At 43.7% G+C, this 123023-nt stretch overlaps 3 protein-coding genes across 40 annotated transcripts; 2 read left to right on the top strand and 1 right to left on the bottom strand.

Annotated features, from left to right (window-relative positions):
• Positions 1-36125: 36125 nt before the first annotated feature.
• Positions 36126-38850, bottom strand: LOC103567053 (transmembrane emp24 domain-containing protein 9-like). Its single transcript, XM_008543641.2, has 5 exons — positions 38411-38850; positions 37906-38006; positions 37483-37608; positions 36796-36942; positions 36126-36667 (listed from the first exon to the last, which is right to left on the bottom strand). Exons 2-5 carry the CDS (start codon positions 37972-37974, stop codon positions 36518-36520), a joined length of 492 nt encoding a protein of 163 aa, XP_008541863.2. The 5' UTR covers positions 37975-38006; positions 38411-38850; the 3' UTR covers positions 36126-36517.
• Positions 38851-63870: 25020 nt separating this feature from the next.
• Positions 63871-67475, top strand: TMED9 (transmembrane p24 trafficking protein 9). Its single transcript, XM_070570200.1, has 5 exons — positions 63871-64148; positions 64318-64418; positions 65021-65146; positions 65508-65654; positions 66608-67475. The coding sequence occupies exons 1-5, from the start codon at positions 63965-63967 to the stop codon at positions 66755-66757; spliced, it is 708 nt and encodes a 235-aa protein (XP_070426301.1). The 5' UTR covers positions 63871-63964; the 3' UTR covers positions 66758-67475.
• A 2860-nt stretch (positions 67476-70335) lies between these two features.
• B4GALT7 (beta-1,4-galactosyltransferase 7) lies at positions 70336-98994 on the top strand. 38 transcript variants are annotated; one of them, XR_011525411.1, is made up of 11 exons: positions 70343-70505; positions 71512-71680; positions 72237-72398; positions 74077-74439; positions 75769-75858; positions 77177-77402; positions 78515-78598; positions 78864-78968; positions 79492-79993; positions 92477-93811; positions 94237-94582. XR_011525411.1 is itself a non-coding variant. In XM_070570193.1 (9 exons), the coding sequence occupies exons 1-9, from the start codon at positions 70433-70435 to the stop codon at positions 79645-79647; spliced, it is 1428 nt and encodes a 475-aa protein (XP_070426294.1). In that variant the 5' UTR covers positions 70366-70432; the 3' UTR covers positions 79648-80262. The 38 variants fall into 38 exon arrangements, 13 of the variants coding, with proteins under 13 accessions (XP_008506820.1, XP_070426297.1, XP_070426298.1 ...); XR_011525413.1 differs by lacking the exon at positions 75769-75858 and adding an exon at positions 93943-94072 and having other exon boundaries at positions 70345-70505; XR_011525416.1 differs by lacking the exons at positions 71512-71680; positions 75769-75858 and adding an exon at positions 93943-94072 and having other exon boundaries at positions 70347-70505; positions 92477-92546; positions 93175-93811.
• Positions 98995-123023: the final 24029 nt, after the last annotated feature.

Raw genomic sequence — 123023 nt, 5'->3', positions numbered from 1 at the left:
TTCACTCTGCTGTGTATTGTAGTGGAAAAGTTTGGTAGTCAGACAGACTTAGGTTTCAATTTAAGCTCTGCCACTTACTAGCTGCATGAACTTAGGAAAGTCCTTGATTTCTCTGGGTCTTAGTCTCATTACCTAGAGAATGGGGATAAAAGCAGTGTTTTGTGGGACTATGAGATGTAAACAGAGACCTTAGCACTGTGGGGAGGCAAAACTTCACCTCTGTCCTCTTAGGGTCTCCAGCTTGGCCTGAGAACTAAATTGACCTGGGACAGATTACTAGGAGAAAAACATATGGATTTTTAGATGTACATGGGAACCCCCACAGGAAAATGAAGACCCAAAGAAGTGTCCAGGCCTAAGTATTTATATACTAGGTTGAACAAAGAGAGGCAATTGTGGGAAAGTAACTAAAATATATGCGTAGACTAAAGATAAGAGCTATTTGAACAGGGTCTGTTTGTGCAGATCTCTTGGCCTCAACTCCCTGCAGGTCTCTGGTGATGATAATCTTTCCTCCTGCTATGGAGACAGCATCTTTCACATGGGAGTGTTATCTCCTGCTTTCAGGAGGAAAAGGGGAGGTCAGAGTGCCCTTCTTGTACTAGCTGTTTTTCAAGTGTCTTTGGCTCAATAATTCTTTTGCAGAAGTGACATATTTTGGGGAGGCATATTCTGCCACCCTTCACAGTAGGGAGTTTGTAAACTAGAGCTCCCTAACAAGGCCCTGGCCAAGGGAGGGTTAAAGGCCAGGGCATATTGAAATACTCTGATCACTAGTGTAGCCTGCCCTATCAGAAGTCAGCTAATAAAATGATTTATCATGGAAACAACAATGAGGTCATCACAACAACCAGGTCATTGCCCCTCCATTGACCAGTAATAGCTCCACTGGGGCCTGCCTGGTGGTGTAGTAGCTAGGTTAACATGCTCCACTTCAGAGGCCCGGGGTTTGTGGGTTCACATCCAAGGTGCCGACCTACATACCACTCATCAAGCCATCTCTGGCAGCATCCCACATACAAAATAGAGGAAGATTGGCACAGATGTTAGCTCAGTGACAATCTTCCTCAAGCAAAAAGAGGAAAATTGGCAACAGATGTTAGCTCAGGGCCAATCTTCCTCACCATAAATGAGCGAATGAATGAATGAATGGATGGATGGATGGATGATAGCTCCGTCACAGGGCACTCTGACTCCAGGTTTGTCCCCTCTGGCCTCCTGTCACTACTGCCCTAGACAGCTTTTCTAATAGGTATGATAATATTGTAACCCAGGGATTTAGTAATTTTGCATCCCAAAATGGCATTCCATGTCTGTGCCTTTGACTTACACCCTTTCCCAGTTTCCCACTGAAATAGTCAAACTGAAGTAATAGGAAAAATTCTCCTACATCACTGGAAATTAGGAAGCATCTCACCTGTACTCCTGAGAGTACAGGTATAGTACAGGTATAGAATGTATAGTTGTGGCAGGAAACGGTTCAGATTAGGGCAGAGTATGGATGCGGAGTCAGCTGGTGACAATGGCTGCCACACTTCCTAGTCCCACTGATGTCTCTTGGTTTAAAGTGGGGCCAGGAGATGAGAGCTGTAGTAGTTTGCAAGAGATGTGGACTCCTGTGAGCTTGGAGCCCACACCCAGGACCCGTCTGTGGGGGGTGGGGATCCTGCACTGCTCCCATCCAGAAGGCCATGAGAGGGACGTCTGGAAGAAGCTGAGGAGGTGGCTTCTTGAAGAGTAGTTCATTGCAGAGAAGTAGTTTAGTAACAAATTACACCAAAACCTAATGGCTTAAAATAAAAATAGACATTTATTATCTCACTTACTTTCTGTGGGTCAGGAATTTGGGAGCAGCTTAGGTGGGTGGTTCTGGATCAGGGTCCCTCATGAAATGTAGTCAAGATGTCACTCGGGGCTGCATCATCTGAAGGCTTGAGGGGCCTGGAGAATCGGCTCCCAGGATGGCTCACTCACACTGCTATTGGCAGGAGGTCTCAGTTCCTCACTACGTGGGCTTCTCTACAGGGCTGCTGGAGTGTCCTCGTGGCTTGGTGGCTGGCTTCCCTCAAGTGAGTGAACCAAGAGAGCAAGGTGTAAGTACACTCCCTTTTGTGACCCAGTGTTGAAAGTCACATGTTCTCATTTCTGCAGTACAATTGGTTACACAGGTCTATACTGTTCAGTGTGAGAATGGACCACATGGGACCATGGTATCAGTAAAGAAGAATCTTAGGGGCCATCTTGGAGACTGGCTACCTCAGGGATGCTGTCTCAAACATCCTGGGTTGCCAAAACAGAGGAGAAAAAGAGAGGTCCTCCTACTCTAAGCATAAAATATTATATAAAATTTAGGTACATTGTTTAGGTTGAAAAGAAGAAAGGGGTATCTTCTGGACTGGGAGAAAGAGGCACATCGCAACAAGTGAGCCTTAAAGGCCTGTCGCCAACAGTGAGTGAATGAACTTTAGGGATTGGGGTTCACACTTGACCTCATGCTGCCGTAGGACGTATTCATTCTTTGGCTCTGGGCAACAAGTTAGTGCACAGCGACTTTGACCTAGAGGACATCACACTGGTCTACTACACAGATGACATCATGCTGACAGGAACAGCTTGGATTCCACCCCCCCAATCAAAAAAAATGTTACATGTCTTTTAATGTTCCTATTAATTGGCTTAGGGTCCTACTCACCATCCCAAAAATATCCTCCTTCCTATGATAGGTTTGCTACTCAGTCACACTGGCCAGTCTTGGGTGCAGGAGTTTGCAGGACAGGACCTTGGAAAGCTTGGGGAATCTCTCTGGCTGCTATTGCTGCGAGAGCCTCACTTGTGGCCAGAGGTCCAGCAGGGTTGAGGGAGCCTGTTCTGGTGCAGCTGGAGTGCTCTTGGGAAGCGGGGGCTCTGCCCCATCGCTCTGGCCGTTACCACTTCTGCTGCCATTAGTGGCTCCGGGAGAGAGAGTGCAATGGGAGGATCCAGAATCTGGCTCAGTCTGGCCATCTCCTTGAAGAGAGAAGTTCTTCCCCATTAGAGCCTCCAGAGGCTCTGTGATGCTGGGCTGGACCACTCTGGCAACCTTGAATTTGAGAGAAGACTTCCTTTCCTCTATTCCAAAGCCCATCCTCATTTCCTATCTCAGAAGAGGGACATTCCTTGGGGAGATGGAAGGAAACCTGGCTACATTCTCCTCTGCATATAAGTCTTTGCAGTTAATTACAGGTGTGACAATCTCCCCAAAAAAAGGATTTTTGGAGGGCACCTTGTGATAGAGATGCCCCACACTTCTAGCCTGGTCCTCTAGGGCTGAGGACTTTCACATATGAGATAGCCCTTCACAGAGCCTGGATCGTGGAGGGGACATTTTCTCATTGCCTAGTCTGACAACCGCGGCCTATTCTTGGGGCCTCCCTTATAGTGATGCCTTTATCTCCCATGGGTGAGTCCTCTGGTTCCCCCAGCTCCTCAGTACATCCAGGACATGTTAGTCCTCAGCTAGACCTTCTGCACATCACCCAGAGTGAAAGCTGAAGTCCTCAGCATGGTCTACAAGGCCTTACCCGAGCCCCTCCTACTTCTGAGCTCCTCTTCTCCTCCGTGCTCACTCTACCCCAGCCACCTGGCCCCTGCCTCTCCAGGCTGTCAGCTCAGGGGCTTTGCACTTGCTGTTCACTCTGCAAGGAATGTGGCCACTGACCAAGGATGGGTGATGGAAGCCCAGGATGAAGACAATAAAGGGTATGTCTGCAGAGAATTTAAAAACAATACCACCAACTAAAGGTTGGTCTGCATTTTATCATCACCTGTGCTGGCAATTCTAAACAATGTCACTGTCAAAATACTACGCCCTGAAAAAAAATCTTTCATTGATCAAAGTTCTAAACAATTGCTGTGGTTATTGATGAGATTTAATGATATACATGTGTGCTTCAAATCAGCAAGTTTTTATTACTTAGGTCCTTCAATAAACATAAACATTGTGTTCTACCTGGAAGTTAATTGAGAGAACTCCCAGCTATGTGGTCACAACCATAGCTGTCCCACCCTCCCCTCTAAACATAAGTCACAAACATTCACTTCAAGAGTAAGATTCTAACAGTTTGGAATTGTGCAAGCTGCATTCAGGGCAGTTTTTGTCTTTAACCCCTGTGATAGTGCTTATTCTTGAGTTTAAACAAGATTTGAAATAAACAATGGTAGCCTAATGATTGTAGAGACAAGGAAACAGAATTTGAGTTGCTTCATTTGTCATTTTATATGTGACCCCATTTATTTCTGTTTAACATGTAAAACAGTGAGAGAAAGTGCAAAGTGTGAAGTGTGATACTCTTGCTTGGTTTTGGTTCACATGTGAAGTATTTTATTGAATTTAACTAATATATTTAAAATTGACATTTATTTTTAATTAATTAAATTTTTTTTGGTGAGGAAGACTGGCCCTGAGCTAACATCTGTTGCCAATCTTCCTCTTTTTTGCTTGAGAAAGATTGTTGCTGAGCTAACTTCTGTGGCAACCTTCCTCTATTTTTTGTGTGGGGAATGCTGCCACAGCATGGCTCAGATCCACACCCAGGATCTGAACCCACGAACCCTGGCCCACCGAAGCAGAGCGCAGGAACTTAACCACTATGCCACCGGGCTGGCCCCTATTTTTTTTTTTTTTAAAGCTAAATTTCTTGTTTTAAAACTAAAAACTGAATGAAGAAAATAAAATATTACATCAGCGGTATGATTTAGTAGTTGCCTCAAGTCTTTTACAGATGTTTTTAATTTATTTTATTTCTAAAATTGTGGTAAAATATACACAATATGAAATTTACCATTTTAACCATTTTTAAATGTACAGTTCAGTGGCATTAAGTGCATTCACATTGTTGTGTGACCATCACCACCATCCATCTCCAGAACTTTTTTATCTTGCAAAACTGAAACTCTCTACCCATTAAATGCTAACCCCTCACCCCGCCCATCCCCCCCATCCCACGGGGGCCCCCCCCCCCCCCCGCCACTGCCGCTGGTAACCATTGTTCTACCTTCTATCTCTGTGAGTTTGACTACTCTAGGGACCTCATATAAGGGGAATCATACAACAGATGTTTTGGGTTTATTTATATTCATTTATTAATTACTAATAATAGCTGGACAATCATTTACATACAGTTTTATTAAATTAGACTGTGTGAGAGAGAACAACAGCCTCTGACATCTGGGAGCTGGCCTGGTGCTCACAGTGAGGCCTTGGTGTTCTCTGGTTGAGCATGGCCAATTTTACAGAACATCAACATCACACGAGGTCACTCTGTGACTGTGATGGAGCAAGAAAACAAGACCGCACTCAATAATCAGGTCTGACTACAGACAAAAACATGAACATTGTGCAAACCTCCGCAAAACGACCCAACATGCCCCCTCCTGCCCCATGTGAGTGACTGCTGCTGCTTTACCAATGACAACTTCAGCTTTCATTCATTCCTCCGGCCTTACAAATAAGATTTATTGAGCTACTCAATCACAGAATTCCCTCTGCTTCCTGACAGCACCTGCTCCAGAACCAAGCCTCATTTCCTTGAACCCTCCCCCCAAACATGTAATATGAGCCCATAATAAATTCTTTCCAACATCCTCTTACTGAGTTGCCTCATGGTTGCCCCGTGGTGTGCATTCTCCCTTGCTGCAATGAGAAATAAGCCCCTTCTGTTCAATTGCAGGTGAGCTCCTGGTGGTCTTTGGCTGGAGGACACCGACAGAGTTGGAGATTCACCAAGATTCAGCAGAAGTCTTCACTACCTTCCACAGGACCCTTGAATCAGTAATAGTGTGCACGTCTGAGACCACGTGCCTGCCTGGGATGCCATCGTGTCCATGGCCGGGAGACATGAGCTCTGATGTTTTGTTGAAATCTTTCAGCATTTAGTTCAGTTTGTTTTATTAGGAATAAGGCCTCTTGAGATTGTTTTGGTTATCTGATTCAATTTGTATCCTTTCTTGGTAAAATTGCTTTCTAACTTTCTAACGCTTCTTCTATAGTCTATCTGCTTGCCTAGTGTCTTGAGTGTTTGTTTATAAGATGAAAATTATTTTTTTAATTGAGACAATTGACATATAACATCATATTAGTTTTAGGTGTACAACATAATGATTTGATATATGTATATATTGCAAAATGATCACCACAATAAGTTTAGTTAGCATCCATCACCACACATAGTTATGAAATTTTTTTGCTTGTGATGAGAACTTTTGAGATCTACTCCCTTAGCAACTTTTAAATATACAATACTGTATTCCTAACTGTAGTCTCCATGCTGTATATTACACCCGCAGGACTTATTTATCTTACAACTGGAAGTTTGTACTGTTTCACCACCTTCGCCTATTTTGCCCATTCCTCCATCCCCCGTCTCCAACAACCATCAATCTGTTTTCTATATCTATGAATTTGTTTTTTGGTTTTTTAGATGCCACATGTAAGTGAAATCATACGGTGTTTCTTTCTCCGTTTGACTTATTTCACATTTGCATAAAGCCTTCCAGGTCCATCCATATTGTCACAAATGGTAGGATATCCTCCTTTTTTTTTTTTTTTTTTAAAGATTTTATTTTTTCCTTTTTCTCCCCAAAGCCCCCCAGTACATAGTTGTATATTTCTCGTTGTGGGTTCTTCTAGTTGTGGTATGTGGGACGCTGCCTCAGCGTGGTCTGATGAGCAGTGCCATGTCCGCGCCCAGGATTCGAACCAACGAAACACTGGGACGCCTGCAGCGGAGCGTGCGAACTTAACCACTCGGCCACGGGGCCAGCCCCGGATATCCTCCTTTTTTTAATGGCTGAATAATATTCCACTCACATGTTCTTTGTCCATTCATCCATTGGTGGACACTTAGATTGTTTCCATGTCTTGGCTATTGTAAATGATGCTGTGTTGGACATAGATGCATAGATATCTTTTTGAGATAGTGATCTCGTTTCCTTTAGATAAATGCCCAGAAGTGGAATTGCTGCATCATGTGGTAGTTCTATCTTTAAGTTTTTGAGGAACCTCCATACTGTTTTTCGGTAGTGCCTGTAGCAATTTACATTCCCACCCATAGGGCCCAAGGGTTCCCTTTTCTCCACATCCTCGCCAACACTTGTTATTTTTTGAAGATGAAAATTCTATAGGGAGAGACAGGCAGAAGCCCGATAAGTCCACTCTCCAGCTGGCTCCAGGGTCTATTGTCTTACTTAGGTCACCGTTTCAAAACCTTGCAATGGGGCTGGCCCCGTGGCGGAGTGGTTAGGTTCGCGCACTCCACTTCCGGGTTCCAAGTTTTTGCGGGTTTGGATCCTGGGTGTGGACACAGCACCATTCATCAAGCCATGCTGAGGCAGCGTCCCACATGCCACAGTTAGAAGGACCCACAGCTATAAATACACAACTATGTACCAGGGGGCTTTGGGGAGAAAAAGGAAAAATAAAATCTTTTAAAAAAACCAAAACACAAAACCTTGTAAGGATTTCTTTCTTGATCTTGTCCTTGTGTCCCTGGGAACTATTTTGTTCAGTTTAGTCTGCCCGGAGTTAGGAAGTTGTGTGTGGCCCTGATGGTTGAAGATTGATTGGCCCTTGGCCAAGCTCCAGAGAAGTAGGGTTACATATGCACCATCCTTATGGACCATTCAGTTCCATGGGCTTTTTTCCACATAAAACTTTGCCTTTTCCAGGTCAAATGCTCACCTGCTGTGTGTTTTCTTTTTAAAATAAACTAACTTGGTTTTGTTCTTTATTTTATTTATGTATATTCTTGTTTCATTTTTTCTATTTTTTTTTTAAGATTGGCACCTGAGCTAACAACCGTTGCCAATCTTTTTTTTTTTTTTTTCTGCTTTATCTCCCCAACCCCCCCAGTACATAGTTGTTTATCTTAGTTACAGGACCTTCTAGTTGTGGGATGTGGGACGCCACCTCAATGTGGCCTGACAAGCGGTGCCATGTCCGTGCCCAGGATCCGAACCCTGGGCCACCGCAGCTGAGCGCGTGAACTTAACCACTTGGCCACAGAGCCGGCCCCTGCTCTGTGTTTTCTTACTCTAACACCACCAACTTGTACTCTTAGTTCTCTAACTGGTACAATTTCACCAGTGACAATTTGGAATTGCAGTAGGCACTTTGGGGAGCTTTTGACATTGAAAAGATTGCTCATTTAAGAGATATCTTAGAACAAAAAGCAAAGAAACCTTCGTGAAGAGATCGTCTTGTCTGTTGAAAAGAGAGATCATTTTATTTAATGTAGGAAGTGCCTCACTCTTCCATTTCCATACCTTGGGGAGGAATAAGGGCTGGCTTTCTATTTATATGGCTTGAGAAAATTGTCAAGGGCCCAAGTTACTATCTAAACCAGCTGTAATGTGGTTTCTTCTGTTTTTCTATATATATACTTTCTTCTCTCCCTTTGCAGAGGAAATGTAACTAGGCTTTTACAGTGACAATTTCATATTGATCTAAAGCCAAGTGCTTCTCACTTTTTCTGTTCTTCTCCCTCTTATACTCTCTCCTGGGAAATTTTAAAGATTGACCTCTAAAAAAGAAAGACAAAAATGGGCCGACCCGGTGGCAGAGTGGTTAAGTTCACATGCTCCACTTTGGTGGCAGCCCAGGTTTGTGGGTTTGGATCCCAGGTGCAGACCTGCACACCACTCATCAGGCCGTGGCGTGGCGGTGTCCCACTTACAAGATAGAGGAGGATTGGCACAGATGTTAGTTCAGTTACAATCTTCCTCACCAAAAAAGAAAAAGCCAAATGTTCGGTTGTCTGCACCCTCTAGGAATATCTAATGCAAATAAACAGCAAAATATGTCTAAAACAAAGAGAAAAAGTTACTCAACTATTTTTTTGTGTGTCTGTGGACACTCAAAAGCATATGTGCAGAATAGCCTTCATTGAAAGGTAAGAAAAAGCTTTAATTCCAAGATAAAAGAGCTGGCATGATTGGAATTCTATAAAAAATCATTTACCATATAAAAATAATTTTAGCACAATGTTTTGGTTTGTACAAGACCAGGGTTAAATTTCTCATGATTTAAACTTTCTAAATTTCCTGATTAATTTTATGAGTTAAGTTACCACTGTTTTCCATAATTTGTTTAAAATGAAGGATGATACTGAGGCTGGCCCTGTGGCTGAGTGGTTAAGTTCACATGCTCCACTTCAGCAGCCCAGGGTTTCACGGTTCAGATCCTGGGCATGGAGCTAGCACTGCTTGTCAAGCTGTGCTGTGACAGTGTCCCACGTAGGAGAACTAGAATGACCTATAACTAGGCTATGCAACTATGTACTGGGGCTTTGGGGAGAAAAAAAAAACGGAACATTGGCAGCAGATCTTAGCTCAGGGCCAATCTTCCTTATCAAAAAAAATCATACTTAAAATGAAGGATGATACACACACAGTTTTATTTAAATGAGATTGTAATAGTGGATTTTTTTTTATTGTGGTAAAATATACGTAAGATAAAATTTACCTTTTTAACCATTTTTAAATGTACAATTCAGTGCATTAAGTACATTCACGATGTTATGCAACTATCACCACCATCCAACTCTAAAACTTTGCATCATCCCGTAAAACTCTACACATCTCCCCTCCTCCTGTCCCTGGAAACCATTGTTCTACCTTCTGTCTCTATGAATTTGACTATTCAAGGTACCTTATGTAAGTGGAATCATACAGTATTTATCCTCTTTTGTCTAGCTCATTTCACTTAGCATAACGTCCTCAAGGTTTATCCATACTGTAGCAAATGTCAGAATTGCCTTTTTAAGGCTGAATAGTATTCCGTTGCATGTAGGTACCACATTTTGTCTATCCACTCATCAATTGATGGATCTTTGGGTTGTCTCTGCCTTGTGGCTATTATGAATAATTCTGTGAACATCGGTGTACAAATATCTGTTCAAGTTCCTGCTTTCATTTCTTTTGTGTTGTGGGGGATCAGAATTGGCCACCCCAAAATGTGTCTCTTTGTTTTACCTTGATGATGATGATGATGATGATGATGATGATGATGATGATTTTGGTGAGGAAGATTGGCCCTGAGCTAACATCAGTTGCCAATCTTCCTCTTTTTTTTTTCTCCCCAAAGCCCCAGCACACAGTTGCACATCCCAGCTGCAGGCTGCTTCAGCTCCTCCCTGCAGGAGGCTGCCACAGCATGGCCTGATGAGCAGCGTGTGGGTCTGTGCCCAGGATCTGAACCAGTGAACCCCGGGCGCCAGAGGGGAGCATGCAAATTTAAACACCTGGCCACAGGCCAGCCCCTTCCCTTGATTATTTTTAAGAACAAAAGACTCTGAAAGAAACTTTGACCTTCCCCCTAACTACCTAAAAGAAATTTAAGATAAAGTCCTGTCACCAGGACAGGCCATCACCATAGATAGCTCTGGGTATCTGGTAGACTGTGAGGATCCTTGCTAAGCTCACTCTTACCAAAGTTCTATTTACCAAACGTTTGCTTTTCTATTTGCATGTGAATTGCCTTCTTCCCCTTTGAAGTCCCAAACCACACCCCGCCCCCCCCAACATCCTCCTTTGTCTCTAGCTAAAGAGGGTATTTAAGATGAGAGCCTCCACCATTTTGGTGAGTTGCTCAGTTTTCCCGAGTGTCTCCCATGTATACATGTTATAAAGCTTTGTTTAATTTTCTCCTGTTATTCTGTCTCATGTGAATTTAATTCATAGCCCAGCCAGAAGGACCCAGAGGGTAGAGGAATTGTCTTCCTCCCCTACAGTTTGGCCACTTGGATGGGATAAAACTTCACTGGCTGGACACTGCTTGCTCCTGGACTGCTGCGGCTGAGAGATCCTGGACCCCTGACAAGAGCTGGCAGGAGATAAGAGTCTTATCAGCTAGTCTCCTGGATCTCTGCCTGCAGGGTCCAATAGAAATGAGAATGGTGAGGGTTTTTTCCTTTTCAATTTAATTTGTAGCCCAGCCAGAAGGACCTAGAGCGGGTAGAGGAAATGTTCTTCTTCCCTTTCAGTGTATATATCCAGAAGTGAAATTTCTGGATCATATGGCAATTCTGTGTTTAATTTTTTGAAGAACTACTGTACCATTTTCCACAGCAGCTGCACCATTTACATTCCTACTAGCAATGCACAAGGATTCCAGTTTCTCTACATCCTCACCAAAACTGGTGGTTTAATGTTTTTATTGTTGTTGTTTTGATAATAGCCATCCTAATGGGTGTCACGTGGTATCTCATTGTGGTTTTAATTTGCATTTCCCTGATGATTAGTGATGTTGAGCATATTTTCATGTGCTTATTGGCCATTTGTATATCTTCTTTGGAGAAGTGTATATTCAAGTTCTTTGCTCATTTAAAAATCAGATTGTTTGATTTTTTTGTTGTTAAGTTGTAGGAGTTTCTTATAGTATATTCTGGATATTAATCTGCTATCATATATATGATTTAAAAATATTTTCTCCTGTTCCATGATTTGCCTTTTCATTCTGCTGATTGTGTCTTTTGATGCACAGAAGTTTTAAATTTTCATGTAGTTCCATTCATCTATTTTTTCTTTTGTTGCCCATGCTTTTGGTGTCATATCCAAGAAATCATTGCCAAATCCAAAGTCATGAAGCTTTTCCCCTACGTTATCTTCTAAGAATTTAATAGTTTTAGCTATGTTTAGGTCTTTGATCCATTAAAAAAATTAATTAGTTTCTTTAATTTACTTTTTCTTTTTGAGTAAGATTAGCCCTGAGCTAACATCTGCTGCCAATCCTCCTCTTTTTGCTATTTGTATTACAGTGTTTTGGACCTCTACTATTTTTTTTTTATTCTTTTGTAGAGCTCCCATCTCTTTGCTTACATTACCCATGTGTTCTTGCATGTTGTCTACTTTTTCCATTAGAGCTCTTAGCATGTTAGTCATAGTTATTTTAAATTCACGATCTGATAATTCCAACATCCCTACCATATCTGAGTCTGGTTCTGATGCTTGCTTTGCCTCTGCAAATTGTGTTTTTGCCTTTTAGTATGTCTTGTAATTTTTTATTGAAAGCTAAACATGATATACTGGGTGAAAGTAATTCTGGTGACTAGGATTTTAGGAATATGGTGGTAAGGTGTAGGGGGAGAAGAAGCATTCTGTAGCACTATGATTAGGTCTGAGTCTTTTAATGAGCCTGCCCCTTGGCTGTGAAATGCCTCTCAGTCCTCCTCTTTCTCCATCGCTCAAGTTGGGTATTTCCCTTCTCCCACATGGAAGGCTAAAGAGGGCTGGAGTTCGGTATTCCCTCCTCTGATAAAATCCTAAGAGGTTAGGCTCTTTGGTAAAATAGTTTTTCTTGAGGTCAGGCCTTGTTAAGAAGAACAGAATGCTCTGGCGTATTTCAAAATGCTTACTTTCCCCCTCCCTCTGATGGAAGCCCAAAGGAATTTTTCTCTGATATTCAAGGGGATTCATAGACATTTTAAGCTGGTTGAGCTCCTGTAGGTAAAACTCATGAGTGGGAGGCCCTTTGGAGTTTTTAACTTTCAGGTTTATCCACAGTGAACCTCTAGCAATTTGTCAATTACAGTTCAGATTTCCCTGCCCTGGGATTAGTTCCTGCCAAGGTTTCTGCTTGTGGGTGTCTACTACAGTAAGTTGTGATTATCTGAATTCATTTTTCTCTCTCTCCAATTTTGGGGCAGTGGTTTGCCCTGTGACCTCACGTCTCTGACGGATCTAAGAAGAGTTGATTTTTCAGTTGATTTAGATTTTTACTTGTGGTTAAGGATGGCATGTAGACTTCCAAGCTCCCGACATGCCAGACTGGAATTGTTGTGGTTGTTATTTGCATTTTCCTAATTATCAGTGATGTTGAGCTTTTTAAAAATTTTAAACAACTTTATTGAGGTGTGATTTACATACCACATGTTCATTCATTTTAAATGTACAATTTAGTGATTTTTAGTAAATTTAAGGAGTTGTACAACCATCGTCACAATCCAGGTTTGGATTTTCATCTCCCACAAAAGAAACTCCATATCCATTAGCAATGATTCCCCATTCCCATAGCTGCTCAGCTCTAGGCAACTACTAATCTCTTTTTGTCCCTATGAATATGCCATTCTGGCATTTCATAAAAGTGGAATCATATGCAGTAGTCCCCCCCTCACCTGCAGTTTCACGTTTTGCAGTTTCAGTTACCCAAGGTCAACCACGTTCCAAAAATATTAATTGGAAAATTCCAGATATAAACAATTCATAAGTTTTAAATTGTGCACGGTTCTGAGTAGCGTGATGAAATCCCACACTGTCCCACTCTGCCCTACCTGGAATGTGAGTCATCCTTTTGTCCAGCATATCCATGCTGTATATGCCATCCACCCATTAATCGCTTAGTAGCCATCTGGGTTATCAGTTTGACTAATTCAGTATCGGGTTCAGTATAGCGTCTGGTACTGTCTGTGGTTTCAGGCATCCACTAGGGATGTATCCTCTGCAAATAATGAGGGACTCCTGTAATATGTGGTCTTTTGTGACTGGCTTCTTTCACGTAGCATAAGGCTTTTCCCGAGGTTCATCCATGTTGTAGCATGTATCAGTACTTCATTGCATAGACTGTCTTAGCTCTTCATCTTTGGAGGTGTCTCACTGAAGATCTTTTTGAGTTGGTTGGATTATGGATGACATCAGAGGAGGGCAATAGCAGGACTGCTGGATCTCCAGAAAAATTCATTAGGGCCGGATTACCAGTTTATGATAAAAGGATGTAACTCAGGAACAGCCAGATAGAAGAGATGCATAAGGCAAGGTGTGGGGAAAGGGTGCGGAGCTTCCATGCCCTCTCCAGGCACCACTCTCCCCAAATCTCCATATGTTCACCAACCCAGAAGCTCTGAGCATCTTTTCATGTGCTTGTTCATCATTTGTATATCATCTCTGAAAAAATGTCTATTCAAGTCCTTTGCCCTTTTTAAAAATTAGGTTATTTGTTATTGAGTTGTAGGAGTTCTTCATATATTCTAGATCTTAATCCTTTGTTAAATATATGATTTGTAAATACTTTCTCCCATTCTGTAAGTTGCTTTTTCACCCTGTTGATTGTGTCCTTTGATACACAGAAGTGTTTAATTTTCATATGGTCCCATTTATCTATTTTTTCTTTTGTGGCTTTTGGTGTTATCTCCAAGAAATCATTGCCAAATCCAAAGTCATGAAGCTTTCTCCCTATGTTTTCCGCTAGGAGTTTTATAGTTTGAGGTCTCATGTTTGGGCCTGTGATTTGATCCATTTGAGTTAATTTTTGTATGTGATGTGAGGTAATGGTCCAACTTCATTCTTTTGCACTTAGATAGCTAATTTTCCCAGCGCCATTTGTTGAAAAGATTGTCTTTCCCTCACTGAATAGTCTTGGCGCCCTTGTTGAAAATCATTTGACCATATATGCAAGAGTTTATTTCTGGACTATATGTATGTCTTTATGTCACTACCACACTGTTTTGATTACTGTAGCTTTGTAGTAAGTTTTGAATTCAGGAAATGTGAATCTTCCAACTTGTTCTTCTTTTTCAAGATTGTTTTGTCTCTTTAGGATCCCTTGAGATTCAAAGGTGTGAAAGGGCACTTGATGTACCTTGAATAAAAATGTCAGCAGCCCTGTGAGGTTTGAGGATGGAGATGAGCATGGTCTTGAATGAGGGGTGTGCACTTTTCTCTCGTCTGTGGTGAGAGAATGAGGGTTCTGAGCCTAGCTGGTCGGTAGAATGAGTGTACAGGGCCCAAGATGGGGCTTCAGGACAGGGAGATGTGGTGGAATTGATCTTGGCCCAGTTTCTTGCTGCCATTTCACCAGGGAATGAAAACTCAACAATGAGAGGGTTGGGCTCTAATTCCTTTTGATCCCCAATCTCCCCGTCAACTCTGACAGGCACTTACATTTGAAAGTTAAGAGCAGTGTCTGTTTGCATGCTTGTTTATCCTTGCATAGCCCATTACAAAGGAAATAGAGCAACTACTAGGAGCCTTTTTTTTTTTTTTTTTAAAGATTTTATTTTTTCCTTTTTCTCCCCAAAGCCCCCCGGTACATAGTTGTGTATTCTTCGTTGTGGGTTCCTCTAGTTGTGGCATGTGGGACGCTGCCTCAGTGTGGTCTGACGAGCAGTGCCATGTCCGCACCCAGGATTCGAACCGACGAAACACTGGGCCGCCTGCAGCGGAGCGCACGAACGTAAACCACTCGGCCACGGGGCCAGCCCCACTACTAGGAGCCTTTTTTGCAGTTATAATTTTGGGGCAAAAAAGTATTCAAGAAATATCTTCATACATGTGTGTAAGACTTCTAACAATCTTTCTTGTGAAGTGCATCATACATAGAGAAGAGTATATAAAATGTATGTTTACAGTTGAAAGAGAAATAATAAAATAAATATAAATATAAATAAAATAAATAAATATAAGTAAAGTAAATATAATAAAAATAAAGCTGCATACTGTTAAAAGATAAACTGGGGCATACTAAAAATTTTAAGACCTTATTTGAGTAAAAATCAATTCAAATCAGGCAGCCTCCATCTAGCAGACAGAAAGGAGCTCTAAGGAACTGTACAAATGCAAGACTTTTACAGCGAGAAGGGAGTACGAACAAGGAAGCTCTATTAGGCAGAAAAGCAGTTTCACTATTGCAACGTTACTTTCCTTTGGGGATGGCAGGGGTCTGTTGGCAGATTACTTCACTAGTGCTGAGCAGGCCATTCCTGACTGACTGATTGAAGGTTCCATTTCTGGGAGAGCCAAAACTGTAATTAAATTGTCTGTTTGGTGATGTGGGGCTTAGCATAAGTGACTCCATTTTGGGCCTGTTGTCTTGTTTTTTATCAATACCTGTCTCTCAAGTTAGGAAACTGACTGTTACTAGAACCTTAACTAATCTTCTGTGTGCCCTGTCTCCCCCAGATAACCACTAGCATCCTCTTTGCTTTTCTTTGTAGTTTTACTACAAATAATGTACTCCTAAATAATGTACTGTGTGGTTTTGAAAACCCAAGTAGCAAGCTCCAAACCATCTGTGCAATGTGGCCACTGTCAGGTGAAGTTCCAGAAGATAAGTGGAACAGAGGCACTGGGGTATAGCCCTGGCTTCAGTTTCCTTGAGTTTGGAAATTCAAGGAAGACCCCTCCTGGGGAAGTCAGTGGGCAGGATCATGCGTGAGTTCCGGAGGCTCTCAGCACAGCTGGGATATCCCACAGGGTGACGGAGTTTGCAGGTGCTGCACATCTGGCAGCAATATGATTGGAGGAGGAGGCTGTTTCTAGGTGGCGGGCTGAGTCCTCAGCTGATGTGGGCAGCACCATGGAGAGGAAGGCAGGAGCTTTTTCTGCATAAACCAAATACAGATGAGAATCAGGACCAGGCTCAGCCAGGGAATCTGTCTTCCAGTTGTAAAGATGGTGCAATGATGGGGCCGGCCCCATGGCCTACTGGTTAAGTTTGGCATGCTCCACTTCAGCAGCCTGGGGTCTGTCGGTTTGGTTCTCTGTGGGCGAACCTACACCACTCATTGGCAGGCATGCTGCGGCGGCGACTGACATACAAAATAGAGGAAGATTGACACAGATGTTAGCTCAGGGACAGTCTTCCTCAAGCAAAAAAAAGGAAGATTGGAAACAGGTGTTAGCTCAGGGTGAATCTTCCTCGGCCAAAAAAAAAAAAAAGATGGCGCAGAGGGCCAGCCCCATGGCCAAGTGGATAATTTTGGCACTTTGCTTCAGTGGCCCAGGGTTCTACTGGTTCAGATCCCGGGCACGGACATGGCGCTGCTCATCAGGCCATGCTGAGGTGGCGTCCCACATGCCACAACTAGAAGGACCCACAATTGAAATATACAACTATGTACTGGGGGGCTTCAGGGAGAAAAGAAGGAAAAAAAAAGAAGATTGGCAACAGTTGTTAGCACAGGTGCCAATCTTTAAAAAAAAAGAGATGGTGCAATGAAAGTGGACATCCAGGAATTCTCCTTCAACGTTCTGGGGATTTCCTTCACTTTTCTCTGTGTGGCATCTTCTGGTACCTGTATTCGATCTCTTCCTCTTTCTTGTTTATCTCTTTTGTTTTAGTGGAGAACGTCTCCCAGTAACGTTTTAAGCAAAGGTACTTAGGAGGTCAATTTTTTAGACCTTGCGTAGCTGAAAATGTCCTTATTCAACCTTCCCACTTGATTGATAGTTTGTCTTGGATATAGAATTCTAGGATGGGAATAATTTTCTTTCAATATTTTGAAATTATTACTCCCTTGTCTTCGTGTCTCCAGTGTAGTTGTTGATAAATTTAAAGCCATTCTTTTTCTTTTCTTTTCTTTTTTTTTTTAGGAAAATTAGCCCTGAGCTAACATCTGCCACCAATCCTCCTCTTTTTGCTGAGGAAGATTGGCCCTGAACTAACATCTGTGTCTATCTTCCTGTTTTCTTATATGTGGGACGCCTGCCACAGCATGGCTTGATAAGTGGTGCATAGGTCTGTGCCTGGGATCCGAACCGGTGAACCCCAGGCTACCAAAGTGGAGCATGCAAACTTCACTGCTGTGCCACTGGGCCGGCTCTTCTAAAGCCATTCTGATTCCTGATCTTTCATGTATGTGACTTTTTTCCTTTCTCTCTTCAACTTTTTAGAATCTTCCATTTGTCCACAGTGTGAGTCTGCAGTCATCTGATATATTCTGGTTTTTGAAGGGTCCTTTCACCCTTCAAGTCAAGGTCCTCAGTTCTGGCAACATTTCTTAAATTATTATTATTTTTTGTGATTGTTGATTATTTCCTCCCCTCTGTTTTCTTATTTGGATGTTTGAGCTCCTGGAGAGCTTCTCTAATTTTTCTCATCTCTTCTCTCCTCTTTTCTATCCCATTTCCTTTGCCTTACTTTCTGGGAGAGTTTCTCAAATTATCTGCCAACTTTTACATTGCGTTTTTTCCATTTATGCTTTCAGATTTTGAATTTCCAATTTTTTTCTTCTGAATGTTCTTTCCTCCCTTCCTCCCTCCCTTCCTTCTATTCTTCTTTCCTTCCTTTGTTTTTTAAAAATTTAGCATCTTGTTACTGTTTTGAGGCTATTTTGTGTTTTCAAATATTTCAATGATAGTTATTTTTCAATCTTACTAAATTTAAAAATTTACATACAGTAGCGTTCACTTTTTTTGGTGTACAATTCTATGAGTTTCAACGTGTGCATAAGATATTTTCCTAGCATAGTGTCTATTTCCTCCAGGTTGCTTTTTTCTCTTTTGTTTAAATGTGTTAGACATTTTTCTCAGATATCTGGCAATTCCTGGCTCCCTGCTCACGACTGACAATGGAGACTAAGAGACTAGCTGGGGACTTTGAAAACATAGTGGGCCTTGTCAACTGGGAGCTTCCCAGGGGGCATAAGGTAGGCGATTTGTTGGGGGTCAGATTCCCCAGCGAAGAGCCCTCCAATCTCCTGCCTGGAGGGAAGGATGTGGCTGCCACAGCCTGGGCCAAAGCAGGGCTGGGGAAGCAGGGGAGATCTTTGCATTTAGTATGCATACAGTTTCTTAACCTCCTGTTTCTGGTATGCAACCCTGTCTTAGTCCTCTAAATATATCTTTGTTACTTATTAGCTTAAAACAGTATTTATTTGCTCTTCTGCTGGGAAAGATAAGAAAATCAGCATACACATACTGTCTTGCACCACTTCTGCCTCTCCTTTTCTGACTTGACTGATGACAATTTCTTTGATTATTTCTAAATTTATTTTCTTGAACCATGATTGCTGCAGTTGTTTTTGCCTCAGTTATACATTTAAATGTACTCAACACTTGCCACTGACTTTGTTGTTGTTGTTGCTAGTTTTTCTGTTCATCTTTGGTTGGCTGAAAGTTGTCTTCTAGGACAGTACTTCTCTAACTTTTGCTTGTAAGGTTTGCTTGGGGATCTTGTCAAGTTGCTGATTCTGGTTCAGTCAGTCTGACTGGGCCTGAAAGTCTGCATGTGAAACTGGGGCCAGCTTGCTTTAACTCTGCTCAGTTGTCTGTTTGCAGAAGTAGTTAGGTTACTAAAGCCTGTCCTATAGGTAACATCTCTGATGCTTGGGTCACCATGGTAACAAGTGGGATGGGGGTTGCTTTTTAGGAACTGAAAAGTCCACTCCTTGTCCAGTTCAGGCTGGTTAAGACCACCAACTCATCAACTGGGACTGCACGAATGCCCAATAGGTGACCCTTTGACATCAGGCGGCTGAAAACTCCACCCTCAGATCATGCTACCACCATTTTGTGAACACGCATCCTATGAAGAGCCATGGACCTTGACTACACTTGTGCAGATCGTCACCTGCCTCCCCTCGCCTTACCTCCAATCATCTATCCCCATCCTTCAGACCACCCTGCCCCTTTATTCCATAAATATCCCTAATCTCCATTTTCAGGGAGGCAGTTTGAGACTTACTCTTCTGTCTCTTCACTTGGCTGCCTGGTAAATAAACCCTTTCTTTGCTGCAAACTTGCTGTCTTGGTAGTTGGTATACCATGCAGCTGGCAAAACGAGGCTGATTTGGCGGGCCAGCCAGGAAGAAAACCCAGATGGACCTTTTGCCCGTGGTTCATCAGCCCTTTGCCAGTGTTGAGAGCACATGGATGAGTCTGAGCAGCTGCCAGGAGCACTTGTCCCAGGGACCATCTCCAGGATTTACCCTAGCTCAGTGCCACTGACCTCTGGTACATAATTTCATTTCTTTGCAATAGAGAAATGGTTTCTGGGTTTGGAAGATGTCTCTTTGGTGAGTAACTTCAGTACAAGTGACTGGATTCTTATTTCTTTTTCCTTCTGGTTTCATTTATGAAAAGGAAGCCCTGGTTTGGCCTTCATTGTGAGGCTTCTGGTAACTTGAAACCTTAGAGTTTTGCTAAATTAAGTTAAATGAGAAAATTTATTAAATATCTAGGTTATTTCCACGTAAGATATAATATTAGATATTATTTACCTAACATAAGTTAATCTACCTTTGGCTTCTTGTTACAGAGTAATTAGAAAATACTTGGGTTTATTGATAAATATGTTTTGTGCCACACTGGGAAATTTTCTGTGAGAAAGCACATGTTTCTAGACAGTATTTATGGATCTGCCAATCCACAGGATGCCAATAAATAAGATTAAGGAAAGTAAGATGTGTGTTTTCAGTAAAGAAGATTTAAGGAATAGAGATATTTTTGTTTGTTTTGTTAAGGAAGATAAATTTGTCCTAAAGTACTAGGAGGGAAGAAAGAAGGCATAGGACAAATTCTGAATGTAAAAAGAAAGTTATAGAAGGTTTGTGGAAGAAGAACCCTGACAAAAAGAATTTTGTGCATGGTTGAGTTTGCTAAGATTAAAATGACTTTAAGTAAATGAATTTTAATATCAAAAGTAAGCTGGTGCAAAATTAAAATTTGATTTTCTTCTCTCTTATAAAGATAATTTTCTTGAACTTTTAGTCTGCTCTTGATAAAGAGATTATAAAAGGTTTTTCTTTATTTTTGAGTAAGTCTACCTAGAAGACAGAAAGTCTATGTTTTGTCAAAATAATTTCCTATGTTCACAGAGGCTGAGGTCTCTCTATTAAAGTTTAAAAAAATTTTTTTAATGCTCTGTGTTTGCCTTTAACAGCTTCTCTTATCACCTTGGTTAAATAGATAAATAAGCATTGTTGCCTATTTGACCACGTGTTTTAAAACCTTTTGATATTTTTGACAAACTTTGCCAAAATTCAAATCCTAAATAAAGTCTTTCTTTTGACCTGAAAGTAACTTTGAGAATTTCCAGTGGGTCCTTGGGACTTCTCAAAGAATTTGGTCTCTTTCTATAGAGGAAGATATTAAACTAATTAGGCTTATTTGGTTAAATTACATGGGAAGCATTATCAAATGAATGATGATAAACCTTGTTAGGTTATATTGTGTGGTGAATGTTATTAATATAAGTGTTTTAAAAAATTATGTAACATTCTGAAAATTCTGATCTATGCTGGTTATCAGTCATAATTCTAGTTATTATCTTTAAATGCTATATGTCACAGAAATAACCAAGTTTCTTTGTAAGTTGCCATTTTTAAGCCTTTTGTCATCTGCAGACAGTTATTTTACTCTGATGCTTTTGGAAATGTTTCATCTTCAGAGAGATCCATGGGAAAGGACTCTGACACTTGCTCCAGAACACAGGTTTCTGATAAACTTTCAGATCATAAAACTGAGCTGCCTAAGAAATTGCAGAACTCTCATGGAACTCTATCTAACCCAATAGGTGACCCTTTGACATCAGGGGGCTGAAAACGCCTCCCCCAGATCATGCTAATGCCACCACTGTGAACATGCGTCCTGTGAAGAGCCATGAGCTTTGACTACACTTGTGCTGATCCTCAATCACCTCACTTCTCCTTACACCCAATCATCCATCCCCACACTTCAGACCACCCTGCCCCTCTATCCTATAAATATCCCTAATCCCCATTTTCGGTGAGGTGGATTTGAGAGTTACTCTTCTGTCTCCTCGATTAGCTGCTTTGTAAATAAACCCTTTCTCTGCTGCAAATGCATTGCCTTCGTGATTGGTATACCATGCAGCCAGCAAAAGGAGCCTGGTTCAGTAACACACGTCTGACTGGCATCTGCCAGGTGAGGCTGATCCTGCAGATCACATTGCAATCAGCAAGGTTCTGGCATGTTCTTCATGAGTTCCGAAACTTTGGAAACCTTGCTCTCTTGCCTTGATACTCGTGTGAGATTTGGGCATGAAATTCTTGGATCCCGTTTTCTTTCCTGGTTGACTGCAGACATCATTGTCCCATCTACTGGTGTGGAAAGTTGTTTGGCTATTCTGAAGCCAGCCTGATCTACCCCTTCCAGGTGGCTTGATTTTTGTGTGCTTGTTTCTTTTTGACCTGAATGCCACAAGATCTCTTTTTATCTTTGAAACTCAGTGTCTTTGCAAGTGATGTCTCAGTGCTGACTGATGAATGAGAGCTGTTTTCTGGGATATGGTGTGGTGTCCCTTTCAATCTGTAGATTCAAGGTTTCTTCTATTTCATAAGAGTTACCTGAATCATTTTTTCTTTCTTTTTTTTTAACAAAAGGATTTTTTTTTTGGTGAGGAAGATGGGCTCTGAACTAACATCTGTGCCAATCTTCCTCTATTTTTTGTGTGGGATGCCACCACAACATGGCTTGATGAGTAGTGTGCTGGTCCATGCCTAGGATCTGAACCCACAAGCCCAGAGCCACCAAAGCAGAGTGTGTGAACTTAACCACTATGTCACCAGGCCGGCCCCCACCCTAATCAGTTTTTAAAAATTGAGATATAATTCACATACTAGTATAGTATATTTACCCTTTTAAAGTATGCAATTCAGTTGGTTTTAGTTTATTCACAAGATTGTGCAACCATCACTAGTATCTAATTCCAGAACATTTTCATCACTCCAGAAAGAAACCCCATACCCATTAGTGGTCACTCACTCCCTTTCCCCCATCCCCCGACCAGTGGCAACAACTAATCTACTTCTGTCTCTATGGATTTACCTATTCTGGGCTTTTTCATAATTGAGTTCATACAGTATGTGTGACCTTTTGTGTCTGGCTTCTTTCACTTTAGCACAATGTTTCCAAGGTTCATCTATGTTGTAGCATGTATCAGAGTTTCATTCCTTTTTATGGCTGAATAATACTCTATTGTATAGGTGGACCCTGCTTTGTTTATCTATTCATCAGCTGATGGACATTTGGGTTGCTTCTACTACCTGAATCATTTTTGAATATTTCTTTTCTTTTGCTTGCCTATCTTCTTCAGAGATTCCAACTGTGTGTCTTGTAGATCTCTTCATCTATGTCTGCCATTTTCTCTGATCCTTTTCCTTATTTGCTCTTTTTCAATTCATTTTTCTTAATTTTCTCTATCCCCTCTTCTCTGTCTCTGATTGTTATTCACAATATCTCATCCCCTCTTCGTGGCTTCACCTGAGGCCTCTATTTCAGTGATACTCAAATTCTCCTCTTTCTGTTTTTCCTGAGCTCCACTAGAAAAATGACTTTTTTCTTACTGCTATCCTGTCATTTCTTTACTGAACACTTACATTTCTGCTTTGAGATATTGCATAATGGAGGTGATACTTTTAGTATATTCTGTGAGTTCTTTGGGAAAATCTTTGTTCTTGTTCATGATGCTCATCTTCTCTATGATGAAATCTTTTTGAGAAACGTTCTTTGCTTGCTCCTTTATTTTTCCTCTATTCTTTCTTTCTTTTTTTCCTGCAGTATAGATTCTTTGCCTATTCATTTTGTGGTTGAATTATTCTTGGATAAGCTGTTTTCATGAGGTTGGTATTGGGGAGGAGCCAGGGTATTTGCACTATGTCATGGAGAAGCCTCGTAGGACAGATGCATGTGCTTAAGGCCGCTAAGCTTTCCTTTGCTGAGCCATTTAAGAGGGACAGATGTAGGGCTGCCACCTCCCCTAGAGTTCCTCCTTGTTCCCCATGTTAGCCAAGGATGTAGTTTGCTGGGTCCTCTGTGCAGCCTTTCATCTCCCTGAGCACCCTTTCTCCTTCTACTCTATCAAATGTGCTTCCTTTGTCCCCTCACTCCTGCCCCTACATGGGCCACCAACCTGCACAGGTCTGTCCTGTGCTGGCCTTGACTTGACGGTCCTCTGGATGGATCAGTGTTCCCTGCTCCGGGCAGCTCTTCTTCATTTAGCTCCGAGTTTGGAGTTAGAGGTTTTCCCTCATTTAATCAAAGACAGAGAGTTGCTGTTTCTCATTTTCTTTGCTGCTTTTGGTGGGTTGGGGGAAAGAGGCAGACAGGAAGTCATGAGCAATCATTTCTCATACGTAGTTCCAATAAAAGTATGACCAAAAGCAAATGCTTATAAAAAGTAATGAAGATTTGGAGATACCTCTCCCTCCCTGACTGTAAAATCAAGGCAAAATTAAATACATGTGAACTTCGGAATTTAGCTCCTCAAAATCTTTACAGTGAGATCTCCCCACACACTCCAGTTTATGATAGTAAAAATAAATACCTCGATATCTCTAATACCAAATTTTAAGTGTATTATAAAGCTCATATTTTAAGTCAAATCATACCAAACATTTCTTCCAAATTGGAGAAAATTCAGCCATTTCCATAATGTGGTAGCAAACACTTATCTCACAGCTACTACTTTATATAAAGGAGCAATGGGTGTAAACCACTTGGCAAAATGTTTGCTCCTGTTTGAAATCAACATTGGGTTTTCTCTCTGCCTTATTTCCTTCTTGAGTCACACTGGGGACCTGGCTAGGCTGGACCAGGTCCTGGGCAGACACCCCTCTGGGGAAACGGAGCGCCCCATCAGGACTGGGTCCTTAGGATGGTCACCGGGCATTTCCCACCTGGTGCTGTGTTGGGCATCTACAAGGTCTGTGTCTAATTGCCTGTGGCCTGGGCACGAGATGCAAACAAAGATAAAGATAGTCTATTTGCTTTCTTAGAGTGTCACTTAACTTATATCTTGATTCATTGAATATCTGTAAATGGAAATGAACTCTAGAAGTCTAATTAGATCCAGGTTTAACTCTTTACAGCAAGATTACTTCATCAATGGTTTGTGTGCTTCATATTGCAACATATCTGGATGCACAAGGTCTGTCCCACCTTTTAGACTGGTTACGACGGATCAAAGTGCTTGGTCTGATTCTTCCACTGTGAAGTTCTCCATCAGCCTCTCATCTAAGGACTTCATCCGTTGATTATTACCTCACTCAATTATTGCAAGATGGTAATTTTTGTAATTCATTTTCTAACTCATTTTTCTCTAACATCATTTCTTCCACATTTATTAGCTGGAACATTTCTATAGCGAAGAACTTACCCTTGTCAATTAAAGCTATTTGGTTGTCCTGGGGTGCAATTTACTCAGGAAAGGTTAGTTTCTTTCCTGTTAATTGCCAAAGCTCAGTAAAAAGGTGATGCCCTTTTTTCCCCTTTGTGTTCTGTTATCATTATTACTCATGTTATTGGTTTTTATTTCAGGATCATAATAAATGCATAGATTTTTAAAATCGAGATAAAATTCACATAACATAAAATTTAACATTTTAACCATTTAAAAGTGTACAGTTTAATGGTTTTTCGTATATTCATAATATTGTGCAATCATCATCACTACCTAATTCCAGAACATTTTACCACCCAGAAAGGAACCCCAACCATTAAACAGTTACTCCTTATACTCTCTAATTTCCAGCCCCTGGAAACCACTAATCTACTTTCTGTCTTTATGGATTTGCCTATTCTGGACATTCCATATCAATGGAATCATAAAATATGTGGCTTTTTGTGTCTGGCTTCTTTCCCTTGGCTTAACGTTTTCAAGGTTAATCCATGCTGTAGCATGTATCAGTACTTCATTATTATTCATTCATTATTCACTAATAGTCCATTGTATGGATATTCCACATTTTGTTTATCCATTAATCAGTTGATGGATGTCTGGGTTGTTTCCACTTTTTGGCTATTAGGAATAATGTTGCTATGAACATTGAGGTACAAGTTTTTGTTTGAACATATCTTTTCAATCCTAAATAAATACCTCAGAGTGGAATTGCTGGGTCATATGGTAACTCTATGTTACCTTTCCGAGGAACTGCTCAACTGTTTTCCACAGCCTCTGCTCTATTTACTTTCCCACCAGCAATGTATGAGGGTCCCAGTTTTTCCACATCTTCATCAAAACTTATTATTTACCATTTTTTAAAATTATAGCCATGCTAATGGGTGTGAAGTGGTATCTCATGTGGTTATGATTTGTATTTCCCTAATGATTAGCATCTTTTCATGTGTTTATTGGCCATTTGTATATATTCTTTGAATACATTTCTTTCTTTTTTTTTTTTTGAGGAAGATTAGCCCTGAACTAACATCCATGCCCATCTTCCTCTACTTCCTCTACTGCCAAATCCTCCTCTTTTTGCTGAGGAAGACTGGCCCTGAGCTAACATCCATGCCCATCTGCCTCTATTTTATACGTGGGATGCCTATCACAGCATGGTGTGCCAAGCGGTGCCATGTCCACACCCAGGATCCAAACTGGCGAACCCCAGGCCGCTGAGAAGTAGAACGTGTGCACTTAACTGCTGTGCCACTGGGCAGGCCCCTGAATAAATTTCTATTCAAATCCTTTGCCCATTTTTTAAATTGAGTTGTTTGTCTTTTTGTTGGGGAGTTGTAAGAGTTCTTTATAAGTTCTGGATACTAGATGCTAGACTTTTCACTGTCTTGATAGTATCCTTTGATACACAAAACTTTTAACCACCCCCCAGCTTTATTGAGATGTAATTGGCAAATAACATTGTGTATGACGTGATGATTTGATATGTGTATATTTTGTGAAATGATAACCACAGTAAGGTTAGTTAACACATCCATCATCTCATGTAGCTACCATGTTTGTGTGTGAGTGGTGAGAACATTTAAGATCTATTTTCTTCAAATTCCAAGTATACAATACAGTATTGTTAACTATAGTCACCATGCTGTACATTAGATCTCCGGAACTTATTCATCTTATTAGTGAAAGTTTGTACCCTTTGACCAACATCTCCCCATTCCCCTCACCTGCCAGTCCCTGGCAACCACCAACCACTCTCTATTTTAATGAGTTCAGCTTTTTTAGATTCCACATATAAGTGAGATCATATAGTATTTGTTTTTGTCTGTCTGACTTATTTCACTTAGCATAATGCCCTCAAGGTTCATCCATGCTGTTGCAAATGTATAATGCTGCAATGAACATGGAGGTGCATACACCTCTTCAAGATAGTAATTTCATTCCCTTCAAATATATATCCAGAAGTAGAATTTGGATCATATAGTAGTTCTATTTTTAATTTTTTGAGGAAACTCCATATTGTTTTCCATAGTGGCTACACCAGTTTACATTCCAACCAACAGTGCACAAGAGTTCCCTTTTCTCCACATCCTCAACAACACTTATCCCCTTGTCTTTTTTTTTTTGCTTTTGGTGTTTTTGATAATAGCCATTCTAACAAGTATGAAGTGATATCTCATTGTGGTTTTGATTTGCATTTCCCTGATAATTAGTGATGTTGAGCATCTTTTCATGTACCTGTTGGCCACCTGTATGTCTTTGGAAAAAATGTCTATTCAAGTCCTCTGCCCATTTTTAAATCAAATTTTTTTTTTGTGCTATTGAGTTGTATGGGTTCCTTATATATTTTGGATATTCACCCCTTATCATGGTTTGCAAATATTTTTCTCCCATTCCATAGGTTGCCTCTTCATTTTGTTGATTGTTTCTTTTGCTATGCAGGGGATTTTTAGTTTGATATAGTCTTATTTCTTTTTGCTGTTGTTGCATGTGGTTTTGGTGTCATATCCAAAAAATCATCACCAAGATCAATGTCAAGGAGCTTTTTTTCTAGGAGTTTTACAGTGTCAGGTCTTATGTTCAAGTCTTTAATCTATTTCAAGTGAATTTTTGTGAGTGGTATAAGGTAGGGACTCAATTTAATTCTTCTGCTTCTGATTATCCACTTTTCCCATCACTATTTTTTTTAAGAGACTATCCTTTTCCCATTGAATATTCTTGGCTTTCTTGTCAAGTATTTGTTGACTGTATACATGAGGGTTTCTTTCTGGGCTCTCAATTATGTTCCATTGGTCTATGTGTCTATGCCAGTACCATACTGTTTTGATTACTCAAGCTTTGTAGCATAGTTTAAAATCAGGAAGTGTGATGCCTCCAGCTTTGTTCTTTCTCAGGATTGCTTTGGCTATTTGGGGTCTTTTGTGGTTCCATATGAATTTTAGGATTTTTTTTTTCTGTTTCTGTGTGAAAAATGCCATTGGAGTTTTGATAGACATTGCATTGAATCTATAGATGGCTTTGGGTATATGGAAATTTTAACAAGATTAATTATTCTGATCCATGAACTTGGGATATTTTCCCATTTATCTGTGTCTTTTTCAATTTCTTTAATCAGTCTCATAGTTTTGAGTGTACAGATCTTTCACCTCCTTGGTTAAATTTATTCCTAAGTATTTTATTGTTTTTGGTATTATTGTTAATGAAATTGTTTTCTTTATTCTTTCTTTAGATATTTCATTGTTAGTGTATAGAAATGCAACTGATTTCTGTATATGGATTTTGTATCCTGAAATGTTGCTGAAATCATTGATTAGTTCTAACAGTTTTTTGGTGGCATTTTTAGCATTTTCTCTATTTAAGATCATATCATGTGCAAACAAAGACAATTTTACTTCTTCCTTTCTAATTTGGCTGTCTTTTACTTCTTTTTCTTGCCTAATTGTTCTGGCTAGAACGTCCAGTACTATGTTGAATGGGAGTGGTAACAGTGGGCACCCTTGTCTTATTCCTGATCTTAGAGTAAAAGCTTTCAACCTTTCACCACTGAGTACAATGTCAGCTGTGGGTTCATCCTATGGCCTTTATTATGTTAAGGTATGTTCCTTCTATACCCAATTTATTGAGAGTTTTTATCATGAAAGGATGTTGTATTTTGTCAAATGCCTTTTCTGCATCTGTTGAGATGATCTCATGATTCTTATCTTTCATTTTATCAAGGTGATGTGTCACATTTATTGATTTGGATATGGTGAACCATCTTTGCATCCTAGGGATAAATCCCACTCGATCATAGTGTATAAGCCTTTTAACGTGCTATTGAATTCAATTTGCTAATATTTTTTTTTTTTAAAGATTTTTATTTTTTTCCTTTTTCTCCCCAGAGCCCCCCGGTACATAGTTGTATATTCTTTGTTGTGGGTCCTTCTAGTTGTGGCATGTGGGACACTGCCTCAGCGTGGCCTGATGAGCAGTGCCATGTCCGTGCCCAGGATTCGAACCAACGAAACACTGGGCCGCCTGCAGCGGAGTGCGCAAACTTAACCACTCGGCCACGGGGCCAGCCCCAATTTGCTAATATTTTTTGAGAATTTTTGTATCTATATTCATCAGGGATGTTGGTCTGTAGTTTTCTTTTCTTGTAGTGTCTTAATCTGGCTTTGGTATCAGGGTGATGCTGGCCTCATAAAATGAGTTTGTGAATGTAACCTCCTCTTTAATTTTTTGGAAGAGTTTGAGAAGGATTTGTGTTAATTCTTCTCTTAAATATTTGGTAGAATTCACCAGGGAAACCATGCTGTCCTGGGCTTTGCTTTATTGGGAGGTTTTTGATTACTGATTCAATTTCCTTACTTGTTATTGGTCTGTTCAGATTTTCTGTTTTTTCAGGATTCAGTCTTGGTAGGTTGTATGTTTCTAGAAATGGATAATTTCTTCTAGATTATCCAATTTTTTGGCATATAAGTTTTCATAGAAGTCCCTTATGATCTCCTTTATTTCTGTCGTATCAGTGGTAATGTCTCCTTTTTAATTACTGATTTCTTTCATTTGAGTCTTCTTTCTTTTTTCTTAGCATAGCTAAAGGTTTGGCAATTTTATCTTTTCAAAAAACGAGCTCTTAGTTTTGTCAATCTTTTCTATGGTTTTTCTGGTCTCTATTTCATTTATTTCTGCTCTGATCTTTGCTATTTCCTTCCTTCTGCTAATATTGGAACTAGTTTGTTCTTTTTCCAGTTCCTTGAGGTGTAAAGTTAGATTGTTTATTTTAGATCTTTCTTTTTGTAATGTAGGTGTTCATCACCATAAACTTCCCTCTTAGAATTGCTTTTGCTGCATCCCATGAGTTTTGGTATAGTGTGTTTCCATTTTTGTTTGTTTCAAGATTTTTAAAATTTTCCTTTTGATTTGGTTGTTCAGGAGTTTGTTGTTTCTTTTCCATATATTTGTGAATTTTCCAGTTTTCCTCCTGTTATTGATTTTTACTTTCATATCATTGTGGTTGGAAAAGACACTCGGTATGATTTCAATCTTCTTAGATTTGCTAAGACTGGTTTTGTGACCAATCATGATCTATCCTGAAGAATATTTCATGTGCACTTGAGAAGAATGTGTATTCTCTCTGTTGGATGGAACGTCCTGTATATGTCTGTTAGGTCTGTTTAGTCTAAAGTATAGTTCAAGTCCAATGTTTCCTTATTGATTTTCTATCTGGATGATCTATCCATTGTTGAAAGAGGGGTATTGAAGTCCCCTATTGTACAGTAGTCTGTTTCTCCTTTCAGCTCTGTTATTATTTGCTTAATATACTTAAGTGCTCTGGTGTTGTGTGCATACATATTTAGGATTGTTATATGTTCTTGCTGAATTGACCCCTTTATCATTATATAATGATCTTCTTTGTCTTTTTTAATAGTTTTTGGTTTAAAGTCTATTTTGTCTGATATGAATATAGCTACCCTTGCTCTCTTTTGGTTTCCATTTGCGTGGAGTATTCTTTTTCCATTCCTTCACTTTGAGCCCATGTGTATCCTTAAAGCTGAAGTGAGTCTTTTGTAGGCAGCATATAGTTGGGTACTGGTGTTTTGTTTTGTTTTTGGTGAGGAAGATTGTCCCTGAGCTAAAATCTGTGCCAGTCTTCCTCTATTTTGTATTTGGGACACTGCCACAGCATGGCTTGATGAGTAGTGTATAGGTCCATGCCCAAGATCTGAACCTGTGAACCCTGGGCCACCAAAGTGGAGCATGTGAACTTAACCACTATGCCGTCATGCTGGCCCCCGGGTCTTTTTAAAAAAATCCATCCAGGCACTCTATGCCTTTTGATTAGAGAACTTAATCTATTTACATTTAAAGTAATTATTCATAGGTAAGGGCATACTAATGCTATCTTATTGTTTTCTGGATATTTTGTAGTTCCTTTGTTCCTTTCTTCCTCTCTTGCTGCCTTCTTTTGTGAGTTGAATTTCTGTAGAGGTATGCTTTAATTGCCATCTATTTATCTTTTGTTTATCTACTATAGATTTTTGCTTTGTGGTTACCATGAGGCTTACATAAAACATCTTACTGATATAACAGTCTATTTTATGTTAACAACTTAACTTCAATCACATTTCTCTCCCCTTTCTCTCTTTTCTCCCCTCCTTTTATGTTTTTTGTCACAATTTACCTCTTTTTATATTGTATATTCATTAACAAATTATTGTAGCTATAGCTATTTTTAATACTTTAGTTCTTTAACCTGTATAGTAAAGTGGTTAAAATACTACCATATTACAGTATTAGAGTATTCTGAATTTTACTATATACTTACCTTTATCAGTGTCTTATGTATTTTCATATGTTTTCATGTTGCTAATTGGTGGCCTTTCATTTCAGTTTGAACTCCTTTCAGCTCTTGTAAGATAAGTCTAATGGTGATAAACTCCCTCAGCTTTTGTTTGTCTGGGAAAATCTTTACCTCTCCTTTATTTCTGAAAGACAACTTTGTCAGACAAAGTATTCTTGTTTGTCAGTTTTTTCCTTTCAGCACTTTGAATATGTCATCTCCCTTTCTCCTGGCCTGTGAGGTTTCTACTAAGAAATTCACTGATAGTCTTATGGGGTTCCTTTTTAACTTACAAGCTTCTTTTTCCTTGCTGCTTTTAAGATTCTCTGTTTGTCTTTGATTTTTGACAATTTTATTATAATGTGTCCTGGACATCTCTTTGAGTTGAGTTTGTTTGGTGACCTATGAGCTTCATGAACTTGGATAGCCAAATCTCTCCCCAGATTTGGGAAGTTCTCAGCCATTATTTCTTTTTTTTTTAAGATTTTATTTTTTCCTTTTTCTCCCCAAAGCCCCCGGTACATAGTTGTGTATTCTTCGTTGTGGGTCCTTCTAGTTGTGGCATGTGGGACGCTGCCTCAGCGTGGTCTGATGAGCAGTGCCATGTCCGCGCCCAGGATTCGAACTGACGAAACACTGGGCCGCCTGCAGCAGAGCGCGCGAACTTAACCACTCGGCCACGGGGCCAGCCCCTCAGCCATTATTTCTTTACATAAGCTTTCTGCCCTCTTTTCCCTCCTTCTGGAATTCCAATAATTTGCATATTGTTTCTTTTGATGTTATCCCATAGGTCGCATAGGCTTTCATAGATCACATAGGCTTTCTTCACTCTTTTTAATTCTTTTTACTTTGTTCTCCTATGACTGGATAATTCCAAAGGTCTTGTCTTATGATTCACAGATTCTTTCTTCTGCTTGATCTATTCTGATGTTGATGCTCTCTGTTGCATTTTTTATTTCATTCATTGTATTCTTCAGCTCCAGAGTTTTGGTTTGGTTCCTTTTTACAATTTCTCTCTCTTTGTTAAACTTCTAATTTTGTTTGTGTATTCTTTTCCCGATTTCATTCAGTTGTCTATGTTTTCTTGTAGCTCATGGAGCTTCCTTAAAACAGCTATTTTGACTTCTTTAGCAGGTAAGTCATAGATCTCCATGTCTTTAGCATCAGTTACTAGAAGAGTATTGTGATTTTTTAGTGGTGTCACGTTTCCTTGATTTTTCATGTTCCTGGACGTCTTGTGCTGCTGTCTTCATATTTGAAGTATAAGTCACCTACTCCAGTCTTTACTGACTGACTTTGGGAGAGAAATCCCTTCTGTCAGCCCTGGTAGGGATTCTAAGGCTTTCTCAGACTTTCTATGGCTACACCTGCTCCACACTTCTTGCTCCCTCTTGTGGCAAAATTCTTAAGCTTGCATGTTTCTCTCCATCCTGCAATGCACCAGGCCAGATGCTGACAGACACCCTTTTGCTTTCCCAAGGGTGGAGGTGAAGCTCAAGTTTGTGGTCTCTCCCTGGCTGGCAGATTTAGGCCAACTTTCTGCACATGCTCACCAGCTATCTGCCAAAGCTGCTCTCACCTACATCAGAAGTGCATACATGGAGCTGACCACAGGGTGGAGGTGTGTGTAGTTGAGGCACATGGAGCACTGGCAGTGCCTGTGGGCAACTGGGGGATCTGTGGGCAAACTGTCTTCAGCAGCTCATGGGAAGGCTCCTCAGTGGAGTTCATGACACAGTTAGTAGGATCCACGTTCCTTTAACACCCTCTGAGAGTCCTATCTGCCACTCTCCCAGCCTCTTCCCATCCCCAGTCAGGCAGCTCATGACTCAGTACTCTGGATGGGACAAGAGAGAAATGGGCCTCTTTGGCATTGTCCTGCACTGTTGGGAAGCTGCGTGCTCACTTACATGCTTTCATTTTACCCCATGGGAGAAATCACTGGCCAAGAAAGTGATTTCTTTGCACTGAGCCATGCCACCTTGAGGGACAGGTGATGCAGGTGAAGTCAAAATGCTCCTCTTACCCTCTCCAGTGTGTCCAAACACGTATTTTTCTGCTCCAACCATGTGCTGGAACTTCTCCTCTGGAAACCTGGACTTCCAGAAAGGCTCTCTCATACATGAGTGATTGCCTAAGACAGTGTTCTCTAGGGAGAGAGGGCCACTCCTTCCTCACAATCTTCATCATGCCTCCTGGATATGCACAACTGTCATTTGCTCACATTTATGTCAGATCTGCAAAACAGCTTCAAACTCCTTCATCCAACCAACTTGCCTATCCCATATGTCCCAAATTTTATACTACAGAAAGTGCTGGCACTGTTACTGTTGGCAATTAATTAAAAAATTTTTAAACACTGTGAAGGACAAACAAAATATACTTGCAAGCCACCAGTCTGAAGCCTGTGATTACAGCCCAGCCTACTTCTAGTTGTCCAATTTGTAGCAAGAATATTCACTTCCATCCATTGTTTGATCTAACTTCCCCCCTGGCTTCATCCTATTCATGCTACACTTATTTTCCTGATTCATTTCTTTTTGAAAGCATCTGTCTTACCATGTTATCGAATGCAGGGGTACTGAATTCTATGTTGAATTATATTGAAATCTTTTGTACATTTGCATCTCTACAGGCTCCATTTCACCCAGCTGGAATTCCTTCCCCATTCTTCATGTTCAAGCCCTCCCATTCTTCACTGTTCTACTGAAGTACCATCTCCTTTATAAAGACTTTCTTGACATCCTTTTCCCATCCATCCATCCTTCCATCCATCCAAGTCTCACCCCATCCTGAATTCTAAGAGCTCTGACTTGCCCACTTATTAAATCACGTGGTACCTTATCATGTGTACACTTCTTGCTCTCTGTCGTGGGTTGAATGGTGGCCCCCTCAAAAGATATGTCCACGTCCTAACCCCCAGATCCTGTGAATATGACATTATTTGGAAAAAGGGTCTTTGCCAATATAATTAATTTAAGGACCTTGAGATGAGATCATCCTGGATTACCTGGGTGGGTCCTAAATCCAAATGACAAGTGTCCTTATAAGACCCAGAAGAGGAGAAGATGGAGACACAAGAGGAGAAAATGAATGCTGAGTTTGGAGTGATGTAGATACAAACCAAGGAATGCTTGAGCCACCAGAAGCTGGAAGAGAAAGGAAGGATTCTCTCTGTTTGAATTTACCAAGTTTGCCGTAATTTGTTAGAGGAGCCGCAGTGAACTTAGACACTTCCCATCCTTACGGCCAGCTCTGTAAAAACAGAGGCAGGGAGTCTTAGCTCTTTGTTTGGGACTTTCCTCTACCTGTAGAAAAGTAGCTGAGACAGAGACAAGAACATCAAGAATTGAGTTGAATTGGCCAGGTTTTGGAATAGCCATCCCTTGCTAGCTGGCCCTGTTCTCTAAAACGGACATGTGTCATTTCCTCCACTGACTGTGGAGGTCCCATGGATTGGGGGTTGACACAAAGGAACTCCCTACTCCCTGTGTGTGCTGTTTTCCCCCTGCTCCTTTGTGACTTGTTTCCCCATTGAAGTGTTTGCATAAAGTCTCACCCCCAAGGGTAGAGGACAGAGGCCTGAAAAGGGTGGTCATTCTGGGGCAAATCATTGGGAAGAGGCAAGTCCTACACGTGAAGTCATAATTTGGAAGGCAGGCTGCAGGCAGCTTCTCTGGAGTCGGGATTTTGATGTAGTGGCCTTCTTTTGGTTTCCCCAAATCGCCATATTCTTTCTTGCTTTAGGGCTTCCGTATGTGCTATTCTCTCTGGCCAGAATGCTCTTCCCCCAGCTAACTCCTATCATGAGTCTCAGATCTAAAAAGCAGCCTTCTCTGACCACCTAGACTAAGCCAGGGCTCCTGTCAGGTTGCCCTTAGCCCACGTCCTTATCCTTCGAAGCATGCATCACCCTTACATCTTGTTCAACGTCCTGCCTCATTTGCTGTCAGACCACAGGTTCTGTAGGCAAGAAGGTACCTGTCTGGCTCACTCTGCTTCCCATGCAGCAGAGAGCAGAACATCCCCCCAGCTTCCGGTGAGGGAAGTGGACCCTAAGGTCACGTTCTCTGGCCAGAAGTAACTCTCTAGTGGCCTCTCCACCAGCCTTCAGTTAAGTCTCATTCATAATTTAAGGGCCAATCATGGCCATATCCACAAATGGGCAGCACCATGAGGCTTGCAGTCATCCCGGAAGAGTATCCCAGAAGAGGGTGAGTCTATCTCAGGGGCCAAGAGCCGGGGCTGTCACAACTGCCTGTCCTCATAGGGAGTCTCCCTTTATTGGTAACTTTGGCCTTGACAATTTGGATTTGATTTTGTTGAGGGTGCCAACTAGTGAATTTCCTTATAACAGAAAATGTCAAATTCACATGAGATGACAAATATTCCAGGAGGACAATCAGCATAGGGCCTGGTAAAGTTGGGCTAGGTCAGGCAGAGCAATGGGGTTACGGATGCCTTTGCATCTACACCTGTGTGCACATGTGAAAGCTGAGTTATGGGAGATGTTGAATATAACGGAAACAGTGACTTGGAATCCTGCAATAATGAGCAACTCCTGAAAAAATTAGCCAATGACATCATAAAGAGAGACACAGGTTGACTGAAAAGTAGCAGGAAGAGAGAGGTACCCCTCTGACTCCTGGAAGTACCCCCTAATCCAGATGATTGGAATGAGATAGCACATGAGCCTGACCGGAGCCCAGAGAGAGAGAGAGTGGCAGAAGATTACCAATAGCATTCAGGTTACCCGAAATACGGGTCCAAGTTGGACTTTTCTGGAAAGGCTCCACATGTTGCTAGGCTTCTGGGGTACAAGCTTCCTTTACCCCATCCATTTAGGGATCAGTCCCCCACCAATGCATGCAGGGCCTGCAACGTTAACATCTGATTGGACACATATAACACCAGACTGAATTGCAAAGTAGGAGGCAATACATGTTTAGGCGATAAAGCTGGTCAGTTACAATTTATGGTGACTCTTATTTCTCCATCTCAGGATAGTTCATCCACCCTGTTTAACATGGGGGTTGGGGATACCCTCACATGCCTCCTGCTCAGCATCACAGAGACACAAAGGAGCCTACAGCTCCCCCCACCCAAGTATCTCCAGCTGGAAACCCATCCTCTCCCCAGTGCTGGCTGAGAAACCAGTCAAAGAGGTCCTTTGTCTCCCTTCCAGCAGCAAGGAAGCCCTGCGGGGTTAGAAGGGGTGGGGGAAGCCAGGAGACAGACCAAGTCAGTCCATTTGCCATCAGTCAGCAGAAGGGGAGCGAGTGGTGGTGGGACCTCTGGTCTCTGGCGCCCATCTACACCAGCTTCTTAGCTTTAAAGAAGCTCTTGAGGTGCTGCATCTGCCAGATGCCGATGGCCACAAGGATGAGGGTCTGCAGAATGGACCACCACAGCACCCGCTGGTTGGTGCTCTCGCTGGTCTGCCGGAAGCGCTCCTCTCGCCACTGTGGGAGAGGACAACCGAGAAGCTGCCTGGCTAGAACTGAATCGCTCCCTGGGGGAGGAATTGGAAGTGCCACTCCCTGGGTGGTTACACATCCCCTGTCCCACCTGAGCCAGCCCAGTCCCTCACCCTCTGGTACTCCTGCTCCTTCTGGATCTGTTCCACCTGCTCCACCAGCTGCTGCACGCGCAGATGCAGCAGGGTCAGCTTGTCGTTGGCTGCAATTTCCGTATAATCATTGGTGTGTTCACCCAACTGCATGTCCAAGTGGATGGCCTGAGGAATAGGGGAGCCAAGAGTCAGGGGTCAGGGAGCTCAGCTTTATGCACCTGCCAGCTTCCACACCCCAGTCTGGGTCTGACACTGGCAGTTCAGTTCCTCACACTTACTGACTTGGGGAGTAGCCCCGCTCTGAGTACCAAAAACACCAGATCAGGACCCTGGCTGCATGTTCCATGTTCAAAAGACAGAAGGGATGGGACAACATGTGCAGAGAAACAGGTATGAGTCCGTGGTTGAGACAGGTAGTTACTAGAAGTTCCGTGTTGGTGGGAGGTGGCAATAGAGAGCCTGGGAATACTGAGATGCTGCATAGCTCTCAGTTTCACATTATGAAGCCTGGTCTTTATTCGAGGTATGGCAGGGAGCCAAGAGAGGATTTTAAGTCAGAGTGACTCTCTCCCAGGGTCCCTCTTTTTCTTTAGGAGCTGTTCTCTGTATGCTTACTTCATGTAAAGCCTTAGCCCTCTCAATAGGCACCGCCCACTGCACCCTTCTAACCCCAGGGACCATGGACCTCCCAGCTGCCACACTCACCAGCTTGCCGTCATAGAAGAGAGCGAACCGGATGGACTCCAGGTGAAGGCAGATCTGATGCTCGCCAGGAGACTGGGAGGTGAAGGTGAAGCTGCCCTGAGGACCATACTGACGGGCCAGAAGGTTCTAGAAGAAGCAGCCTCCAGTGAGCACAGAGAATCTGGCCAGGAACATGCTTCCAGAAGAGGAACCCAGGTCCAGTCCCCACAGGCCAGACCAGAGGGGAGGGTGTGAGGGAAATGGCATCAGTTTGAGCTGGAAAGTCTCAGATCCCAGCACTGCCAATACACTGTACTCTACAAAGAGCATGGCCGTCCCTGAACTTTCCTGCCTGTAAAGAGACGGGCCCTTCTCTGAGAAATGGCGGACTAAGCATTGACGCTGGAGGCTTGGGGGGCTGCCGGGAGTCAAAGCCTGCCTCACCTTGTTCTCCGGGTCCTTCACAAACACAAATAAATTGATCCACTGCGGGGAGGGCTGGTACTTTTCCATAGCAGGGTCGTACAGCTCGGTCTTGTAGTTACCTAATAGAGAGGCAGCCAGGACACATCCCCGTTCACATCCAAGACCAGGGGCCCACTCAGTACCTCCTGGGGTCACGGGGGCCAGGGGAGGAAAGGAAGACCCGAGCATCTGAGTGCCAGGCCTGACCACAGCCCTCCACCTCTCTCCCCTCCCCTCTGCAGCTCCGGCTTTCTCCCTTCATCCCGGTCTGGATCAGACTTGCCCCCTCGGCGTTCCCAGCCCCGGCACTGGCTGGGGAGGGGATACTTTGACCAGACTGCTGCTCCCCCATTTCCCAACCGTGCCCACCCGGTACAGGGGAGGAGAGGTGCTGGCCCGAGCTGATGCCGCGGCGCCCATCCCCCATTCCCTCTCAGGACTCTGGACGCGGGGCGGGCAAGGCCGGGGCTGGCAGCGCGCGCACCTATGACCACAGTGCCATCGGGGATCTCCTGGATGAAGCACTTCTCCTCCAGCTCGCGGACCTCGAGGTAGAACGCGTCCCCGCGGCCCAGCAGCGCCAGCAGCTGCCCCAGCAGTAGCAGTAGGGCCAGTCCCGGGGCACGCCCACTGCCCCATCCCCGCCCCGGGCCGTCCCAGGGCCCAGCCCCTCGCGCCCCGTAGACCCCCGCCACCTTCCCGGGCGAGTCCGCCGGCCTCCGCGCGGGGCCTGCGGAGACTGCGAACGCTGCGCACTACGACTCCCGGGAGGCCCCGCGCGGCCCCGCCCCCGCGCGTTCTGCCGACACACGCTACGGGGGCGCCACGCGGGACCCCGCCTCACCCGCGCCGGGTCCAGAGCGCTTCTCCTGCCGGGTCTGGAGGTGTGGGTGCTGTTTGCCCCATCTTGCTGGTGGAGTAACTGAGCCTCAGAGAGGGGAAGGGGCCTGCCTTCTGCAGTTGGCAGAGCAGCGGCCCGAGATGGGTGCTGAGAGCGTGGGGATGGGGGGAAGTTTATGACCTGGACCTGAACCTCGAGGAGCTTAGAACTAATGGCGGGTGGCACGGTGAGACGGAATGAGAACTGCAGAGTAGCCCTGTGGGGTTTAGAGGCTGAGTAGTAATTTAGGAAGGGGAGGAAGAAATGGAGGGGGCAGATTTGACCCAAGCCCTGAAGGGCGGTTAAAATCTCCCTGAGCGGCAGGAGGCAGGAACAGTTTAGGCAGAGGGACCTAGGATTGCCTAGCAGCCAGCAAGCCAGTTAAGGGATCAGAGGAAGAAAGGCTACGGGAATATGGAGGGAAGAGATGAATTGAGCTGAGTCACTGAGAGGACAGGAAGTGCCAGGCCCGCTTGCACAGCGGGGTCCTTCCTCCAGTGTCCTCTCCTCTGCACTAGGGACCAAAAAGATGAGGTTGTGGGTGAGCCTGGAGGGTGCAAGAAGGTGGCAGGGTTACAACTGGAAAAGGAAAAGGGGTACACAGCTGAAAGGGATGGGAACGTGGGGCCAACGTGACAGGATGGGGACCCAGGAAGAGCAAATGTTAAGAATTCCAAAGCTCACAGTGCCCTGGTTAGAGCAGTGTAGACTCAAACATGTCAATATAAGCTGAAGCCCTACCCAGGTGGGGGATGAAGTTCTCCACCATCTAGTGCCTGGTGATAATAGATGTTCATTGGTTTATTCAGCAATACTTAATAATGGTGATGAAAATAATAATAATAATAATAATACTTATTCTTCTGTGCCAGGCACTGTTCTAAGCACTTCTAAGTGTATTAACTGAAGTAATCTTTTAAAAACTCTGTAAGGTAGACTCTAATGTTATAATAACTTGCCCGAGGTCATCCAGTTGATAAGTGGCAGGCATTTGTTCACGCAAACTCTGGGCCAGGTCTTACCTTAAGATACATGTCGAAAACAAAAATGACTATAACCTATCTCCTGTCCTCTAAGAACCCACTGAAGAGCGAAGGAGCAATGTCAATACGTGTTATAAGATTAATGTTTCAGCTATCAGGAATTGTCCTCTCATTTTAGCAGTGTGATAATCCTAGGGGAATGTTTTTTATTCCTTCATTGGGAATGATCTTTAAACAAAAATGACAGATGCAAGTGTTAACCAAAGTCAAATGCTTTAGAAAGGTGAGTTAAGCCAAGGGCTAACAAGCATCTTTTGGATTTGGGAAGCTAGTATTTCACCAGGGGGTATTTGCGCGAGCTGAGAGCAGAGGCAGAGGCGATGACGCAGTGTTTGCAAGGCAGACTGAGGTGCTGTCCACGGTCCTGAATCGTGATTGCCTTCTACACCAGCACCGCCACTTGCAGTAAAGGACTGGTTTCGTTTTTTATAAAATTTTCAATCCCTCATGAACCAATACGTTTGTTAAATACAATTAAAAAAAATGAAACTGATCGAGACCGGCCCTGTGGCCGAGTGGTTAAGCTCGCACGTTCTGTCTTGGTGGCCCAGGGTTTCCCCAGTTCGGATCCTGGGTGCAGACCTAGCATCGCTCATCAGGCCATGCTGAGGCGGTGTCCTACATAGCATAGCCAGAAGGATCTACAACTAGAATATACAACTATGTACTCGGGGCTTTGGGGAGAAGAAGAAGAAGAAGATTGGCAACAGATGTTAGCTCAAGGCCAATCTTTGTTTTTTTTTTTTTCCCAAAGATTTTATTTCTCTTTTTTTTCCCCAAAGCCCCCCAGTACATAGTTGTGTATTTTTAGTTGTAGGTCCTTCTAGTTGTGGCATGTGGGATGCCACCTCAGCATGGCTTGATGAGCAGTGCCATGTCCGCGCCCAGGTTCCAAACCAGCAAAACCCTGGGCTGCAGCAGTAGAGAAGGTGAACTTAACCACTTGGCCACGGGGCTGGCCCCAAGGGCCAATCTTAAAAAAAAAAAAAAAAAAAGAAACTGATCATGTGTTTGGATGTCACATCCATGCTAAACTTCTATAAATTTCCTAAACATTTACTCTCAATTTCTGTACTTATCTCATTGCAGACCTCTAACAAACATTCATGGACCAGCAGCAACCTTCAGACCACCCTGTGGGTAGCACTGTTCCATGGCAGTGGTCCAGTGGTCAGACTGCCCACAGAAATCCCCTAAAGGGACAAAAGTGGAAAATTCTCAGGGCCTGCAGGGACATACACATAAGAAGATGATGCATCAGTGACTTCACAGCAAGATTTCAAGACCTAGAACCCAGAGGTTAGGAAGGGTGATGTGGCATCCCAAGTAGCAAAAGTATTGTGTTGATGATAAAACAAAAAAACAAAAACCAAAAAAAATCCTGTTTCTGAGTGATGACAGGGCTGGGAATATAAGAACAACGAGCCCGCCATTCTGGGAACCTCTCACTTGACAGTAATCTCATTACACACTGGCTGCCAAGACCATTGAAACCGGGTTCCATTTGTGAGATTCAAAGGGGACATTAGAGAGCTACATTTAGTTGCTCCATCTGTGGTTCCCCCAAAACCTCAGATTCTGGCAGGTCTCTAGTACATGCTGTGCCCTTTCTGGGGGATGCCCTGAGCCTGCATCCCTGTCCCCCTTCTCCACCTGCCTAATTCTTATTCATCATTTCAAGATTCAAGTACAGGGGCTGGCCCCATGGCCGAGTGGTTAAGTTTGCGCGCTCCACTTTGGTGGCCCAGGGTTTCACCAGTTCAGATCCTGGGCACGGACATGGCACTGCTCATCAAGCCATGCTGAGGCAGCATCCCACATGCCAAAACTAGAAGGACCCACAACTAAAAATATACAACTATGTACCAAGGGGCTTTGGGGAGAAAAAGGAAAAATAAAATCTTAAAAAAAAAAAGCTTCAAGTGCAGCATCACTTTCTTAGGTATTTCCACCCCTGGGCTCCTTGGGGCCTTGTAAATCCCTCTATTGCGGTGTTAACCATGTTGAATTGTAATTGTCCATTCTCAAGCAAGTCCCTTGGGGGCTGATAGCTGGAAGAGATAAAGACACGGGCTTCTGCCACTTATTTATCTCTTTGCTCCCTAAAGCCTAGCAAAGAACTGGGAACAGCATGAGTATGCAGTGGATGTTTGGTTAGAAGGAGAGAGAGAAAGGAGAAAGAGACTATGGAGGGAAAAGGGGGGATAGAGGGAGGAAGAGAAAGAAAAGTTGGAAGAAGAAAGAGAGAGAGACAGAGAAAAGAGGGAAGGGATGAAGGAGGAAGGAAAAAAGCAAGGATAAAGGAGGGAGGGGAGAAAGAAGGAAGAGTCATAATTACAGGAAAAGTCAAAATCTCCATACCCAATGCCTGGCTTTTCTTGTGAAATCCCCCCTGGCCCACCCCCATTTTTCCTGTTAGGCATCTTGAGCTGGAGATGGTGGGGGTGGGGATGCGTGAGGGATAAAATGTTATTCACATAAAAATCAGAGCTGCCACATGCAATTCTTCTGCTCTGATGTTAGGTAGATCCTGCTGGCTTGTTGGTGACCTCCGCGTTATCCCCAGGACACCACCATGACACTGTCTTTTCCTCTGGACCACTAGCCTCTACACTATTCTTCCTCCCTGGCATGTAGAAAAACACCTTCCATTCCTTGTGACCATCTCTGCAAAGGAATTTACTATGAGAGTTCTTTTCCCTGTGCTCTCTGTCCCAGAACACCTAGGCACTGGAGGGGGCATGTATGTCAAATCCAAGGACATCAAGAACAGCATCATGCTGGATGTGGAACCAACCCCTGTTGGTTCACCCACCCCTCTAGGTTCACACTGGTCCCTCTGACAGGGTCCTTCCACTACTGGTGAGTTTTCTCAGAGGTCTCACTGTCTCTCTTTCCAGTCTATCCTTCCTCAGGACTTTGGGAAGTCCACCCCACAGGTCTGTGCCTGACTGAACCCTAATTGAAAGCTTGGTTCTTTCTCCCTCCTGCACTGTGGGTGTTCCCATAGGTAGGGCAAATCCAAGGGAGTGGCTGAGCTGTGCCTCAGTGCCTGAGAGTCAGTAAGCCATTGGCTCCAGGACTCAGAGGACTTCTAGGGGCAGTGTGACCAAATGCCACATTCCAGCTCTACTCCAGCCAAAATGCCTTTCACTTTCCCACAGTGAAATGCTTGTATTCTCCTCAAAAGTCTCCACTGTCTTCCAAACATCTCTTCTGGATGGCTAAAGAAGTGCACAGCCTTGGCCGAGGCACCATATACGTCTTGGACTCAGCTCCGCCAAAGGCAAATCCTCTCCCCTCACTCCTGACATTGTATAGATGAACCTGGACATTAGATGCAGATTTCTCAGACCATCTTCTGTTAATCACTGCCCTGTCTGTCAACTTCCCTAACCTGTAACTGCTCCTGCCCTTGAAGGAAGACTTTCTCTCCATCTTTCATGCAAGTGGGAGACCTCATTCTTCAAGTCCAAAGAGCACTCATTGTCTGATGAGATAAAACCGGGGGAAAGGGAGGAGGGGAACATGATGGGGAGACCAAAGTAGAGGGAGGAGAGAGGAAGATGATAAATACAGAGAGTGACACAGATACCCTCTACTTACTTCCCTTTTCTCTCCCGCCCCTCCCACTCTTTTTCTCCCCTAGTCTCCCATACCACCTCCCGCTGCCCTTCTCTCCCTCTGTTTTGAAATGTAGGTTTTGTTATTATTCAAGTTTGGTGAGGCCAACAGATCAGGAGATGATTGCCGTTTAAAAGACAGTTTTTTACTGTTCCCAAGAGGAATGGGTACACCACGCCATGCAGGGCCACATGAGGAAGCCCAGGGTTGGTCATGAGGCAGAAGGAGTGAGGGGAAAGCATGAATAAAAGCCTTTATTGTGGTTTTCATGGGAAGGAATGGGTGAGGCAAGGTAAGCAGGCATAGGGTTGGCTAGTTTGAATAATTTCTGTGGGCTCTGGGGTGTAGGACCTATCCCGAGTTGTCTGGTATCTAACCCTGAGTTGATTAGGGGGATATTAGTTTGCTGTGTGAGAGTTCAATAAAGATGGCGGTTGAGCAGTATGGGCTTTGGAATAGTTAGTTTGCGTATAAAAGTTGCACTCTCAGGGGAGTCGTTTGCTATCTCCACGAATTGGCTAACCCTGGGAGGGGCAGTCCCTCTGGGTTAGCAAGGCCACAAATGCCAGAGCATCAAGAATACAGAAAATAAGAAAATATATTTAATATACCTGCCAACCAGAGTCCATACCACTGGGTTTCTAAAGGACCATGGCAGCATGCTCTTCCCACCTACATTGAGGGCTTTACAGACTAGGTGAGGGTGATAGGACAAGGGGTGTGGGTGGCGGAGAGCAAGGTGGTTCACAGCCTTGCCTTCTCTTGGACTGGGGTGGAGCAGGTCGGGGCCCAGGTCGGGTAGGCTAGGTTAGGAGGAAAGTAAGATAATTGGGCTTCTGCTGCCACTGGCAAGATACCGCTGCACCCAGTCTGGCAAAGTCCTAGCTGTTTCAGGCTTTGAAGAATAGATTCAAATGACTCAATCTGTCAAGGTAGGTCCTGGTCTCCATTCTTCCCCATCCCCATGCCCAAAACCAGGGTTCAGGATTCAGGACTGTCTCTGTCATTAGCTGATCATGTGACCTTGGAAATTTCACTTCCCTTCTCTAGTCCTCAGGTTTTCCAGTGTCCAGGGGGGCTCCAGGTAAGGGCTCAGTTTCTTTGCTGCTTGTCCACAGTGCAAAGCTCTCTGCCTCTCAGGAGGCTGTGTCCATCATCCCAGCCAACAGGTCTCAACTGTGTGAATGCTTGTCAGTTGAATGGGCCCTGCTGCCTCTGGAGAGGAGGAAGGGAACCATGGGACTGCTCCCTAGATACGGGGAAAGGTGATGCTGGTGTTTGTCTCCTGAGGTAGGGGTCTCCTCCTTGGAAAGCTTCTGCCTTAAGGACAGGTGGATGGAATCAAAGTAAAGTAAGTTCTCCAATTACCATCAACACTGACTGATGTTATTTGACTTCCAGTTTGCCTGTTCCCCTGAACATATATTAGGAATAAATTACATACTTGTATCCCAAATTATACCCACATACCCACATATTCTAGTCTAATATTATATTATATTATATTATATTACATACTCACACATTCATATTCTCCTAGTGCTGACTTCTCTACTTTCCCTCATGACCTTTTCTTATTAGTAGTATTAGTTAATCCCTCATGACCGTTCTTTTCCTGTTACTGCCCAGACTCCCATCACTGAGTGTTCTCCAAGCTGTGGCCCTGGATTTAGGAAAACTGTTTGGGACTTGGAGCCCATCTGCTGCTTTGACTATGTTCAATGCCCCGTGGAGGAGATTGCCAACAAGACAGGTGAGGTTCTGGAAAGACTTTCTCTTTTTCTCCCCCCTCACAGAAAAAGAATGGGCTCAGAGTTGCCTACATCTTGCTGGTGCAGCTCTCAATCTGGGGACCTGACTTAAAGAACTCGGGGGAAACTGATGGAACAGACCAGAGAGTACATCAGACACAGAGCACAGAGAGGCTGGTGTCAGCATAGCTTGGGAAGTATGACATGTGTGAGATGAAGAAATGTCCCTTTCCTCATCTCACAAGATATAGCAGATCGAGGAACTTCCTGTAAAAGTGCTTTAGTAAAACTCGATTTTAAGACAATGACATCATTTTAAAAAGTCTAAACATAGTAAAAGATTGAATGCTTTCTGGGCTGGCCCGGTGGCTCAGTGGTTAAGTTCTCACGTTCTGCTTCTAGGCGGCCTGGGGTTCGCCAGTTAGGATCCCGTTGTGGACCTGGCACTGCTTGGCAAAAGCCATGCTGTGGTAGGCGTCCCATGTATAAAATGGAGGAAGATGTGCATGGATGTTAGCTCAGGGCCAGTCTTCCTCAGCAAAAAGAGGAGGATTGGCAGTAGTTAGCTCAGGGCTAATCTTCCTAAAAAACAAAACAAAACAAAACACAAGATTGAATGCTTTCCCCCTAAGATCAAGAACAAGGCAAGATGTCTACTCTCACTATTCATATTGAACATGGATCAGAAAATCTAGCAACTACAATAAGCCTAGAAAAAGAAATAAAAGGCATGTAGGTTGGAAAGGAAGAAATAAAACTGTCCCCATTTGTATAAGACATGATTGTCTAGATACAAAATGTCAAGGAACATACAAGAACCTGTGAACTAATAAATGAGTTTAGCAAGTTTGCAGGATATAAGAGCAACACATACAAATCAATCACATTTCTATATACTAACAATAAACATAAGGAAACCAAAATTTAAAACATAATACCATTGACAATCACCCCAAAGAAAATGAATTACTCAAGTAAAATCTAAACAAAATATGTACAGGATCTGTGTGCCAAAAATTACAAAATTCTGATGAAAGGCATCAAAGAAGACCCGAATAATGCAGAGACCTATGTTCATACATAGTAAAGATGGCAATTATTTCCAAATTAGGTTTAACACAATTCCTATCAATATCCCAGCAAGTTTTTATAGATATAGACAAGGTTATTCTAAAATTTATATGGAGAGGCAAACAAACTAGCAAAACTAAAACATTTTTGAAGAAGAAGAAAGTGGCAGAAGTGAATCTACCCAACTTCAAGACATTATATGTAGTAATCAAGTAATCAAGACTGTATGGTATTGGTAGAAGGACAGACATATAGATCAATGGGACAGAATAGAGAACCCAGATATAGACCCACACAAATAAACCCATTTTGACAAAGGTGCAAAAGCAATTCAATGGAGGAAAAATATCTTTTTTAAAAAACGGACTTTATTTTTTAGAGAAGTTTTAGGTTCACAGCAAAATTGAATGGAAAGTACAGAGAGTTCCCATACACCCTTTCCCCCAACAGATGCACAGTCTCCCCACTATCAGCATCCTACACAAAAGCGGTACATTTGTTACAATCAATGAACGTACATTGACACATCATTATCACCCACAGTCCATGGTTTGCATTAGGGGTCACTTCTGGTGTTGTATATTCTATGGATTTGGACCAATGTATGACATGTGTCCTCCATTATAGTGTCATGCAGGATAGTTTCACTGCCCTAAGAATCCTCTGTGCTCTGCCTGTTCATCCCTCCCTCCCCTGTACTCCTGGCGACCACTGATCTTTTCACTGTCTCCGTAGTTTTGCCTTTTCCAGAATGGAAAATAGTTGGAATCATATGGTAGGTGGCCTTTTCAGACTGGCTTCTTTCACTTAGTAATATGCATTTAAGGTCCTTCATGTCTTTTCATGGCTTGATAGCTCATTTCTTTTTAGTGCAAAATTCTACTGTCCGGATGTACCACAGTTTATTTATCCATTTACCTATTGAAGGACATCTTGGTTGCTCCCAAGTTTGGGTAATTTTGAATAAAGCCAGTATCAATATCTGTGTGCATGTTTTTTGTGGACATAAGTTTTCAACTCCTTTGGTTAAGTACCAGGGAGCATCCTTGCTGGACTGTATGATAAGAGTATGTTTAGTTTTGTAAGAAGCTGCCCAACTGTCTTCCAAAGTGGCACCTTGCATCCCCACCAGCAGTAAACGAGTGGTCCTGTTGCTCCACATCCTTGCCAGCATTTGGTGTTGTCTGGATTTGGGCCATCCTAATAGTTGTGTGGTGGATTGTTGTCTTAATTTGATATTTCCTAATGACCTATCAGAATCAGCATGTTTTCATGTGCTTATCTGCCATGTGAATATCTTCTTTGGTGAAGTATCTGTTCAGGTCTTTTTCCCATTCTTTTTACTTGGGTGGTTTATTTTCTTATTGTTGAGTTTAAAGAGCTCTGTGTATGTTTTGGATAACAGTCCTTTCTCAGATATGTCTTTTACAAAGATTTTCTCCCAATTTGTGGCTTGACTTCTCATTCTCTTGAGGATAGCCTTTTCAACAAGTGATGCTAAAGCAATTCAGAATCCTTAGACCAAAAAAGAAAAAAAAGCCTTGCCCTGTCTCATACCTTATACAAAAATTAACTCAAAAGAGATCACAGGGCCATCCCTGGTGGCCTAGTGGTTAAATTTGGTGTGCTCTGCTTTGGCGGCCCGGGTTCAGTTCCTGGGTGTGGACCTACACTACTTGCCTGTCAGTGGCCATGCTGTGGTGGCAGCTCACATACAAAACGAGGAAGATTGGCAGTGTATGTCAGCTCAGGGTGAATCTTCCTCAGCAAAAAACAGAAAAACAAAACGAAACAAAAAAACACCATAGATTTAAATGTAAAATGTAAACACCACAGATTTAAATGTAAAATGTAAAATCATAAAGCTTTTAGGAGAAAGCATAGGAGAAAATCTTTGGGATCTAGAGTTAGGTAAAGAGTTCTTAGACTTGACACCAAAAGCACAATCCATAATAGGAAAAATTGAGAACTTGGACTTCATTAAAATTTAAAAATTTTGCTCTGAAAAAGACCCTGTTAAGAGAATGAAAAGACAAGCTACAGACTGGCAGAAAATATTTGCAAACCATTTATCTGACAAAGGACTACTATATAGGATATATAAAGAACTTCCAACACTCAAAAAAAATCAGTTAGAAAATAGGCAAAAGACATAAAGAGATATTTAACTAAAGAGGATATAAAGATGTAAATAATTGCATGGAAAAATATTCAACATCAGCCATTAGGGAAGTGTAAATTAAAACCACAACGACGTATCATTACACATGTATCAGAATGGCTAACGTAAAAAATAGTGAAAACAAATGCTGGTGATGATGTGGAGAAACTGATGAGGTGGAAATACATACACATTGCTGGTGGGAAGGTAAAATAGTACGACCACTCTGGAAAAGAGTTTATCAGTTTCTTTAAAAACTTAGCAATCAGCTACCATATGAGCCAGGAATTGCCCTCCAAGGCATTTATCCCAGAGAAATGAAGACTTACATTCATACAAAAACCTGTACTCAAATGTTTATTGCATCTTTATTTGTAATCACCGAAAACTGGAAACAACCCAGATGTCTTTCAATGGCTAAGCTGTGAAACACCAGAGAGTGGTTACTACTTATCAGTTATTTTCTTTTTTCAATTTTTTTATTGTGGTAAAATACACATAACATAAAATTTACTATCAACTATTTTAAAGTGTACAGTTCAGTGGTATTAAGTATATTCATATTGTTGTGAAACCATCACCACTATCTTTCTCCAGAACTCTTTTCATATTGCAAAACTGAAACTCTATACTCATTAAGTAATAACTCTCCATTCTCCCTTCCCTCCAGCCCCTGGAGGTTTCCATTATACTTTCTTTCTTTTTTTAATTAAGATTATGATAGATAGTTTACCAACCTTGTGAAATTTCAGTTGTACATTATTGTTAGTCATGTTGTAGGTGCACCACTTCACCCTGTGTGCCCTCCCCCCAGCCCCCCTTTCCCCTGGTAACCACCGATCAATTCTCTTTGTCTATATGTTAACTTCCACCTGTGAGTGGAGTCATACAGAGTTCGTCTTTCTCTGTCTGGCTTATTTCACTTAACATAATCCCCTCAAGGTCCATCCATGTTGTGAATGGGACGATTTTTGTCCTTTTTTATGACTGAGTAGTATTCCATTGTATATATATATATATATATATAGACAATATCTTCTTTATCCAATCCTCAGTTGCTGGGCACTTAGGTTGGTTCCACATCTTGGCTATTGTAAATAATGCTGCGATGAACATAGGGGTACATGGGACTTTTGGGATTGCTCATTTCAGGTTCTTAGGATAGATACCTAGTAGTGGGATGACTGGATCATATGGTATTTCTATTTTTAACTTTTTGAGAAATCTCCATACTTGTTTTCCATAGTGGCTGCACCAGTTTGCATTCCCACCAACAGTGTAGGAGGGTTCCTTTTTCTCCACAGCCTCTCCAACATTTGTCACTCTTGGTTTTGGATATTTTTGCCATTCTAACAGGTGTAAGGTGATATCTTAGTGTAGTTTTGATTTGCATTTCCCTGATGATTAGTGATGATGAGCATCTTTTCATGTGTCTATTGGCCATCGTTATATCTTCTTTGGAGAAATGTCTGTTCATGTCCTCTGCTCATTTTTTGAACGGGTTGTTTGATTTTTTTGTTGTTGAGCTGTGTGAGTTCTTTATATATTATGGAGATTAACCCTTTGTCAGATAAATAACTTGTAAATATTTTTTCCCAATTAGTGGGCTGTTTTTTTGTTTCAATCCTGTTTTCCCTTGCCTTGAAGAAGCTCTTTAGTCTGATGAAGTCCCATTTGTTTATTCTTTCTATTGTTTCCCTCGTCTGAGGGGTTATGGTGTCCGAAAAGATCCTTTTGAAAGTGATGTCAAAGAGTGTACTGCCTATATTCTCTTCTAGAAGACTTATTCTTTCAGGCCTAATCTTTAGGTCTTGGATCCATTTTGAGTTTATTTTTGTGAATGGTGAAAAAGAACAGTCAATTTTCATTCTTTTACATGTGGCTGTCCAGTTTTCCCAGCACCGTTTGTTGAAGAGACTTTCTTTTCTCCATTGTAGGCCCTCAGCTCCATTGTCGAAGATTAGCTGTCCATAGATGTGTGGTTTTATTTCTGGACTTTCAATTCTGTTCCATTGATCTGTGCACCTGTTTTTGTACCAGTACCATGCTGTTTTGATTACTGTAGCTTTGTAGTATGCTTTGAAGTCAGGGATTGTGATGCCTGCAGCTTTGTTCTTCTTTCTCAGGATTGCTTTAGCAATTCGGGGTCTTTTGTTGCCCCATATAAATTTTAGGATTCTTTGTTCAATTTCTGTAAAGAATGTCATTGGGATTCCGATTGGGATATCATTGAATCTGTAGATTGCTTTAGGTAGTGTGGACATTTTAACTATGTTTATTCTTCCAATCCATGTGCATGGAATGTCTTTCCATCCCTTTATGTCGTCATCAATTTCTTTCAAGAAAGTCTTGTAGTTTTTGTTGTATAGATCTTTCACTTCCTTGGTTAAATTTATCCCAAGGTATTTTATTCTTTTTGTTGTGATTGTGAATGGGATTGAATTCTTGAGATCTTTTTCTGTTAGTTCATTGTTAGCGTATAGAAATGCTACTGATTTATGTATGTTGATTTTATACCCTGCAACTTTGCTGTAGTTGTTGATTGTTTCTAATAGTTTTCCTATGGATTCTTTGGGGTCTTCTATACATAAGATCATGTCGTCTGCAAACAGCAAGAGTTTTACTTCTTCGTTGCCTATTTGGATTCCTTTTATTTCTTTTTCCTGCCGAATTGCTCTGGCCAAAACCTCCAGTACTATGTTGAATAAGAGTGGTGAAAGTGGGCACCCTTGTCTTGTTCCTGTTCTCAGAGGGATGGCTTTCAGTTTTTGTCTGTTGAGTATGATGTTGGCTGTGGGTTTGTCATATATGGCCTTTATTATGTTGAGGTACTTTCCCTCTATACCCATTTTATTGAGGGTTTTTATCATAAATGGATGTTGGATCTTGTCAAATGCTTTCTCTGCATCTATTGAGATGATCATGTGGTTTTTGTTTCTCATTTTGTTAATGTAGTGTATCACGTTGATTGACTTGCAGATGTTGAACCATCCCTGTGTCTCTGGTATAAATCCCACTTGATCATGGTGCATAATCTTTTTGATGTATTGCTATATTCAGTTTGCCAGAATTTTGTTGAGGATTTTTGCATCTATGTTCATCAGTGATATTGGCCTATAGTTTTCCTTCTTTGTGTTGTCCTTGTCAGGTTTGGGGATCAGGATGATGTTGGCTTCATAGAATGTGTTAGCGAGTGCTCCATCTTCCTCAATTTTCTGGAGTAGTTTGAGAAGGATAGGTATTAAATCTTCTTTGAATGTTTGGTAGAATTCTCCAGAGAAGCCGTCTGGTCCTGGACTTTTATTTTTGGGGAGGTTTTTGATTACGGTTTCTATTTCTTTACTTGTGATTGGTCTATTCAGATTCTGTATTTCTTCTTCATTCAGTTTGGGGAGGTTGTAAGAGTCTAGGAATTTATCCATTTCTTCTAGGTTGTTCAATTTGTTGGCATACAGTTTTTCATAGTATTCTCTTATGATCCCTGGTATTTCTTTGGTATCAATTGTGATTTCTCCTCTCTCACTTCTAATTTTATTTATTTGAGACTTCTCTCTTTTTTTCTTAGTGAGTCTGGCTAAGGGTTTGTCGATTGTGTTAATTTTTTCGAAGAACCAATTCTTTGTTTCATTGATCCTTTCTACTGTCTTTTTTGTTTCAATATCGTTTATTTCTGCTCTAATTTTTATTATTTCCTTCCTTCAACTGACTTTGAGCTTTGTTTGTTCTTCTTTTTCTAATTCTGTTAGGTGTCGTTTGAGGTTGCTTATGTGAGATTTTTCTTGTTTTTTGAGGTGAGCCTGTATTGCAATGAATTTCCTTCTTAGGACTGCTGTGTCCCAAATGAGTTGGTATGGCGTGTTTTCATTTTCATTTGTCTCCAGATAATATTTGATTTCTTCTTTAATTTCTTCAATAATCCATTGTTTGTTCAGTAGCATGTTGTTTAGTCTCCACATTTTTGCCCCTTTCCTAGCTTTATTTGTAGTTGATTTCTAGTTTCATAGTATTATGATCAGAAAAGATGCTCGATATTATTTCAACCCCCTTGAATTTATTGATGCTTGCTTTGTTTCCAAGAAATGGTCTATCCTTGAGAATGTTCCATGCACACTTGAGAAGAATGTATAACCTGCTGTTTTTGGATGAAGCGTTCTATACATATCTGTTAAATCTATCTGGTCTAATTTTTCATTTAATTCTACAATTTCCTTGTTGATTTTCTGTCTGGATGATCTATCCATTGGTGTTAATGGGGTGTTGAGGTTCCCTACTATTATTGTATTGTTGTTGATGTCTCCTTTTAGTTTTGTTAATAGTTGCTTTATATATTTTGGTGCTCCTGTGTTGGGTGCGTATATATTTATAAGTGTTATGTCATCTTGGTGGAGTGTCCCTTTTATCATTATATACTGTCCCCTTTGTCTTTCTTTACCTGCTTTGCTTTGAAGTCTACTTTGTCTGATATAAGTATGGCGACACCTGCTTTCTTTTGTTCATTATTAGCTTGGGGTATTGTCTTCCATCCCTTCACTCTGAGTCTGTGTTTGTCTTTGGGGCTGAGGTGTGTTTCCTGGAGGCAGCATATTGTTGGGTCTTGTTCTTTGATCCATCCTGCCACTCTGTGTCTTTTGATTGGAGAGTTCAATCCATTTACATTTAGAGTGATTATTGAAATGTGGGTGCCTACCGCTGCCATTTTATCACTTGTTTTCCGGTTCTCTTGCATTTCCTTTGTTTCTTGTCCCATGATTTTTGGATTACTAATTCAGGCAGGTAAATTTCTGTATTGGCTTTCTTCTTATTTGTAATTTGTGTCTTTATTCTTGTTATTTGTTTAGTGGTTACCAGGTGGTTTGTATAAAACATCTTATAAATGAGATAGTCAGTTTTCTGATAGCCTCTTATTTCCTTAAATTAAAATGTTCCATCCCTTTTCTCTTCCCCTTCTAAGTTGTTATTGTCAGATTTTTTTTTCCTCTTCCTTCTTGTGTTGTGAGTTTGTGGTTAAAATGACAGGATCATATTTATTCTTGGTGTTTCCCTTCCTTTTATCTTCAATGTTTTATTTAACTTTTGCTAACCTGTTCTGATGGAGAGCTGCTACTTTCTGTTATTGTCCTTCTACTTATCTCCTTTGCTCTGGGTTTTGTAACCCCTTTCCTTTTTTTGATTTTTCAGGTATGAGGATCTTCCTGAGCATTTCTTGAAGAGGAGGTCTTGTGGCAATGAACTCCCTTAACTTTTGTTTATCTGGGAAAGTTTTTATTTCTCCATCATATTTGAAGGATATTTTCACTGGATAGAGTATTCTTGGCTGCAGGTTTTTGTCCTTCAGAGTTTTGAACATATCATTCCACTCTCTTCTAGCCTGTCAGGTATCTGCTGAGAAATCTGCTGATAGCCTTATGGGGGTTCCTTTGTAGGTTATTTTCTGCTGCCTGGCTGCCCTTAGTATTTTCTCTTTGTTGTTGACTTTTGCTAGCTTCACTACTATATGCCTTGGGGTTGGTCTTCTTACATTGATAAAGTTTGGAGATCTATTGGCTTCTGTCACATGAAGTTCCATCTCTCTCCCCAGGTTTGGAAAGTTCTCCACAATTATTTCTTTGAACAGGCCTTCTGCCCCCTTCTCCTTCTCTTCTCCCTCTGGTGTACCTATAATCCTTATGTTGCATCTCCTAATTGAGTCGGATAATTCTCAGAGAGTTTCTTCATTTCTTTTTAGTCTTAGTTCTCTCTCCTCCTCTGTCTGCAGCATTTCTATATTCCTATCCTCCAAATTGCTAATTCTGTCCTCCATATTATTGACCCTACTGTTCAGAGAGTCCAGATTTTTCTTAATCTCCTCCATTGTGTTCTTCATCTCCAGTATTTCTGATTGGTTCTTCTTTATAGTATCAAGCTCTTTTGTGACATAGCTCCTGAACTCGCTGAGTTGTCTATCTGTATTCTCTTTTAACTTGTTGAGTTTTTAAATAATGGCTCTTTTGAACTCATCGTTATTTAGGTTCTCGATTTCATTGTCTTTGGGATTGTTTTTGGGTACTTGTCATTTTTCTTCTATTCTGGAGATTTAATATATTTTCTCATACTGCTTGATGGCGTGAATTTGTGCCTCCGCATAGAGATAGAGTTTAGTTACTGCTTCCACTTGTTTCAACTGGTGTGGTGGGGGAGCAGCTGTTTACACTGCACCGACCAGGAACCCTGTCAGCTGTTGCTGACTGGACCTGGGCCCCTCTTCATAGTCACAGTGGTCCTGTGGGGTCCCTCATCAGCTGTGGGGGCAATCGCAAGGGGGCCTCAGGCTGCTGGTGCCTACTGTTGCAGACCACCTAGATGTGCTCCCTCCTTGGGGTCTGCAGCGGTGTTATGGGCTTTCCCAGCAGCCGGGAGCAGGATCACCTATTCGCAGCTCTGTCACTGTCAGAGCCCACAAGATCTCACTTGTCCACTATAGGTCCCAGCAGAGCTACGGGTATCTTCTACAGTCTGTGGTTAGCTCACCTAGCTGTGCTACTTTTGCCCCAGGGCCTTCCAGCCTTGTGATTGCCAGTTGGGGCCTGTCCACTAGTGCTTTGCAGAGGCTTTCTCTGAGGCTGCTGTGGGACCGTAGAGTTTCCCCTTGGGCCGCTGAGCTGGGCCGCTGGAACTCCACCAAGCCCCTGGCCACTCCCACGGGATCTCTGGGTGTCCCTTGCCCCCTCTGGGACACAGCCAGAGTCCATGAGTCAGAGGCGGTTGGTAGGCTGCTGCCCTGCCCGGGATCATCCTCTCCAAGAGCCTCCCAGTGTTCTGAATGCTGGGAAGGGCCTCTCCGCTAATGCCGAGTAGAGGCTTTCCCTGCTGCTGGTGCAGGACCCTGGAGTTTCCCCCTGGGCCATGGAGATGGGCTGCCGGAGCTCCACCCAGCCTCTGACAACTCCCACGGGATCTCTGGGTGCCCCTTGCCCCCTCTGGGACACAGCCAGAGTCTGTGAGTCCAGCGGCAGTTGGTGGGCTTCTGCCCTGCCTGGGATCCTCTTCTTCAGGAGCCTTCTGGCATTCTGAATGCTGGGCGGGCCTCTCCACTAATGGTGAGTAGAGGCTTTCCCTGCTGCCGGTGCAGGATCCTGGAGTTTCCCCATGGGCATAGGTGTAATTGTGGGGGGCTTAGGTAGGGCTGTAGTCACCTGTTCCCACCATCGCTCTGCCAGTGCACACACACTCGCGCCCTTGGTGCATGGTGATGCTATGGGGGAGTCCGCTGGAAAAAAGCTGCTTGCAGATATTAGGCTGTCCGGGGGTCGGGGGTCAGAGAGTTTACACCTATCTCCATCTCCTCCCAGGGTGAAGTCCATTCACCTTCCAATGTATAGCAGCATGGGTCTCTCAGGCATCCTGAGATGCTATATGGATATCATTTGTGAACCAATGAATGTCCAATTAGTTGTAGATTCAAAGAAGGAGAGACAAAGAAGACTACTCACTCTGCCATCTTGGTGATGTCATCTCTCCATTCTACTTTATGAATTTGACTATTCTAAGTACTTCATGTACATGAAGTCATACAGTATTTGTCTTTTTGTGACTAGCTTATTTCACTTAGTATAACGTCCTCAAGGTTCATCCATGTTGTAGCATATATCAGAATTTTCTCCCTTTTTAAGGATGAATAATATTCCATTGTGTGTATATACTACATTTTGCTCATCCATCCATCCATCAGTGGGCACTTGGAATTCCATTTTTTAGCTATTGTGAATAATGCTGCTATAAATATGAGTATATAAATATCTCTTTGAGATTCTGCTTTCAATTCTTTTGAGCATATGCCCAGAAGTGGAATTGCTGGATCATATAGTAATTCTACTTTGAATTTTTTGAGTAACCACCATACTGTTCACAGCAGCTGTACCATTCTATGTTCCTATCAAAAGTGTACAAGGGTTCCAGTTCCACTAAATCTTTGCCAACACTTGTGTTCTGTTTTTTTTAATACTAGCCATTCTAATGGATGTGAGGTACTGTCTCATTGTAGTTTTGATTTGTATTTCCCTAATAATCAGTTATGTTGAGAAGCTTTTCATATGCTTATTGGCTATTTGAATATCTTCTTGGAAAAATATCCATTCAAGTCCTCTACCAATTTTTGATTTGGGTTGTTTGCAGTCTTTTTGTTGTTGAGTTTTAGAAGTTCCCTTTATATTCTATATATTAATTCCTTATGATATATATGATTTGCAAATTTTTTCTCCCATTCTGTAGGTTGCCTTTTTACTCTGTTGATAATGTCTTTTGATGCACAAAAATTTTAAATTTTCTTAAAGTCCAATTTGTCTATTTTTTCTTTTGTTTCCTGTGCCTTTGGTGTTATGTCTAAGAAATCACTGCCAAAGCTAATGTTGTGAAGCTTTTGCTGTATGTATTCTTCTAAGAGTTTTATAGTTTTATGTCTTATATTTAGGTCATGAGTCCATTTTGAGTTAATTTTTGTTTATGGCAGAAGAATTCAACTTTATTCTTTTGCATTTGGATATTCAATTTTCCCAGCATCATTTGTTGAAAAGACCATCTTTTCCCCATTGAATGGTCTTGGCACCCTTGTTGAAAATCATTTGATGATGCATGTGAGGGTTTATTTCTGGAATCTTTATTCTGTTCCATTGGTCTATATGTCCATCTTTATGCCAGTACCACACTGTTTTGATTACTGTAGCTTTGTACTAAGTTTCGAAATCAAGAAATGTGAGTCCTTCAACTTGTTCTTCTTTTTCAAGATACTTTTGCCTATTTGGGGTCCCTTGATATTCCCTATGAATTTTAGGATGGGTTTTGTGCAAAAAACATCACTGGGATTTTCATAGGGATTGCATTAACTCTGTAGCTTGCTTTGGATAGTATTGACATCTTAACAATATTAAGTCTTCCAATCCATGAACATGAGATGTCTTTCCACTTATTTATGTCTTCTATAATTTCTTTCATAAATGTTTTGTGGTTTTCATTGTACAAGTCTTTTACCTTCTTAGTTAATTCCTAAATATTTTATTTTTTTGATACTATTGTAAATGGAATTTTAAAATTAATTTCCTTTTCAGGTTGTTCATTGTTAGAGTTTAGAAATGCAACTGACTTTTTGTCTTTGTGTCCTGCTACTTTGCTGAATTTGTTTATTAGTTCTAATATGCTTTTTTCTAGAATCTTTAGGGTTATCTACATAGAAGCTCATATTATCTGTGAACAGAGATAATTTTGCTTCTTCCTTTCCATTTTGGGTGTATTTTATTTCTTTTTCATGTCTAATTGTTTTGGCAAAGATTTCCAGTACTATGTCAAATAGAAGTAGCAAAAGTGGGCATCCTTGTCTTGTTCCTAATCTTAAAGGAAAAGCTTTCAGTCTGTCACCAGTGAGTATGATGTTCCTGTGGATTCTTCATATGTGGCTTTCATTATGTTGAGGTAGTTTCCTTCTATTCCTAGTTTGAGCATTTTTATTACGAAAGGCTAGTGAATTTTGTCAAATGCTTTGTCTGCATCAATTGGGATGATCACGTTTTCCCCCCCTTTATTCTCTTAATGTAGTGTATTACATTGATGAATTTTTGTATGTTGAACCACTCTTTCATTCCAGGAATAAATCCCACTTGGTCATGGTGTAAAATCTTTTTAATATGTTGCTAGGGGCTGGCCTGGTGGTGTAGTGGCTAAGTTCACATGCGCTGCTTCAATGGCCTGGGGTTCACTGTTTCGGATCCAGGGCACGGACCTATACATCACTCATCAAGCCATGCTGTGGTGGAGTCCCATATCGAAGAACTAGAAGGACTTACAAGTAAAATGTACTACTATGTGCTAGGCTTTGGGGAGAAAAAAATATGCTGTTGAATTTGGTTTGCTGATATATTTTTGAGGATTTCTGCATCAATTTTCATAAGAGATATTAGTTTGTAGTTTCTTTTCTTGCAGTTGTCTTTGTCTGGATTTGGTATCAGGTTAATGCTGAATTACCCTGAATCCATGAATTAGAAATGAGTTAGGGAATGTTCCCTCTTCTTCAATTTTTTGGAAAAGTTTGAGAAGAATTGGTGTTAGTTCTTCTTTAGATGTTTGGTAGAATTCACTGGCAAAGCCATAAGGACTTTTGTCCATTAGGAGATTTTTTATTACTGATTCAATCTCCTTAATAGTTTTAGGTCTATTCAGATTTTCTATTTCTTTGTGGTTTAGTCTTGGTAGATTATGTGTTTCTAGGAATTTGTCTTTTTCATCTAGGTTATACAATTTTTTGGCATAGAATTTTTCCTAGTACTCTCTTATAATCCTTTTTGTTTCTCTAGAATTGGTACTAATGTCCTCACTTTCATTTCATTTTGGTAATTTGAGACTTCTCTCTTTTTTTCATAGTCCTTCTATCTAAAGGTTTGTCAATTTCATTTATTTTCTCTATTATTTTTCTATTCTTTATTTCTCTTTATCTCTGCTCTAATCTTTATTATTGTCTTCCATCTGCTTGCTTTTTTAGTTTGTTTTTCTTTTTCTTGTTCTTTAAGTTGTAAAGTGAGGTTGTTGATTTGAGATCTTTCTTGTTTATTAATGTAAGCATTTAGAGCTTTAAATTTTCCCCTTAGCACACTGCTTTCTCTGTATCCCATAAGTTTTGATATGTTGTGTTTTCATTATCATTCATCTCTAAGTATTTTAGAGATGTCATTTCTTCTTGATCCATTGGTTATGTTGTTTAGAGAGAAAAAAAGTATATAATTACAATTATGCAGTCTCCTTTGCTAGATTGTAAGCACCAGAAGGCCAGAGAATGTGTCTTTTAAAAAAATTTATTATTATTATTTTTTGAGGTCATATTAGCTTATAACATTGTGTACATTTCACGTATACATTATTACATTTCAGTTTCTGTTTAGTCTGTATTGTGTTCACCACCAATAGTCTAGTTTTTATCCATTACCATACTGTGTGCCACTTTACCCCTTTTGCCCTCCCTCCACCCCATTCCTCTCTGGTAATCACTAATCTGTTCTCCTTGTCTATGTGTTTACCTTCCACATATGAGTGAAATCATAAAGTGTTTGTCTTTCTCTGTCTGACTTATTTTGCTTAGCCTAATACCCTCAAGGTCTATCCATGTTGTTGCAAATGGCATGATTTTGTCTTTTTTATGGCTGAGTAGTATTCCATTGTATACATATACTACATCTTCTTTATCCGTTCATCAGTTGATGGGCACTTGTGTTGCTTCCACATCTTGGCTATTGTGAATAGTGCTGCGATGTACATAGGAATGCATAAATCCCTTTGAATTGTTGATTTCATGTTCCTTGAATAAATACACAGTAGTAAGATAGCTGAATCATATGGTAGTTCTATTTTTAATTTTTTGAGAAATCTCCATACTATTTTCCATAGAGGCTGCACCAGTTTGCATTCTCACCAGCAGTGTATGAGGATTCCCTTTTCTCCACATCCTCTCCAACACTTGTTATTTCTTGTCTTGTTAATTATAGCCATTCTGACGGGTGTGAGGTGATAGTTCATTGTAGTTTTGATTTGCATTTCCCTAATAATTAGTGATGTTGAACATCTTTTCATGTGCTTGTTAGCCATCTGTATATCTTTTTTGGAAAAATGTCTGTTCATATCCATTTTTTGATCAGGTTGTTTATTTTCTTTTTGTTGAATTACATAAGTTGTTTATATATTTTGGAAATTAACCCCTTGTCAGATATACAATTTGCAAATATTTTCTTCCAGTTGGTATGTTGTCTTTTTGTTTTGTTGATGGTTTCTTTTGCCATGCAGAAGATTTTTAGTCTGATGCATTCCCATTTGTTTATTTTTTCTATTGTTTCCCTTGCCTGAGTAGACATGGTATTCAAAAATATACTATTAAGACCAATGTCAAAGAGTGTACTGCCTATATTTTCTTCTAAGAGTTTTATGGTTTCAGGCCTTACATTGAACTCTTTAATCCATTTTGAGTTAATTTTTGTGTATGGTGTAAGAGAATGGTCTACTTTCATTCTTTTGCATGTAGCTGTCCAGTTTCCTCAACACCTTTATTGAAGAGACTTTCCTTTCTCCATTGTATCTTCTTGGCTCCTTTGTCAAAGATTGGCTGTCCATAGATGCGTGGTTTTATTTCTGGGCTCTCAATTCATTCTATTGATCTGTGTGCCTGTTTTTGTACCAATACCATGCTGTTTTGATTATTATAGCTTTGTAGTATAATTTGAATTCAGAGCACGTGATATCTCCAACTTTGTTCCTTTTTTCTGAGGATTGTTTTGGCTATCTTGGGTCTTTTGTTGTTCCATATAAATTTTAGGATTCTTTGTTCTATTTCTGTGAAGAATGTCATTGAGATTCTGATTGGGATTGCATTGACTCTATAGATTGCTTTAGGTAGAATGTGTCTGTTTTTGAATCACCAACATATTTCTAACACCAAGCATAAGGCTTGGCACTAACTATGTGCTCAATCCATGGTGGTTAAATAAATAAGTGAATAGCTCTAATCACCAAAAAAAAAAAAAAAAAAAAAAAAAATCCGTTGCTTAATTCCTACAAATTTGTGAATTTTCCAGTTTCCCTTCTGTTATGAATTTCTAACTTCTTTCCATTGTTGTCAGAAAAGATACTTTGTATGATATCTATCTTTTAAAAACTTATTGAGACTTAATTTGTCTCAATATATGCCTACTATTTCACCTATCCTGGAAAAATGTCCCACATCCATTTGAAAAGAATGTGTATTCTGTTGTTAGGTAGAGTGTTTTGTATTCATCTGTTAGATCTAGTTGGCTTACTGGGTTGTGCAAGTCCTCTATTTCCTTACTTATCTTCTGTCTGGTTGTTCTATCCATTATTGAGAGTGGGGTATTGAAGACTCCAGCTATTACTGTAGAACTATTTCTCCCTTAATTCTGACATTTTTTGCTTCATTTATTTTGATGGTCTGTTATTACATATGTAAATATGTAATATTTATGTAATGATTTATAATCATTATATCTTCTAGCTGTGTTGAATCTTTTATTAATATATAATTTTCTTTGTCTCTTGTAACTTTTTTTTATTTAAAGTCTATTTTGTCTGATATTAGTATAGCCACCCTGCTCTGTTCTGGTTACTATTTACATGGAATATCCTTTTCCATTCTTTCACTTTCAAACCTGCTTGTGTCTTTGGATCTAAAGCAAATTTCTTGTAGACCGCATATAGTTGGGTCATTTTTTTTTTAATCCATTTTGTCAGTCTTTGTCTTTTGATTGGAGACTTTAACCTATTTACATTTAAAGTAATTATTGATAAGGAGGGACTTCTGTCATTTTGTTATGTGTTTTCTATTTCCCATATAGCTTTTTTGTCTCTCATTTCTTGTATTTATTGTCTTATTTTTCATTAATTTTTTGTAGTGAAACATTTAAATTCCTTTCTCATTTCCTTTTGTGTATATTCTTTAGCTGTTTTCTTTGTGGTTACCATGGGGATTACATTTAACATCCTAAAGTTATAACACTCTAATTTGAATTTATACTAGTTTACCTTCAATAACATACAAAAACTCTGCTCCGTTAACAGCTCTGTTCTCACCCATTTCAGTTGTTGATAGCACAAAATTATATCTTTATACATTGTGTGTAATGGTTACTTTTTACTGTGAAAAGAAACTGTTGACACATGCAATAAGCCGAATAAATCTCAGAGAATTATGCTGAGTGAAAAAAGCCAACCTCAAAAGGTTACATATTGTGTGATTCCCTTTATACAACATTCTTGAAATGACAAAATTATAGAAACGGAAAATGCAGAGCAGTGGTTGGGGTAAGGAGGGGGAAGGGGTAGGGAACTGGGTGTGGCTATAATAGGAAGGACAACATTAGGGATCCTTGTGCGATGGAAATATTCTGCATCTTGACTGTATCAATGTCAATATCCTGGTTGTGATATTGTATTATACTTGGGCAAGATGTTGTAATGGGGGAAACTAGGTAATGGGAACATTAGATCTCTCTGCATTACTTCTTACAACTGCATGTGAATCTATAATTATCTCAATTTAAAAAGTTTAATTTTAAAAATACCTGAAACTATTATTATAAAATGTTATCATTTATTAATTCTGAATGGAGGTTACATCAGGAGTAAAGTATGTAGTTACAATAGCACTAAGAAAAACACAACCAGCAATTCATAGAAGAAAACAAATGACCAACAAAAAATGGTCAGTATCCAAGGAAGGAAAAGTTCAAAAGGACAGTGAAATACAATTTTTCATCCACTGATTTTGCAAAGATTAAAAAGGTTAACATTTGACCAGGGTGTGGGGAAGTAAACTCTCTGACACACTCCTGGTGGGACTGTAAATTGATACAAAGTTTTGGGGAGGACAATTTTGTGATCGCTATCAACAAAACTATGTTCTACAGTAACGCTTTTTAGAAAATGAACAAGAATTTTTATCGCAGAGTTATTTATAAGAGCAAATAATTAGGAGGAAAGAAATCTTAAGCACTTCATCAGAGGAATGGTAAAAAAAAAAATAAGGTACATTCATATTATGGAATATTGTTACTGTTAAGAAAAATAAGGTAAAGACTTTCTAATGAGGGGGGAAAACGTGAACACATTTCCACTAAACCTCCCTCCCTAGGGCCAAATGAAACAAAAAAAGAGAAGTTTCTGTGAAACCTTCATGTAGCACAGTCATAAACTGCTAATTCCGAAGAGCTGCCAAAATACACAGAAATTTAGATAAAATCCAGGAAGGACACGACGGGCAAACCCAGACTTCTGCTGATCTCAAAATGAATGCAGAGCTCTCCAAAACTGGGCGGCTCCGCCCCAAGTCCCCCACCAATATCCCTTTACCTGCAGGTCACTGGGACACAGAAACCCGGTCCGGAGACGAGCCATCATGGCCAGAATCCGGCAGCAAAGCCTGCGTGGATGAGTGTGTGGTGGTGTGAAAGCATACAGACCAGATTTAATAGTGGATGAGGCCTGGGGGAACGAGGGGTGGTCCGCGTGGCAAAGAAGAGGTAAGGGGAGGCCATGGCTTTTTTCTTTTTGGTATTTTTTTTCCCGAAGATAAATTCCTGCATTGTTTGTGTCATTTTTCTCAAAGTTCAATTTTTTAAAATAGAAGCAAACCAAGTGGTAGATGCTATGCCGAGGAAAGTCGGGGATCCTCGGTTCGAATCCTGTTCTGCTCATTATTCGCTCCGCCGGCTCAAACAAACTGCGTTACTTTCATCATCTGTAAAAAGCTGATAATCATCAACAGTCACCGGGCCTCGACGAAGGTCAGCGGAAAGAATCTTTCAATTCTGGGGCCCCAATTCGGTCGCAGGTAGAAGCCGCGCCCCAATCAGGTACTGCCGCGCCGCGGCCGCGGGGCATCTCGGGACTTGTAGTCCACTCTGCGGAACTCGCTGTCCCGACACGCCCCACGGCGGCGGCTGGGCTACGTGGCGCGGTCGGCTGCGGCTGCGCGAGCAGGTGGGGCAAGATGGCTGCGGAGCAGGGCGTGCTGTTCGTCGGGCCCTGGCCCGGAGCGGGACTGGGCAGGGTGATTCGGGCCCTCCTGCTGCTGCTGTGTTTTGCGGCCCGCGGAGGCACGCTTTACTTCCACATCGGGGAGACGGAGAAGAAGTGCTTTATTGAGGAGATTCCGGACGAGACCATGGTTATAGGTGCGGGGGGAGGGGGAGAGTTTGGAACCAGACCGAAGTCTTGGGGCGGAGGGTGCGGGAGAGTCAGCCGTCCAGAGCCCCGGGCAGCTGGCCGCCCGGTGCCCTGGCGGCCGCGGACTCAGCGCTCCCTCGCGCTTCTCTGACCTGGGCCCTCCCGGCTTCCCTGCAGGAAACTACCGGACGCAACTGTATGACAAACAGCGGGAAGAGTACCAGCCGGCTACCCCCGGGCTTGGCATGTTCGTGGAGGTGAAGGACCCAGAGGACAAGGTGAGCCGGCCCCTTAGCCCCGCCGAGCCCTTTGCTGTGCACTTCAGCGCCAGACTCAGCAGGCTCTGGTACCTCCGCTCCTAGTTTCCACATCTGCTAAACTGGTAAAAACAGTTGGTGTGAGAAGATCCCGGATTTTCACTCCAGCCCAAAGTTGGGCTGCTGCAGTGTTAGCTAGCTGCTCCTCTCAACTTCTCACTGCTGCATGATTCCGCCAAGTCAGATACCTTCACCGAGCCATTTTCCTCGTCTGTGAAATGGAAATTCATCTATCTTATAGGTGTGATGAGTGGATTAATTGTGGTGCTGGGAATCAATGAGTTTTGTCAATTCTAAATCTGTGACAGCTAGACTTCAGGATTTCACAGAATAGCGTACTTTTGGAAAAGAATGAGCAGCTTTTAATTTTGACAAAGACGTAGCTGTCACCTTCCATTTAAAAAAAGAATCACACCAAAAGAGTTGAAAGGGCATGAGCTATGAATAAAGGAAAGCTCTTCCCAAAAGCGGTCACATGTCAACCTAATGTCATACTCTTCACCCCTGCCCCAAATAGTTCTCAGACAAGCTACATAATACTCACTGAAGCCCCTTCTCTCCAGGTGATCCTGGCCCGGCAGTATGGCTCTGAAGGCAGGTTCACTTTCACCTCTCATACTCCTGGTGAGCACCAGATCTGTCTGCACTCCAATTCCACCAAGTTCTCCCTCTTTGCTGGAGGCATGCTGGTAAGTGGACCCAGTGTCACTCCTGGCTGTCAACCTCTAGCCCCTGGTCAGGCTGGGGACTGGTGGTGCTGTGGATGTGCAATGAGTGTGTCGGATTCTGTGTCACCTAACAAGACTGGGTTTCCAGTGAACATGTAGGGCATGTTTGCTGAGTTCTTTTTATATGCCTTGGTCAGACCGTCAGCCAAGGCTCATTCTTGCCGGTGTGCCTGGAGCCCCATAGGGCTAGACACTGAGGAGGCTTCAGTCAGTGTTGGCTAAATGAGCAAACGAAGGAAGGTGGGGGGACCAGCTGTCAGTCCCTGGCAGGAAGATGGAGCAGAGCTGCCTGATTCTCCTTAATTTCCTTAACTGTCCCCAGAGAGTTCACCTGGACATCCAGGTGGGTGAACATGCCAACGACTATGCAGAAATTGCTGCCAAAGACAAATTGAGTGAGTTGCAGCTACGAGTGCGACAACTGGTGGAGCAAGTGGAACAGATCCAGAAAGAGCAAAACTACCAGCGGGTAAGAGGTTGGGCCGGGAGTGGTGGGCTTCTTCCCAGAAGCTGCCAACTGACTCACCCAGGAGCTGCATGTCAGATTCATTATGAAACCCAAGGGACTTACTTGTCTGAGCTGCATTGCAAGTCTAAAAGGTGGGATGATTGTTACTAACTCTACTTTGTAATTGGAGAGAGACAGGCTCTTAAGAGGCTGTCTTTGCTGTAAATCACACAGTTACACATACACAGTGGCAGAGTGGAAATTGATACCAGTACCTTGGCTGCTGTTTCCATGGCTCCAGGTGCTCCCAGGACCAGGTGTTTCAAACTCACCTGTGTCCAGGAGCCAGGCAGGTACAGTGAGTGAATCTGAGATCGTAAGGACTGGTAGGACAGTGACCTATCTAACCTCAGTTGATTGTCAGCTGAGGGCTGCCTTGCAGAAATGCTAGCCCTGGGTTTGAAGAGGAGCTAGACGTCCAGGTTTTTAATGTGAAATTTCCGGGGTTTTAAATGTTGGCAAAACATTGTGTGAGCCAAACAAAACCCATGTATGGGCCAGATCCATCCCGTGGCCCACCAATTTGCAACCTGTGCCTACAGTCTTCAAGGAGCAATTTGGGATACCTGGGCAGTGGGCTCAGAGCAAGTCCACTCCCGAGTGCTTCAGGACAGTTCTAGCAGGTGGCATGATACTACAACTACTTTACCTCTCCCCTAGGCTCCAGGGTAGGACCCAGTGAGGGCTGTGTCTGACAGGTGAGCAAACAGACTTAGGAGAAATGAGCAGGTTGCCTGAGGTCATCTAGCTGGTGAGGATGATACAGTCCCCAGGTGGGGTGGCTCTTTGCAGGCGGAACCTGGGCAAAGCCGGTTGGCCCTGAGGCATCCTCCGGGGAGGGAACCCAGCAGTTCTAACAGCCCCAGGTGGGGCCCAGCCAACTCAGGCTCCTCTTCCTTTCTCCTCTCCCACAGTGGCGAGAGGAGCGCTTCCGGCAGACCAGCGAGAGCACCAACCAGCGAGTGCTATGGTGGTCCATTCTGCAGACCCTCATCCTCGTAGCCATCGGCGTCTGGCAGATGCGACACCTCAAGAGCTTCTTTGAAGCCAAGAAACTCGTGTAGCCATCCCAGACCTCACAGGCCATCCTTCCTCTCAGGCTGGGGGAGAAAGGGCCTCGTGGAACTGATTTCTCTTTGGCAGGAGGGCTGGTTCCCAGCCGTGGATGTTCTGGAGGGGAGAGGGGCCACAGGCACTCCAGGCACAAGCTGAGGGCAGCAGCTTGGCTGGCTATTACTGAGCAGGTGGTGGGGCAAATGCCTGCCCTCTCCCCTGGGCTCTAGCCTTTTGCAGTAATCACCCAGGGGCTGGTGAAGCCACTGGGAACCCCATTGGCACCTCAGAATCACAGTGTTACTGATCAGGGACGTGAGGCTGTCATCTGGGTGGCTGTGGGGAGGGGAGCGGGTGGGCAAGCCAGTCTTCCTTCTGTCTTCCTTTGCTACCTGGGGATTGGGGGCATGTTGAGGTGCAGCTGTGATCCCTGCCACCCTGGGAACCTCACTGTTCCCCCCTTGGGTCTAGACCCAGCCTGCTGATCCAGGGTGTGTGTGTCACTTGAGGTTGGGGTGGAGGGGGTTGCAGTGTGGGAGAGTGCCCCTGAGGTTGACCCTGGGTTCTTCACATGGTTGTCCTTTTTGGGGCTCAAGGAACTGGGGTCAGGCCAAGCAGAGGCCTTGGTGCTGGTTGGGGACGGGGCCTGCAGAGTCTTAGTTACTGATTTCATTTTCGATAAGTCTAGGTTTGTTACATTGGTTTCCCAATAAAAAAAATTGACTTCTTGTCCAGTGTAAAGTTACTCTACTATCAGTGAGCATAACACTGCAAGGTGCTTCAGGGAATGTCCGTTCTCCCAGTGGGCAAAGCATTTCACATTCCAAGATGAAGACCCACCTGTGAACCTCATTCTTTCCATCCTCTCCATACCTTCCTGCGGCAGGTATGAAGGTATGTTTTGCCAAGACAATCCAACAAGTATGTTGGGTACCTCAAATCCACATTTCCTCTGCACCAGCTCCCTTATGAAGTGCTGTCCTGCTTGTCCAGAATAGGTGGACCGAATTGTCATGGTGCTGCAAGGAAGTGCCTCGTTAGGGGAGGTAGTGTGCATTCATCAGAGGAATGCTGCAGGTGTGGGAAGGACAAATCCCTGGGCTGGTGGGGATGAGGATACTGATGAACATAACCAATAGCACGGGTTTTCAGCAAGGCCCTTGAAGGAGAGGAAGGATTCTGAGGAAAGAAGGCAGGGTGGGAGTGGTTGGGGGAAGCAGAGGCAAACCGTTGGTATGCAGCTGGATGGGCATGGTTGCAGCTGGAGGTGTGTGTGTTGTAGGGGGGTGGGGGTCAGGGTGAGAAAGCTGGAAAGGAAGGTTGGTTAGAGTTAGAAGAGCCTTGAGCTCCAGGTAAGAGATTTGGACATTATCCACTGTTCAAATTTGAGAAGACCCCGAATGTAAAATTTGATGGAAGGTTTATCCAGCAGTGTGTGAGAAGGAGATTGGGGGTGAGGAGACAAGTCTGGAGGCTACTTGAACTGCTAGGAGGATGTAATCTGCACTCATATCGCCACCTAGGTGTCCACATTTAGAAAAAATTTTTTGTTTTTTTGAGGAAGATTAGCCCTGAGCTAACTACTGCCAATCCTCCTCTTTTTGATGAGGAAGACTGGCCCTAAGCTAACATCTGTGCCCATCCTCCTCTGTACGTGGGACACCTACCACAGCATGACATGCCAAGCGGTGCCATGTCTGCACCCGGGATCCGAACCAGTGAACCCCGGGCCACCAAGAAGCAGAGTGCGCGAACTTAACCACTGCGCCACTGGGCTGGCCCCTAGAGAAACCTTTTAGAACAGCTTTAGAATTACAGGAAAATTGTGAAGATAGTTTCCCCTATTAATGTCGCACATTAGTATGGTATGTTTATTAAAATTAAATGGATCAATAGTGATACATTATTTTTAACTGAAGACCATACTTTATGCAGATTTCCTTAGTTGTTACCTGATGTCCTTTTTCTGTTCCAGGATCCCATCTGTGATACCATGTTACATTTAATTGTCTTGTTTCCTTGGGCTCCTCTTGGCTGTGACATTTTCTCAGACTTTCCACTGTTTTTTTATTACCTTAACAGTTTTCAGGAGTACTGGTCAAGTATTTTGTAGAATTTCCCTCATTTGGAAGTTGTCTGCTTTTTTTCTCATGATTAGATAAGTTCTGGGTTTTTGAAAGGAAGACTGCAGAAGTAAAGTGCCTTTCTCATCCCATCATATTAGGGGTAGTTATTACCAACATGACTGTGGATGTCACAGTTTAAAGTTAGTTATTTGGATTTTTATGTGAAATCTGATTTCTTGAGATAAATCAGATCTGACATTAGGGGGGCTCCATCCTGACTACAACACTTAGCTGGACTGAATGGTAGCTGTCTCCTTTAGATGGGCTTGTGCTCTCCAGGTCACAGTCCCCTCTCCCTGCTTCTATCCTTGGCCTTACCGAGTTGGTCTCTGCAGGGCGTCAGTCAGGCCGAGGTTGGATTTGCCAAGGTTGTGGTGTACAGTGCTGTGCCCTGGGAGAGTTCAGCAGGAAGGGGGGTTGTATGCTGGGTTTAAGGGAGAATGGGGGCTGCTGGGAATGGTTAATTTCCCACTCAGAAGGAAGTCCTCTCAGAAGCAGAGTGGTTGAGACCACAGATAGTGCAGCCACACTGTCTCGGCTCACGTCCTGAATCACCTCTCTCTGCTTCAGTTCCCTCATCTTTAAAGTGGGCATAATACGTACAATACTCATAAATGAGATGACAGTAGTAAAGAATTTAGAACAATGACTGGCACGTAGTAAGAACTTAATAGATGTTAGCTATTTATTAAGAAACTTAAATTTTGCCTGGAAGAGCAGAGGAAATCAATTCTAATAACTCTGCCGCTCTCTTCACAGGTGGGAGGCTGGCCCAGCTGGGGCTAAGTTCGCACGGTGACAGCGCAGACATGGGAACTCAATCTCCTTATTCCCTTCTTCAGTTCTCACCTCAGCTCCACAAAGTAGCCCTCTCCTGGATGATCACTATCATTTATATAGAGTTGACTATTGCACCCATCACTGTACCAAGTATTTGCATTTTCTCCTTTAATCCTCACAGCAACCATGTACATCAGGCACCATTTATACCCTCAGATGAGGAAACAGACGCAAAGAGATTGTGCCTTGACCTAAAGCAGCTGAATTGGCAGAGTCAGGTTTCTCATCCAGTCAATAAGTCTTTAGTGCCTGACTCCTAACTACTACTTGGGGTATCGGCTGAACCCAAGACAGCCCTGAGCTTGGCCTTGCCCCCTCCAAGCTTGTTGCGGAGGAAGAATGCACCTGGGTTGGCAGCAGGGATGCCCAGATGCTCCCCGCCTTCCCTTGGGACGAGGAGGAAGACGCACATTGTCCCAGGGCGCTCGTTTGGAAGCCCAGAGTCTCAATGCAGTCCGAGCCCAGTGACTAGAGCTCCCTGAGGGGCCTCAGTTTCTCGGAGTGTAGAGGGCAGCTAGCAGTCACTCGGGCGGTTGGAGCGTTCACGTGTTCCTCGCGCGCGGAACCTTTGACGCGGCAGCTTCGGGGAGCAGACGGTGCGGCCGGAGCGGTGGACCCAGCGGACCGAAGGGCGGGGCGGAGCGGCCTGGGCGGGGCAGGAGGCGGAGGCGCCGCGTAGGCCCGGGAGGCCGGCCCGGCCCGGCTGGGAGCTCGAGCTCCATGCGCCGCCGCCTCCCCCAACGATGTTCCCCTCCCGGAGGAAAGCGGCGCAGCTGCCCTGGGAGGACGGCAGGTGAGCGGCGGCGGCCGGTCCGGGCCCCGTCCTCCCGGGTGCCAGTCCTTTCTGGGCCGGCCCGCGGAATGTAGGAGCCCGAGGCCGTCCTCTCCGTGTCTGCGGGCTCTCTGAGGGTCTATGTCTCTCTCTGTGTGGGTCTCTGTCTCTACCCGTCTCCGTCACTCCGGGGTTCTGTATTTCTCCGTTGATTCCCCTTTTTGAATTTCTGTTTCTGTCTTTACAAGTCTTTCTCTCATTATGGTTCTCTCTGTGTTTCTCCACTGGCCTCTGTCTGTCTTCGTGCGGTTCTCTGACTCCGTTGACCTCTCTCAGTGGATCTGTGTCTTTATGTCTCTCCCTAGTCTCTGAGGGTGTTTATTCCGTTTCTCTGGTCTCTGCCTCCCCCATTGCATCCATGTAGCCTCAGACTTTACCCGCCCGTCTTCATGCTTCCCCGTCATTTGCTGACCACCCAGAAGAACACAGCAGACAGAAGCTCTGTATGCTCTGCCTGGCGCTTACTAGGCATTCCTCACACAGAACGTTAGTTCATTTCCTGTGCAGCTCTACTTGGATGGGGCCTGCCCCATGTCATTAGGTGTGAGCTGGACTCAGACCTTAGCTAATGATGTTTCCTATTAAAGTAGAAGGGGAATGGGGTGGGTGGGAGGCTATTTGGCCACTTAAATTTGGGAAGACACCCACACTTCAGTCTTGAGATGTGCCCCCAAAACTCTTCTCACCCAGAACACATGATAGTGGGACTCCACCCAGTGAATGATACCTCATTCCCTTTATTTCTCTTAAGTTTGCCAGGTGCCAAAAGATTCCGGGATAGAACGGGCACGAGTCTTTGCCATTAGGGATTTTTCAGACTTGGTGTTGAAATAAGAAGAAAGGAATACAATAGAAAGAAAGCCTGGACTGTGGAATCAGGCATGGACAGCAATCCTCTTTAATAGCCATGTGACCAGAAACAGATCACTTAATCCTTCTGACCTCAGCCTTTCCATCTCTGAAACAGGGATCATAACATCCACCCTGCAGGGCTGTATGAGGACTGAGGATGACACATGTAAAACTCTTGACGCTGTGCCTGACACAGAGGAGGGACTAGTTGTCTTCCAGTTACCTTTGCAGTTTGGAGATTCTGTAATCAGAGCAGCTGATGATTCAAACCTTGTGTCACTAAGGTTTGTGTGAGGGAAGAAATGAAGGGTAACGGAGGAGAATTTCCATTTCCTGATCCATTTCCATAAGCCTTTGGAACATAACCTTGTTCCCAGAAAAATGTATTGATGTCAGTTCGTACTTTTCACACATGGGTACAAAGATCCATGCAACAGATGCAGGCTAATGGAGCAATTAGAGTGCTAGCTCTAGAGCCAGCATACCTGGGTTTGAATCTGCCTCTTACTAGCCTTGGGCCTATAGATTGATGGAGACAATCTACCCATCAGAGCAGGGTGGCCTGGGCCTGGGAGCAGCTAGGTCTGCACATCTGGAGTTGGCCACCAGGTGGCACCAGGAACAACAGTTCTCAGTGTCCACTGTCCTGGGGAATTGGGACTCAGCTCTGAATTCGGTTGCTCAGCGGTTTGGGCCCTTAGAGGCAGGATCAGATTGCCCATGGGAACGTGATCGTGGTGGGAAGAGGAGGCTGGACCGAAGGAACAGCATGTGAAAGTGCATGGAATGCCCAATCACTGCCGTACCCCTGGATAATAGTCACTGCTTCTTCCCCCGAAGGTGGGATATTTCCCTGTGTCCATCTCCCCGGTCTCCACCTCTCCCCCAGAAAGAGCCAGGAGGGCGAGAAAGAATCTGTAGAGGTTCCAGCCTTCCCAGGCCACTTGCAGGATTGGGCTCCGCTGCTCCCCAGCGCAAACCCCCACCACAGGACAACAGGGGGTAAGTTAGGAGCCCTGCAAGGATGTCCTACCGGACCACCTCTCTGCTGCATGGGGGACCTGGCCTGGCTTCAGGGATGCTGGCTTCCAGGTTGGCAGTTGTGCCTCTAGAGAAAGGCAGGAGTTGGCCTGGCTCTAGTTTGTGACTTAAAGCATGCCCTAACTGCTTGAACACTTCCTGTAACTCACTTAGCAAGCCTTCTGCTGTCTGACGAGTGCTGGGGCCACAGATAGGAATCTGATTGCCTGTGGGTAAGGGCTTCAAAGAGGGAAGTACCAGATGCCATGGGAACACAAAGGAAGGAGCGTGTATCTCAGTTTGCGTGCACATGGGGGCAGGGGTCACATGGTGCTGGCCATGCCATTGGAGTTTGGTCCTGAAGGATCAGCTGGGGGGCTTCCAGGCAGAGAAAATAAGGAGGGCATTTCAGGCGGAAGAAGCAGGCTGTGTGAGGGCAGAAGCAGGAAGGAGTATGGTGAGTGGAGAAGCTCTGAGTTAACCAGTATGATACCACTGGGCGAGTGGCAAGGGGTAACTGCAGCTGGGGCCAGGTCACAGAGGGGTTTGACTCTCGGGCCAAGGGTTCTGCTATTATCTTGTAAACAGGGGAGGATCATCTGTGAGGTGGAAGGGCAAGGACCAGATGAGACTTGAGCTAAAAGAGAGGCACTGGGTGAGGAAGGAGCAAAGGGACACTTAGGAGGTAGAGTCTGTAAGACCTGGTAGTGACTTGGTGACTCGTAAAGGTTGGAAAGGAGGTTGCAGATTGTTTCAGGGGGAGTAGTATAGAGGAAGCTTCCCTTGTCTTGGATTCCTCAGCTCCTCCTCAGAAACTTCCAGAGAGAGGGACAAAGGAATCAGGCAAATTCCGCCTGCTTCTTAGTACTTTCTAACCGAAAGGGCCGTCTCTCGCAGCCACACTACCCCAGTGTCTAAGATACTCAGCTGTTTTTCATTTCTGAAATGAGCCTGGGTGCTGTATGCAGCCCCTCATCTTTCTTTCCCTCATCTGTCTCTCATCTCTTGTCACATGGGCTGCCTCTTGGACTGAAGCTTTGAGACTTGTTCAATGAACTGCCACTGTCAGTTTGGCTTTGTATTGGTTTGGGGGCAGGTCCAATCTTTCCAGAGTAAACAATTGGTCTTTTCACGGGGACTGATGCCAGCACACATCTCTGTCTTGGGGAGCTTTCTGGTGTGAGAAGCAGGACAAAACCAAGGGGGTGAACTTGCAGGGGAGCAGGTATGGAAGGCAGTGGGTGGGGTCTCTAAGGCGGGACTCCTGCCATCAGCTCAAGACATGAGCCACTGTCCTGAGGAGCGGCAAGTGCAAGAGACAAGGAGCCTTGTCCCTGCCCACGAGCAGCTCACGGTCTGACCAGGACTCACCCACAGAAAGTAAGAGAGCATCAAGGAAATGCGGCAGCTCTGTGACCCGAGAGTGGTCAGAGGACTTCTTGGAGGTGGGATGGCACAAGCTGGACCTAGGGTGGTAAGCAGGATTCTGATGCCCAGTAGAAGCATCAGCAAAAGCATTAAAGTTGCTTCTGCACTAATTCCCAGGCGCTTGGGGCAGACAAGTCATGTGTGCCCTACTTGTGGGGAAACCAGAGAAGGGGTCTGTCACAAGGCCCCAGCTCGGCCCTGTCCTTCTGACCTGTCTCTGCTCTTGTCCTAGGTCCAGGTTGCTCCCCAGTGGCCTCCCCCGGAAATGCTCCGTCTTCCACCTCTTCGTTGCCTGTCTCCTACTGGGCTTCCTCTCCCTGCTCTGGCTGCAGCTCAGCTGCTCTGGTGACATGGCCCGGGCAGCCAGGGGACAAGGGCAGGAGACCCCAGGCCCACCCCGGGTGTGCCCCCCAGAGCCACCCCCTGAGCACTGGGAAGAAGATGCATCATGGGGTCCCCATCGCCTGGCAGTGCTGGTGCCCTTCCGTGAACGCTTTGAGGAGCTCCTGGTCTTTGTGCCCCACATGCACCGCTTCCTGAGCAGGAAGAAGATCCAGCACCACATCTATGTGCTCAACCAGGTGGATCATTTCAGGTAGGGACTGCCTCCTGACCCAGCACCCCCTCTCCAGGGGCCTTACCTTGCCCAGGCCTCTAGGGCCTGCTCCCTTTCTCAGCAGTGGTCCAATGCCAAGTGGGCCACCTGGCGCAGTGGCAGGAGCATGGGAGGGAGCATTCTTTCACTGGGCGTGATGGGAATTTTGGGGGAGGGTCCAGATCTGATATGCATTTTTAAAAGATCTCTGTGGCTGCTGTATGTGGAATAGCTTATATCAGGACAAGAGAAGGGGCGGGAAGACCTGTTGGGTGGTTTCATAGTCGTCTGGGATGATGGTGTCTCGGCCAGCACAGTAGAAGGGTGGGATGGCTGTAGGGAATAGGGAAAGGGAGGCTCAAGACCAGGCTTTAAAGTTGTTCACAGTCTGGCATTATCCTAAAATCCTTACCCTTACCAAAAACTGCTCCCCTCCGTGGTCACAATTCAAGCTTCTCACACTTCACCCCCACCTCCTTTCCTGCCAACTCACTCCACTGGGAGACACACTCCAGCAATTCTTGGGCCCCACCAGGCCCTTTAGTCCACGGTCTTCCCAGTTTTCACTGCCCACCTTCCTTGTCCTCACTTTCTCCTTACCTAACTTGGATTCCGTGGCTCAGCATTAAAATCACTCTCCCGCACACGCCTCAACTCCCTTGCCCCCTTCTGCCTGGCATAACTTCCGCCTCACGAAACCCAACTCTGACTACTCCACATCTGCCCCTGGGTGGCTGGAAGTGGCCAGAGATGCTGCTCGCGTTGCTGACAATGAGCCCTGGCTCAGGAAGCCTTGCCTGGAAGCCTCGCGTTCCTCTGTCTGCTGCCTCCCCTCCCCGCGGCAGCCTTGCACACCTCCTCTCCTCACTCCCCCCATTTCACCCTCAGCTGCTGACTTTGCTTTCTGTTTAGAAAACAGAACCAACTGGAAGAGGACTTCCCAAGTCCCTGCCCCCTGGATGGGCCCACCAGCTTCTGTGCATGTGTCCCCGTGAACGCACTGTCCCAGCTCCTCCCAGGGCAGCACTTCCACTCTGGCACTGGATCCCTGTCCCCCTCTCCTACTCAAGGACGTCACTCTAGCTGTTGGCTCCCTCCTCTCCCGCATGGTCAGTTTTCCCTCCCTCATGGAGCATTCACATCAGTTTACACACATACTGAAGTAGCTCCCATCTGAAAAGAAAAAAGGAAAAGAAAGACCCCCTTGATCCCACATCCCCCGCAGCTGTCACCTCATTTCTCTGCTTCCCTTTGTAGCAAAGCTCCTTCCCTTTCGCTCTCTCAAACCTCTTCCACTCAGACGTTTACCCTGTCATGACTCTGAAACAGCTCCATTGACATCACCAGTGAGCCCAGCTTGTTAATCCAAAGGCCAGTTCTCAGCCTTCATCCTGTCGACCTCTCGGCAGCGTTTGCCAAGTGAGTTACTTCCTTCTTAAAACCTCTGCATTTGACCTCTGGGGCAGCTCTCTCGTTCTGCTCCTTCCTCACTGGCCACCCCTCCCACCTCCTGTTTGGTTCTGCCTCATCTCCCTGATCCCTCAACCTGGGTGCTCCTTGCGGCTCAGTGCTTGGCATCCCCGGTTCTTGCTACAGTCACTCACTGGGGCATCTCGTGGCATTGAATCCCATCTCTTCTCCTGGTGACTCCCAAGTCTGTGTCCCTGTCCAGATCTCTCTCCTGAACTCCAGACTTGCACATCCAGCTGCCTGAGCAACCATTCATTTGGTAGTCTCAGAAGCCTCTCAAGCTTAACTGGTAAAAACTGAATTCCTGATTCCCCACCCACCCCAGACCTGCTTCCCCTGTCCCCATCCCCATTTCAGCACAGGGCAGCCGCACGCTTCCACTTGCTCAGGCCAGAAGGCCTTGGGGTCATCCTCAGTTCCTCCTTCCCCCGCTCACACACATCCAGTCCCTCAGTAGAATACGTCTAGAATCTGCCCACTTCTCACTGTCTTCACTCCCCTGAGCGAAATCACCACCATCTCTTGCCTGAATGATTGTAATGGCCTCTCAGCCCATCTCCCTCCAATCTTTTCTCAACACCCCGACTAGAGCAATCCTCTTAAACCCTAAGTCGCAGGAAGCCCTCTGCTCTAAGCCCTCCAAAGGTTCCCCATCTCGCCCAGGGTCAGAGCCCAAGTCTGTCAGGGGCCTGTCACCCTCTGACCTCATCCCCTAAGCCCCTCCATGCGCTATGCTTGGCTTCTTGGTGTCTCCTCCTGCCTCAGGCCTTGGCAGTCGTTCTCCCTTCTGCTCAGAGCCCCATTCCCCCAATTTCCATTGGGCTCCTTCCCTCATGCCTTCAGGTTTCTGCTCACATGTCACCCTTTGGCCCTGGTGCTCCCTAACCACCTGTCTAACAGAACAGCCGCCCCACCCCAGCAAACTTTCTCCTCACCTGCTCTACTCTTCTCCACGCCACCTCCCACTGTCTGGCTTCTTACCTACCTGCTTATTGATTTTGTCTCCTCTTATTAGAAAGTCAGCTCCTTGAGGGCTGAGTTTTGAGTTCTCACTGCTGCATCTCCAGAGCTCTCAACAGTGTCTGGCACACAGGAAGTGCTCAGCAAACCTTTGTGAGATGAGTGGAGGGGCAGACGTGCAGTGGGCAGCCCCACAGTGAAGGCAGGGTTGGGCTGGAGGGGGGTGTAGGCACTGGGGGTGTGCTGTGGAGGACAGTCTGTCATGCAGACTTTGGGGGAGAGCAAGGTCACTGCCCGCCCTGCACAGGTTCAACCGGGCAGCACTCATCAACGTGGGCTTCCTGGAGAGCAGCAACAGCACGGACTACATCGCCATGCACGATGTGGATCTGCTTCCTCTCAACGAGGAGCTGGACTATGGCTTCCCTGAGGCTGGGCCCTTCCACGTGGCCTCCCCAGAGCTCCACCCGCTCTACCACTACAAGACCTACGTCGGTGGCATCCTGCTGCTCTCCAAGCAGCACTACCAGTTGGTGAGGCCCAGCCCAGCCTGCCCTGCTCAGAACCAGGGAGCGCCCTCCTGGGTGGGGGCACTGGCAGGAGGAGCAGCAGTTCTGGGGCCCTGCGGGTGGAGGAGTCCTGCCTGAGCCCCGCAGGGGAACCCAGGAGCAGTCAGAGACATGAGAAAGGAGCAGGGCTGAGCAAGTCAGCCAGGGAGGATTCTGCCGCAGTGACAGAAACCCCCGTGCAAGCTGGCTTCAGAGACTGGGGAAAGTGGAAAGCTCTGGGTAGGGCTGGGGATGGAGGGTCTGGCTGCAGGTACGGCCTGCCCAGCCTCTGAGACAGGTTCACCAAGGCACCATTTCACCTTCCATCTCTCAGTTCTGCCTTCTCTAGACTGGATTTATTTTCAGACATTCAGGATGCAAGGTGGTTATTATAGCTGCAGCCTGCATCCATCTACGCCCAAGTCCACTGGAAGATGGAGCCCCCTTCCCCAACAGCCCAGATAAGAGCCCCAGAACTGCTTCGCGCTGGCTCTTGATTGGCCCGACTTGAGTCATGGGCCCATCCCTGAGTCAGTCACTGTGGCTGGGAGTGAAGGTGGGTGGGTGGGGTGGGAAGAACTGAGCGGCTTAGACCCCCATCTCCTGCTCCTCTCTTCAAGCTGTGGCTGAAACCAGCTTTATGTAAATGAAGCTCCAAGTTGGGTGTCAAAAATAGGCGTCTGCCGTAGAGCCAAACTGTCCCTCTCTCATACAGAGGCAGAGACCTGGGCAGAGCCACCGTAGGAGAAATGGCAGTATGGAAGCAGGCAGAAATCGAGCAGGAGTTGGCACTTCTGCCCATCACCAGCTCCCCAGAGAGGTCCCCTCCCACCAGTCAGACGCTTTTGAGAAACTAATCATCTCACACAAGTTCAAGGCCCCATTAGAACAGGCAAAGGGACTGGGATGTGCTGACTGTTCCCCCTGTACCACAGAGGTTGTAGGAACTGTAAGCATCTGGGTGTCCGGAACCACCAGGGGAGGGGGCCGGGCCTGGCCTGGCCTAGCCTGGCTCGGGCTGGTACTTCCGAATAGTAGGAGACCAAAGAGCGCCCCTGGGAGGATGGGGCAAGTGACGCTGTCTGTCTCTGTGTCAGTGCAATGGGATGTCCAACCGCTTCTGGGGCTGGGGCCGCGAGGACGACGAGTTCTACCGGCGCATCAAAGGAGCCGGGCTCCAGGTAACACCCCACCCAGGGCCCTGCTACCTCCTCCATCATTGTGGCTGCCTCAAGGTTTCCTTCTCTGTCCTCAGGTGAAGTTCCTGGGGCTTGGAGATGGCAGCCCTGGTTCCAATCCCAGCCCTGCCCCCTGACTAGCACACCACTTCTGCAGAATGGGAATGCAGGCCCCTGCCTGTGGCATGCAGTAGGAGTCCAGAGGACTTGTGTGAGGGCCAGGGCTCCAGGAGGGGCAGCCTGACCCAACCACCTTTGGCCTCCTTAGCTTTTCCGCCCTTCGGGAATCACAACTGGGTACAAGACATTTCACCACCTGCATGACCCAGCCTGGCGGAAGAGGGACCAGAAGCGCATCGCAGCTCAAAAACAGGTGCTGGCTGGTCCCTTGACTGGGGATGGACAGGTGGTGATGTGGATAACCAACAGGCCCAAACAGTTCACAAGTTCTCCTTCTGCCCCAAATGGCCCCATCCTGCCCTGCTCGGCCCAGGCCAGTTGATGGGCATTCTGCTTGGTGGCTGCTCTGGGATGCCCTGCTCTGGTGGCTGGGCGCTGGGCACTGTGGGTCAGCCGAGACTTCAGAGTCCTTGCAGGCTGGAGAGGGGGCGGGCCTCAGCTGAAGGTGCCAGAATCGCAGCAGACCTGCAGCACAGGAGTCCCTATCCCTCAAACAGCCGCTTCTCCAGAAGCCAAGTTAGTCCAGCTGAAGAATCCCTGCTCTCCTGCCTACCAGTGGGGGGCAGCCGTGGGTGAAGCTTCACATCTCTGAGCAGCATTTCCTCCTCTCTTCAGTGGGAATCACAGGACCGCTGATGACGAGGTTGTGGGGGATCAGCGGACAGCTGGCACCCACAAAGCCCTAAGTATATGCTCTCTCTGCCCTCTCTTCCCAGGAGCAATTCAAGGTGGACCGGGAGGGAGGCCTGAGCACCGTGAAGTACCGTGTGGATTCCCGTACAGCACTGTCTGTGGGAGGGGCCCCCTGCACTGTTCTCAACATCATGTTGGACTGCGACAAGGCAGCTACCCCCTGGTGCACATTTGGCTGAGTTGGCTGGACAGTAAGGAAGCCAGTGCCTCTAGGCTGCACTGCCTCTCAGGACCAGGACCAAGCCTCAGGCCCCGGGCCAGCTCCAGCAGGATATGCAGTGGCCTGAAGTAGTGGACAGCAAGCCCTGTGTTTGCAGCAGCCCCACTCCCAGAGGCAGGCTTGAGCCGGGACAGGACACACACAGGGTGCCTGGGATGCTGCTGGCAATAAACAGTGATGGAAGAGGCTAGGATGTGGCTTCTGCCTGGAACTCTGCCCGGCCTCCTGCTTGCCCTGCTCTGCCCTCCTTCACGTGCTGAGACCTGCGGGCTTTTGTTCCTTCCCCTGGACCGCCTCCTGCAGAGGTACCGTTAGACCCCAGGCTGCTGACGTGGGTGGCCAGGGTGTTTGGGAGGGACACAGCTGCAGAAACCAGAATGCAAGCCCCACAGAAAGGGAACAACTGAAGCCAGCTCCAGCTGGATGTCACCATACAGGAGTGTGGGCCTAATGTTGCCAGATCTTCTGATTTTTCAGAAGAAACGAGAATTCTGGATTCTTAAGTGAAATCGGTTAATTTTAAAATGATAGCAATGAATTGAAACTTTAAAAAAGTATGGCAGGCCAAACAAAATGTGTTGTGGACCACCAGTTTGTCACCTGTGGCTTAGGGGAATGGGGTGTGGCAAAAGGTAACACCTCTCTTAGTTATAAGCTGGCAAGGAGTTGGGGCAGGGCTAGGGATGACACGGCCAGGGGAAGTCAGGTGGGAGAGAAGCCAAAGGCACAGGTTCCTGCCACCTCCCACAGCCCTCCAGGCTTTGCTGCCCTTCTGGGTGGTCTGACCACTGCCAGACTCTGGTGGGCTCTGACTCTGGGAGGAGGGCTTCATCCTGCCTCATGGAGATGCACAGAAACAGATCCACAGGACTGGACTTAGGGTAGGCAGGGCGCGTCGGCAATGACTCGGTCACGGCTTGAGGGACGGAGGAGCACATTTGTGCGATGGGAGGAGGAAGGTGGGAGAAGGAGGAGAATCCCTAGAGTGTTCCCACAGTAGGAGGAGGACTAGCAGTAAGCACCAAATGCCAGGGCGAGGTGAAGGAGGGGAGCTGAAGGAGGCCATGGAATCGGGGAGTGACCTGGAGGAAGCATCTGGAGGGAAGCCTGGGGCCAATGAGAGAGTGGGAGCGGAGGAACCCTGCAAGGTAAATCACTCCTTCAAGGTGTCTGACTGCCAGAGATTTGGGGCAGAAGTCAGAGGAGACTTGGGACCAGTTAAGGTTGGTTTGCTTAACTGTAGGGCAGCTGAAATACTGGAGAGGGAAGAGATTGAGCTCCCAGAGTTCAGGAGGGTGGATTCAACAACTCTGGTCCAAAAACACTCTGTCTCTGAGGATGATCTCAGGGCTGCTGTGTGTAGTTGCACAGATTGTGCACTGTACAACCTGTACGTAAGTCAAGAGATTTAAGCAAAGATGAGTGAAGCTTCAGGTTCCACATAACTGTTCAGATGTGTGACCGAGGGTCCTTAGATTGACCTCAACCAGCAGTTCAGCTTCACTCACTATGCTGAGGGGCAAATAACCATGGTTACGGTGCAGGGGTGATGGGAGGGACTTTCTCAACTTGAGGCCCAGGAGAGGGGAATTGCATACGTTCTGTATGCCAGTCTCCCTGTCTCTGTCGTCTTGGACTTATGTAACATGGGGGCATAACACCAGCCTCTTGGAGTTGGTGGGAATGGATGTGACATCAAAGCTCCTGGCTCTGTACTCATCTGTCACATAGGAAGACCTGAAAAATGGGGGGTTCCTTCCTTTCCACCTGCACCAGGGGAGTGGACTGAGCAGAAGAAAATCAAGATCAGCCGACTCAGCCTGGGCTGGGGCACCTCTCCAACCCTGCGGCCCCACACTTCCCCATGGCCACTGCCACCACCACCATCATCGAGGCATCCATGGTGATGCAGCCTGAATCTGCAACTCCCCTCACTCCCCAGCCCGGGCCTCCACGAGGCCGTTCTAGGAGAGTGGGAGACGGCTGAGCGGTGGTTGGCAAGGGGAAGAAGCAGACGGCTCCTCTTCTTTCTCAGCACCTTGGTTGCCTCCTCTGTGGAATGGAACTAACATCCCTGCCTCACTGCCCAGGGCGTGGATGAAATGAAGCCAGGATATAGGAGCACCTAGCACAGCGCTTGGCCCACGTGGTTGCTGTAATTGTAATGACTAGCACTTGTTGAACATTCGCATCAGAAATGCTTTGCGTTGCAGTATTTCCCCTAGGCCTCTCTACCTCAGAGCTAGGTCCTATTTCTTATTCTGTTTTAGAGATGAGGATGGTGAAGGAGAGAGGTAAGTAGCTTGCCCAAGGTCACAGAGCTGATAGGTGGTGGAGCTTGGTATTTGTGCCCCTGGAATCTACCTTCAAGAGCCAGGTTCCTTCACCTCTGGCCTATACAGCAGGTGCCTGTGCACAGATGTTCCTTCCTCTCCAGACCTTCCCTCCTCCTCTGCTTAGCTGGAGAGGGCTGACAGGGAGGGTTGGCCAACATGGTCTGGTGTCCCTCCCACCTCTGGGACAAAAACAGGGCCATGAGGGAGATTCAGAGTGTCTGCCCCATGCCTCCTCTGCCTAGAGTAAGATGGGGATTTGGCTGTTGGAGAGGTCCCTTGGGGCATCAGTGGGACCCAGAGCATGGCACTGTGCCTGAGGAATGTACTGGTGCTTGGAGAAGCCCCCCACCCCTCCAAGGAGGCGAGGTCTTACTGGTGGAGTCAGTTTGCCAGTCAGGATGGGAAGGGTTTCTGGAGGGATCAGCATGTGCAAGGCAGAGAGACTGGAGGAAGCATATATGTTTAGGGACCTGGGAGTAGTTCAGAGTATCCCTAGTACCCCAATATTGTGCAGGAGTTGGGGGAGGCGGGCAGCAGAGGGAACATTAGGGGGAACCATGAGGATCTGAATGCTACACTGAGCAATTTGTACTTTATTCTGGGGGTGCAAGGTTTTTTAGTAGGGAGAGACATACGGTTAGATATGTGTTATAGAAAGAACCTGGAGGGCAGGATCCAGGTGGACAGTAGGGTACAGTCTGGAGGAGGAAGAGAGAATGAAGCCAGAATGAGGTAGTGAAGGTGGGGTGGGTGGGCAGTGTCTGCTGAGCCCCTGGGGTCTGTAGGAGCCACGATCGATGTGTATACCATTGGGCCTTCCCTTCACAGAGGGTCTGCTTCCCTGCACACTCTTTCCCAGAAGGCCAAATGGATATACACTGCCTTTTTGCCATCTCAGCCCTCATGTCTTGAGAGCATTAAAAAACCAAAAAAAAAAAGGGAAAAGCAACTTCTGGTTTCAGCTTCAACATCTAAAGGGCTTGTTAGTCATCATTCCCATCCTTACGAAAGGAAAAACTCAACAAACTGAAAAGGAACTACTTCTGTTGGGCTTATCAGAGAATTGAAGTTTCAGGGCAAACTGCCCCCCTAAAAGCTGGTGAGGCAGGAAAACACAGTCCCAGCCAAGCTCAGCTGACCTGGAGCAGAAGCTGCTGGAGCCACAGACTGGGAGGAATGCTTAAGTAGTGATTTTCACAAGTTGATGGAGGCTGAGTATGGTGCACAGCCAAGAAAAACCCCTCCTGTCTCTAGAGGGGGAAACAGAAAAGTAACCATTTAAAAACATGCGCACAGCAGTCTCCCTAGGGAAAGCCTTCTCTCAAGGTGAAAAGACTGTCAGAGTCTTATCTCACTTAGGAGGTAGGACCATCACCCAACTCCAGCCCCCTCTAGCCTTTCTGCTACACCTAAGGAAGGGGGGACAAAGCTCAGAGACACCTGTGAAGGTCACAACTGGGGACACAGACCCACTAAACGAGATTTAAGAGATTTAATCATAAAGTCATAAAATGCTTCCCCTTCCTTAAACCTTACCACCACATCACCAGGGCTCCAGTATAACAATAGTAGATTACAGCTGAAAGAGCTTCAAGCCACAGACTATTAAAGAAGAAGTTCTTGGGGAAACTCAAAGGCAGTAGAGAAAAACAAGGACACTAGAGGAATTTAAAGCCACTGGCACCTAAAACTACAGTAAATATTAAAGTCAGTCCAACTCCTAGGCAGACCGTCATCACACCTCACATTAAAGGTCTGTTTACATCAGTCCCTTTACCCAATAAATTGTATATTATAAGGCGTCCTAAAAGGCAGGGAGGGGCCGGCCCCGGGGCCGAGTGGTTAAGTTCGCGTGCTCCGCTTCAGCGGCCCAGGGTTTCACTGGTTTGGATCCTGGGCATGGACCTGGCACCACTCATCAAGCCATGCTGAGGTGGTGTCCCACATGCCACAACTAGAAGGACCCACAACTGAAAATATACAACTATGTACTAGGGGGCTTTGGGGAGAAAAAGGAAAAATAAAATCTTTAAAAGGCAAGGAAAAAACAGATTAAAGAGACAAAGCAAACATCAAACCAAACAGACATGACACATTTTGGAATTATCAACTAGGAAATTTTAAATAAGACTAATACATTAGGAGCAGCCCTGTGGCCGAGTGGTTAAGTTCATGTGCTCCGCTTCAGCGGCCCAGGGTTTCATCGGTTCTGATCCTGGGTGCAGACATGGCACCACTCGTCAGGCCATGCTGAGGCGGCGTCCCACACGGCACAACTAGAAGGACCCACAACTAAAATATACAACTATGTACTGGGGGGATTTTGCGAGAAAAAGGAAAAATAAAATCTTTAAAAAAACAAAAAGACTAATACATTAAGTGCTGTAATGGAAAAAGTAGACAGTATGCAAGAACAGATGGATAATGTAAGCAAAGAGATGGAACTCTAAGAAAGAATCAAAGGAGATGCTAGAAATCACAAACACTGTAACAGCGATGAAGAATGCCTTTGATGGGATCATCAGTAGACTAGATACAGACAAGGAAAGAATCATTGAGCTTGAAGATATGTCTATAGAAACTTCCCAAACTGAAATGCGAAGAGGAAAAAAAAGACCAAAAAACAATATCCAAGAACTGTGACAATTTCAAAAGGTGTAACGTGAACAATTGGAATATCACAAGGAGAAGAAAAGGAGAACAGAGCAAGAGAGACATTTCAAGTAATAATGACTAAGAATTTTCCAAAATTAATGGCAGACATCAAACCACAGATCCAGGAAGCCTAGAGAACAAGAAGCAGGGTAAATACCCCCTGAAAATGAACCCCTAGGTTTATCATATTCAAACTGTAGAAACCAAAGACAAACAAAATGTTGAAGGAAGCTGTAGGGGGAAAAAACCCTAGCATACTTATACAGGGAAAGGATAAGAATTACAGCCTTGTCAGAAATCATGCAAACAAGAATAGAGTGGATTTTAAATATTGAAAGAAAAAACTGCATCAGCCTAGACTTCTCTATCCATTGAAAATATTCTTCAAAAGTGAAGGAGACATTGTGTATATAGTAAAAAGCCACTGAGTTGTACACTTTAAGATGGTTAAAATGGTGAAATTTATGTTGTGTGACTTTTACTGCAATGAAAAAAAATATGGAGAAATACTTTGTTAGATAAACAAAAAATAAGGCTATTTATTGCCAGCAGAACTGCCTTGCAAGAAATGTTAAAAGAAATTCTTTAGTGAGAAGGAAATGATATAGATCTTAGATCTACATTAAAAAAACAAAGAGTGTCAAGGAATAAATGAAGGTAATAAAATCTTCTATTTTTCTATTCTTAATTGATGTAATAGATACCTGTTCAAAGTAACAACAGCAACAATGTGTTGGAGGACTATAGTATTGGACTAAGTAAATGAATGATAGGAATGTTATGAAGGTCAGGAGAGAGGAATTGGGAATAGCTTGTTATAAGGTACCTGTACTACCTGTGAATGGTAAAGTGTAATTTGAAAGTGGATTTAGATTAGTTGTAAATACATATTTCAAACTCTAGAGTAATGAGTTAAAATGTTTTAAAAGAAGTGTAATTGATATGCTAACAAAGGAAAGAAAATGGAATCATGTCAGATTCCAAATTAAAACCAGAGATGACAGAAAGAGGGATGATAAGAAAAAGAAACAAGGACAAGTGCAACTAATAGGAAATGGTTACAGACACGGCAGATGTTAATTCAATTATATAAATCATTTTAAATGTGAGGTCTAAATATACCAATTAGAAGACAAACTCAGTAGACTTAAAAAAAAAAGAAGACTTGGGGCTAGCCAGGTGACATAGTGGTTAATTTCGCACACTTTGCTTTGGCGGCCCAGGGTTCAAGGGTTCAGATCCCAGGCACAGACCTAGCACTGCTTGTCAAGCCACACTGTTGCAGCATCCCACATAAAATAGAGGAAGATTGGCACAGATGTTAGCTCAGCAACAATCTTCCTCAAGCAAAAAGAGGAAGATTCGCAACATATGTTAGCTCAGGGTTAATCTTCCTCACACACACACAAAGACTCAACTATATGTTGTCTACAAGAAACCCACTTTAAAGGCACAAATAAATTAAAAGTAAAGGGATAGAGAAAGAAATAGAATGCTAACACTAATTCTGAGTACCTATATTAATTTTGGACAAAGCAGACTTCAAAGTAAGGAAAATTGTGGATAAAGGGAGGCATTATATAATGATAAAGGGTCAATACTTCAAGAAAACATTGTTAAATCATTAATGTGTATGCACCTAAAAACAGAACATCCAAATATGTAAGGTGAAAACTGATAGAATTGCCAGAGAAATAGACAAATCCACTATTATAGTTGGTGACATCAACACCTCTCTACCAGTAATTGACAGATCCAGCTGGCAAAAGATCAGTAAGGATATAACTGGATTGAACACCACCATCAATCCATTGAATCTAATTGACGTTTATAGAATACTTCATCCAACAACAGCAGAATACACATTCTTCTCAAGCTTACATGGAGCATTCATCAAGGTAGACTATGTACTTGGCCATAAACACACCTTAACAAATTTAAAAGAATGGTAACCATACAAAATGTGCTCTCAGATGAAATTAAACTAGGAATCAAAATCAGAAACATAGGTGGAAAATCTCCAAATAATTGGAGATTAAATAAAACACTTCTAAAAACCAGATGAGTCAAAAATTAAAATATTCTTGACTAAATGAAGATGAAAGTACAACCTATCAAAATTTGTGGGATGCAGTGAAAGTAATGCTTAGAGCAAAATATATAGCATTGAATGCATATATTAGAAAAGAAGATATAAAATCAATAATATAAGCTTCCAACTTAGGAAACTAGAGAACAAAGACCAATATAAGCCTAAAGCAAGCAAAAGAATAGAAATAAAATGAGTGGAAATCAATAAAATTGAAAAGAGGAAATTAATAGGAAAAAAATCAATGAAACCAAAATCTTTTCTTTGAAAAAGTCAATAAAATTGATAAGGCTCTAGCCAGCCTAACTAAGAAAAAAGAAAAGACACAAAGTACTAATATCAGAAATGAGAGAAGGGTCATCACTACTGATCCCATGGATGTTAAAAGGATGAAGGAATATTATGATCAACTCTATGCCCACAAATTTGATAACTTAGATGAAATGCACCAATTTCTTGAAAGACACAAACCAAAACTCATACAGAGGAAATAGATTATTTGAATAGGCCTATATATATTATAGAAATTGAATCAACAATAATAACTTTCCCAAAAAAGAAATCACTAGGCCCACATGGTTTCACTGGTGAATTCTAGAAAACACGGAAGAAAGAAATGATACCAATTCTCTAAAACCTCTTCCGGGAAATAGTAACAGAGGGAATACTTCCTAACTCTGCCTGTGAAGCTAGCATTTCCCTGATACCAAAACCAGATAAAGACATTAGAAGAAAGGAAAACTGCAGACTGATATCTCTCAGGTACATAGATCCAAAAATCTGTAACAAAATCTTAGCAAATTGAATTCAACAATGTATTAAAATAATTATACACCACAGCCTAATGGGATTTATTCCATATGTGTGAGATGGGCTCCACATTTAAAAATCAACCATTTGTAATCCATGACTTCAACAATCTAAAGAAGAAAAACTATACAATCATATCAATAGATGCAGAAAAAGCATTTGACACACTCAAACATCCATTTATCATAAAAACTCTTAGCAAACTAGGAATAGAAAGAGACTTCAACTTGATAAAGAACATCTACAAAAAATCTACAGCTAACATCAAGTGAGAAATTGGATACTGTCCCCTAAGATCGAGGACAAGGCAAGAATGTTCCCTTCACCATTCCTATTCAACATCATTCTGGATGTCCTAGCTACTGCAATAAGATAAGAAAAGGAAACAAAACATACAGATTTGGAGGAAAGACATAAAATTTTCTTTGTTCACAAGTGACGTGTTTGTCTATGTAGAAAATCTCAAAGAATAGACAAAAAAAGTCGAATTATTGTGATAATGGTAAGGTCACAGGATACAAGGTTAATATACAAAATTCAATTGCTTTCTGATAAACCACAAATGAACAATTGGAATTTGAAATTTAAAACTCAGTATCATTTACAATAGCACCAAAAAAAGAAATGCTTAGGTATAAATCTAACAAAATATATAGGATCTATATCCAGAAATCTATAAAATTCTGATGAAAGAAATCAATGAAGATCAAATAAATGGAGAGACATTCTGTGTTCATGGATTGGAAGACTTAATATTGTTAAGATTTTAATTCTTTCCACCTTGATCTATAGGCAATCCAATCCCAGTCAAAATCCCAGCAAGTTATTCTGTAGATATGAACAAACTGATTCTAAAGTTTGCAAGACCCAGAACAGCCAACGGGGCACTGAAGAAGAACTACGTTGGGGGACTGACACTACCTGACCTCAAGACTTACTACAAACTATAGTAAGACAGTGTGGTATGGGCAAAAAATAGACACATACATCATTGGGACAGAACAGAGAGCCCAGAAACAGACCCACGCAAATACAGACAACTGATCTTTGATGAAAGAGTAAAGGCAATACAATGGAGCAAACATAGTCTCTTCAACAAATGGTGCTGGAACAACTGGAGAAGTGTTAGTGTTTTCAACAAATGGTGCTGTAACAATTGGACGTGCATATGCCAAAAAAAAAGAAAAAGAATCCAGACACAGACCTTCCACCTTTCACAAAAATTAACTCAAAACAGATTGTAGAACTAAATATAAAAGGCAAAGTATAAAACCTCTAGAAGAAAACATAAAAAAAATCTAGGTGATCTTAGGTTTGGCAATGAGTTTTTAGATAGAACACCAAAACTATGATCCATGAAAAAAATAATTGTTGTTAGATTTTATTAAAACTTAAAACTTCTGCTCTGTGAAAGCAACTGTTAAGAGACTGAAAAGGCAAGCCACAGACTGGGAAAAAATATTTGCAAAACAAATATCGGATAAAGGTCTTATATCCAAAATATACAAAGGATCTTAAATTTCAACAATAAGAAAATTTAAAAACAAACAAAAAATGGGCAAAAGATCTGAAAAAACACTTCAGCAACGAAGATATACAGATGGCAAATAAACATACGAAAAGATACTTAACGTAATTTGTCACTAGGGAATGCAAATTAAAACAATGAGCTACTACTACACATCTGTTAGGATGGCTAAAATAAAAACCCTGACAATACCAAATGCTGGTGAAGACGTGGAGCAGCAGGAACCGCTCTCACCGTTACTGGTGAGAGTGCAGATTGTTAGATCCACTTTGGAAGACAGTTTGGTAGTTTTCTACAAAGCTAAACATAATCTTACCATATGACTCAGCAGTCTCACTCCTAGGTATTTGCCTAACTGATTTGAAAACTTATGTCTACACAAAAACCTGCATGTGAATGTTTATAGCAGCTTTATAAACCAACAAAAACTAGAAGTGATCAAGATTTCCTTCAATAGGTGAACCGATAAACAAACTATGGCACATCTGTACAATGGAACATTATTCAGCACTAAAAAGAAATGAGCTATCAGGTCACAAAAAGACATGGAGGAACCTTGAATACATAGTGCCAAGTGAAAGAAGCCAGTCTAAAGAAACTACGTATTGTATGATTCCAATTATATGACATTCTGGAAAAGGCAAGACTATAGATACAGTAAAGATATCAGTGCTTGGCAAAGGTCTGGGGAGAGGAGGGGAAGGTTGACTAGATGTATCACGGGAGACATTTAGGGTGGTGAAACTACTCTGATGATACTGTAATGGTACATACGTGACATTATGCGTTTGTCAACACCTATAGAACCTTTAGCACAAAGAGTGAACCTTCATGTATGCAAATTTAAAAAATCATTTAGGAGGTCAGAGAATCCCAGGAAGGAATGCAGACTATGACAAGAGAATTTAACTGTATTTAATGTACAAAACCACCTCACTGAAGGGGGAGGGGGAGAAGGTGCTGACCTAAGTAATGCTGGAAATAAGTGGTGTCTATAAGACTAAAGGCAGAAGGAACTGCATATGAGCACTGTCCTCTAGTTAGGAAAGTTGTTTCCCGTGGGAATATGGAGTCTGGGATAGCAATTCCATATACCAGAATCGAGCAATTAAGTACATGGATGGCAGAGGTGGGAGCCAGGTTTCTCGCTGTTGGAGTGGGGGCTTATAAATAAGCAAAGCAGAAGACAAGAATGATCCATGTAGTAATGGACTGGAGTCGGATACACCAGTATGAACCCACATTCGGTTTAGTATAGATAGGGATGGCTACATATATAGAAATATTTACAGATGTATGTGTATACACAGGTATCATACACAAATATGTTTCCTTGTTCTGTCAGCTGAGAGGACCTAGAAGCAATGACACTGCAGGAGCAATGAGCACAGCTGTGCCCATGTCTTGGTTCCTATTACCATTCTGCAATAAAAGGAACCAGGGCTCCCTGGAGAAATGGCTGATTCTAGGACTGAAATGGGAAATTTACAAAGTGAGTCTGGAGCATCTTGTAGTTCCAGAAGGTAAAAGAACTTTTAAAACAAAGAAATTGGTGGGGATATATCAAAGGAACACAGGTGGCAACTTCAAGGGCTCTCAGTGGCCAAAGCTGGGACAATTTGAGCAACAAAATAAAGTAGTATTGGGTTATAACCCAATGGATAAAATAAATATCCATGCACCCATATTGAGAAATAAATGATTGAATAAATAAGTGGGGGAGAAGGGACAAATGTCCTACACAGAATTACTCCAGATAATTTATGTAGATACTCTGCCCTCAAGGAAGGGGACCATAACTACCCATCCTTAAGCATGCGCTGCACATAGTGACTTCCTTTCAAAGAGGAGAGTACAGAAGATGGGGCGGGGGAGATTAGCTCTACAGTGAAAAAACCTGACAAACACTATCCCAGCCAGTTGATCAAGGTCAACATCAACAGTGATAAACCATGTTGACAGTATGTACCATTGGTATGTTGTGATGAAAATAACACTTTATGGCTGTGACCTTCCTCCCAAAAATCCATAACCCCAGTCTAATCATGAGAAAAACAGCAGAGAAATTCCAGTAAAGGGCATCTTACAAAGCACCTGACCAGTGCTCCTCAAAACTATCAAGGTCATCAAAAACAAGGAAAATCTGAGAAACTGTCACAGCCAAGAGGAGCCTAAGGAGACATGACAATAATGTAATATGGTATCTTCGGAGGGTGGAAGGGATAAAGGGCCACATGTGTATGGTGGCGGATAAAAGCTAGACTATTGGTGGTGAACGTGATGCAATCTACACAGAAACTGAAATATAATAGTGTACACCTGAAATTTACACAATGTTATAAGCCAATACGACCTCAGTAAAATTTTTGAAAATGTAATATGGTATCTTCAATGACATCTTAAAACAGAAAAAGGACATTAGGTAAAAACAAACGAAATCTGAATAAATTGTGGCCTTTAGTTAAAAATAATGTATTAATATTGGTTCATTAATTGTAATAAATGTACCATACTAATTGAAGATGTTAATAATAGGTGCAAGTAGATGGGAAATTCTCTGTAATATTTTTGCAATTTTTCTATAAATCTAAAACTGTTCTAAAACATAAAATCTATTAAAAGGGGTACAATGTGCCCAAAGTCAACAATACTATATTGTGCACTTAAAAACTTTTTAGGAGGATAGATCTCATGTTAAGTGTTCTTAACCACAATAATAATAACTTTAAACTACCATATAGGACAAAAGGGAGGGGAGCAAAAACTGAATGGTGAGTGCCAAGAGGAGACAGCTTTCAAAGAGCTTGGGTCTGAGGGGCCCGGCTTCATGGAGGTTGAGGCAGGGTTGGTCTTGAAGGCATGTTTCCCTCCCACTGGTTTCCTCTCCTTGTCTTGGACCCCTGCCCAGCCCCCAGCCCCAGCCCGGGTTCTGCTGTGGCGCTAGAGAACAAACAGAAAGAACTTAGGTTAGGGCAGAGGACATTTGGCAATGTTTAGAGACATTTTTGGTTGTTACAGCTGAGGTGGCAACTGGCATCTAGTTGGTAACAGACAATGCGGTCAAACATCCTACAGGACAGCCCCCCACCACAAAGAATTATCCAGCCCCAAATGTCAACAAGGCCACTGTTGAGAAACCTGGGTCAGGGAAGGGCTTCTAAGGGTGCTGGGCTGCATGCAGGGCAGTGGAGGATGGATGAGAGGAGGCCCTTCCTTAGCAGGCGCCAGGGCGATGCTGGGCTCCCTCAGTACAGGGACCTCTGAATCAGAGGGGGTCCTCCCTGGACTGAGGGTGGGAGGGAAGGTGGCTAAGGCCAGAAAGAGAGACTGTCTAACTGGATTACTTATGTGGGTGAATGTTTGGTTCCAGGACCAAGCAGAAGAGGCTCCTAGAAAGAAGCTGAAGAAGGAGTGCCCAGAAGCTTCCGACGAGACGCGAAGTGAGGAGTACCAGGGGCCCGCAGGAAGGGCTGCCCTGTGGACACTGACAGTTCTTCCAAGGGCTGGGGGTGGCCCTGCCCCACTTTGGGAAGAAATCTTGTTACTTTGGGTCTGGAACAGGGCGAGTACCAATCCTCCCGAGGTTAAGGAGTCCTTAGGAAGAGAGGTCAGGCAGGTTTGACGTGGTGGAATCCCCCACAACCTGTACACCACACAGAGAGAAGACGGTGGGTCTGTTCTCGAGTATTTGTTGGGTTTGTTGCTTTCACTAGAGAGCCAGCTGCCAGCTGGAGGGACTCAGTGGTGCCATTTCACAATGGCCCTATCACCTAAGGCCATGGCTGTTGAGGGAGCAGTCCTGCCACCCACCCAGAGGCAAGTTGGAGGCTTGGCCCAGGACTGAACTGGTCCTCCTGGACCTTTGCTTTCCCCAGGCCGTTCTGGGCACATTCTCCATCCAGCCTACGGTTCAAGGATGTAGTGGGGTTTGATGGCAGAAGAGGAAAGGGAATCCTGTGAGATACTGTGGTCGGCCCTGACATTGAGTAAACCAGACATGTTAGTCAGGGTTATCCAGAGAAATAGAACCAATAGCCTATATCGAGATATGTATCTCTCTATATTAAGGAATTGGCTCACGTGATTGCCACTCACGGGACAAGGGAATCCCAAGATCTGAAGGGTGAGTCGGCAAGTTGGAGACACAGGAGAGCTGGTGCTTTTGTTCCAGTCTGAGTTTGAAAGGCTGAGAACCAGGAAAGGCGATGGTGTGGCTCGTGTCCAAAGGCTGGCAGGCTCAAGACCCGGGAAGAGCCCATGTTTCAGTTCAACTCTCCTGCTCAGTTCAGTTCTCTGCTCTCCTGTCCTGCCCTGAAAACCTGGACCCCCTCCCCCGCACCTGGCTCCATCTTCTTTGTTCACTTTCTCCATCCACCTTGTTTACCTGTGTGCCGGCAGCTGCCATGCTTCCTGCCAGTCTTAATTCTGCTTCATTTAAGCTCATTTGTACCAATTGCCTTTTTAAGAACAACCCTTGCAGTCCCCTGAAGAGCAGCACCTGTTCTGGGCGGCTGTTTCCCTTTTCCTAATTAGCACAGAGGAGCACGGGGAAGGATCTCCTGAAGACGCAGTTGCCTCCTCCCTGGGAACTCAGTGGAGCAGAGCCCAGCTCCCAGGCCCGATGTCGGTGTTTCCCAGAAGCCCCTTCGCCAGGACAGGAGGAAGCCCAGAGCAACTCAGCTGCTCAGTTCCTTCCAGCCTTGAGGTCAGTGGACAATGCTGTGAAAATTCTCGATTTTAAGGATGGGAAGCCCAAAGTGCTTTAGGGCCTGACCTGCCTCCTGAGGTGACTTTTCCTCCCTCACAGCTGTGACCCACCCTGTACCCTCATTGCAGGGGCTTTAGACCTCAGACAGTCCTGGGGACCAGAAGCTGGAGCAAGAAGGAGGTTCAGGACCAGTCTTCGAGTCCCAGGGACTGTTTTCTTTTCACCCTTACAGCATACAAAGCAGACGGCCGCATCCAGGTCAATTTTTGCCCAACCACAACTGCCCTTTCTGTGTAGCAGCCCAGAATCTCACCCCAGCATGGGAAAGAAAACAGCTTCCTAACATTGTCACATCTACCCCTCACTTTCTGCTGCCTTAGAAGACTCATTAACACATAATTAAATCATCTTGCTTTTCATAGAAATGAAGCCAAAGCAGGAAGTGGAGGAGGCAGAGACCGAAGGGCCAGTGGGCTTATGTGGAAGGAGAGCAGTCAGTAGGCCTGGGTCAGCCAGGCCGCTGGAACTGGAGCTCTGGCCACAGCCAGAGGAAGCGTGAACCCCTCCCCCACCGTCAATTCACTGCCGCCTCTGGCAAGTCACTAAACCTCTCTGAGCCTCAGTTTCCACATCTTTAAGCAGAACTTTTAATACCTGCCTACCTTGCATGGCTGCTGAGAATAAACAAGATAGTGTAAATATCTGATAAAGTGCGTGGTATCTGACACATGAGTACCCAATAAATAGTAACTTTTGTAACCGTTGAAAGGCTTCAAAAGAATGAATGGAGCCATCTGTATGTTGTTTCATAAAGAGTCACATTCCATCATTGTGTCAGCAGCTCTGACCTCAACATGCGCCCGAGCTTGCTGAGGGTTTGGAAGGCCTCACAGAGAGATGCAGGCCGTTTCAAAACTTCACATGAGGGACACCTACAACAACAGAGAAACAAATGCGTGTGTTCTAGGCTTTTACGATGTGTCACTAGATGCTCCTAGAGAACTGGACCGCGTCCAACATTGAATGTTTCAAGATCTGTCTCCTATGTAGGCCCTATATGGGGGTATTTATGGAGGTGGCTTTCTGCTGGCAAAGGAAAGTTGATGGCAAGATTTGAAAAAAGTAAAATGTAGGGTTTTGTTTTAAATAACACATTAAGAAAATGAGCTATGTCTGAGAACATTCAAGTATGATCTGGGATCTATGAGTTCACCAGCCAGTGATTCCCTACTCCGGCTGTGCATCTGAATCAACTGGAGAACTCTCAAACAAGAGTGAGTTCCTGAACTCATCCCCAACCAGTTAAATCCATTTGGGGCAGGCCCCAGCATATGCTTTAAGAGTTGAGAATCATTGCTCCAGGAGGGGCAATGTGTCCTACCTGTTTCCTGACTCCTCCCATCAGAGTCGGAGCCCCGAAGGCCTGGTTGGTTTATGTAAAATGGCCCCTGCCTGATGCTCCTGGGAAGAATGAAAATGCAGAGTTGAAATCACACAAATTGGAATTTAGGTAAAACATGAAACGAGCCCAAGAGAGATCATCACAGGGGAGCTGGGGGCCTAGAAGGACACAGTGTGGACTCCTGAATCTAGCGCAGCGGTTCTCAGCCCTGGCTGCCCCCTAGCATCATGTGTGGAGCAATAAAAATCGCAGCTCCTCGGGGCCGGCCCCGTGGCCGAGTGGCTAAGTTCACACGCTCCACTGCGGCGGCCCAGGGTTTCCCCAGTTCAGATCCTGGGTGTGGACATGGCACCTCTTGTCAGGCCAAGCTGTGGCGGCATCCCACATAGCAGAACTAGAAGGATCTACAACTAGAGTATACAACTATGTACTGGGGGGCTTTGGGGAGAAGAAGAAGAAAAAAAGAAGATTGGCAGCGGATGTTAGCTCAGGTGCCAATCTTTAAAAAAAGAAAAACCCGCCAGTGCCTGGTTCCACTCTAGAGGTTCTGATTGAGTTGGTCTGGCGTAGTGCCCGGGCCCCCGGGACTTAAAAGCTCCCCCAGGTTAGTCCTAATGAGCAGCTGTGGCTGAGAACTCTTTCTTGGCCCAGGAACCAACTTACAAGGGACAGGGAGTAGGCTGGGCCGGGAAAGTACAAGCTTCCTCTTCTTCAGAAAGAGTGCCTTTCAGAAGACGTGGTCAGCCAAGCGTGTAAGGGCCAGTCTTTACCCAGGCCTGTGAATGGCCGTGTTTGGTTAAAGCTGGGAACGTCATGACTCCACAGCAAAGAGCCTGAACAGTGAAGGCAAGACTGGTAGCAATTGTGGAGGGCCCTGCCATTGCCTAGTGGCTTTCAGGCCCTGCTGTCCATCCCAGAAGGTGTCCTGGAGAAGGCGCCTCTGGGGAGAAAGGGAGCAGGTAGGAGGGGTGCTGGGTGGCGGGCCTCATCACCTAGGAGCTCAGAAAAAGTCCCGTCCTGGGCTTCCCTTGCCCTCGGACACTTTCAGGCCCTTTGGGGGTGGGATTGCTCCCGTCACTGGGTCTGGGGGTTCCAGAGCGAGGGAAGGTCGGGTTGGACTTTGGAAGCTGCACTGCTTGGCAGAAATCATCAGGGTGTTGGTTTAAACTTTGGAATATTACTCAGTAAGGATGAAGCTGGAAATCCAGAGAGCTCCTATTCTCTGGTGTTCCAGTATCTCTTTCAGAATCCACTATGACCGATGATGCTCATTGGTTAAAGAAAAGAAGAAAAATTCGAGGCAGAAATCAGTGGGTTGGGCTAGAACAAAGACCTCATAAAAGCTCAGGAAATGCCCAATGGTCAAATGCAGTAGAATGCATTAAGAGCTAAGCAACGATTTGGATGGAAGGGACTACCGGGCAGGCTGATTCGTTTCCAGTTACTCTTTTTCTGCCGTGAAAAGAAGAAAATGGGCAACAACAGCTGCAGCTTATAGAAGTCAAAGAAGGTAAATAGAAAGGGCCTTCCCAAAGGACAGGGGTAATCCCCAAACTGCAGGCAGTTTATAAAAGAGGGCTGCTGGCCTGGTCCTGAGACAGGAAAGGGGTCAGTAGATTTGGGGCAAGGCAGAGGCATACGGAAGAAATCTCGGGCCTGCAGCCAGGTTACTCTCTCAACTGTGCTATTAAAAAGAGATTGAGAGAGAGAAGGAATTTTCATCTTAGTTTTTGGTTTGTTTTTACTTCCTGTGGAAGCTTCTATTGAGGTTATCAACCATTCTAGGGGAAATGATTATGGACAGAATGATCACTACTACTGAAAGTGAATTTTTACTTAACAGAAAAGCGACAAATTACTCCTATTGCTTAGAATATCTCAAATGTTCTGAATTAAATTCTTAAGATTTATGCCAGCGTGCTCTCAGAAATATAATGAACCACTTATGTAATTTTTTAAAATTTAGTAGCCACATTAAAGATGTAAAAAGGCACAGTTTAAGTTCATTTTAATAATATGTTTAACTTAGCCAAATATATCAAAAATATAGCATTTCAGTATATAATCAATATAAACATTTCATTAGTGCAATATTAGAAATGACACACATGCCTAGCATGTGCACCACAACACAATAATAATACCCAACAGGATGCAATGGTAAGTGAAATGTAGTCCTACCCAAACAATAAAGTCATATTTAATGGAAAAAAATTTTTACACTGCTCCAGCTTTTAAATAAAAATTAAGAAGTCAGTCCTTCAGTCATACTAGTCATTTCAGGTGCTCAACAGCCCCCTGCAGCCAGCAGCTGCCATATTGGACAGTGCAGGCCTACACTACGACCCGTAATCCATTTTCTTGCTCGTAAGTTTAATACTGTCGTCATGGTCATCATCATCACCATCCCTTACTGAGCATGTAGGTGCCAGGTGTGCAGCTTCCTTTGTGAGGGATGCAATCCTCTGGAATTAGATGCACTGGGTTCACACACTGGCTCTTCCTGGTACTGTCTGTGTAACTCGGAGCAAGCGGCTTCAATTTCCTCACCTGTAAGATGAGGAGAGCAATGGCAGCTCCCTCGCAGGGCTGTTGTGAGGAAGACAGACAGTGCTGGGCCTGGATCAGCTCTGATAAATGGTAAATGCTGGCGGTTCTGCCTCATTTCCTTGCTTGGGGGGACCTACCACTTGAGGTGATGTTCAGGTGCTTTCTCTCTCGATACAGGGACATTTCTCTTCCTCATGAGGGTCTTAGCTCTCCCGGGAAGTGTATGCCCTGAAGCACCAGGAGCAGCCACTACAAGTGACTTCTCAGATTCCGTGGTCTGAGCGTAGGTGAGCAAAGGACACAAACCACAGTCTGGCAGGTGGTTCCCAGCTCCCAGCTGATCTCAGCCTGCTGCCATAAAGTCGTTAGTCTGGGGCTTAAATCTAAAAGTGCCTAGTAGTCATAAAGTGGCTTTCACTCAGATTTTAGTCTTGAGAGACATTTTTTTGAAAGGCAACACTGTGGTATAGCAGAAAGGAAGTGAGGAGACGGGAGTCTGAATCCTGGGTGGACAGGTTACTTTGGCCCTCTGAGCCTCAGTTTCCTCATCTGTAAACTGGAGTTCATGACATGCACCTGGCAGTGTTGCTCTGAGGTTAAATGTGAGAGTGTATTTGAGAAAACCTCTGGCACACTGCCTGGCCCATGTTCAACAATCAGTAACCATCGACAAATCTATACATTAGATATTTTATGTTGTGATGCCTTTGAAATCTCTAAGACGGTGGCCTCAAATACCCTGTGCTTAAAGGCCACACCGTCCCATAATCTATGACCTGCCCACTTGGACCTTGACTCATGTAAAAATTTGCATAAGCTTTATGACTATCACAGATTTAGATTAGCCTCAGCTTGGTTAGAAACAATGAGCAAGATGAAAACCTTCCTTAATAGTCATTAATAGGATGATTAAGCACTCCTTAAGTCAAATAATTATTTACCTGTGCTACAGTGGAAAGAGAATAGGGTTTGAAGTCAGAAGGACCTGGGTTTGAATCCGGCTCCCCCCGCTGACTAGAGTGAGACCTTGGGCGAGTTACTCAACCCTTCTGAGCCTGAGTTTCTCCTATCTAAAACTGGGATAACATCCATCTCACAAAGTTGTTACGAGGTTCACGGGAAATTTTACTAATTTTTTGGTTCCCTACAAATATTGTCAAGCTTGCCTTTTATTCTTTTAAATGTATTTGTTTTATAGTTTGTTTCTAGTAAATCCAATTCTAAACTCTTTGTGTTTTTGCTTTTTTGTTTGCTATTACTCTTTTTCACTCATGGCTTTTATTTCCTTGTGTGCCTAATTATCTTTGACTAGTGGACATTGCAACTGAAAAATCACTTGTAGAAATAATCAAGGCCTAGGGTAAAGGTGCCTCCCCGTGGTAAGGATTTATGTCTGCGTATGCCAGGTATCTGGGGACACTACTGATCCAGAACCACCTATTCCAAGCGTGGGGCTGAAGTTTCCGCACCACCCAGGCAAGGTGAGCAGGGAGCAAATCCAAGAAGACTCGTTTCCTCGGGTTCACGCCCGCCCGGAGCCGGCCAGCCTTTGGAGCCGCAGGTGTTTCTGGGGCGGCCTGCTATTGGGCTCCCCACCTGAGGAGTGACTGCTGGGCGTTGATTTCTCTCCCCTTTGGCCCTTCAAGGCCGTCAAAAGTCAAGCCAAACTTTGAGGCTTAGCAAAATCCTTAGGGTACAAGTGGCTTCGGCACTAGATTGCCCGTTTGTGTTCCCATTTTCCTTCCATTTTAATCTGATTCTATCTTGTCAGCTCCTCACAGCTGTTAAGATTACACATCTAGCACTCTCAGTTGTTTTCACCATGAGTGTTCATCTGAAGGCCGAGTTTGCTTTTCTGAGAAACTGCAAGTTCCCCTCACTCCGTGCTCCAGCCGCAGGGGCCTTCTCGTACTTGCCACGCTCCCTCTCGTACTTGCCACGCTCCCTCGTGCCGCAGGGAGGTTGCACAGGCCGTTGCCTCAGACCGGAACCTCTTCTCAGCCCCTCTTTCCGTGCATAATTCCTATTCTCCTTCAGGTCCCGCCTCAAGTGTCACTTCCTCAAGGAAACTTATCCAGACCTCCTTAGCTGGATCAAATTCCCACCACCCCCTCCACCCCCGCAATTGCGCCTGTGTCACTGCTTCCTCACACTTGTCACTGTCACAATTTTGCAGCTGTTTTTGTTGTTATATATCTCTAACCCTGACTTTAAGCTTCACGATGACAGAGATCGTGTCTGTATTGGCTCACCACCATATCCCCAGTACCTGGCACATAGTTGATGTTTAATAAATATTTATAGAGGCTTCTGCTTAAAATGGCAATTCACTATCTGAGGGAAAGGAGGACTGCGTGTTGGAAGGTTAACCTGCTCTGAGCAGACGTCCTTCGTTGTACGCTGGCAGAATACCAAGACCATAACTAGTAGGGAGAGAATACAGCCAGAGAGCCTCAGTGACTCCCTCCAAGGATCTCACCCCAAGACCTGGATGCACAGAAGCCAGAGTTCAAAGCCAGGCTCTGGGCTCAGATTTGGGGTCTCGTTCCCACCCCAGAATATCTTCCGATTATAGACTAGCAGCCAGGAGATTTGGGTTCCAGTCCTGGCTCTACCACTATTTAGCTGTGTGATTTCGAGCAAGTTGCTTAACTTCTCTGAATCTCTGGTTCCTTATCTGTAAAGAGGAGGTGGAAGCAGGTCAGTGCTTAGCCTCTTTGGTCCTGTTGCTGCTTCCTCCTCTGGGGCAACGGCAGTTCTCGTGGCTCAGTTCCTCTTCCCTTCTCCTGGTGCCCGGGGTCCACGGCTGACTATTTTAATCACTTACCCGTTCAACACTGGCCTCAGTGATCCCTAGGCTCTCCAAAAACTAGAAAGACACAACAATCTATACGGTCCTTCACCACCTGGCCCATCCTTGACACTCAGATTTCAGCTCAAAATGTCACTTCCTCAGAGGCCCTCTGTGAACCTCTGTCTAGAGAGTTGCTCCATTCCAGCTACTCCATCAAGTCGTTTTATTCTCTTCATACCCCTTATAACTGAAAATATCTTGGGTTTTTTTTTCCTCCGCCTTCCTTCTCATCATAGTGTAAGCTCCATGAAAGCAGGACTTTATTTTGCTCATTGCTCTTTTCTCAGTGCCTTGAATAGAGGCCGAGGCCAAGCATGTCTCAGTCATCGACATTCGCCGAATTCATGGGAAAAAGTCTGTGCTCCTTCACTGGCTTCCTTTCTGTCCTCCTCAGTGAAGCAGTGTCTTCACCAAGTGAGAATGTAACTAATCCAAGCCCACTGATCCCTCTGTCCGCTGGGCATGCTCACGTGTTGTTCCTCTTGATCTCGTTCAGGAAAAGCTGCTCCCAGAGACTGTGGGTTTGCCCCAGCACCTGGGCAGAGAACGTGAGTGATGTTTGACAGTAAGGAGGAGGCTGGACTTCATGATGCACCACAGAGGTCAGGAGCTGCTGCCTCCAGAGCTGAGTGACCACTGCTGGACCCTGAACTTCCTTTGGCCAGCAGAAACTACACCTGGAGAATGGAGGCACATCACACCATTCCTTCTCAGCAACGGTCCTGCTGGAGAAGTGAGTGATCAAGGCACTCACGCCAGACGAGGCTCCAAGTCACTGAGCTATTGTGAAGGAAGATGTGGAACACTCAAATGTGAGGGGGGACCAGCCAGGGTGGACCGGGCTCCCTGGACTCTGGGAAGCTTCTTCCCAAGGAAGGAGGACCAGGCATGGCAGGAGGGAGCTCCCTTAGAGGGCTGGGAAGGTTGGGTTCATTTGGGTGATTCAGTTGTGGTGACCTACTGCGGGGTTGGCCTGGGAGGGCTGGCCAGGCTCACAGAGTGGAGGTGACCACTTACTGGGAGGGAAGGGCTGGCTCCTAAATAGGGGTGGCTCCCTGTGGACAGGTGGGAGGGGCTCCTCAGAGCAGTGAACACGGGGCAGGGTGCTGGACTCTCGGAGACAGGTGGGGACAATGGTGGTGGGGGTAGGGATGGAGGGTGTCCCTGGAAAGGGTGGGGACACGCTGAGGGTGTTGGCCCTCATGGTGGGGACACCTCACTCCACACCACCCTTCTACCCTATGGTCCTGAGGTGCGGATTTGTGCTCTGTTTCTTTGGTGCCATGGTCTTACAGCTTTATTGACATATGATTCACAAACCATACAATTCAACCACTTGAAGATTTTTAGTCTATTCACAGAGTCGTACAACCATCATCGCAATTTTAGAACATTTTCATCACCTCGAAAAGAAGCATTCACTCCCCAATTTCCCCCAGGTCCCATCAGTCTACGTTTGGTTTGTGGATTTGCCTTCTGGACATTTCATATGAAAGGAATACACAACATGTGGCCTTTTGTGACTGGCTGCTTTCACTTAGCATAATGTCTTAATGTGCATGTCGTGGCACGTATCAGTACTTCATTCTTTTTATGGCCAAGTAATATTCCATTATATGGAAATACCACATTTTATTTATTCATTCATAAGTTGATAGACATTTGGGTTGTTTCCACTTTTCGACTCTTATAAGTAATGTTGCTATGAACGTTTATGTATGATTTGTGTGTGGGCACATTTCAGTTCTCTTTGTTATGTACCTGGGAGTGGAATTGTTGGGTCCTTTGTAACTCTGTTTAACTTTTGAGGTACTGCCAGACTGTTTTCCACAGCCGCTACACCATTTTACATTCCCACAAGCAGTATGTGAGGGTTCTAATTTCCCCACATCATTGCCACCACTTATCTGCCTTTTTGATTATAGCCATTCTAGTGGGTTTGGAGTATCTCATTGTGGTCTTGATTTGCGTTTCCTTGGTGGCTAATTATGTTGAGCATCTTTCTATGTGCTTATTAGTCATTGTATATCTTCTTTGGAGAAATGTCCATTCAAATCCTTAGCCTATTTTTTAATTGGGTTTTTTAAAATTATTGAGTTGTAGAAGTTCTTTATATATTCTAGATACAAGTCTCTTTTCAGATATATGATTTGCAAAATTTTTCTCCCATTCTGTGGGTTCTGTTTTCACTTTCTTTTCTTTTCTCCTCAAAGCCCCAGTACGTAGTTGTATATCCTAGTTGTGAGTCCTTCTAGTTCTTCTATGTGAGCCGCCACCACAGCATGGCTACCGACGGATGAGTGGTGTGGTTCTGCACCTGGGAACCAGGCCCAGGTCACAGAAGTGGAGCACCCTGAACTTTAACCACTAGGCTGTCAAGGCTGGCACTGTTTTCACTTTTTTAATGGCATCATTTCATTTAAAGCACAAAAGTTTTACATTTTGATGATGTCCAGTCTATTTTTCTTTTGCAGCTTGTGCTTTTGGTGTTACATCTAAGAAATCATTGCCTAATCCAAAGCCACAGGGATTTACACCTTTGTTTTCTTCTAAGAATTTTATCAATTTCAGCTCTTAAATAAAATGGATCTATGATCCATTTTAAGTTAATTTTTGTATATGGTCTGAGATAAGGGTCCAAATTCATTCTTTTGCATGTGAATATTGTTTTCCAGGCACCATGTGTTCAGAAGACTATTCTTTTCCCCATTTAATTGTCTTGGCTGACAGTTGTTGAAAATCAATTAACCATATATGTGAGACTTTATTTCTGGACTCCAGATTCTATTCTATATGTCTATTCTCATGCCAATACCGTACTGTCCTAAATATTGTAGTGTTGTAGTAAATTTTGAAATGGGAAAGTGTGAGTCCTCCAACTCTATTGTTTTCAAGATTTTTTGGGTTATTTTTGGTTCCTTATGTCCCTATGAATTTTAGAATCAGCTTGTCAAATTCTGAGGGAGAAAGAAGGAAGTTGGAATTTGGGTAGGGATTACATGGAATCTGTATGTCAGTTTGGAGAGTTGTCAATCAGAAATGCTGGAGATGAAAACCACAATGGATAGGATAAAGAAAAATCTGGATTCCCTGAATAATAGAGCTGATAATATGGAGGAGAAAATCAGGAGTCTGGAGGACAGAAATATAGAACTGCTTCAGATGGAGAAGGAGAGAGAATTAAGACTAAAAAGAAATTATTTGACAAATATCTGACTCAATTAGGAAATGCAACATAAGGATTATAGGTATTACAGAGGGAAAAAAGAAGGAGAATGGAGCAGAAAGCTTGTTCATGGAATAATAGCTGAGAACTTCCCAAACCTTGGGAAGGAGCTAGAAATACAAGTGAAAGAAGCCCACAGATCTCCTAACCATATCAATGTAAAAAGACCTTCTCCAAGGCACATAGTAGTAAAACTGGCAAAAGTCAATGACAAAGAAAAAATACTAAGGGCAGCAAGGCAGAAGGAAATAACTCACAAAGGAACCCCTATCAGGCTTTCAGCAGGTTTCTCAGTGAAAACCTTGCAGGCTAGGAGAGAGTGGAATGATATATTGAAAATTCTGAAAGATAAAAGCCTTCAGCCAAGAATACTGTATCCAGTGAAAATACCCCTCAGATATGATGGAGAAATAAAAACTTTCCCCGATAAACAAAATCTAAGGGAGTTCATCCCCACAAGAGCCCACACACACAAGAAATGCTCAAGAAGGCCCTCATACCTGAAAAGAAAAGGAGGTTACAAAGCCTTAAGTAAGAAGATAAATAGGCAGACAAAGTCAGAAAATTGCAGCTCTCTATCAGAACAGATTAACAAACACTTAATTATAACATTAAAGATAAAGGGAAGGAAAACACCAAAAATAAATATAATCCCGTCATTTTAACCACAAACTCACAACACAAGAGAGAATAAGTTGTGACAATAACAACTTAGGGAAGAGGAAAAGGATGAGGAAAAGGGTGCCCACTCTCACCACTCTTATTCAACATAATAGTGGAGGTTTGGGCCAGAGCAATTAGGCAAGAAAAAGAAATAAAAGGAATCCAAATAGGCAATGAAGAAGTGAAATTCTTGCTGTTTGCGGATGACATGACTTTATGTGTAGAAAACCCTAAAGAATCCATTAGAAAACTATTAGAAATAATCAATAACTACAACAAACTTGCAGGGTAGAAAATCAACTTACAAAAATCAATTGCATTTCTATGCAACTGTAATAACAAACTAATAGAAAGAGAACTCAATAACACAATCCCATTTACAATCACAACAAAAAGAATAAAATATCTAGGAATAAATTTAACCAAGAATATGCAAGACCTATACGATGAAAACCATAAGACTCTACTGAAAAAAAACTGATGGTGACATAAAGAAATGGAAAGATCTTCCACGCACATGGATTGGAAGAATAAACATAGTTAAAATGTCCATACTACCTAAAGCAATCTACAGATTCAATGCAACCCCAATCAGAATCCCAATGACATTCTTCATGAAGATAGAACAAAGAATCCTAAAATTCATATGGGGCAACCAAAGACCCAGAAGATCTAAAGTAATCCTGAGAAAAAAGAACAAAGCTGGAGGCATCACAATCCCTGACTTCAAAATATACTGTAAAGCTACAGTAATCAAAACAGCATGGTGGGGCTGGCCTGGTGGCACAGCGGTTAAGTGCACACATTCCACTTTGGCGGCCCGGGGTTCAGTGGTTTGGATCCCGGGTGCGGACATGGCACCGCTTGGCAAGCCATGCTATGGTAGGCATCCCACATATAACATGGGGGAAGATGGACACGGATGTTAGCTCAGGGCCAGTCTTTCTCAGCAAAAAGAGGAGGATTGGCAGCAGATGTTAGCTCAGGGCTAATCTTCCTCAAAAAAAAAAACAAAAACAAAAACAGGGGCCGGCCTCATGGCTGAGTGGTTAAGTTCGCATGCTCCGCTACAGCGACCCGGGGTTTCACTGGTTCGGATCCTGGGTGCGGACATGGCACCGCTCATCAGGCCACATTGAGGCAGCGTCCCACGTACCACAACTAGAAGGACCCACAACTAAAATATACAACTATCTACTGGGGGTACTTGGGGAGAAAAAGCAGAAAGAAAAAAAAAAAAGGAAGATTGGCAAGAGTTGTTAGCTCAGGTGCCAATCTAAAAACAAAAACAACAACAGAAACAAAACCCGGGATGGTACTGGTACAAAAACAGGCACTCAGATCAATGGAACAGAACTGAAAGCCCAGAAATAAAACCACACATCTAAGGACAGCTAATCTTCAACAAAGCAGCTAAGAACACACGATGAAGAAAGGAAAGTCTCTTCAATGAATGGTGTTGGGAAAACTGGACAGTCAGGTGCAAAAGAATGAAAGTAGACCATTATCTCTTGCCATACACAAAATTTAACTGAAAATGGATCAAAGACTTGAAGGTAAGTCTTGAAACCATAAAACTCCTAGAAGGAAATATAAGCGTACACTCTTTGACATCAGTCTTAGAAGGATCTTTTTGAATACCATGTCTACTCGGACAAGGGAAACAAAGGAAAAAATAAACAAGTGGGACTTCATCAGACTAAAGAGCTTCTGCGAGGCAAAGAAAACCATGAACAAAACAAAAAGACAACCCACCAGCTGGGAGAAAATATTTGCAAATCATATATCTAACAAGGGGTTAATCTCTATGATATATAAAGAACACACACAACTGAACAACAAAAAAACAAACGATCAAAAAGTGAGCTGAGGATATGGACAGACATTTTTCCAAAGAAGATCTACAGATGGCCAACAGGCACATGAAAAGGTGTTCAACATCACTCATCATCAGGGAAATGCAAATCAAAACTACACTAAGCTATCACCTTACACCCATTAGAATGGCTATCATCCCCAAGACAAAAAATAACAAATATTGGAGAGGGTGTGGAGAAAAGGGAACCCTCATACACTGCTGGTGGGAATGCAAACTGGTGCAGCCACTATGGAAAACAGTATGGAGATTCCTCAAAAAATTAAAAATAGAACTACCATATGACCCAGCTATTCCACTACTGGGTATTTATCCAAAGAACTTGAAATCAACAATTCAAAGAGATTTGTGCACCACTATGTTCATTGCAGCATTATTCACAATAGTCAAGACGTGGAATCAGCCCAAGTGCCCATCAACTGACGGATGGATAAAGAAGATGTTGTATGTATATACAATGGAATACTACTCAGCCATAGAAAAAGACAAAATCGTCCCATTTGCAGCAACATGGATGGACCTTGAGGGTATTATGTTAATCAGAATAAGCCAAACAGAGAAAGACAAACACTGTGTGATTTCATTCATATGTGGAAGATAAACTAACACACGGATAAAGAGCACAGTTTATTGGTTATCAGGGGGAAGGGGGAAGGGGGGTGGGCAAAAGGAGTGAGGGGGTGCATTTATGTGGTGACCGACAAATAATAATCTACAACTGAAATTTCACAATGTTATAAAATATTATGACCTCAATAAAAAAAAAAATTCTAGCTTGCTCCTCTGCTAACTGCGGGAATATCATTGAGATATGTGGCCATCTCTTGACTTTAGTGGATTCTAACACGTACCGCAGGTTTTCTGATCTTGAGTGGATTGCCAGTCTCCATCTTCAGTTCCCTCCACTCAAAAGTGCAATACCTTCTTTGCAACTTTGCTTTAAGGATTATAAACGTTGCATAAAGCACCCATCTCAGTGTCTAGCATGTGGTAATCACAATAAACAGTAACTATGACCACTATTAGGCTATTTATATGCATGCTGTCTAGTTTAATATGTACAACATCATAAACTAGATATTATTAAATAAATGACATTATTTAATTTGTACTTCCTTCTTTTATAAACTAGACATTATTAGAAAAATTGAGGCTTTGGTTAAGTGACTTGCTTAAGTCATCTACCTGGAGAGGAAATGTCTGAATTTGAACTTTAGTTTCTTTGATTTGAGAGCCAATTTTTCTACCACTCTTATAAAAATCTTTTTCTCTGGCATTTATCTTGCATTTGGAGTTTAAGTGTGGATAGAGAGAAACTTGAGTCAGAGCAAGCGGAATTATCGGAGAAGAAAGAATAAGGAAGCAGAGCCCACATATTTTTATCGGTGCGTAAGGACCCTTCCTGACTCCAAAGACTATTATAACTCCCATTGGCCTTCTGAATGCAGATTTAAAATGGCATGTGGTAATCACTTATCCTCAGTAATTAGTACAGGCGCCTCAGTAACTAGAGTATCAACACATAAGGAAGACGAATTACTGACAGCAGTGATTTCCCTGAGGGTCTCTGACTTCAAGCAACTGTTCAGCTGCTACAGATGCACCAGCATTGACCTCGGCCCGAAGGACTCCTCCAGACCAGCCCCTGGGACAGCACGTCTGTAGTTCACTGGTGACGGTGCGTGCCTTCTGCACATAGAACAGCGGTTCTCAACCTGGGGTGATTGTGTTCCCCAGAGACGCTTGGCAATATCTGAAGACATTTTGCTGTCACAACCCAGGGGATGCTACTGCCATCTAGCGGGTATGTGACAGGGCTGCTGCTAAATACCGCAAAACGCACAGGACCGCCCCCACGACAAAGAACTATCTGGCCCCAAATGTTAGTAGTGCTGAGTTTGTGAAACTAGTCTAGAACCCTGGCCTGACTCTTCGCTAGCTGTGCGGCTTTCCCTTCCCTCTCCGAGCCTCAGTCTCCCCATCTGTAAGTTAAACAACATGATGTACATATGAAGCACGTAGCACAGAAAATAGGTGCTCAAATTTAGTTACCTTCAGCATACCCCCGGATGAAGGGAGGCTTTTTGTTCTTGAAGAATGAGAGCATTGTTTTTGAGATATCTTTTATCGCTTCCATCCACAGCTCCTGCCAGTCAAGGTGCTATCACAGCTCGTGAGAATTAAAGCACGGTGACACTTTTTTTTCTCACCCAGGATAGTTCCAAGCCAGCACACTCCTCTGTCGCTCCTGAATGACTTACACAGTTTGGATGAACTAAGCACAAACGGAAGCCATGGCTGAGTTTTGTGCAGATGACTAGACACCTTCTGAGATTAGAACCTGAGATGTTTCTGGCTTTTAGGTCCTAACTCAGACCTCTGCTTTTAGAGAGTTTTCTCACATTGTACATTCTCATGAGTAATAACAATAACGACCACATTTCACTTCCTGGGTGCCAGGAAACCCCCTACTCTGCAGGTAGGGAAACAGGTTCAGAGAGGCTAAGCTCCTTGCCCAAGGTCTCTACCACGAGTGAGTGGCAGGAGGCTGGGATTCCAACCCTGTCTGTCTGCATTTTCCTGCGGTTCTGTGTTGTGTGACTTCACCCCAGACTTAGGCCCTGCTCGTTACAGCAGGGCAATTTTCCCCTCTGCCAGGGCCTGGTGTTGGCACTGTTCTCTCTGTGATAAACCCTCACTTTCCTTTTCACAGCGTCTGCTCCTGCATACTGTCTCCCTTCCCAGGGAGGACCCCTGATGGGATTAAGTATGTTCCCAACAGAAAGAAACTCTAGGGGGAGTTTATTTTTCTAGAACAAACAGAGAAAACATTCTAGGTACATTGGTCAAATCTAATGGTAGTTACAAAGCCCTATGATCTGTGCTGCCGCCCTCCCCCACAAGCTTAACTAAACCGTGGAGAGTGCTGGGCGACCCAGTGACAGCCTATACAGAGGAAACCGTCTCCCCCAGATGTTCAATATGGCCATAGGAGTTGTTTTGTTTTTTAACAGAATTTGAACGCCTCTGCCCAGAGCACCCTCATTATAATCCAGCTGCTTCATATTTCCTGGAGGCGCTTGAGTTTTTCTAGCACTGATGGACCCATTTTCTGAGGAAGCATTAAACAGGCCCTTTGGGAAGATCCTGCTTCATTTCTAGAAGAGATTCAGAGTCATACCTTTTAGTTTCAGCAATTTCTTGCAAAGCTGAATTTTGCTTGATCTTTTGTAAGCGTGAGGCTCTGGGGAACATTGACATACTCGTCCTGGCCATGTATTGTGGCTAGGAGACTAAAATAGCTTGTTCTGGTGGAAGAGCTCCTCATGGCCACCCTCTGACCTGCGTTTCTCCAGGGAGAAAGTTTGTAGGACTCTAAACGTCTTCCAGGAAGAACAGAAGGCTCTCCCTCTTTCTGGAGGCCTTCCTGAGGCTAATCTGCGCCTCGAAGCATAGCCTGCGAGTATGCCCTTCAGGCATCGCGCATTCACTTCTGTGGTTTAGTTGAGACTTGGTTATTTGAATGCAGTGGAGATCACCCAGAACGAAGAGACTAAAGAAGAGTGATTAAGATGTCAACCAGACTCGATTTTAACCTCTTTAGAGAAAAACAGTGGTTTTAAAAGAGAAAAGGAAAGTGTACTGTTTGGGACAGGTCCTTATATGGAACTAACCCGAGAGCAAGAAGTTCTGAATTGGCACCCTAACCCTAACAAAAACAACAACGACAACACTTTTACCCTTTAAAATAAAAAGAACTGGGGCCGGCCCCGTGGCCGAGTGGTTCAGTTCGCGCGCTCCGCTGAGGCGGCCCAGTGTTTCGTTGGTTCGAACCCTGGGCGCGGACATGGCACTGCTCATCAAGCCACGCTGGGGCAGCGTCCCACATGCCACAACTAGAAGGACCCACAACGAAGAATATACAACTATGTACCAGGGGGCTTTGGGGAGAAAAAGGAAAAAAAAATAAAATCTTTAAAAATAAAAAGAACAGCTCTCCAGGTGTCCCTATGACTCAGTACCTTTCAACCAACCCACACACCTCAAACAAATGCCAGCCAGCAACCAAGGATGGCAAGTCACAGACCCTCTCAGGTGTCGGCAGTGGGTGTCCCAGACCTGCTTGGGTCCTACCTATTCCAATTCTGATCCTGACTGGCTTCTGAGTCTTGACTATTTTCTTTGTTAAAAGAAAACAGCCACTCGTGTCCCTTTGGTAAATGGCAGAATTATTTTTTGGTAATTTGTAGAATAATTTGCAGAATTATTATAAGTATTTGGACTCCCTGGATCTCCTTTAAGGGCTCACCCTCCTGCTCCGAACCCCTCTAACGGAACACACTGCCCACACTGATCCCTCAGGAACCAACCCGAGCCATACACTAGGTGCCCTGACTAACCTGCTTAACCTCCCAAGGAGGAAGATTCAGAAACCAGCCCCTTTTCAAGGCCAGGACCACTGGCCTCCATTTTGCTCAAGGAGAGTAAAAGAAGCAGGTGGTTATTCCTTCACTAAATACATGTTGAATGAGACACTCTATTTGACACTGGGGGAGCCACAGTGACTGACCCGCTGATGGAGAGGACAGCCTGATGAGGACCACAGACGGAACACACGCTGACCAAGGTGTCCATGCTTATGAAAGGAAGGCATAAAATCTATAGGAGCATATAATGGGGAGCTGATCTAGTCTAAGAGGTGAGGTATGGAAGCCCTTCTGGCTTTAGCTTGCCTTTCATTGCCATTTAAAATTTCTTCATAGGGGGCCGGCCTGGTGGCGCAGCGGTTAAGTATACACGTTTTGCTTCAGCGGCCCGGGGTTCGCCGGTTCGGATCCCCGGTGAGGACATGGTATTGCTCATCAAGCCATGCTGTGGCAGGAGTCCCACATATAAAGTAGAGAAACATGGGCACGGATGTTAGCTCAGGCCCAGCCTTCCTCAGCGAAAAGAGGAAGATTGGCAGCAGATGTTAGCTCAGGGCTATTCTTCCTCAAAAAAATAAAATAAATAAAATAAAAATAAAACATAAAATTTCTTCATAAGGAGAAGATCCAGTAAGGGATCTTTTACAAGCTGAATACTGAATCTAAGCCAGTGGATAACTCAGATAGTTTATCTAAGACGGTTGAGGCCCAGCCCCGTGGCCAAGTGGTTAAGTTCGTGCGCTCCACTTCAGCACTCCGGGGTTCGCTGGTTTGGATCCTGGGCATGGACCTAGCACCATTCATCAAGCCATGCTGAGGCAGCATCCCACACAGAAGAATTAGAATGGCATACGACTAGGATATACAACTATGTACTGGGGCTTCGGGGAGGAAAAGTTTTAAAAAGAGGAAGGTTGGCAACAGATGTTAGCTCAGGACCAATCTTCAAAAAAAATTTTAAAAAAACGGTTCAAGGTGTAGCAGATCATGAGGGGGAGCCTAAATCATGTCCCACCTTGGGGACTCAGGGACTGGGAAATCAGACAGCCATGCTTGCGTGAAGACCCCCAACCCGCTAGGGGAAAAGGCACAGTGTGTGTGTATGTCGCCCGCCCATCACCCTCTTCCCTATCCTCTTCTAATAACAGCCAGGGTTTCTTTCAGGGACTCCTCCTCTGTCCTCTGTCATGTGGTTTGAGTTGAATTGACCCCACCCTTGGCTCTAGGGCTCGGCCCTGACTGGTCTAAGCGAATCTGTATACACTATTTACTGGGCCGCAAAGATTGACTCAGACTAAGGCTGTAACCCAGTGTGGGAAAGTGATTTGTGAGATGTTTATTCTTGGCTTTGGGGGAAGAAGCTTCTCTCTTCTGTGAGAGTTAATAGAAGAGATACTCCCTGCTTCTGGATGGTGCTGTATCAACACAAGAGGATCAGCGTTGACAGTGTTGGTCACTTCCTGCAGGCCACTTCAGACCCAGAGTACTGTGCTCATCAGCTGAGCAGAGACTGACAAATGTAAGGGTGGTAGGACAGCGTCAGTGACCAAGAAGCGCGAAGGAGCCTCCCCAGACCAGGCTGGAAGGGCACCTCAGGCACCTTCTCCAGCCAATATTACTCCCTAAGGCCAGAGTGTAATTTGGAGCAACAGGGTTACAATTTTAAGATGTAGAACTTAAAACCTCAGAAGAACTTAGAATAACTCTATGGAATTATCCTTTGAATGACTGATAGAATCTTCTGTGTACATTGGAATCTGCCCCCAGACAAGGTTCCTGGACTCCCACGCCTTCAGAGGCTTCTCAAGGTGGGAGCCCACTAGAACCACCACGGCCTGAGGGCATCTAGTCAATTTTGACTAGCTTGGTAGTGACAGGACTTGTTTTTTATTTTTTAAATTATTCTCCCCAAAATAAGAACATTCTGGAAGACGGTGTCTGTCTTTAGGCAGCATATGTTTTAAAACAGTTTGGTTTTGGCGGAGGGGATGTTGATTTATATATATATATATATATATATATATATATATATATATATAAAATATGTATATAATTTCAATGATTATGAGTCTGATCTGTGGGAGAACAGAACTGTACTCTTTCTCCTGGCTTCAAATAATGTCCATAAACTGATGACTCTCATATTTTTCTACAGCCCAACCCTCCCCTTGGAGCTGCAGAGCCATATATCAAACAGTTTATTTGGGATCTCCACTTGGATCTCCAATAGGCATCTCAAAGTCAGTATGTCCAAAATTGGACTCATAATCATCTTCTTACAAAAGTTCTGCCTGCAGTCAGCGATAAGCAGTACAGTGAATTGTATCTCTCTCCACTTTGTTTGTCATATCTTCCATGACATTTCCCACTCCCTTGCCTCCCACATTCAAGACATTTTTCCTCTTAATCTTCAGTTCTATCCATCCTTCCATTTCCATGTCCTGAATCCTATTCTAGGCCATAAGTTTAAGTTCTATCTCCCCAACATACACCATTACCCCCCCACACAGCAATTAAACGATCATTTAAAGGCTGAAAATCCAATTATGTCATTCCCCCGTTCACAGCCCTTCATATGTTCCTCTCGTACCTGGGACACAACCGCAAATCCTTGTTAAGCTGCTCGGAAGCCCTTGCACGGCCTGGCCCCTGCCTGTGTCTGCAGCCTCCTTTCACACGGTGTTTCCCAGGGCTCCAGTCACACTGCCTTACGCTTGCTTGATCTCCCCAAGCTTCTTCCACTCCCTTCCTTCTGCAGGAAACTCTTCATTCGTTGTTTAGCTACTGTTCCTCTTTCAGACTGGGCCCTAGTCCTGCCACTTCTCCAGGGAAGCCTTCCCTGACGTATTCCCCTTTTCAGGCTAGGTTTACTCTCTCTTTTATAAACTCTTAAACATCTACTACTTTTCCCTAGGAATACTTACCACGATTGCATTTACATACTTGTTTAATTTTTCAAACGTCCGTCTTCCTCATTAGGCTCCGAGCTCCTGGGGGCGAGGTCTAGGACCGTGCCAGGCACGTAGTACGGACTTGGAAGGTATTTTTTGAATAAGTGAGTTCATTAGGGGAGTATACTTTCAAAAGAGGAAGAATACAGCGTTAAACTAATTTTAAGAAAAGGGGACAGGACTCTGGGCAGATATGAAATAGATGGCTCCGGTTAATCCCCACAGCTCCAAGTAAATCCTCAGACGTCTGCTTGCTTTACCTGTGGGCTCCCAGTTGCTGGTCTTTTATGCACAACGTGCCCAGGCACAAATTTAAAATCTGTTGGAAAAACATTTTTTTGTTTAAGATGTACATTTTAAAGAAGGTACTCTCCTTAGATGAAGAGTATAGCTTTTTATAGCCACTTACTACAGGGTATAAGCCTGGTCAGGTTTTTGGTTTCTCCTTCTATAATAGATAATATTATCTGTTCTACAGGTTTGTGAGGGCTATAAATAAACTGTCTGGCACACAGCAGGCATTCAATAAATACTATCATTACCATCACCATTATTATTTTAGGAACCTGTTTCACCTCACATAGCAAGATTGCCCTGGCAACGAGAGCACGCAGTATTGCTTTTCTTTGTGTGTAACTGAGGAGTGAAACACACTGACCACAGGACAAGTGATTTACCCCATATCTGACTAAGGGTCCATCGGGGCTGTCCAGCATTGATATATCACGCTAAAGTTATAACAGACTCTGATACGACTTAGGCGAGCTCTGCTTTGGCGGCCCAGGGTTTCACTGGTTCACATCCTGAGTACAGACCTATCACTACTCATCAAGCCACGCTGAGGCGGTGTCCCATGTGCCATAACTAGAAGGACCCACAACTAAATGTGCAACTATGTACTGGGGGGCTTTGGGGAAAAGAAGGAAAAATAAAATCTTTAAAAAAAAAAAAGGAATAAGATAATAGATACCAATTATTTCATTCAACACATTTTTTAAACTTCTGTGCCAAGCATTATTCAAGACCTTGGGAATAGAGCTGTAAACAATACAGACAAAAAGTCCCTGCTTTCAGGTGCTTGCATTCTTGTGAGAGGGGAGAGAGAAAATGAATACGCTATGATTTTAGGGTGATAAGAGCTATAGCTGTAATAAACCAGTTGATGAAATAGAGAGGAATAGGGAGGGCGGTGCTTCTGTGGGATGGGAGGAAAGCTCTTTGTCCAGATTTTCTCTTCCACCAGGATTTGAGGGCTGTTTTGCCAGATAGTAGTAGCATTAAGACAGGCTTATTAAAACTTTGTAGGTCCACAAACTCCTATGGGGGTCGGGGAGCAGGAGCTAATGCTGGAGAAGAGGGGTGAACGGTGGTGGAATTCTCACCCCACCCGCTGCCCACACTGATGGAAAGGAAGGTGTGGGTGCAACTTGTTAATGAGTGTGAAGCTCGGGGCCTTTTATAGATAGCTTGCTCTGGTGTGTCTGAATCATCCATCTTGACCCACCTTTCCTGCAAGGTACACAGAACACCTAAAAAAGCCACACAGCCAGCTTCCCTCCCCCTCCCTGGAGCAGTCGGCGGAGGCAGCAGGTGGAGATCTTGTTCTGATTGTCATCCCTCTGTTAATTACAATTCTTATTCCCCAGGAATCTGAGACAGAGGAACAGAGAAACAGGCGGGTTTGGTTCTGCCCTTTATTTATGCACAGTCCCACTTAATGGCAAATTGCAATGTTTTTGCTTACAAAAATATCTTAATTATTCCTCTGATTTCTTCAAAAACGATGCAGCCAACGTTTTGCAAGGTGATATGCTTCTCACACTCAAGTCAGTGACTTACCTGTGACAGTTTTTCTTCTAATCCAGAGAGAACTTTGCATTTTAATTCTACTCTTTGTCTCTGTTGGTTCCAGCCTCATTTTTGGTTAAATACCATCCTGGCCTGCAAAAGAGGATGGATCTTTGAGATTCAGTGACGAGGGTGTTTATCCAACTACACTATTCAACCTCTGTGCCTCAAGTTTCCTCCTTTCTACTTCAGAGATAACAGTACCTCTCAGAATTTTGAGGATTAAGTGGGACACCTAACATATGGAAAGTCTGCCTAACTCTTCATGCCAATGGACCCACAGTTTCACATTCCGTTCCACAAAAAGCACTAAGCATAACTTTGCTCTATATACAACACAAAGTGAAATGGAATTAGATAGTTTTTCCTGTGACTTCAAACAAGTAAGGAAGAGATTCCTTAAAAAGCTGAACACAGAATTACTGCACTATGCAGCAATTCCACTCCTAAGGTATATACCCCAAAGAATTGAAAACAAGGACTCAGACAGACACTGGTATAGATCAGATGTCAATTTCTGCAAACAAGCCAGATGAGATTTTGGTAGGGATAGCATTGAATCTGTAAGCCAATATGAGGAGTATTGCCATCTTAACAATATTAATGAGCCATGAACGTGGGATGTCTTTCCATTTTTTAAGAGCTACTTCAATTTCTTTCAATAAGGCTTTGTAGTTTTCAGTGTTTCCAGTAAGCACTTCTTTTGTTAAATTTATTCTTAAGATTTTATTATTTTTAGGCTATTGTAAATGGAATTGTTTTCTTAATTTTGTTTTTGGACTGTTCATTACTAGTGTATAAGAACACAACTGATTTTTCTATATTGATCTTGTGTCCTGTAACCTTGCTGAACTTACTAGTTCTAATCATTTTTCAGTCAATTCCATAGGATTTTTTATATACAAAATCATGTCATCTGCCAAGAGATAGTTTTACATCTTCAATATGGATACCTTTTATTTATTTTTCTTGCCATATTGCCCTGGCTAGAATGTCCAGTGGAATGCTGAATAGAAGTGACAAAGGCAGACCCTTTATCTTGTGCCTGATCTTAGGAGGAACGCTTTCACCATTAAGCGTAATGTTAACTGTGGGTTTTCTGTTGATGTCTTTTATCAGATTAAGGAAATCCCAACCTATTCCTATTTTGTTGAGTGTTTTTGTCATGAAAGGTTAGACTTGTCAAATGTTTTTTCTGCCTCTGTTCAGATGATCATATGGTTCTTCCTTTGTTCCATGAATATGGTGTATTACGTTAATTGATTTTCGGGTGTTAAGCCAAAGTACATTCTGGGATATACTATTCTTTGTCATGGTGTATAATCTTTTTTATATATTTCTGGATTTAGTTTGCTAGTATTTTGTAGAGGATTTTTGCAGCTATATTCATAGGAAACATTCATCTGAGTTTTCTTTCTTTTTTTTTTTTTTTGGTTGTCAAGTGATCCTTTATTGAAGCATTTTCCTAGGACAATGTTGACAGTCTCATGGAAGATGATGTTTCCACTGTGTTAATGTTTCTCTGCTTTTTCCTGTCTCTTGGTGGTTCCTTGAGGGCTTTCATGATCAGGGCAGAGGCAGAAGGTACCAGCTCAATCGGAGCCTGTAGGTTCTGGATGGTCAGTTTCACTGTAATCCTCCGACCTTTTCAATCTCCAGTTGCCTTGGCGACATCATCACCAACTTTTTTTGGAGATAGACCCAGGGGGCCGATCTTGGGGGCCAGGGCAGATGCGGCACCAACTTCCCCACCAGTGCACCTCAAGTACACAACTTCGATCTCATTGGGGTCGCACTCAGGCAGCACGGTGGAGGCAGCTGGTGTCGGATGAACCCAATTCGGGACGACTGAAGAAAGTTGCAGCTTGGCCTCCTCCAGCCGAAAGCTGAGTTTTCTTTTCTTGTGATGTTCTTGTCTGGTTTTGGCATCAGGATAATACTGGCCTAATTGAATGAGTTTGGAAATATTTCTTCTCCCTTCTATTTTTTGGAAGAGGTTGTAAAGGATTAGCACTAATTTTTCTTAAAATGTTTGGTAGAATTCATCAGTGAAGCCATCTGGATTTGGGCTTTTTAGTGTGGCAAATTTTTAAATTAGTAATTTAACCTCCTGTTAGAGGTCTGCTCAATCTTTCCATTACTTCTCGATTCAATTTCAGCAGTTCGTGCACCGCTAGGAATTTATTCACCTCATTTAGGTCATCTATTTGTTGACCACGGTTGTTCTTAGCATTCCCTTGTAACGCTCTTTATTTTCGTAAGCTTGCTAATGATGTCCCTTCTTTCATTCCTGATTTTAGTAATTTGAGTCTTCTCTTTTTTCCTTGTCAGTCTAGATAAAAGTTTGCGAATTTTTGTTAATCTTTTCAAAGAACAAACTTTTACTTTTGTTGTTTATCTCTGTTGTTTTTCTACTCCCTACTTACTAATTTCCACTCTAAACTTTACTATTTCACTCCTTTCTGCTTGGTTTGGGTTTGGCTTACTCTTTCTTTTCCCGTTTCTTAAGGTGAGAGATTAGGTTATTGATTTGAGATCTTTTTTTTAATGTAGGCATTTATAGCATATTGTAAATATTTTTAATTTTCTGTATATTATGATGTCTTAACATCTTTAAAAAACCTTTCTGGCTGGGGAGAAACTATCTCCCCCTGGGCTGGCCAATTCCTAGAGAGACTGAAGGGCCTAGCCTACCTTTGATATGCAAACTAACCAACCCAGAGCCACACCTCCTCCATCTGGCCTGCAACCCCAGGAGGCAATATTCCTCTGCCTTAATCATCCCAAAACTAAGTGCCAGGCAACTAGGGACCACCCTGATAGGCCAAAACCCCTAAAAATTATTCAAACTAGCCAATCCTAAACCCTCACCCTGCCCTGCCTTGCCTTTCCTGGAACACCAATGAAGGCTCCAGCCTAACGCTTTCCCCTCACTCCTGTTTTCTGTCCTCTGACCACCCTGATGTCTTTCCCATGTGGCCCTGTGTGCCCTGCCCTGCCTCCTGTCTGTAGGACCTGTGAGTATAATAAACTTTGTTTTTTGCTGAGCGTCTCCTGTGTCTCCTCTTGTGGCTGCATCTGATTGACCATCGCATAAAATAATACGAAACATACAGCTATAAATTTTCCTCTAAGCACTGCTTTTGCTACATCCCATAAGTTTTAGTATGTTCTATTTTCTATTTTACTCATCTCAAAGTGTTTTCTAGTTTCCTTTGTGATTTCTTCTTTGACCCATTGGTTATTTTAAGAGTGTAACGTTTCATTTCCATGTATTTGTGAATTTCCCAAATGTCCTTCTATTATTAGAATCTAATTTCCATTGTGGTCATAGAACATACTTTGAATGACTTCAGTCCTTCTAAATTTATTGGGGCTTGTTTCATGGCCCAGCACATAGTCTCTCCTGGAGAACATACCATGTGTGCTTGAGAAGAACGCGTACTCTGCTGCGGCTGGTCGGCGTGTTCCACAGATGTCTGTCAGTCTGGCTGGAGTGCGGTGTTGTTTGAGTCTTCTATACCCTTGTTGATCTCTTGTCTCATTGTTGTATCCATCCTTGAAAGCTGAGAATTGAAGTGTCCAATTATCATTGTGTAATTGTCCATTCCTCCTTCAATTCTGTCATTCATTCTTCCATCCTATTTTGGGGGCTCTTTTGCTAGTTGCATATGTTTATAGCTGTTATGTCTTCCTGACAGATTGACACTTTTATCATTATAAAATGTCCCTCTTTATCTCTTGTAACATTTTTAAAGTCAGTTTATCTGATACCAGTATAGCCACTCCAGTTCTCCTATGGTTGCTGTTTGCGTGGCATGTCTTTTTCTATCCTTTTACTTTCAACCTGTTTGTATCCTCGAACCTAAAGCGTGTCTCCTGTAGACAGCATGTAGTTGGATCTTGTTTTTTGACCAAGTTTGACAGTCTCTGGCTTTTCAGTGGATTGTTCCATCCACTCGCATTTGAGGTTTCTGTCGATATGGTTGGATCTATGTCTGCCAATTGCCTTTTGTTTTCTATGTCTCGTGTCTTTTTTTATTCCTCTAGTCTTCCTTTATTGCTCCCTTTTGCATTTAATGAATATTTTTTAGTGTAGCATTTGAATTCTTTCAATGATTTTTAAACTGTATTTTTAAGTCACTCTCTCTGTGGTTCCTGTCGGGAGGGGATGAGGAATTCCGGTGGCCTGCCCTTCCCGGTGAGATATGGTGTGCCTTCATTGGGAGCTGAGGGGAAAGGGAACCTCATCTTCTTGGCCACTCTGCCTGCAGTGGAGGAGTGGGGCTTCCGTCACACTGAGCCGGGGGAGGAGGCGGGAGAGGGTCATGGCTAAATGCCACAGCTTCTCACTGTTTTAAGTTTTTGTAGGTTTTCTTGAATAAATATTTCTTCATTTGCTGTATGCCCTTAGGACAATTTCCAGGGACTTTGAACGGTAGATTTTTAAAAATAATTTTAAAAAAAATCCTCAGTTATTTAATTTTTCTCTAAAGTTTGGCACCTGAGCAAACATCTGTTGCCAGTCTTCTTTTTTCTTTTCTTTTCTTCTTCTTCTCCCCAAAGCCCCCCGGTAGACAGTTATATATTCCAGTTGTGGGTGCCTCTGGTTGGGGCATGTGGGACGTTGCCTCAGCGCGGCCTGACGTGCGGTGCCAAGCTGGTGCCCAGGATCAGAACCAGTGAACCCCGTGCCACTGAAGTGGAGCGCACAAACTTAACCACTGGGCCACGGGGCTGGCCCCTAAAAATAATTCTTACCGGTTACATGGTTGTTTTGCGAGGGAGAGGCTCTGCTGAGCTCTTCACATCACACTGCTGTTCCCCAGGCACATTTAAATCTGAGAAGCACTGTTATATTTCATATCCCGATAGCATCTAGATCAATCCTAACTGCTAAATAAACATCGATGGATGAGTAAATGAATAAAAATGCTGATTAGAATATGATTTGTGAAAGGTTGAAAGTCATTTATAATTGTGTCTATGTGTGTGAGAGAGAGAGAAATTGCTGCATTATAAGCTAAGACAGAATTGATATTTGAGTGCCTACTATGTACCAAACTTTTTATATTGATCACCTTTACCAGCCTTGAGGGATCAATTTTTTGTACTATTTTACACTAATGTGTCAGGGATCTCTAATTTTGTCACTAACATTGTCTTCCTGAGGAGTAGACTCTTGACTCAGTAGCAAAGAATGAAAGGCCCATGCCATCTCCGACAAGATGGTGGGCCAGATATCCTAAAAATCATGAACTACCAAGAAAGTAAGGATCTCCTCAGAATTTATGAAGGGACACTGAATACGCAAATAACAGATGAGTGTGCAGTTTTATTTAAAGAAAATTCCAAGATAATAGATGAATAGGCATAATAAAATTGGAATATCACCTCTCTTGCAACCCTCAATGAATTAGTTCAGTCATTGATTGGCTGCTAACATTACAGAGAAACACCTAGACATTATGTGACCGCCTGATAGAAGAACATACCACTACTTATGCAGATATCTTGCCAAGAAAAAAATCTGGGAGCCGGCCCAGTGGTGTGGCTGTTGAGTTTGCACACTCCGCTTTGGAGGCCCGGGGTTCACCGGTTGGGATCCCAGGCGCCAACCTATGCACTGCTTGGCAAGCCATGCTGTGGCAGGTGTCCCACATATAAAATAGAGGAAGATGGGCACAGATGTTAGCTTAGGGCCAGTCTTCCTCAGCAAAAAGAGGATTGGCGGCAGATGTTAGCTTAGGGCTAATCTTCCTCAAAAAAAAAAAATCGAACCCAAACTGATCAAGTCTTTAAGTCCAGCTACAAATTTGCAGGAATATAAGGGAGAGGAGAACAGATTAAATGTCACCACAGGGACACAATCAGCCAAAGTCAGGAAAAATTACTGAATTTCTTTCTCAACAAGTAAATTGAAAAGGAGAAAAAGATGGAGACGAAACCTAGAGATTACGAATGCCTTAAGACATGTCGCTCAGCTGTAATATGTAGAACTTGTTTGGATCCTGACTCAAACAAACTTTAAAATATTTGATAGTATTACAGGTTTTAAAGAGTCCTTTTAGCGATACATACTGAAATATTTATGGGTAGAATGTTATGATGTCTGTTATTTGCTTCAAAATAGTGTGGATGAAGGTGAGTGGAGACAGGTACAGTTGGAACAATCTTGGCCATAAGTTGACAATTGTTGAAGCTGAGTAATAGGAACATGGGGATTTATTATACAGCTCTGTCTGTTTTTGTGTACATTTACATTTTTCCACGCAAAGTAAAGTAGATCTGGGTCTGTCATTCCTCCAGGCGCCCAGCAGAGGCTAACGGGAGCCCATTGCAGATAAACAGTCTTCGCAGGTTCCCCAGACCCTGCACAGAGGGCATCTCGACAAATAGACACGAATGTGTAAGGTAAGAAGACACCGTGAACAACAAAACGCAACTAGACCCACAAAGACTTTACATATTGGTATGATCAGCTGCTGAATATATAATAATCTGCTTAATATATTTAAACATATCAAAGAAGTAATCAAAGGCATGAATAGGATGAGACTATCAAATATAAGAAAAATGACCGGATAGATTTCCTTCATTCCCCAATTTCCTGCCAGCTTGGGCTTCCACTCTAGAACTTTTACCAAAATTGACATACTGCGTTGAACATGCTTTATTTTTATAATTCTATTTGGATTTCCTTTTGAAAGCTTCTTAACTCTCTGGCCACACACTAAAATTGGGTAGGTAGCTTATGGAGATATCTTTACATAATTTTAAGTCACTTAAAATGATAAAGGACATGATACCTAGTAGAAGTGAGCTTTGAAACGTCACCCTCTATGCAGAAATTTCATGTTTGCGTTTCATGTTTCAGTGTTTCAGAATTAAAATATTCGGCTTATCGTCTTGGATTTCTTAAAATGACTTCTGTTTTTGAAAACAACTATTAAATTTACCAAGTCTTCTTCCCATCACTGATTTGATCCCCTTATGTGCTATGTCTAGGAAATTTAGCTATAGGAGGTAAACTCTAGCACATCTGCGCGCATGACGAATACAGGAGGTGTTGAAAATATATGGAGTGAAATCAGGGCCAAGAATTGCTGTGAAAATTAAAGATAAACAAAAGCCAGTGTCAGAAATAAGAAAAATAAAGAAGAGGTAAAGGATTCATTGATCATATTCATAAACAGTTGTGAAAAAATGTTTTTGTTTGAAGATTCTCCCATTTCTGGGAACATGGTTAGGAGTCTCTCTCTCTGTTAAATTACTGTAACTGTGGGCCCTCCTGGACCAGTTCAACTGATCTCTTCTCTTATCAGCAGAGTGATTAAAAATTGTCTCTCAGAAAACATGCAAATTCACGTAGACAGAGCATGCGCAGAAGAAATCTTGACTTGAAATAACCG

Source organism: Equus przewalskii, chromosome 13 (assembly GCF_037783145.1).
Source record: "Equus przewalskii isolate Varuska chromosome 13, EquPr2, whole genome shotgun sequence".
Taxonomy (NCBI): Eukaryota; Metazoa; Chordata; class Mammalia; order Perissodactyla; family Equidae; genus Equus; species Equus przewalskii.
This window is presented reverse-complemented; position numbering and strand designations above follow the sequence as displayed.

What these genes read in the sequence shown, in the direction of transcription:
- TMED9 (XM_070570200.1), top strand. Translation starts at nt 63,965, where the DNA reads ATGGCTGCGGAGCAGGGCGTGCTGTTCGTCGGGCCCTGGCCCGGAGCG. An exon ending in GGACGAGACCATGGTTATAG is followed by an intron (nt 64,149 to 64,317) that starts GTGCGGGGGGAG and finishes GCTTCCCTGCAG; the next exon opens with GAAACTACCGGACGCAACTG. An exon ending in AAGAGCAAAACTACCAGCGG is followed by an intron (nt 65,655 to 66,607) that starts GTAAGAGGTTGG and finishes CCTCTCCCACAG; the next exon opens with TGGCGAGAGGAGCGCTTCCG.
- LOC103567053 (XM_008543641.2), bottom strand. Translation starts at nt 37,974, where the DNA reads ATGGAAAAGTACCAGCCCTCCCCGCAGTGGATCAATTTATTTGTGTTT. An exon ending in TCTTCTATGACGGCAAGCTG is followed by an intron (nt 36,943 to 37,482) that starts GTGAGTGTGGCA and finishes CCTATTCCTCAG; the next exon opens with GCCATCCACTTGGACATGCA. An exon ending in AGGAGCAGGAGTACCAGAGG is followed by an intron (nt 36,668 to 36,795) that starts GTGAGGGACTGG and finishes CCTCTCCCACAG; the next exon opens with TGGCGAGAGGAGCGCTTCCG.
- B4GALT7 (XM_070570193.1), top strand. Translation starts at nt 70,433, where the DNA reads ATGCGCCGCCGCCTCCCCCAACGATGTTCCCCTCCCGGAGGAAAGCGG. An exon ending in TCAAACCTTGTGTCACTAAG is followed by an intron (nt 71,681 to 72,236) that starts GTTTGTGTGAGG and finishes CTTCCCCCGAAG; the next exon opens with GTGGGATATTTCCCTGTGTC. An exon ending in CCACCACAGGACAACAGGGG is followed by an intron (nt 72,399 to 74,076) that starts GTAAGTTAGGAG and finishes CTCTTGTCCTAG; the next exon opens with GTCCAGGTTGCTCCCCAGTG.